The sequence below is a fragment of the Budorcas taxicolor genome, chromosome 1 (assembly GCF_023091745.1).
Source record: "Budorcas taxicolor isolate Tak-1 chromosome 1, Takin1.1, whole genome shotgun sequence".
In the NCBI taxonomy this organism is placed as follows: domain Eukaryota; kingdom Metazoa; phylum Chordata; class Mammalia; order Artiodactyla; family Bovidae; genus Budorcas; species Budorcas taxicolor.
In genome coordinates this window covers 150,730,441-150,874,619 of record NC_068910.1, presented here as the reverse complement: position 1 = coordinate 150,874,619, position 144,179 = coordinate 150,730,441, and the positions used below count along the sequence as shown (strand labels likewise).

Sequence of the window (144,179 nt, the reverse complement as noted above, 5' to 3'; positions counted from 1 at the left end):
ATTGGAAGAAATGAAAGTCACTAAGTCATTTCCGACTCTTTGCAATCCCATGGACTATACAGTCCATGAATTCTCCAGGCCAGAACACTGGAGTAGGTAGCCTTTCCCTTCTCCAGGGGATCTTCCCTTCTCCTGGGATCCAACCCAGGAATTGAACTCAGGTCTCCCGATTGTAGGTAGATTCTTTACCAGCTGAGCCATAAGGAAAGCCCAATGAAATATTATTCAGCCTTAAAAAGAAAAGAAATTCTGGCACATGCCACAACATAGATGAATCTTCAAGATATTATACCAAGCAAAATAAGCAATTCACTAAAGGACAAATATTGTATGATTCCACTTATATGTGGTACCTAGAGTAGTCAAATTCATAGAGAAAGAAAGTAGAATGGTGGTTGCCAAGAGGTAGGGGGAGCACAAATGGGGTGTTAGTATTATTATTAATGGATACACAGTTTTGGTTGGGAAGCATGAAAAAGTTTCCAATATGGAAGGTGATGGTAACTGCACAACAGTGTGAATGTACCTAATGCCACAGAACTGTACACTTAAAAACGGTTAAAATGGTAAATTTTATATTATGCATATTTTGTGCTTGTGCTTAATCTCTGTTGTATCTGGCCCTTTGCGACCCCATGGACTGTAGCCCACCAGGCTCCTCTATCCATGGGGATTCTCCAGGCAGGAATACTGGAGTGGGTTGCCTGCCCTCCTCCAGGTGATCTTCCCAGCGCAAGTCTCCTGCATTGCAGGAGGATTGTTTGCCATCTGAGCCATCAGGGAAGCCTCTATTTCTCTCTTCCTTGAAAGTAACAAAACAATGAAAGAAACTAAAAATGGGATTCTGCCCATTTCTTCACTGGATTAACCCCAGTCTAGTGGTTTCAATAATGAGTTATACAAATAAGACTAACCTGACTGTTCTCTTTTAAAGATGTTTAAAAAAAAAAAAAAGATATCTAGGGGAAATACATATTTTTAAACCATTTAAAAACTTTTCTTTAAATCACTTATCTTTCACATACCAGGTAGATTTTATTTATTCTGCCCCTAGACATTTCCCATACCTGAAATTCAATGTATAGGGACATAAAAATTGCATTCTACAATAGAAAATAGGAATTAATATGCACAGGTAACTTAGGAAAGGGGACACATTTTCTTAAATTAATTAAGCCAGTATTGCTGACAGTATGATCTTACAGCTCCTTGCATTACAATTAGAGAACCTATTAAAATTCTTATTCTAGACGTACTGAATCAGCATCTTTGGGACTGGTGACTTCTAACCTGCATTTTCAATTAGCTCCTCTAAGTTAAATTAATGTACACTGAAGTCTGAGAACCAGTAAACTAAAACAAAAGTAAATAATACCAATATCAGGAGTGTATCTCCTTAGACAAGCAGGTGTGAATCTGATCAGAGGGTAGAAATATGGGACTCTGTATACTGAAATCAAAATTACAATATCTTTATCTGTACTCACTGATTCTTCAACTATAATAGACATTAGAGTGATGTCACAGATTTAAATAACAAAACAACAAAGAAGCAAAGACTTTCATAGGGAGTTACAAGGAAAGGAACAGTTTGTTTTTGTGAAGTGTTTTATAGAACTTAAAAGAAAAGCCTAGTATGTCATGTGTGTAAAAATAAATAAAACAGAAACTGCAACTAAGAGTCAGGAAGCCAGAAGGGGGAGCTCTCACAATCTATGACAACAGAGCCCAAGAGAAAGATGACTCTCATCTTGCCTGACAAGAGTTCAGCAAATGAGTTACTGCCACAGCTCAATTAAAAGCCACTATACTTTGAACTTTCAATTCCTCTGATGGACTCACTTTACTATAGCCCTCCCAACTTCAATTATCCTCTCTTTGAGAGGGTTATCTCTTTGTTGTGCAGAGATTTGCACTGTGGTTCCCCATGGATGTAGATCCAAAATTGCAGTTCTTTGTTGATCCCAAATAAACCCATTTTGCTGAAAAAATATCTGGCAGTCTATTTGGGCACAGTCCCTTGGCATTTCCATCTTTGATCAGTCAGCCTGAACTCAGATATAACTTTGCATTATTATACAGTGCTTATATTTAATTTGAATTTCTAAGTAACTTCTAACCAGGGCCACCCAAGATATATATGCTTTTCTTCCCTGAAGATGTTTGTCTTATGTCTTTGAGAATGTAGAGTGTCTTCCTATGGACAAAAAAAATACTATATATGTAGAAAGTGTCAAAAGAATTAAAAGAATGCATGAAATGATTTTTGTCTCTCTAGGAACTATACTTCTGTCAAAAAATAAAAAGGAGAGGAAGAAAGAAGGCTTAAAATTGAAAGCAACAAAATATTAAATAGTTTAAAATATTGTTAGTAATGCAAAAGGCTTGGTATTTACAGTCTTTTCCACAGTCCCAATATATATCCTATAAAAAGTACTTAATAACACTATGATTCTGATATGTTTCATAGTCAATGTGGCTTGAGTGATAAGGGTCATCTCTCTCCTCTTCCACTTCTCTAATGTCTATACTGTGCTTTCATCCTGTCTTTTCTGCCTGTATGTCTACATTTAACTCTTTACATCCAAATAAAGAACGCTGATTCTGATTGGAACTAATAAGAACAGTTCCTTTTTCAAAAACATTCTAGTTTCATAGATAAACTATATAATGATATCTGTTAGCACTTTTTTAAGTACTGTGAATAAATCTCTTTGGAACAATTATCTAGGAAATGGTCATTATCACTCCCCACCCCAGCCCTGGGTGTTTCATATCCATGCCATATTCCCAGGTGCTCTGGGTTCAGAAAGAAGCAGCTGCCTGAGAAGTATGGGAGTACATTCATCTGTAGCACCAGATGGAAAGAATGGATACAAGAAAATCCATGAGGGTAAAAGAGCTTTCTGGTCTTCCTGGATGAATGGATAGGAGAGGCTAGGGAGAGGTGGAAGAGTACAACTTGAATCAGAGGTTTCAAGCTGGATGATAAAGAAAATCATGACACCACCAGCAGAAATAGAAAAAATAAGAATTTTGGTTTTGAGAGAAAAATATTGCATTTCACTTGAGACAGAATCTTAAAACTGATGACTGGATATTCATATAGAAATGTCTAGCAGAAAACTGCTGATACAATAGCACAGTTAAACAGAGGGCAGACCCAGAGAGGGTGATTTATCACTTTCATTTATGCAGTGGTTATGACATTTAAATGGATGAAACATCTCAAGAGAAGGAATAAAGAAACAAAGCAAAGCACATGGATGGAACTTTATGAAGAAGAAGAGAAGTCAGTGAAAGGGACAAAAGAATAGTAAACAAGGAAACTGGATAAGAATTTTAGTGACTCAGAGTTATAGAGGTCAAGGAAGGAAGAAAAGCAAGAAAGTGGGGATCTCAGTTTTGTGATACACAAGAAAAAGGACCAATGACCATAGAAAGATAATATGCGCATATGTAATTTAAAATTTTCTAGTAGCCACATTTTTAAAAAGTAAAAAGAAATAAATGAAATTAATTTTAAGAATATATTGTTTATCCTAATTTCAAAAGTAAATTTTAAAATGTCAATACATGATATAAAAATTAGTGAGAATTTAACACTCTTCTTATCTTTTGCCATCTTTTAAATTTATTGTGTATTTTACACTTACAACACATCTCAATCTGGTTGCTATATTTCAAGTGCTTAATAGCCATACATGAATACTGGCTTCCTTACTGGAAAACTCAGGGTCAGATAATGTAAATATGCCCTAGGAAACACAGTGAAGACAGGAATGGGTTATGGAAGCCAGTAACCAAAAGTGCAAGTGGAGATAAGATAACCAGATGGATTATCTGAACCTCAGATAAAAAGTGGGATGAGAGTGGCAGTTAAAGGTCCTAGAAATGACACTGGGGAGTAAGGAGCACATCTCTGTCATGTCTAATACACTAGGAGGAAAATGAAAAATGAGGATGAGGTCACTATGAGACGGTCAAGGGGAAGGTAGTCCTATTGGGAGAGTTATATTTGAGTCATGTTGAAGGAAACATTTGATTATGAGGAACAGTGCTGCTGCTGCTGCTGCTGCTGCTGCTAAGTCACTTCAGTCGTGTCCAACTCTGTGCGACCCCACAAACAGCAGCCTACCAGGCTCCCCTGTCCCTGGGATTCTCCAGGCAAGAACACTGGAGTGGGTTGCCATTTCCTTCTCCAATGCATGAAAGTGAAAAGTGAAAGTGAAGTCACTCAGTCGTGTCTGACTCTTCACAAGCCCATGGGCTGCAGCCCACCAGGCTCCTCCATCCATGGGATTCTCCAGGCAAGAATACTGGAGTGGGGTTCCATTGCTGGCTGCTGCTAAGTCACTTCAGTCATGTCCGACTCTGTGCGACCCCATAGATGGCAGCCCAGCAGGATTCTCCAGGCAAGAATACTGGAGTGGGTTCCCATTTCCTTCTCCAATGAGGAAGGAGTAGTGTGGAAATAAAGATCAACCAAATTAAAACAAGCAAAGCCTATTTATGCAGAACTTGCTATAAAAGAGTTAGCCACTATCACTTGCATTTTGGCAGAAACTCAAAGCAGGCAAAGGAATGGGGAAAGCTTTGCAGTGGAAAAAAGAAAAGGTTTCAGGTATTCCTTGAATGGAGGCTGTTAGTGTGGAGAAATTCCAGACTGGCTAACTAGAAGTGGGACATCCTATGCAATTAGTTAGAGGTACATATTTGGCTTTTTCTGATTGGTCCTAAATAGGAATCTGGGACAAAAATTACGGAAGCTGTTAATTATTAATTAAATCCTAATTTGGAGCAAATTGTAATAGGGTTATTATTTGGTTGAGTTTTTTTTTTTTTTTTAAATTGTTACGCGAGGTAGACCCCTGACTTCCTCCCAGTCAGATTTATAGCAAGCTGGATTCCTCAGCTGCTTACTATAGGCATTGAGTCAGTTTCCTGGGCAAGTTGCTACAAATTGTGGGCCAGAGTTCTATTCATATATATGGTCTGGCCATTATCCATTTGTATATTTTGTCTCTCACTAGCCTTGCTTCTGTTATTCATTGTAAAACTGTACTTTTGAATTTAGTGTAGCTCAGGAATGTCACATGTTAGATGTCAAAAGACCTGAGTCATTATCTCCATTCTTTCACAATTAGTAGTAGAGAAGACAATGGCACCCCCACTCCAGTACTCTTGCTTGGAAAATCCCATGGACTGAGGAGCCTGGTAGGCTACAGTCCATGGGGTTGCTAGGAGTTGGACATGACTGAGCGACTTCACTTTCATTTTCATGCATTGGAGAAGGAAATGGCAACCCACTCCAGTACTCTTGCCTGGAGAATCCCAGGAACAGCAGAGCCTGGTGGGCTGCTGTCTATGGGGTTGCACAGAGTTGGACAAGACTGAAGTGACTTAGCAGCAGCAGTGTGACCCTAAACTTATCATTAAACTTTTCTGTACCTCAAATTTTCTCGTCCACAATTGAAGAGAAATCAAAAGTTTTAAGCTGCAAAAAATACAAAGAGAAGACAGAAAGGAAAATATGAAGGAAGATGGCAACCGCAGAACAGAGAAAATTAACAATGCTTCCATATAAATAAAATGTAATTAGACAATAAATTATAAATATAAAAATATTAAAACTCAATCTAGAAGTGAACAAGGAACAGAGAAATGAGAAGTCATAGTTAGCCAAACAATGGGAGAAATTAGAAAAAAATGTATGTCAACAATTAAGACTAAATTACAAAATGTCTATGTACCAACACAGGTAATAGGTGAGAATCAAACAATGTCATCTGAAAGTCATAAACTAAACAAAGGCCTAAGTAAGAAAAAGTGGTACTGAAGGGTATATATAAAGAAAATTATTAGAATTAGTATAAAATAAAATACACTGGAATAAAAATACAAACCTTTCTAAATCAATATAAAAAAGAACAAAGGAAACATAATAAATGTGAATGACAAACACCAAAACATCAATAATATTAACTAGTTCAAACTCATATATTATAAGCACAACCCCCCTCTATACCATATATAAGAGAAATCCCTAAAACAAATTTATTCAGAAAATTTAAATATAAAGAGATGGACAAAGGTATACCAAAATAAAAGCAAACAAAAAAGAAGGAAGGAATAGTGATCTTAATACCTGACAAACTAGAGTTCAGTACCTTAAGCAATAAAAAAATGACAATAAATGACATGCCATTAGCAAAAGAATATATAATAGTTTTGAATACTTATGTGCTATCACCTCATAAAGCAAAAACTATAAGAAATATAGGGGCTTCCCTGGTGGCTCAGACAGTAAAGAATCTGCCTGCAATGCAGGAGACCAGGGTTCAATCCCTGGATCTGGAAGATCCCCTGAAGAAGGGAATGGCTACCCACTCCCTTGCCTGGAGAAGTATTCTTGCCTGGAGAAGTCCATGGACAGAGGAGCCTGGCAGGCTACAGTCCATGCGGTCGCAAAGAGTCAGACACAACTGAGCAACACAAAAAATGTAAGGAAAAATAGCCAGAAACACACAGTAATGCACAATTTTAATATTCTACTCTCAGTCCAAGACACTTGACAAAAAATAAAGATATAGAAATCCTAAACAACATAAGCAATAAAGTAAATTATATGAATATATATCAAACTTTGCATGCCAAATATATCTTCAAGATCCCATAAACATTCATGAAGACAGTCAATATATTATGGTTCAAAGAAAATCTCAATGAGCATAATAACAAAGCAGAAGTGATACAAAAATAATTCTCTCATATTAAAAACACAGAAATCAATAACAAAATTAAAACATAAATAGACCTTTCCATACAAAGTTAAGTAATGATTAAACAACTCAAGGCAAAGGGGAACTGAAATTTCAGAATTATTTATAAATAAAAATAATGGAAATGAACTATTATTTATCAGTATCAATGAGATACAATCAAAGTGAAGATCAGAGAAAAAAATCATAGCCTTAAATGGTTATACAGAAAAAAATGAAAGGACAGCAATAAATAAATATCCACTTGAATTGACAGACATTTCTTGTTCTTAAATAAGACTTATTTAATACAGAGATGTCAATTCTTCACCAGTATATAAAATTTCACTTGGGAGTAATTAAAAATAAACAGAAAATGAAAAAAGGCAATATTAAAAATAATGGCAAAATAATGAGTTATAAATATAAAAAAGAATAAGTTAAAATGTTCAGTGTTGGAAAATATTAGCAAAATAAGAATCAGCTAGCTAATTAATCAAGCAAAAAAGGAACACAAATATATAAAAGTAACCATTAAACAGGAACTTTTTTTAAAAAATCATAAGACATTGCATGGTACAACTTTGCTAATAAATTGTAAAACCTAGATGAAATATATACATTCAGATATTGACCCTAGTGTATATAAAATGTCCAACAAACTAATTTTCATAAAAGAAATAAATAGTAGCCCACAGAAGGCACAAGGCCAAAATGGTTTCATGAGGGAATTCTAGCAAACGTCCAAAAATCTGTCTATCCTCCTCCTAAATATCTCTTTAATTATGATCCATACCCAGAACCATTCATTGCCTGAGCTCAGAGCTTCATAATCTTTTGCCTGGATGGTCCATTCTTTTTCCTCTATTTTTTTCCTATAATCTGATGCTGGAGTGCTATTTTGAAAATGAAAATATGATCACAATTTTATTTACTTTTTCAACTTTAATGTACTGGTAATTGAAGTCATAGGAGTGAAAATTACAATGGGGCAAATTCTGCCATCATCTTAAACACACTCTAGGAAAAGAAAGGAAAGTGAAGTCGCTCAGTCGTGTCCAACTTTTTGGGACCCCATGGACTGTAGCCTACCAACCTCCTCTGTCCAGGGGACTGGAGTGGATTGCCATTTCCTTCTCCAGGGGATCTTCCCGACCCAGGGATCGAACCCAGGTCTCCCCGCGTTGTAGACAGACACTTTATCTTCTGAGCCTCCGGGGAAGTCCTTAAACACACTGTAATAAATCTTATTATCAATATACTTTCTGAGTATGCGGACTTAAGGTACCTTTGGTACATTCAGACTGTTTCTTTGGAAGACATTAATAGTAAAGAATCCACCTGCAATGCAGAAGATGCAGGAGATGTGGGTTCAACCCCTGGCCTGAGAAGATCCCCTGGAGGAAAAAAAGGCAACCCACTCCAGTATTCTCGCCTGGAGAATCCCATGGACAGAGGAGCCTGGCGGCTACAGTCCACGGGGTCGCAAAGAGTCGTAAACAACTGAGTGACCGAGCACACTCACAGAATTGAAATCACAGGTAAAGATGGAGTTCTAGATAATATATCAAAGGAAACTAAAGGGGAAAAAAAAAAGAGGATTTAGTAGGGAAAAGATGAGGGCATAAGACACATCTTTCCAGTGATTTTATGGCATAGTCAGGTAAGTAACCATTTCAATCTTAAGAACCTTGTCTCAGGATAGTCAGGGTCATATAACTAGCATGTGCTATAGCCAGGACTAAAGCCCAGATTGCAGCCATAGCCAGCATTCTGTAAATAACTGTCTTTCTTCATCTAATAGTCCTCCACATATCTATTCTTTGAAATGTCAAGACTTTTTATACTTTTGATAACTCACTTCTCTTAAATTTTATTCTCCTTAAAAGCAAGAAACATATTATGGTACCCTTTAATCAACAAGGGTGCCTAGCATAGTGATGCACTAATTCATGCTGCTTAACTCTTGTATATTATTAACTATGATTCTAAAACATATTTTCTTAAATCTATTAGATTTCTGTGAAGACTGGTACATATTTTTAATACAGTTTTGAAAATGTCAAACAGTAATCAGTATTGATGCTGCAAAAAACAAAGAGCTTTATTTGGGGGTCTTAGGAATTGCAATTTGGGGACTTCCCTTGTTGTGCAGTGGGAAAGAATTCTGCCAGTGCAGAGGACATGGCTCAATCCCTAGTCTGGGAAGATTCCACATGCTATGGAGCAACTAAAGCCCACGCGCTATAACTACTGAGTCTGAACTCTAGAGCCCATGAGGTGCAACTACTGAACCTGTGTGACACAACTACTAAAGCCCAAACACCATAGAGCCTGAGCTTTGCAATGAGAAGCCATCACAACAAACCTGTGCACCGCTATGAAAAACAGCCTCTGCTTGTCACAAGTAGAGAAAGCCCATGCAATACAACAGCAACAAAGACTCAGCACAGCCAAAAATAGATTAATTTAAAAAAAAAATTTAAAGAATTGTAATTTGGGACACACAGATTCAGGTGAAACCAAAAGACTGTTCTGAAGAAGAGAAAGAGGAGTTTAAAAAGACAAAAACCACAAGGATATTAAATTGTGAGAGAATTGTGATAGATTCTGATGCAAATAGATGGGGAAACAATGAAAACAGTGAGAGACTTTATCTTCTTGGGCTCCAAAATCACTGCAGATGGTGACTGCAGCCATGAAATTAAAAGACACTTACTCCATGAAAGAAAAGCTATGACCAAACTAGATAGCATATTAAAAAGCAGAGACATTACTTTGCCAACAAAGGTCCATCTAGTCAAAACTTTGGTTTTTCCAGTAGTCATGTATGGATGTGAGAGTTGGACTGTGAAGAAAGCTGGGTGCCAAAGAATTGATGCTTTTGAACTGTGGTATTGGAGAAGATGTCTTCTGCAAGGAGATCCAACTGCAAGGAGATCCAACCAGTCTATCCTAAAGGAAATCAGTCCTGATTATTCATTGGAAGGACTGATGCTGAAGCTGAAACTCCAATACACCTGATGTGAAGAACTGACTCATTGAAAAAGACCTTGATGCTGGGAAAGATTGAAGGCGGGAGAAAAAGGGGATAACAGAGGATGAGATGGTTGGATGGCATCACCGACTTCTTGCACATGAGTTTGAGTAAGCTCTGGGAGTTGGTGATGGACAGGGAAGCCTGGTGTGCTGCAGTCCATGGGGGTCGCAAAGAGTGGACACGACTAAATGACTGAACTGAACTGAACTGATGCAAGTCAGGGGATATTTGTCCTTAAGGAATCACGAGTTGTTTTAGGGTAAGGATTCAGTAAGTAGATAGGCTGTCACAAATTTATATTAGGGTACATGATGGATAAGTATCTTGAGTAGGATGATAAGTGTTCAAAAGGTCAGATTCCATCTGGACTGAGAGGTACATAAGTCACATTTCCTCAGTAGCTTCTCAGTCTCCATTTTAGAAAGCTCTTTTGATTTTCACAAAAGAGATTAAGAGGAAATGTGTCATGCATAAAACCTGTACACATAGCAATCTTATGGCTTAGATATTTTTTCCTTAAACCAGAGACAATTTCAAATATTTTGGTCCATTATCACAATAAAAGGTTCCAAAAATTATAGCAGCCATATATTTATTATTAGTTTGAACTGCTGTTGCATGTAAAAATTGTGCTGTAAATGAAGTCAGGAAAATCTAATGACATGGAAAAATATCTTGACTGATTTAATAAAGTATTCTCAACCTAACATGTAAATAATATTCTGCTTAATCTTGACTACTGGATATACTTCACACCCTCAGGCTAATACTGAATATCTGAAAGAAGTATGAAAGTATTAGTCACTCAGTCATGTCCAACCCTTTGCAATCCCACAGACTATAGCCCACAAGGTTCCTCTCTGCATGAGATTTTCCAGGCAAGAATACTGGAGGGGGTTGCCATTTCCTTTTCCAGGGGATCTTCCCGATCAAGGGATTGAATTTAAGTCTCCCACATTGCAGGCTGAGCCACTAGCTGTTAATCCATTATATACATTCAAAGGTTAATTTTTTAATATTATATCAGGAAAAATGCTCATCAGTGCTCATCATTCAGACTAACTGAAGTAAAGGCTAATGTGGTAAACAGTTTGAAAGATGTATTAAAGTAAACTTACTACTTAAAATATACACAATAAATACATGATACCTAGTTAACTGCTTCAGTGAATAATTGGAAATTAGCATTTTACAACTATGTCTTTCTGAAGTATATAAAGACCCATGGAAAGTTTGCTCTCTTAAGTAGTTTTTAACATAAACATGCAAATTTTATTAACATTGTTAATTTTCTTAGGAAACCCTTTTTACATAGATGGACAAAAAAATTTTAAGCAAATTATCAGAGTATAAATTCAGCAACTGAACTGAACTGAACTGAAATTCACTAGATGTAAATGAATATTTATGTGCATATAGATTGCTGCCATTTAATTTGGTGTGCATTTCTAGATTATTTATTCATTTTTATTCAAAGAAATTCAAGTCGCCTTCTTTTTACAACCTAAAGAAGTGAAAATGTAAGTTTGTAAGAGCATTGTGACTCTTACTTAGAGCTACTATGGATAACAAAGAAGATTCCCATCATGGCGGCACTAAAAGGTAGTTTCTAGAAGTGACAGACTAGAAGAGAATCCAAAAAATCTTAAATAAGCCCCAGCTCATATAGATGCCAACAGGCCTCAGTTCCCCTCACCAAAGACTTCCTAAAATTCTATGCATTGCAAAAAGTCTGAAGCCTTGTCTTGATACTCAATTGAGCATTCAATACCAAGCAATAAATTATTCAAATGGAAAGACTGATTGTCTTTAAACTACCACATATTTATGTGGTTTATGTTTTTTTTTTTTCCTTTATATTGAAAGTAAAAGTGTTACTCAGTAGTGTCTGACTCTTTGTGATCCTCTGTCCATGGAATTCTCCAGGCAAGAATATTGGAGTGGGTTGCAATTTCCTTCTCCAGGGGACCTTCCTGACCCCAGGAAGCCAAGTCGAAGCCAGGTCTCCCACATTGCAGGTGGATTCATTACCATCCGAGCCACCTGGGAAGCCCAAATAAACAGAGTAGGAACCACTCAGGTCCTGACACAAAGAGATAACTCTGGATTAGCCTGAAATTGGATGACTGAGGATAATTTAATAGACTATAAAAGCATGGGAAGGGTTACAGGAAATCAATTAAGCACAATGCTTTAATCCAGGGCTAGCAGTTGTAGGGTGGTACTATTCCCCTACATCTGAGGGTATGAAGGGAGAAAATGGCTATTCAAACCTGGAGAGAGAAGGACATGACAGGATCTACATCCGCTGCAAGAAAGAGTAAGAACCCCTAAGAATAATAGGGAGTAACTGCCCTGACTTAAGCTTCCAGAGAGATTTCCATTGGCTGAACATAACAGAAGCCAGAGAGTAATAGAACTCTCTGATGAAGTCCAGATAGGTTAGCCCTCTGGGGCATAGACAGAACGGAGAAGAGTAGGGAGTAAAGTTGGAGGGCAAATGGAACATATCTACTATAGTACTCTTTTGCAGATAACATAAAATCTAACTCAAGCTTATCTAAGTAAACAAGGGTATATATTCACCTACGTATCTGAAAACTATAAAGGTAGCTCTATCTTCAGGCCCTTCTGCACTCAGCATTTCAAAGGATATCATGGGATTCAGTATCTTTCCATCTCTTAGCTGTGCTCCCTTCTGTGTAGATTTTATTCAAAGCTGCAAGATATTTGAGAGCAGTTTCAGGTTGAAATTTTGAATTTCAAAAATTCTTTTTGAAAAAAGTAAAAGAATAATAAAATAAAAATAATAAAGTAAAAAAAAAAAAAGAAAAAACACAAGATCCTTTCAACAAGTTTAAAGAGAGTTCCTGGGCTTAACTCTCAGCGGCCTAAGTCAAGTCACCTGCTCATTCCTAAACCAATCAGTTTAAACAGGAATGAAACATGATGGCCTATAATGAATCACATGCCTATTCTTAGACTCAATAGCGTAAGCCACACAAAGCCCAAGTACAGAGGGTGGGGAAAAGGTGGGCAGTGTTACCAAAACTAGAAAAAGATAGGCATCCGAAAGACAGCGAATGACCACAGAAGCCTATTTGGTAATCTAGTTCACATCTCAGCTCTAATTATCATGACCTTCAGGAATATATGAATCCACCACTTTAGGCTGACCATGGAGCATTAGAAAAATATGGTAAAAACTTTCACTTTTCTTTTATTTCTACATATGATGCCAATAAACCCATGGCACACTTATCAATATGTATATATTTATATGTACATATATGTAGATATCGCTATATATAAATATGTATATAAAACTTTTCATCTTGGCAATAATTTGATTTGATGTTGTATTAAACATTTATATTAGCTTTCTAGATCTAAAAGCAGTGTGCACATATAAGCATTCTCTTTAGGACACCAATTCTTGAAAAAAAAAGGAGGCATTTCTTTTTTAGTTAGTGTCACTTCTTTCCAAACTATTGGCATAGAAAGATGAATTAGTGAGTCAATTTGGGGCTAATAATAATAAAATTACACTTTGGGATATTTTTCTCTGAAAAGGAAACATCTTTACTTTCAAACATAAAGCACACTGTCACAGAAATTTAAAGCCGGAAAGGCCTGGATTATTTCTCAGCTTCTAGCTGAGAATCAAACAAGTTCAAGTGACCTAAAAACTAGGTAACATTTTAAAATCAAATCCTGAAGAAAGGAAAGTCTGTGTCCCATATAAATTAGCCAGGGACACTATATGAACTTGCAGTCCACAGTAAATTAAACCATGTGAGTGGCAAGTGACTATAAAGGCTGAGCCTGGATGTGTACTCCCCTTAAATCAACCTGTTAAAGAAAGAAAAGCTCAAAACAGGTAGACACAGAATTTAGTTCTCTCAGATCACATTTACAGAGTAAATGGAGTTTTTTTTAACTGCAGCTGTGTATTTGCTGATAAGACAAAGTAAAGAATGCAAGTACTTAATCATCACATCTCAAAAATGATACAGAAATTCATCTATTTTTAGCTGTATACTGTGCTTTTTTTACCCTTTCCTCTTAATAACGTACCTACATATTGTTTTGAAATTGCTTACCTACACAAAGCACATAGCTTCTCATAGGTTTATAGGCTGGCTTCATGTTTATTCCTCTACAGAAAGATCACATCTCTAAAATTATCCAGTAACAAATATAAAGCTAGATGATTAGAAAAGCAATTGGAGAGCAGGAAATCATTTTCTTTTAGACTGTTTAACAATAAACAAACTAAGATGTATCAAAATGAAGACTCATTCCTATTTAAGATTGCTTTCCCTTTCTCCTCTTCCTCCTCCCTGTTGAGCTGGGGGACTTAAATATGCCACGATGATATCTGGATACAAGAGCTATCCATTTTGCATTTTAATCAGTCTCATTTTTGGAAAATGGTATCCTTGGAGATCATGTTTCACCATTGTGTTGTTGATAATCCATTGAGATGTGGCAGCATCCTCTTACCTTCTCCCATCTCCCTAGGGTTCTTCTTACCCAGGCTGAGAGACTGGTAAACCTCCTGCCAAGTCTGCTGAGTCTTTCTTTCTCACTTATATTCTGGGCCCTTTCTTGTGAACACAGAGAAATGTTCACTGTTTGTTCATACATCTCTTGGACCACAAAGGTTCCATGGTTGCAGCAGGCACTTGCTGTGACATACCATCTCTAGAGAACACTCTGTTCCGTAATGTTCTCTTGTTGTCATAGTGTGGTAAACCTCAGCAAGTCTACCAAAGTCCCAGACAGAAACAGTGATACATAGAGAGCAAACCCATCAGAGCAAGAGGGGAAGGATTCACGACCATTCTCTCCTCTACCTATATGTGCTCCAGAATTTATTCCAAGGATATTAGTTTCATTTACATAGAAAATAACAAAGTTATCTTTTCTCTATCTCCATTACCATTCTAAATCTTTATATATATTTATAATAACTGCTTTAAAAGTCCTTGTCTATTAATTCCATCATCTCTTCATTTCTTGGTCTATTTCTATTGATGGATTTTTTTTTCACCTGGCTATGGGTCACAGTTTCATGATTCTCCATATGTCTAGCAATTTTTTAATGAATGTTTAATATGAAGAATTTTATTGTTGAATGACTTTTGTGTTTCATTAAAGGGAGCTGAGTTTTGTTCTGGTAAGTAATTAATTTACAGGCATACCTTGTTTTACAGCATCTCACTTTATAGTGCTTCATAGATACTGTAGTTTGTTACCATTTGCATTGTCAGATGATGGTAAACATTTTTTCAGGAATATTTTTAATTAAGGTATGTAATTTTTAAGGGTTTTTTAGATTGCATTCTTTATAACAGACTTCAGTATAGTATAAACATAACTTTCACATGCACTGGAAAACCCCAAAATGCATGTGACTCAATTTATTATGATATTCACTTTAGTGCTGGGGTCTAGAATGGAACCCACAATATCTCTGAGGTATGCCTACACCTGAAGTATAACATGATCATTTTGAAGCTTCTATTTTAACTTTATTAAGGTTAGTCTAGAACAGATTTTACTCGAGAGATAGTTTTAGCCCTTTTTCTTAGAAGTAAAATGAATGGCATATCCATTTGGTATCTCTATTGAATTCCCTGAGCATGAACAAGCCTTTCCATCCAATTGGTCAGAACTCAAACATCTACCAACCCTGTGAAACTCTGATGGTTTTTCAGTTTATAGCTTTCTTATAGTTGCTCCTTTGCTGGTAGTCATTTGTCTTGTGGAGTCTCACCTCATATATATACAACTTGCGGAGTTCTTGTGGAGTCTCACCTCATATATGTACAGCGTAGTATTCAGTCAAAATGCTCAAAGGGACATCCATACAAATTTCTGGAGATCTTTCCCTACCTCACTCCCTTGTTTTTGGCCCTCTGCCCCATAAATTACAGTTTCCTAAGCCTCTCTGTATGCAGGTCAGGAAGCAACAGTTAGAACTGGACATGGAACAACAGACTGGTTCCAAATAGGAAAAGGAGTACGTCAAGGCTGTATATTGTCACCTTGCTTATTTAACTTAGATGCAGAGTACATCATGAGAAATGATGGACTGGAAGAAACACAAGCTGGAATCAAGATTGCCAGGAGAAATATCAATAACCTCAGATATGCAGATGACACTACTCTTATGGCAGAAAGTGAAGAGGAACTAAAAAGCCTCTTAATGAAAGTGAAAGCGGAGAGTGAAAAAATTGGCTTAAAGCTCAACATTCAGAAAACTAAGATCATGGCATCCAGTTCCATCATTTCATGGGAAATAGATGGGGAAACAGTGGAAACAGTGTCAGACTTCATTTTTGGGGGGCTCCAAAATCACTGCAGATGGTGACTGCAGCCATGAAATTAAAACACGCTTACTCCTTGGAAGAAAAGTTATGGCCAACCTAGATAGTATATTAAAAAGCAGAGACATTACTTTGCCGACTAAGGTCCATCTAGTCAGGGCTATGGTTTTTCCTGTGGTCATGTATGGATGTGAGAGTTGGATTGTGAAGAAGGCTGAGCACTGAAGAATTGATGCTTTTGAACTGTGGTGTTGAAGAAGACTGTTGAGAGTCCCTTAGACTGCAAGGAGATCCAACCAGTCCATTCTGAAGGAGATCAGCCCTGGGTGTTCTTTGGAGGGACTGATGCTGAAGCTGAAATGCCAGTACTTTGGCCACCTCATGTGAAGAGTTGACTCATTGGAAAAGACTCTGATGCTGGGAGGGATTGGGGGCAGGAGGAGAATAGGACGACAGAGGATGAGATGGCTGGATGGCATCACTGACTCGATGAATGTGAGTCTGAGTGAACTCTGGGAGTTGGTGATGGACAGGGAGGCCTGGCGTGCTGCAATTCATGGGGTCGCAAAGAGTCGGACATGACTGAGCAACTGAACTGAACTGAACTGAAGCCTCTCTGACTCTGTTATTTGTCTCCTCAGTTTAGAAAGCCTGCCATGTTTTGTCTGGGTCCCACATCTCTTCACAACTGTCTATCTGTGAAGTGCCTCCAGCCGGAAAACTGGGAATCGTAGGACTAATCTAGCTTGATTCCCTTCTTTCAGACACTGTAGTTTTGCACTGCCCGTTGTACGGTCTCTGAAAACAGCTGTTTCATATACGTTGCCCAGTTTTATTTATTTATTTATTGTGGAAGGGTGAGTCAAGGCTTTTGATCGTCTCATTTATACAAATATTATTGACAACCCCCAAAATAATGGATATCCTTTTATGTAGGTGCCAACTGAGAAGAGGATCACCATTTAATCATTTATGCTAGGAAAAAAATCAATTAATAATTCATAAATCACACTATCAAAACCCACCCTAAATTTCAATAGGTATATAAAATAGATTGTATAGTTAAATTTTATTACAACTGCAATAACTATAATTCAGATACACCATGTAGAGATATCAGCTAGTAGATTTATTCATAAAACAGAACAAAAGAGAAGTTATTGGAAGAGAAGAATATGGGAATTAAAACGACTTCCTGGAGAACAAAGGAAAAGCAATTTCCTAGAGAACAAAGAAGGGATTAAGTTCTCCTCTTTTCTAATAAAATTGAAAAGTTTCAGAATTTAATAATATGAGTTTGCAGTAAATGACAGGATAGGGAACGGGTGTTTGTTCACTGCAAGGCCTTAGGATAATAAACCCATTAGAAGAGGGCAAATAGGGATTTAAGTAAGGAATATCTAAGAGGATTTTCATGGTTCCCTCAAAAACTGAAAATGTGATAAGTTCAGACTATCCTTAGAGAAGACATTTTTAGAAAACTGGGAGAGTGTATGACCTAAATAGGACAAGCATGCCAAAAAGACGTGTATCCCAATGTTCATCTCAGCACTGTTTATAATAGCCAGGACATGGAAACAACCTAGATGTCCATCAGCAAATGAATGGATAAGAAAGCTGTGGTACATATACACAACAGAATATTACTTGGCCATTAAAAAGGATACATTTAAATCAGTTCTAATGAGGTGGATGAAACTGGAGCCGATTATACAGAGTGAAATAAGCCAGAAAGAAAAACACCAATAGAGTATACTAACACATATATATGGATTTTAGAAAGATGGTAACAATAACCCTGTATGCGAGAGAGCAAAAGAGACACAGATGTATTGAACAGTCTTTTGGACTCTGTGGGAGAGGGCAAGAGCGGGATGATATGGGAGAATGGCATTGAAACATGTAAAATATCATATGTGAAACGAATCGCCAGTCCAGGTTTGATGCATGATACAGGGTGCTCAGGGCTGGTGCACTGGAATGACCCAGAGGGATGGGATGGGGAGAAAGGTGGGAGGGGGGTTCAGGATAGGGAACACATGTACACTCATGGCAGATTCAAGTCAATGTATGGCAAAACCAATACAACATTGTAAAGTTAAATTAATTAATTAATTAAAAAAATAAAAATAAAAAAAGAAGAGCTAAGGCATCAATGTTTGGAAAAAAAGTTGGCTTGTAAATAATGAGATTGCCCAGAAAATTTCAGCATTTATATGCTGTTAATTCACTTTGTATTTCTTATACAAAATGCATTTGCATTTAATCATTTTAAATAGAATCTGTCATAAGAATACTTGCTCACAATTCAACATTCTCTGTCTCCATGAATGCTGGGAAAGGGGATTATGTTAATTCAGAATATTCCATAAAACAAATTTCCTAGTAAATGGTATAAAAAATTCAATTCCAATAATTCAGTTCTTATCCACTAATTCCAAGGATCCTACAGATACTCTTTTGCTATATAGTACAGGAAATGAATTATCCTTAATTTAATAAGAGCCAATGACAAAGACTTGGAAATATTTTAATTATACAGAAATAGTCAATGTAATGACATGTTACTTTGAAATGATACTATACTATTGTGAGGTTTATTCATCTCTAAATCTTTAAATTTTAACAAGAGTGCTAGTCCTTTTATTCTGTATAATTGATAAAACCTATGGAAATAATTCACTTTTGTATCCAGATCCATAGGTTTAGAATTAAGGAAGATTCATCAGGATGAAAGCAAAATACTAGCAATAACCATTCATGCTATCTTTTTCAAATGTGATGTTTCTATGACTTGTTCATCATTGAATTCCCAGCACCTCAAGATGCTTGGCACAAGTGGATATTCAGTAAACACTAGGTGAATGAATGAATAAGTTACAACTCTTACACCCATACTACTCACGATGATGCCAATACTGAATATGACAAATTCATTCAATACAAAAAATGAATACAATAAATTCTGGACCAACAGCTAATGAAAGGTCTAACTGTCACAGAAAAACAACAAAAAAAACTCAAATCAAAGACTTTTCCTAACATGATGGTTCTTGGTTTTGTTTGTTATTTCTGGGGATGGGGTTGAAATGTGCCCTCAGAAATGAGCATGAGACAGTTTACAGTTAAGGCTATTACCATAAGAAGAGATGTTTTATTCCTGCAAAGGGAATCACCTGGGGTCAACGATTCCCAGGCAGGGAATCAAAAGGCAGAAACATGTTTAAGCAAAAGGCAGAAAATGTATTACTCAAGGCTCAACATGAAAGTTATTTTGCAGAAATCAGAAGACTGAATAAGAAATCTTCTTAAGTTCTAGATCTTGGAAATAGCAAAATAAAAAACTGCAAGCGTAGAAATTTTGTTGATAAAGGCACTTAACTGAAATCAAAGTAATTTCAAGCCAAAGAACAGTGAAATGTCTACAGCTCATACTATAACTCTGACATAAGATGTGATGATTCAACTCAGAAAGATACTGGGTATAATCAAGTGTGGAACCCAGTAGGCCAAACAATGCAGAATTTCTAAACAACCCTGTCCGTTCAGTTGTTCTTCACATGACATTGTCTCTAGCTGCTTTGCCATCATGGGGTTGCACAGCTCCAAATAAGCATCATTGTCTTAAAATGTGGCATTGAAGTACAACACAAATGTGATAGTTAACTTTATGTCACTTTGGCTGGGACACAGTGCCTGGATATGTAGCCAAACATTCTGGGTATTTCTGTGAGGGTGCTTTGAGATAAAATTAATATTTAAGTTGGTGGATTCTAAATAAAGCAAAATGCACTCCATTATGTGGGTAGGTCTCATCCAATCAGTTGAAAGGCAGAATAGCACAATCGACTGACTTCCCTCAAGCAAGAGAAAATTCTGCATTTATACTTGAACTGCAACATCAGCACTTCCTGGATCTCCAGCCTGATGGCCTTCAGACTTGAACCGTAGCATCAGCTCTTTCTGCCTGCCCACCCTGCAGATCTTAGACTTTTCAGACTCTATAATCACATGAAGCAATTGCTTAAAATAAATCTCTTTATAAATATTTATTTATTTATTTATAAATTTATATATATATATGTTACACACAGAATACTGCAAAGAGATTATTCCTAGTCACACCTCAGAGAGGACAACCCTTAATCACAGATAAAATGAAATCAACAAAGATTAATGCAAGATAAAGAACAACAACCAAATGTAAACCAGGAGGAAGAGAAAAAATTACATTTGCTTTTTCAGTTATCAAACCATTTAACTCATAATTGAGCTAAAGGGGAAAAAAAACCTCCTTTTAAGTGTTTTTAAAATAAGTCAATCCATCTGCTTCTGGAGTATCCAGTTACCATGCTCCTCTTACCTGTCCAGAAAGCACTTTTATTCCACATTGAATAAATAATGTGAATCACTTTTTTGAAATACCACCTTTTCTTTGTTGCTATAACTCTCAGATGACATGTTTTGTTTGCCATGACTACCTTGCAAGGCAAGAGGTGGTATCACAGCCCAGAATGTGAAATTATTTCCAGGTCCTCTACATGGTTAATTAAGCCTCAGTTCAGTTCAGTTCGGTCACTCAGTCGTGTCCAACTCTTTGCGCCTCCATGAATCACAGCACGCCAGGCCTCCCTGTCCATCACCAGCTCCCGGAGTTCATTCAGACTCACATCCATCGAGTCTGTGATGCCATCCAGCCATCTCATCCTCAGTCGTCCCCTTCTCCTCCTGCCACCAATCCCTCCCAGCATCAGTCTTTTCCAATGAGTCAACTCTTCGCATGAGGTGACCAAAGTACTGGAGTTTCAGTTTTAGCATCATTTCTTCCAAAGAAATCCCAGGTCTGATCTCCTTCAGAATGGACTGGTTGGATCTCCCTGCAGTCCAAGGGACTCTCAAGAGTCTTCTCCAACACCACAGTTCAAAAGCATCAATTCTTTGGCGCTCAGCCTTCTTCACAGTCCAACTCTCACATCCATACATGACCACAGGAAAAACCATAGCCTTGACTAGACGGACCTTAGTTGGCAAAGTAATGTCTCTGCTTTTGAATATGCTATCTAGGTTGGTCATAACTTTTCTTCCAAGGAGTAAGCATCTTTTAATTAAGCCTAGCTCAACCATGTATATGACTTGCTACATATATATGACATGCTACATCCTATCCCTTACTCTGAGTGGGTGTGATATCTACATGTAAATATTTCTTCATTGTTATTCATTCACTCTTGAGAAATCTGTATGCAGGTCCGGAAGCAACAGTTAGAACTGGACATGGAACAACAGACTGCTTCTAAATAGGAAAAGGAGTACGTCAAGGCTGTATATTGTCACCCTGCTTATTTAACTTATATAAAGAGCACATCATAAGAAATGCTGGGCTGGAAGAAGCACAAGCTGGAATCAAGATTTCCAGGAGAAATATCAATGATCTCAGATATGCAGATGACACCAACTTTATGGCAGAAAATGAAGAACTAAAGAGCCTCTAAATGAAAATGAAAGAAGAGAGTGAAAAAGTTGGCTTAAAGCTCAACATTCAGAAAACTAAGATCATGGCATCCAGTCTCATCACTTCATGGCAAACAGATGGGGATGCACCTGATGCAAAGAGCTGACTCATTTGAAAAGACCCTGATGTTGGGAAAGATTGAAGGCAGGAGAAGAAGGGTACAACAGAGGATGAGATCGTTAGATGGCATCACTGACTCAACGGACATGAGTGGGTAAACTACAGGAGTTGGTGATGGATAGGAGGACTGGCATGGTGCAGTTCATGGAGTCGCAAAGAGTCGGACACAACTGAGCAACTGAACTGAACTGAAGTGAACTACCACCTTCTATCGTCTTACATTATTTACTTATTATGTTTATTGTTCTGTCTCCCTTCATCAGAATGTGAGCTCCATGAAAGCAGAAATCTTGGTGTATCTTTCCACTATTCTATCCCTAATATCTGAAACACTGCCTAATTCTCAACAAATATCTGATGGATGAATTAAATCATTCATTCAATTAACTGTATTTGGAAAATTGACCACTTGATGTCTACCAATAATCAAATGTCACATTTAAAGTGAATAGGATCAAAGTTGAGTCTTTACCAAGATATGCTGGCTCTTCCAACAGATTCCATTAAGGGAATATCCTAAAGCAATAATACATTTCTAGTCTCTGAAATTATTCTGTAGTGTTGCCATTAATAAAATAAAAAAGGGTTACTATTTAAAAATTAAAAGATGATCATCACAAGGATTTACTGTATAGCACAAGGAACTATATTCAATATTTTGTAAAACTCTATTCAATATAATAGAAAAGAATATGGCACTATACACCTGAAACTAACACAATATTGTAAATGACATACAGTTAATAATGTTTTTTAGAAAGATGATCAATTACTTTTTTTCAAAGAGATGTCAAAATTGCATTAAAAATGAGTATCGAACCAACCCAAAATGTATTGACAAGAAATACTATTTCTTTAGCTTCAATTAAACTGTCAATTTTTCTTGGTTATAACCATGTTCTCTTGCATAATATTCTGAGAAACTGCCACAAAATGAGATTCCGAGAAGTGTATGTGTGTGTGTGTTGGTATCTTTATAAACAGTCATGACAAATTATACAAAGCTAAGCATACTGATATGTCCATTGCATGTAAGTATTGCACACATCTTTCAACTGGTTTCTCAACATTCATAATAGATTTGTTCTTAAATATCCTCATTCTATTTCCAAGTATTTTTTGTAAACAAACACGGATAAATGGCTAACTGAGAACAGCCCTGCAGGTGGCCACTGTGTGTGGTCAAGCATTACACATCTCTGGGAGTGCCATGTGTATCATACATGGACTATGATCCTAATGCGTTACCACCACCCTTCTGGAGTCACACAGTATTTACCCATGGGTCTGTTCAGTCTAACCAGCCCAGAGTGGATCTAAACTCAATGACCTTTTCTCTCATTGCTGTTCAGTCACTCAGTCATGTCCAACTCTTTGCCACCCCATGGACAGCAGCACACCAGGCTTCCCTGTCCTTCACCATCTCCCAGAGCTTGCTCAAACTCATGTCAGAAAAAGTAATTCAAAATTACTGAGTTAATCAGTCCTAGACAATGAGATATGAACTGATTTACATTAAAATAATATCCTCAAAACATTTACCAGTAAGTAAAAAAGAGAAGGTGTTAGAGACACAACTATCTTAAAATGACTTTATGTGACAGGTCAGTTTCCCATTCCTGAATTTTCACTTAATGGCAGTTGGTTTTCTGGTAAAGGATGGAGAATTTGATACTCATGATGATCTTATAGCACCCTCAAGTGGCAATGTTTTTCTTAGATGTTTTAGCTTTGATAGAAAATAAAATGAAAAAAGAAAGTGGTAGAAACAAATAATCCTGAATGAATGAAGATGTATGAACCCTTATCACAAGGGCTTGTAGCCACCAGCAACTTATGCAGCTCAATACCAGAAAAACAAACAAATCAAAAAGTGGCCATAAGACTGAAATAGGCACTTCTCCAAAGAAGACATACAGATGGCTAATAAATACATGAAAAGATGCTCAACATCACCAGTCCATCCTAAAGGAGATTAGTCCTGGGTGTTCATTGGAGGGACTGATGTTGAAGCTGAAACTCCAATACTTTGGCCACCTGATGTGGAGAGCTGACTCATGTGAAAAGACCCTGATGCTGGGAAAGACTGAGGGCAGGAGGAGAAGGGGACAACAGAGGATGAGGTGGTTGGATAGCATCACCGACACAATGGACATGGGTTTGGGTGGACTCTGGGAGTTGGTAATGGACAGGGAGGCCTGGCGTGCTGTGGTGGACAGGGGTCACAGAGTCGGACATGACTGAGCGACTGAACTGAACTGATCACTCATTATTAGAGAAATGCAAATCAAAATATGATGACGTATTACCTCACGCTGGTTAGAATGGCGATCATCAAAAAATCCACAAAAAACAAATACTGGAGAGGGTGTGGAGAAAAGGGAGCCCTCCTGCACCATTGGTAGCATCAGGGAAGTTTGCAATTTCCTCGGTTCTGTCTCGTCACAACAAAAATTTTAAGCAATGGACAGACCAGTGTTACAGCCCTCAGACAGACCGGTGTTACAACCCTCAAATGGACCAGTGTTACAGCTCCATGTTATAGCTCAGTTTGGGTTTTTTTTTAAAATTAATTAATTTATTTCAATTGGAGGCTAATTACTTTATAATACTGTAGTGGTTTTTGCCATACATTGACATGAATCAGCCATGGGTGTACATGTGTCCCCCATCCTGAACACTCCTCCCACCTCCCCTGCCATCCCATCCCTTGGGGTCATCCCAGTGCACCAGCCCTGAGCACCCTGTCTCATGCATTGAACCTGGACTGGAGATCTGTTTCACATATGGTAATATACATGTTTCAGTGCTATTCTCTCAAATCATTCCACCCTCAACTTCTCCCACAGAGTCCAAAAGACTGTTCTATACATCTGTGTCTCTTTTGCTGTCTCTCATATAGGGTCATTGTTACCACGTATATGCGCTAATATACTGTATTGGTGTTTTTCTTTCTGACTTACTTCACTCTGTATAATAGGCACCAGTTTCATCCACCTCATTAGAACTGATTCAAATCCATTCTTTTTAATAGCTGAGTAATATTCCATTATGTATATGTACCATAGCCTTCTTAGTTTTATTTAGAAAGTAAAGGAAAATACATCCTCGAGGCATGAGGGCATGCCAACTCAAAAGACGTCAAGAGAAGAGAGGCACCCCACCCCCGGCCCAATTTTGGCTCCTCTTTTTATATGTTTTTTCTCCTCCCCCTGGACCTACCCTATGTAAACTGGGCTAGCCAGGAGTGCTGTTTGTTTTACCTGAGGTCCTCACTCCAGTCCTCAGACCTTCCTTTGTTCTATTTTCATGGGCTTTTCCCTTCCTTGTCTTTTAGCCACTGCCATTCTAGACTCCTTTTTCCTATTCTAACTGCCTAACAGTAGGAATCTAAACTGATACAGCCACTATGTAAGACAGTATGGAGATTCCTTTAAAAACTAGGAATAAAACTACCAAACGACCCAGGAATCCTACTACTAGGTATATACCCTGAGCAAACCAAAATGGAAAAGACACATGTACCCCAACGTTCACTGTAGGACAATTTACAGTAGCTAGGACATGGAATCAACCTACATATCCATCGACAGATGAATGCATAAAGAAGTTATGGTACATATATACAATGGAATATTACTCAGCCATAAAAAGGAATGAATTTGAGTCAGTTCTATGAGGTGGATGAACCTAGAGCCAATTATTATACAGGGTGAAGTAAGTCAAAATAACAGATATTGTATATTAATGTATATATATATGAAATCTAGAAAGATGATACTGATGAACCAATAGCTAGGGCAGTCAGACACAACTACAGTGACTTAGCATGCAATGGAGATGCAGACATAGAGAAAAGACTTATGGACATGGGAGTGGGGAGGAAGGAGAGGGTGGCACAAATGAAGAGAGTAGCATGGAAATATATATACTACCATATGTAAAATAGATAGCCAATGGGAATTTGCTGTATAATTCAGGGAACTCAAACCAGGCTCTGTGACAACCTAGAAGGGGAGTTGGGGTGGAAGGTGGGAGGGTGGTTCAAGAGGGAATGGACATATGTATATCTATGGCTTATTTATGTTGATATATGGCAGAAACCAACACAATATTGTGAAGCAATTATCCTCCAACTAAAAATAATAAATAAACAGCTTGTAGTTTGAATTATTTCTTTAATAATGAGGATGGATTTTGGCTGGTGTAAGCATACTTTCCATTTAATATTCTTCACTTTTTCTTGAGTCAATTTAGGAGGACTTTGAATAGAACTCTGAATAGACCAAAGCTACCCTACATGCAGAGTACATCATGAGAAACGCTGGACTGGAAGAAATACAAGCTGGAATCAAGACTGCTGGGAGAAATATCAATAACCTCAGATATGCAGATGACACCACCCTTATGGCAGAAAGTGAAGAGGAGCTAAAAAGCCTCTTGATGAAAGTGAAAGAGGAGAGCGAAAAAGTTGGCTTAAAGCTCAACATTCAGAAAACGAAGATCATGGCATCCGGTCCCATCACTTCATGGGAAATAGATGGGGAAACAGTGTCAGACTTTATTTTGGGGGGCTCCAAAATCACTGGAGATGGTGACTGCAGCCATGAAATTAAAACACGCTTACTTCTTGGAAGAAAAGTTATGAGCAACCTAGAAAGCATATTCAAAAGCAGAGACATTATTTTGCCGACTAAGGTCTGTCTAGTCAAGGCTATGGTTTTTCCTGTGGTCATGTATGGATGTGAGAGTTGGACTGTGAAAAAGGCTGAGCACTGAAGAATTGATGCTTTTGAACTGTGGTGTTAGAGAAGACTCTTGAGAGTCCCTTGGACTGCAAGGAGATCCAACCAGTCCATTCTGAAGGAGATCAATCCTGGGATTTGTTTGGAAGGAATGATGCTGAAGCTGAAGCTCCAGTATTTTGTCCACCTCATGTGAAGAGTTGACTCATTGGAAAAGACTTTGATGCTGGGAGGGACTGGGGGCAGGAGGAGAAGGGGACGACAGAGGATGAGATGGCTGAATGGCATCACTGACTTAATGGATGTGAATCTGAGTGAACTCCAGAAGTTGGTGATGGACAGGGAGGCCGGGTGTGCTGTGATTCATGGGGTCGCAAAGAGTCGGACACGACTGAGCGACTGAATTGAACTGAACCCTATATGGTAAAGCGTTAGTCACTCAGTCATGTCTGACTCTTTGTGACCCCATGTACTGTAGCCCACCAGGCTCCTCTGTCCACGGAATCTTCCAGGCAAAAATACTGGAGTGGGTTGCCATTCCCTTCTCCCGGGGATCTCCCTGACCCAGGGATCGAATCCAGGTCTCCTGCATTGCAGGCAGATTCTTTACCGTCTGAGCCACCAGGGAAGCCCATATGGTAGCAAGTCATAATCTAAACCTCTTGTACCACATGCTTTTGAATGAAACCAAGTGTCCTCGTTACAGGAAAAAATGTTCAAGATTATCTTTAGATGTTAAGATACTAGACCTGCTTTAAATAAAATAAGTTTGATACATATATACTTATAAATTACATCCTTAAGGAGCATAATTTCAGTCGACCTTATAAATGATACAGCATGGTAGAAAGAGTACCAGATATACAGTAAAATAATGTGTATTCTAAAATTATTTTTGAACAAATTATTAACCTCTCTGTATCTGTTTCTTCACACACACACACACACACAATTAGAGTAGAAACCAGAGCAGAGAGTAGTTGGTGGCTTCTTCGTGTATTAGTCAAAGTTCTTCTGGTTCCAAACCCTAAATTTACTCAAGCTGGCTTAGGCAATAAAAAAGAACTTTTTTAACAAAAAAAAAAAAAAAGAGAGAGAGAGAGAGAAATGCTGAAAAATTAAAGGGAGGAGTAGTAACACATCACTAGGATGTTTTCAGTTCTACTCACTCTTTTCTGATATACACATCCCAACCTTGACCCTAGATGAGGAACGGGCTTTGCTGAAATAGTTTATATCAGTTCAAGAACCAGCAAGAACCTGTCTACAAGTATTTCTTATAAAGGTCATAGATTAATCTGTGTAAATCTTTTCCAAATGGTAATATACAACTTTCTGAGATCCAGACAGACCTTATCTGTGGCATACAGTGTTACCAGTAACCACACATGTTATTTTGGGAAAATTGGGGGATCTAAGAAAAGCTACTTTGTAATATGCTGTTTCTTCCCCTACTTCATGTGGATACCTTTTTTCAGCTAAGTTTTTGTGTTCTTTGCTAAATAAATCAGGAACTTAATCTGTGAGTTGGTGTGTGTGTGTGCATTCACACAGAGACAGAGGATCTCTTACCACCAATCTATAATTTGCCTGAAAACACTTAAATAATCAAAATGTCCATTCTTAAAATAAAAAGAAAATATCCCTAATTCAATTTCAATCTTGCAATCGCCAGAAAGTATTTTGCTTTCATACATCTCTACTCCTTTAATTACGTTGTTCCTCATCCTAAAATACACATACTTGTCCCCTCCTCTCCTCTCTTACCTTCATCAATTCCCACTACCTCATCCCCGAGAAACAAAAGGGGAAAGCAGATGCATAGCCGGTGTTCACAACAATAGTACTTACCATTGTGCCATATTAGTTTCTTTTTGTGTTTATTCTTTTGTTGAATGGTGTGCCAGAAAAGAGCCAGGTGTGTTTTTTTCATATTTAAATATCCAGAGCCTAGAGAGCATTTATTAAAAGCTGTAAATATGTATTTATTTAGAAATGGAATTTGACATAAAAATATGCCCAGGATTAAGACACCAAAGATCTAGTTGTCTTTAATGCTCTGCCCTCTCTTACCTCCCATATATTCATGTAATCACTCATATTGCTTAGTGTGGAAAAATTACTTTGAAAATATTTTTAATGGTCAAGCAAACAACCAAACAAATTAAATCAAGAAATGAAAAAAAGGGTCAGCTTTCTATGCCCAACTCGAAAAGCCCCATGATGTAGGACTAGTTTCTCCTAGAAGCAAAACTAGTTTCCCCATTTTCTCTCAGTTCCTCCAGTCCTACTTCAAAGATCCAGTACTTGGTCCCCTTCAAAGCCAAAAGCAGCCATCCCAGCAGAAAATGACTAGTTTCTCCTAGAAGCAAAACTAGTTTCCCCATTTTCTTTCCTCACTTCCTCCAGTCCTGCTTCAAAGATCCAGTACTTGGTCCCCTTCAAAGCCAAAAGCATCCATCCCAGCAGAAAATGAATTGAAATACACTTGGAACTATAAAAGGCTCAAACCCCTGCTGTAGGAGTGTTATTTGGAAAGTGAAGAACAATGTTGCCTCTACACTTAACTATCACTACTCCATTCAAGGCACTAACCAAAGATGGAAAACCCCAGCCTGAGCTTTGATTACCCCTGCTTGAAATTTAATAGCATTTGATAAATGTCACTTGACAACAATGTTTATCCTCTAAAAGCAGCTACTTTTTCCTATTTTCATGGCCATATCACAGCAGTTTTAGATGTTCAAAATATGGGGTAGTAACTCTGATGTTGGAACTAGGAAAAGGAGTGTTGCTGTTTAGTTGCTAAGTCGTATCCAACTCTTCTGCAAACCCATGGACTGTAGCACCCCTGGCTCCTCTGTCCATGGAATTTCCCAGGCAACAATACTGGAGTGGGTTGTTTCATCCTTCTCCAGATCTTCCCCAACCAGGGATCCAACCCACGTGTCCTGCACTGGCAGGCAGATTATTTTACCACTGAGCCACCAGGGAAGCCCAAGAAGAGTAGCCAGATCCAATAGCAATGTTACTCAAGAATGGCTTTATAAGGGAACATTCTCAGAGTAGGTGCCACATCTGCTTCTCAGCCACTAGCTTCTCAGTCTCTCCAGAGATAATTAGATCCTTAATAACAGATCAACTCTAACTAAAATCACATACCTTATTTATCAGAAGGTCCATATAGTTTCTTTTTAGAAGTCAGTTTTCCTTTTCAGTGACAGCACCCTCTTTCCTAAAAATAGCTACTGTCTGAAGCTATAGCTTAACACAAGTCACTCTGTACCACTGATTAAACTTTCCTGATGTGCTCCTCGTGACTTGAAAGTTATTATCTTTTAAAGTTACACTCATTGTTTCATTTTCTGGAGTCTCAATAAACTGTTTATCTATTTGCCTGGGTTTTTCCCAAAATAGTGTGGAGGCATTCACTATATTCTGACTGCATCTTCTATCCAGGTGGTGAGAGGGCAAACTAAATTCCCCAATATACATAACTGAAGATGTGACAGAATAACCAATGCTATTTATTTTTGTTCAAGAGGACGATACTAAACTACACGATTTAAGCAGTACAGACGTTTGATATATTTTAATAAAACAAAGTCACCTTATTTTAATATTAAAGACAGGCCCTCTAAATGATAAAAAATACTTTCTCCAGCAACTCTGCCGGTGAAGATCTATTCAGCGGTAGGTTGAAATTCTAACTCTAGCATTTTGCCAGCTGGTGATATTGAGCAATATACTGAGAGTCTCTGGGCTTGTTTCCTCAGTAGAGCGGTTAGGATCCAAAGTCAGTAAGTGTGGGGGAGGAGGTGAGAGCCTGTCATAATTATCTTCGAAAAATCACTTGAATTACACAGTAAACCTTATGGGCACTAAATTTTGAGAAAACACTTAAACTAAAACAAATAAAAAGGAATGTATATATACATTTGGGGCTTCCTAGCTAGCTAGTGGGTAGAAAATCCGCCTGCCAACACAGGAGAGGGGGTTCGATCCCTGTGTGGGGAAGATCCCTGAAGAAGGAAATCGCAACCCACTCCAATATCCTTGCCTGGAAAAATCCATGTCCAGAGAAGCCCGGAGGGCTACAGTCCCTTGGGTCGCAAAAAAAGTCCGACACGACTTAGCGACTAAAGAACAAAACAAAATATGCATATGTCTAGGCATTAAAGCCATTCTGGTTTTAACTCTAAAATCACTAACAGTGGACAGGGTACGGCTAGAAAACACAGCTCCAGTGTTTAATAAATGTTAATGTTCTTCCTTTCTTCTGCCCTACAGCCTAACAGGAAGTCTCTCAGAGCAGTCGTTTTAATGCGGTTATGCCTGAGGCATAGATACTTATCCAGCGATAACTCCAAGGTAAGAAACTTTGTAACAGTTCAGGGTTCTTTTCCCGACACTGGCACTTAGAAGCGCCTCGCTAAACACAAGGATGAATTATTATTTACCACAGATTAGAACTTGGGCCATTTCAATGTAATAACACCTCAGAAATTTTAAAACGAAAACTTGTTACACACTTCACTACCTCAGAGCCACAACCGGCCCTAAACTCCTGAAAATCTTGCCCCAATCCTCCCGGCTTCCGTAATCTCGCTCAATTTCGCGATACCAAAACTGCGCTCCGCAGCACCGCCGCTGGGGGCGGTTCCAGAACACTTCCGGGAGGCCACTCTGGAGGTGTCTGCGATGTGTGCTTCCGGCGGCTTCCAGGCCGCTTCCTCAGCCTCCACGACCACGGCCTGAAGTAGTGGGCACCGAACCGGGGGCTAGCAGCCCACTGGCCTTTGGTCACGACAGTCTCTAGCCATGGACCGAGACCTCTTGCGGCAGTCACTAAATTTCCACGGCCCGTCTTTGCTCTCCCTGCTCCGGAGCGAACAGCAGGACAACCCGCACTTCCGGAGCCTCCTGGGGTCGGTGGCCGACCCTGCCCGGGGCCCGCCGGGCCAGCAGCAGTTCCCGGGCAGGTAATGGGACGGCGGCGCCGCTGCGAGACGGGAGAGGGGACGCAGCTCCGGGCTTCATTACCGCAGTCCGGCTGCTGAGCCGAGGCTGTGAGCACGTGAGGACTGCGGCGCAGGTTTCGAGGGCAGGGTGCAGGAGGGTACCTTCTCCCTAATGTGGGCAATGCGGGATGTGGGTTGAACTTTTAAATCTAGTACTGCCACCAGAGGCGCGGATTCTTTAGCTAAAATCTTTGGGGCTTGTGTATATCTGGAACAGCGCGGCTGTGTTTTTTGTTTCCGCGCCCTCCATCTACAGACTGGCGTATGAGGGGATGCCTGGTTAAAACTTTTTCGGAGGATGTGTGGCCAGCAGCTTAGGATGGTCACGATTGAGCGTGAAAGCAGAGAGCAGAAGCTTGTACGTACTAAAAAGTTATGCAGAAAAACCAGTTTTCATAAATTTTGTTTTCTTTTTAAGAAAAGAGAGGAGAGTTGGCAACATTGAAATACAAAAATTCATTTCCAAAAAAGCGGATCTGCTTTTTGCACTTGCCTGGAAATCAGATGCACCTACAACTGCTGAAGTTAGTGAAGACAATGATGGTGTGTTTAGTCTTAAAATCGTTGCGTTTTGGTTTAACAGCACTTTGATGAAGCAGAACACAGAGCTGTTGTTAGTAATTTTGTTACTTATTTTTTCAGATTATTATGCAGTCATGCCACCGTTAGAGCAATTCATGGAGATACCTACTATGGACCGGAGAGAGCTGTTTTTTCGAGATATTGAACGTGGTGACATAGTGATTGGAAGAATTAGTTCCATTCGGGAATTCGGGTTTTTCATGGTGTTAATTTGTTTAGGCAGTGGCATTATGAGAGATATATCCCACTTAGAAATCACAGTAAGTTACTCACCTTTTAGTTATTTGATTGTTTTTGTTTTTGATAAAAATGTCATCTCAGTGCAAAAATTATATCTTTTCATCCAGCTGTAATTAAGTGTACTCTGCAGACCTAGTTTTGAGAATTAAATAAGTATTAATAGGAAAATTAAGTACTTTTTTACTTTTAAAAAAATTATTAGCCGTAATAGAATTTCAGTTTCTGCCACTGTTTCTAGTTTGGGGGATTTGGTCCTTTGGCTGGCAGAAGTGGGGTCCTGTTTTAAGTGCTCAGATATTAGTGGACCTGGTGAGATTCATTAGTAGCCTGGGTTATCTCTTCTAGCTGAAAAGTCTTTAATTATTTAGTACTCAGCATTAGATACTTGCATGTGGATAATTTAGAAATAAATTCCTTTCTGTATATTTCCAATAATTAAGTGATTTGTACATCATGATACTTGCCAAGGTGAATAGATCTAAATTTGAAATACACTATGTCGCTTTAATTTGAAAGGTTTGTTATTGTCTATTAAGACAGATAGGGAAGAAAACCAGAAGATACCGCAAACTCATTAACACACCGAAACCTAGAAGAATTCACGTTTCATTTTCTTGGAAGTCTCCTACTTTCTGGACACATTTTAATTTTATATTTAAGAAGCACAAAATATCTTTTTGTTTCATCATACATACTTATATTCCATTTCTAAAACTAATTGCAAGTTTCATGAGAGTTTAGCTTTGATCTGAACCAGAAAACTTTTTTTACTTATGTTTGGGCACAGAAATTTAAATTTAGACTCTAGGGTGCTAGTTGTTTTCTTAATGTTCCTTTCAAGTCTTAGCTGTTTATACTGAACTGCTAGAATAAAAGAAGACACTTCTCTCTGAAGAATAGAATGTCTAGTGTTTTACAGTGCTTCTTGTTGCAGGCTCTATGTCCACTAAGAGACGTGCCTTCAATCAGTAACCATGGGGATCCTTTATCATATTACCAAACTGGTGACATCATTCGAGGTGATCAGTTTCCTCATATTAGTAAAAAAAAGTAACTGTGGTTATGTTTATGTTAGTTTGCATTGCTTTGCTAATCAACTTAATTTTCTTATTTTTTAAGCTGGAATCAAGGATATTGACAGATACCATGAAAAGCTTGCAGTGTCTCTTTATAGCTCATCTCTTCCACCACACCTGTCTGGTATTAAGTTAGGTGTAATTAGTTCTGAAGAACTTCCTTTGTACTACAGGTAATTTTATCCACATTGTCTCAACAAGTTAATTGCAAAACAGTTTCTATGCTAAAAAATTGCAAATTTTGCCCAACTTCTAACAAGAAGGTAAAATTCTAATTTCTCTTATTTCAAAATATGCTAATTTTATTTTTATAACCCATAAATCGGTTCAAACTTGGCAAAAGGAACCAAATCACAGTTGCCACACTTTCATGTACAAAAATAGACTGAGTATTTAAATCCCATATAATAATGTTATTTCCATAATTAAAATGGGACATGCTATTTAATTGTCTTAATCATCTTAATCATCTTTATATTTTGTGATTTTTTTTTTTTTTTTTTAAGGAAAAGCGTTGAACTAAATAGCAATTCTTTGGAATCCTATGAGAATATCATGCAGAGTTCTTTGGGATTTGTTAATCCAGGAGTAGTTGAATTCCTTTTAGGAAAACTAGGAATAGATGAATCTAATCCACCATCTTTAATGAGAGGCCTTCAAAGGTATAGTAAATCAGTATTTGTTCTGTTAAGTGGTGAGGTCTGTGGTGCTGATGTGAGAAGCTGCATAACTGAAGAACATAATTGATTATCCTAAGCCTGGTGGCAGCAGTATGCCAAAGTTTGAATGAACTAGGTTATCCTTTCTCCTTCTGGAGTGGAGTCTTATCGGTGATTGATATGTGCCGTGTGACCAGGTAGATGCAGAAAAAATTTATAAGATGCAGAAAATTTACAAGAATTTCATGTATATGCTAACGGAAAATACTTCTTAATAATAATAGTCATTCCTGAGAGTTCAAAAATTTCGCATTATAAATGGGAATACAGATTTCTTGCTTGAGATTCAGTTTTTATCTGTCAGGTAAAGTGAGATGTAGTTACCCAAAAAAGTATTTACATTTTGACTTTTATTTTCTTTAATAGCAAAAATTTCTCTGAGGATGATTTTGCTTCTGCGTTAAGAAAGAAGCAGTCTGCATCATGGGCTTTAAAATGGTATGAAGATTTTGTCATTCAACAATTGCATTATTTAACCTAACAGGTTAAGTTAAGGCAAGCATGCTTATGTCATCTTTAAGACAAAATTTGTTTATAAATGAATTTAAATGATACCTTTTTGAGATTAGCTTTTTTATAGATATAAATGCTAGTGTGTTGTAAACTTCAAAGATTTACACTTTAGCCAATATTTTTTTAATTTTGTTAAAAAGGAATTAGTATATTGATATCTGGATTTCATAAATATTTGTTACAAAATTATCTAAAGACTGTTTCTTAGTTATACTGAGAATATTGAAGACTAATAACTAATAAATTTGGTTTGCTTTAAAATTTTATTTATGCTAACATTTTGTTTGGATATTCTGTGAAATACTTGTTATATATGCTTTAAAATATATTTTTAGTGTGAAGATTGGAGTGGATTATTTTAAGGTTGGACGCCATGTGGATGCTATGAATGAATACAATAAGGCTCTGGAAATAGACAAACAAAATGTGGAAGCTTTGGTAGCTCGTGGTGCATTGTAAGTGGATCATGGGTTTTGAGGAATATTTATAAGATAAATGTATATAAGATTTATGAATAGCTCACAAGATAAATTCCTCTAATTTTGTCTCATATCTATAGATATGCAACAAAAGGAAGTCTAAACAAAGCAATAGAAGATTTTGAACTTGCACTGGAAAACTGTCCAACTCACAGAAATGCAAGAAAATACCTCTGCCAGACACTTGTAGAAAGAGGAGGGCAGTAAGTGTCAGATGTGCTTAATAGTAGAGATCTAATATTTAATGGCCAACTACTATAAAATCTTGAACTTAAAGAAATAACATCTTTGACTTACTTCAGATACTCTTAGTTTCAGTTTTGATTGAAAATGTTTTTTAAATATAGTTCTTTTTACATTCTCTGGTCCTTTTATCCTTCCTTATTAGTTACTTTCTTCATGATTGGAGATATTTTAGTGTCTTGAGTTCACTGTTCTGAGTATGTATTATAATACATAGAAAGTTAATAGGTAAATCTTATCCTGGACACACACCAAAAGCTTTTGTTTAATAGAAATTTCTAACTCATTTCATCATTCTAGTAATTATAATGCCAAAAATATAAATTGAGAACTCTGTAGTTCATTGTACATAAGATTTCACTGTTGTAGTCAACTTATTGCTCTACTTTGTCTAAGAAAATCCATGAACTTAGATTAAATAAAGAGGAAAACATTAAGAACAAACCCTGTAACGTAACCTGTATTATACTGTCCTGAGATACTGGCATAGTACTTGGCATAATGACTAACAGACTAGTCTAACTTATAAAATATTTTGAAGAAATATAGTACTTTTAACATAAATAACTTGGTAACGTCCTGCTTTAATAATTAAGGGCCAGCATCTTCTTTGCTATCATTTTTTCTTAAATAGAATCATCCCCTTTCTGCCTCATGAATTTGCCAGATCATTACAGTTTGTATGATCATTTCAGAACTTCATATAAATGAAATTTTGCAATGTTTGTTTTTAACTGATAAGAACTTCTACTTGGACCCAAGTGATTGGAGCAGCTTTTTTCTTTCTTACATAGCTTACATAACTGTGCTTAGTCGTTCAGTTGTGTCTAACTCTTTGCGACCCAATGGATCGTAGCCTCCTAGGCTCCTCTGTCCATGGGGATTCTCCAGGCAAGAATACTGGTGTGGGTTGCCATGCCCTGCTCCAGGAGATCTTCCCAACCCAGGGATCAGACCCAGGTCTCCTGCATTGCTGGCAGATTCTTTACCGTCTGAGCCACCAGGGAAGCCCCTAGGTACATAGGTAGTGCCTCGTTAGATGTGGTTGTCTTACTATACACATACTTGTGATTTTTAGCTCTGTGAATGGCAATACCATCTATTGGGTCATCCAGTCGAGAAATCTTGATCATCTTTGGCTTATTCCTTCCTCCCCTCATCCTATCTGACACAGAAGTGATTGCATTGAAACTACTGGGTTTATTCATTTGTTTTACAGTGAATACCTTTTCTTGCTTTCTAAAAACTGAAAATATTGTGCAAAATCCTTTCACTGATCTGTGTCTAAACTTTCTAATTCTGATATTTCACAACATAGACTTGTGAGCATAAACTCTTCATAAACTACTAGGAGAAGCCAGCCTACATAATTCTGTGCTAAAGTTCAAGATCATAACTAAATTTCAGAGGTTGATAGTGTGTTTTCACAAATTATACTAAAATGCCACTGCTTGACCTACAGTATGGCTTTAGTTATCAGTAATGAATTCCTGTTTGTTTTTTATTTGTTTAATTGAGATTTAGTTGACACATAACTTTATGTTAGTTTCAGGTTATGTTCAACACAGGATTCAGTTTATGTATATATTGTGAAGAGTTAACCATTGTGTCTGGTTAACATTCATCATCACACAGTTATGTTTTTTTTTCTTGTGATGAGAACTTTTAAGATGTACTCTTTTTGCAACTTTCAAATATACAGTATGGTACTAACTCCAATCACCATGCTGTATATTACATCCTCAGGACTTTATTTTATACCTGGAAGTTTATAAAATGAATCATTTTCACCCATTTTACCTGCCCCCAACCCCATCTCCAGCAACCACCAGTCTCTGTATCTTTGAGTTCAGTTTCTCTGATTGGTTTTATGTAGTTTTATATTGTCTTTTACAACAACACTAACAGAAAAATAGCAGAAGCACAGTATTTAAGTATTGTTCAATTTAGAAAATAATTTGCTAAACATAGTTTTCCCTCATGAACTCACATAAGCTTCTGCCCTATATGCATATTTGAGAACTTCTAATTTTTACCAAAAAAGCTAAATTTTTCTTTCGAATTTAGGTTAGAAGAAGAAGAAAAGTTTTTAAATGCTGAAAGTTATTATAAGAAAGCTTTGGCTTTGGATGAAACTTTCAAAGATGCAGAGGATGCTTTGCAGAAGCTTCATGTATATATGCAGGTGATTCTTTATTTCCTCTTAGAAATGTAGTCATTTTTAAGATTAATGCCAAAACTTCTAGGGAAACTATTCTAGATCACTTAATTATGGCATTATGAAAAGTTTTTTAGATACAGCTTTTCTTAATTGGGTTTGACATTACTTCATAGCTTTGTTGAGAAAATTTCCTTTGCCTGTTTGGTATGAAGTTGTCCTTGTAGAATTGTCCTTGTAGTGAGCTTTCCTGATGGTTACAAAATTCCGTATTATTACTGTAATTGAGCTAATTATAAAAACCATTCTGAAAAATATTTTAAACTGTCTTTTCCTGTAATACTGATGATGATGTTTTCTCATGCATTTTCTTCTGAATTGGACCATTGCTGCTGTGTCTGACATCTGGTGCTGCTCATCCCCATCCTCAAACTGGAAAATGATTTCTTATGTAACCATGCATCCAACTGGGCTGTGCTATTTTTTAAATGGTTTGTATTTGAACATGGTGATTCCCCTCTCAACTCACCATATCGGGATTGCTTCCTTTGAATTTTATTTATAAAATTTGTGTCCTGTTTCAATTTTTAATGGTTTTTTAAATATATATATTTTTTCATGTATTTTATTTTTTCTTTTTCTTGCACTCTGGGTCATGGGTATCAATGCAATGGCTTCCCTTTTTTTCCCATGGAATACCAACTGCAATATGGTCCTCAATACTGTTCTGGCTGTTTAATGATTAATGCCAAACACCTGTGATTAATTTTTATATGTTAAAAATACTTTTTTAATGCTGGATATATGGTGATTTGGGTATACCACATTTGGTTTCTGGTTGGGGGGTGGGTTGGTCTTTTGAAAACTGGATTTTATATATTCTGCTATTTTTAACGTGTGGTTTTTTCCGATATCTGGGTTCTAAAAGAAATCTTTGGAATTAAGAGAAAAACAAGCTGAAAAGGAAGAAAAGCAGAAAACAAAGAAAATAGAAACAAGTGCAGAAAAGTTGCGTAAGCTCTTAAAAGAGGAGAAAAGGTAAACTATAATATTCAGTATTTTTAAACTTAAAGCAAGTACACAGTTCAACCAAAGTGCCATTTGGGAGGTAAAGTAAGTAAAAAATTTAAGTATTTCAAGTCATAATCAATGATTCTTAGCAAGTATGTGTACCATAAATTTTTCTGTAAAAGAGATAGAGCAAAGTAGAATGGATGGCTAGAGTTCTGCCAAAAAAAAAACAATTAAAATGTTATTTTAATTATCTGTGTTTTAGGGAGAAATGTTTCAAAATTAGAGCAGTTGTTCTCAACTGGGTGTGGTTTCCCATGGGACATTTTTGGTTTTCATAACTGGTAGGTGCTACTGGTATATAGTGGATAGAGATCAGAGATGCTGCTAAACTTAAACAATGATATAGAATTTCCCCACTGCCACCCTACCCTCCAAGCAAAGTTATTTGGCCAAAAATGCTTATAGTCCTGAGGTGGTAAAACCATGAACTAGACATAGCCAAATGTAAAACTTCAGTTCTCCTTTATGTATTCAGATGCTCTTAAATTTTTAAGGTAATTTTAGAAATGTCACCGTGTATTAGAAAAATGATGGATTTGCTTACAGTGACAATTGTGACACAAGTATTTTTTCCCAAAAGTCATGACTAATGGTAAAATTGGATATTGTAGTAAAAACTAAACTTATACTATAATTCTTATATAAGCTGCAAACTTTTATGAAATCTTTAAATAGAGAATAAAATAGAACTAAAATCTTTATGGGTAATTAAACATTTTTATACTCAGCATATCTGATGAGTTAACTACATTTTTTTAGGCTAAAGAAAAAAAGAAGAAAATCAACTTCTTCTTCTTCGAGTGTTTCTTCTGCTGATGAATCAGTTTCTTCTTCATCCTCCTCTTCATCTTCTGGTCACAGAAGGCATAAGAAACATAAGAGGAACCGCTCAGAGTCTTCTCGAAGTTCTAAAAGGCATTCAGCTAAGGCATCCTCAAATCAGATAGATCAGAATAAGAAAGATGAGTGCTTCCCAGTTCCAGCTAATACGTCAGCATCTTTTCTTAACCAAAAACAAGAAGTGGAAAAACTATTGGAAAAGCAGGATAGGTTACCATATCAAAAGAAACAGGTAAAAGAAAAAGATAAATGTTCTTTCTCATCATCTTCTGTTGAAATTCCGGATGATTTTGGAGGTAGGTCTGAAGATCCAAGAGATTTTTATGATAGCTATAAAACTCAGGCAGGTAGTAGCAGAACAGAAAAGCCATATAAATCAGAAAGACATTTTTCCAGTAGAAGAGATTCCTCAGATTCTTTTTATAGGAATTCAGAGGATAAGGTAAAAATGTATGGTTATAGAAGATTTGAAAAAGATACAGAAGGAAGAAAAGAGCACTATAGAAAGTGGGAACCAGGTTCCACGAGACATGCTACTTCACCAGCAAGCTCAGACTACTCTTGGAAGTCAGGAGAAAAATATAAGAAATCCACTTACTCTGGATCACATGATCTAAGTAGACATGAGCAAAGATATCAATTAAATAAAAATCAAGGAGAATATGAAAGAGAGGGTAATTACGAGGAGGATATTAAAACAGAGATTCAGGGAGAGGGACTCAATAGCAAAGACCATTCAGAAGGTGGAGTTAAAAAAAATTTACCTCAAAATTTACTCAATATATTTAATCAGATAGCTGCCTTTGAGAAAGAAAAAGGAAATAAGCCAAAAAACTAATATGCCAAGGGTATCCTCAACATTACACTAAAGACTTTTAATAAAATATTTGGATCTTTTAGTAATACAGTCCAGTGCAGAAATCTCTGCTCCCGTGGTTATTTTATTTGTAGACATTATGGAAATCAATTGCTTTTTATAGCGGTTCTCAAAGTATATTTGTTTCAGTTATAGGTCCTCTTTTCATAGCTGATTTTTTTACTGTGTGTATGTTATGTACAGTTATTTCTTATTCTGATGATTTAAACTTCTTCACCTAAAGATAACTCTCAAAGTATTGTTTCTTCATTGTACTATGGTATGTTAGAATTCCTCAGGTTCACCTTATCCTGCTGTTTGACAAAATATTAAATTTGTGCATTGAACACTTGGATCATTTTTATGAAAAATTATTTCATTCTGTTAAAAGTTCTTGACTTTCTAAAGATTATTTGAATGTTAAATACCATTTTATAATCATTATTTGTTTAAAGGTGAATTTTCTTGCATAACATTTTTAAATGGTAGACAGATACGTGTCTTGTCTAATTGACCTCTAAAGCCTGATTTAATTAAAATGATTTATGTTCCAGATGTTTAAAAGTACTCTAGGAATAAAGCCATGAAAGTTGAATAGGGGCCCATTTTGCTCATCTCTCTTTTTTTCTTCCTTGCTAGCAGTGTAGCCATAAGAAATTTCTTTAAATACTGACAAGACCATACATTCCAGGCAAGAATAGATCAGAGTAGGAAAGAGTCCTGGCAAAAGCAGCAGTGGCAAGTGAAGCACACTATAAATCTGGTCTGCCACTAAGGGAAGGGAAGTTAGGAAACTGTCCTAGTATTGCAAATGTCCAGTTGAGTGTGTTTTCTGATAGCCTCGAGCTGGCTTCCATTTCTGCTTTTCTTCCTAGAGTCTGAATAAATGATTCAGCTGACAGAAGCTAGACTTACTCAGAATTAATTTCAGCAACTAGAGCTGAAGAAGGAAGGAACTTGGATCATAATGATTCTTCCCAAATTATTAAAAACAATATAGATGAGAATAGAGATAGTATACATAGGAGTCATAGGTGTTTAGAATCTCATAGGCTTTAGAATCTTTCCAATTCATGATGACACTGGATGGGTGGGTTGAAGGGTAGCGAGTATCCCCATCTACAAATATCTAAGTGACAAGAGAATGCTGGGGAAGAAGACACTTAGTCCTTGTTCTGTCTCAGTTCTTGCCAGCAATAAAATACCAAAACTTAATATAACTTAGTTCAGTTCAGTTGCTCAGTCATGTCCGACTCTTTGTGACCCCATGAATCACAGCACGCCAGGCCTCCCTGTCCATCACCAACTCCTGGAGTTCGCTCAAACTCATGTCTGTCGAGTCGGTGATGCCATCCAGCCATCTCATCCTCTGTCGTCCCCTTCTGCCCCCAATCCCTCCCAGCATCAGAGTCTTCTCCTGTGAGTCAACTCTTGGCATCAGGTGGCCAAAGTATTGGAGTTTCAGCTTTAGCGTCAGTCCTTCCAATGAACACCCAGGACTGGTCTCCTTTAGGATGGACTGGTTGGATCTCCTTGCAGTCCAAGGAACTCTCAAGAGTCTTCTCCAACACCACACTTCAAAAGCATCAATTCTTGGGCGCTCAGCTTTCTTCACAGTCCAACTCTCACATCCATACATGACCACTGGAAAAACCAACCATAGCCTTGACTAGATGGACCTTTGTTGGCAAAGTAACGTCTCTGCTTTTTAATATGCTATCTAGATTGGTCATAACTTTACTTCCAAGGAGTAAGCGTCTTTTAATTTCATGGCTGCAGTCACCATCTGCAGTGATTTTGGAGCCCAAAAAAACAAAGTCTGACACTGTTTCCCCATCTATTTCCCATGAAGTGGTGATGGACCAGATGCCATGATCTTCGTTTTCTGAATGTTGAGCTTTAAGCCAACTTTTTCACTCTCCTTTCACTTTCATCAAGAGGCTTTTTAGTTCCTCTTCACTTTCTGCCATAAGGGTGGTGTCATCTGCATATCTGAGGTTATTGATATTTCTCCCGGCAATCTTGATTCCAGCTTGTGCTTCTTCCAGTCCAGCGTTTCTCATGATGTACTCTAACTTAACCATTCCACAAATACTGTGCTAGGCTTTGGTTGGTGGCTCAATGATAGGTAGAAGCTACTGTGCAATTCCAGGGCTTCCCTGATAGCTCAGTTAGTGAAGAATCCACCTGCAATGCAGGAGACTCCAGTTCAATTCCTGGGTAGGAAAGATCCGCTGGAAAAGGGATAGGCTACCCACTATGCTGCTATTGGCCTGGAGAATTCCATGGACTATATAGTCCATGGGGTCACAAAGAGTCAGACATCACTGAGCGACTTTACAGTTTTACTATGCAATTCCAGTGTGTTGGGCCCTGTGCCTTTATATAAATTATCTGATTTCAATAAACAACATAGATAACTTTTACTGTCTCCATATTATAAATGAGAAAAAAAGCATAGAGAAGTAACTTTCCCAAGGTCACAGTACTAGTCCCTGCCTGCTTGGAATATACTTCAACTTCCAGGTAATTTGCAAAGTAAAATAGGGCAAAGAATGAGAATTTTGGTGAACATTCAAAGTGATGGTAAGATTAATCAGTTTTTATATTTCACAAATCTCACTGGAATAATGTTTTACAAAAACAAAAAAAAAAATCAGCTTTTTAGCCATCTTATTCATTGGACTTGGTTGTGCCTTTTGCTGCCTATTACAAGAAATGACAATACACCAGTGATCCAGAGAAACAGGTTTACTACCATTACTGCCTTTCAGAAGGAATTGCAAGTGACAGTTGTAAACAATGACAGTTTTTGTAAGAAATACTTTTTCCCAAGATTTGAAGGAGACAGTACTCATTTAAGTATATATATTCTGATACATTTACTTGAAAACCAGTTTTATAACATAGTTATACTTCACCCTCTATTCCCAAGTTCAGAGTGTTGGGCACATGTAATGATAAAGGACTGACAGAAATAACTAATTCTTAATCTGGTAGTCTATCTTTACTGGAAATTTACAGAATTCCTATTGCTAATCTAATTATGCCTGGCTTTCTTTAAACTGTTCATTAAATCAAGGAAATACTGAAAACATTCTTGGTTGTATCTTGAGAGCAGAATCTTCACTATGTTTGACTTCTTTCAAGATCAGAGTGGCCTCCTAGAAATTTAAGTTCCACTGTTGATACATAGTGGTTCTCTTTCCTTTCAGCTGTTTTCTGGTGGAGGGAGGGGGGAGGTAATGCTAAAAGAAGAAACTAACAGATTTCTTCTCCTAAAGTCTGAGAAATATGTTTCTTGTTAATAAAACCTACTTTCAGGATCATCTAGGCTAAAAGAAAATTTTAATAGTGTTATAAACTATATAGTACAATAAATCTTTAGAGACTTCTTCCGAAAAGATTCTGTTACATTAGAAGTGAGAAGTTTCATGGCTAGCATGAAGTGTTTACATTTTTCACTGGATAAAACTTTTCTCTGGTCATTTTGTATTTCTAACACTTATCTCATTAGGGCTCTATATCAGTATAAGGCACCCAGAAATATAGGGTGTGATATACTATTTTAAAATTAGGAGACTTTTGGTTTTGTGTTTACAACTTGTTAAGAGAGATTTAAAATTTTATTTGTTGGTCTTTCTGCTTTTACCGGTACTGGAGGCACTGCTAGCACTAGTTGGTCTGGAAGTGCTGCCAGTTAGCGGAGAGGCTGGGAAGTTCAGCTCTAATACTTTGATCGAAGTCTGAGAAGCAGAAGTGCTTGTACTCTTAGATGACCTAGAATAAAACCAGAATTACTGTAATTCAGAATTTTTTATTTTAGTAGAGACCCCCTCATTAATCGCAAAGATGCCATAATCTCACAAGTACTTAAAGAGATCAAAAAGGATAATCCTGTTAAGAGTGCTAATAATGAATTTTAAAAGATGACCATTAATAGTATCAGGAAATTAAGAAAAAATGATAAAGTTTCAAATCAGTAGAAAAATAGTTCTGCAAATATATTTCTATTTAAAAAATGTTTCAACTATAACTAATTTAGAATCATTAGGTATTAAGTTTGCCAAAATCATTCAACAAAAGGTAGGAAAAGAGGCAAGAAAATTTGAGTGCTGGCAAGAGTGATTAAAATGATAGATTATACAATTTGAGCCAAAAAGAAAAAAATGAGGGATCTATTGACAGGATAAAGTGGTGGGGTCATTTGAAAAGCATAACTATCCATACAATTCTGAATGCTAAGTTTTTAAAGTATGCTTTTATGAAAATACTAGGGTGGAATGGGTGAATTTAACTCAGATGACCATTATATCTATTACTGTGGGCAGGAATCCCTTAGAGGAAATGGAGTAGCCATCATAGGCAACGTGAGTCTGAAATGCAGTACATGGATGCAGTCTCAAAAATGACAGAATGATCTCTGTTCATTTCCAAGGCAAACCATTCAATATCACAGTAACCCAAATCTATGCCCTAACCAGTAATGCTAAAGAAGCTGTAGTTGAGTTCTATGAAGACCTACAAGACCTTTTAGAACTAACAGCCAAAAAAGATGTCCTTTTCATTATAGGGGACTGGAATGCAAAAGTAGGAAGTCAAGAAACACCTGGAGTAACAGGCAAATTTGGCCTTGGAGTACAGAATGAAGCAGGGCAAAGGCTAATAGAGTTCTGCCAAGAAAATGCATTGGTCGTAGCAAACACCCTTTTCCAACAACACAAGAGAAGACTACACATGGACATCACCAGATGTCAACACCGAAATCAGATTCATTATATTCTTTGCAGCCAAAGATGGAGAAGCTCTTATACAGTCAGCAAAAACAAGACCAGGAGCAGCTCAGATCATGAACTTAAAGCCAAATTCAGATTGAAATTGAAGAAAATAGGGGAAATCACTAAACCATTCAGGTCTGACCTATATCAAATCCCATATGATTATACAGTGGAAGTGAGAAATAGATTTAAGGGACTAGATCTGATAGAGTGCCAGATGAACTATGGATGGAGGTTCATGACATTGTACAGAAGACAGGAATCAAGACCATCCCTAAGAAAAAGAAATGCAAAAAAGCAAAATGGCTGGCTGAGTAGGCCTTACAAATAGCTGTGAAAAGAAGAGAAGCGAAAAGCAAAGGAGAAAAGTAAAGATATAAGCATCTGCATGCAGAGTTCCAAAGAATAGCAAGGAGAGATAAGAAAGCCTTCCTCAGCAATCAATGCAAAGAAATAGAAGAAAATAATAGAATGGGAAAGTCGAGATTGCTTCAAGAAAATTAGAGATACCCATGCAAAGATGGGCTCAATAAAGGACAGAAATGATACGGACCTGACAGAATCAGAAGATATTAAGAGGTGGCAAGAATACACAGAAGAACAAAAAGAGATCTTCATGACCCAGATAATCACGATGGTGTGACCACTCACCTAGAACCAGACATCTTAATGTGAAGTCAAGTGGGCTTTAGGAAGCATCACTATAAACAAAGATAGTGGAGGTGATGGAATTCCGGTTGAGCTATTTCAAATCCTAAAAGATGCTGCAAAAGTGCTGCACTCAATATGTCAACAAATTTGGAAAACTCAGCAGTGGCCATAGGACTGGAAAAGGTCAGGTTTCATTCCAATCCCAAAGAAAGGCAATGCCAAAGAATGCTCAAACTACTGCTCTATTGCACTCATCTCACACACTAGTAAAATAATGCTCAAAATTCTCCAAACCAGGCTTCAGCAACACATGAACCATGAACTTCCAGATGTTCAAGCTGGTTTTAGAAAAGGCAGAGGAACAAGAGATCAAATTGCCAACATCTGCTAGAAAACAAAAAAAGCAAGAAAGTTCCAGAGAAAATATCTATTTCTGCTTTCTTGACTATGCCAAAGCCTTTGACTGTGTGGATCACAATAAACTGTGGAAAATTCTGAAAGAGATGGGAATACCAGACCACCTGACCTGCCTCTTGAGAAACCTATATGCAGGTCAGGAAGCAACAGTTAGAACTGGACATGGAACACCAGACTGGTTCCAAATAGGAAAAGGAGTGCATCAAGGCTGTATATTATCACCCTACTCATTTAACTTCTATGCAGATTACATCATGAGAAACACTGAGCTGGAAGAAGCACAAGCTGGAGTCAAGATTACTGGGAGAAATATTAACCTCAGATATGCAGATGACACCACCCTTTTGGCAGAAAGTGAAGAACTGAAGAGCCTCTTGAAAAAGAGTGAAAAAGTTGGCTTAAAGCTAGACATTCAGAAAACTAAGATCATGGCATCCGGTCCCATCACTTCATTGGGAATGGATGGGAAACAGTGGCTAACTTTATTTTGCAATCACTACAGATGGTGATTGCAGCCGTGAAATTAAAAGATGCTGCTTGGAAGGAAAGTTATGACCAACCTAGATAGCATATTAAAAAGCAGAGACATTACTTGGTCAACAAAGGTCTGTCTAGTCAAGGCTATGGGTTTTCCAGTAGTCATGTATGGATGTGAGAGTAGGACTGTGAAGAAGGCTGAGCGCCGAAGAATTGATGATTTTGAACTGTGGTGTTGGAGAAGACTCTTGAGAATCCCTTGGACTGCAAGGAGATCCAACCAGTCCATCCTAAGGGAGATCAGTCCTGGGTGTTCTTTGGAAGGACTGATGCTAAAGCTGAAACTCCAATACTTTGGCCAGCTGATGCAAAGAGCTGACTGATTTGAAAAGACCCCGATGCTGGGAAAGATTGAGGGCAGGAGGAGAAGGGGATGACAGAGGATGAGATGGTTGGATGGCATCATTGACTCGATGGACATGAGTTTGGGTAAACTCCAGGAGTTGGTGATGGACAGGGAGGCCTGTTGTGCTGTGGTTCATGCGGTCGCAAAGAGTCAGGCACTACTGAGTGACTGAACTGAACTTAGGGTGTTCAAGTGGGTGCTCACCATGTTTACATAGAAAGTGTTTTTGTTTTACTTAAAAAATATCTTCTAGGAAATCCTTTCATGACATCTTGCTGTGGAGTAATGAAAAGTAATATGGTGCTGAATGTGGCAGATTGGGAATTTTAAGATGAGGATCATCTTTAATATTAATAATTATTATTTTGTCAGCAAGGCACAGGAATGTTGACTAAATGTCCACCTGATAGAATTCTGGATAAAACTAAACTTCAGAAGAAAGAATAATTTCCTTTTTAGCAAAACAAAGCAGCATAAATAAAATTCTGACTCCTTAGATTTTACAGTGGATTTTAATCTTATAAATCTTACTCAATATCTGTGTACAGCTAAGTGGTCCTTTTATGGTTTAATCAATTCACCCCACACTCGGGATGACCATGCTATGTGTATCATCCAAAATTTCACCCTGCTTTATCCTACTGAAATATCTGATAGTCACAAAGCTCTACATGTCAAACTGGAAATGATAACTCCAGACAGAAGCCAGAAGGGAAGAGTCTTGTGCTGCTGGCTGGTTTCTGCCTCTGACACAAACATCAGAAGGTAGGGAAAGCTGGGGAGAGTACTAGCAGTGCACTGGCAGGTCCAACAGCTATGGCATATGAAGTGGCCGAATTTGCTTGGGATGGAAGCTGTAACTGAGTGAATCAGGAGATGGTGGTTTCTCCTTCCACTTACCTTGCTGATAACAGTGAAGTCTGGGAAGGAGATCTAGAACTGTGACGACTACCTTTAGTACTAGCTGTAGGTAGTTCTAAACCACTCTGGAAAAATATTCAAGAGCAATCATTAGTACCATGCCATTTCAGAATATTTTTCAGTAAATTTAATTTTATGTTGAATACCCTAAATTTTTCTTCATGAAATGTTAAAGAAATATTTGACTAGAAGATAAGTCTTATTACCTGTTGAAAGTATGTTTGAAGGATAACACCGATCTCAGCATTTTCTTGTGTGATATCAACTAACATTTCATCAATGATCTTGTGAAGCTGTTTCACTTCACGAAGTTTAATATCTTGTTCTTCTAATGTTTCATCTTTTGTATCTTTCAAAAGACGGACTTCCTTGGTGAGTTTTGCACACTGTTGGTCAACAGCAGTCAGTTATTTAAACCTGTTTTCTAGAACTAAGTATTTGTTAATGGATGAAGGAAGATGTGAGGTTACCATTTGGAACTCCAAAATATAAATATGACAGGTCAGTTTTTTAAAGTTTCCAATACCTGTTTAGTTACTCTCTCCAATTTTGGCTTCTGTTCCTCAGTTTCTCTTTTTAATTGAAGTACGTAAGCTTGCTTCTCTGTTACTTTTTCTTTGACATTATTTGTTAAGTGTTCTATAACTGTTAAAGTATTTTCCATGCTCTGCAGAAAATAAATATTAACAAATTTATTGGTTAGGTTCAGAAATAACTTTTACCGTTGCCACTTGTCAAGTATTTAATTCTGATTCCTTTGTTTTTGTATATATGTGCTCAGTTGCTCAGTCGTGGCCAACTCTTTGCATATATAATGTACATTCTATTGGTAGATAATAAGTATAATGGTTTTATGGATTAAGTTTTATATATAATTCCACTGGAAGGTTATTTTTATGGTATTTGGGAGAAAAACAATTCAAACAATGACTATTGAAAGCACACAGTTTTCAAAGATTCCCAACTCATATAATCTATTTCTATTTCTTTAATCAAAAAAAAAAAAAAAATCTCTAAGTGCACTCAGTAATGTCCAGGTCTGTGACCCTTTCAACTGTAGCCTGCCAGGGCTCTTCTGTTCATTGTAATTTTCAGGGAAGAATACTGGAGTGGGTTGCCATTTCCTTCTCTAGTGGATCTTCCCAACCCACGGATTGCACCCCTGTCTATTGTGTCTGCTGCATTGGCAGGTGGATTCTTTACCATCAGGGAAGCCCTTAAATGCTTATATAGAGCCGGCTTACTACCAAACACATTGTTTTCTCATCTTTCAAATTTTTGTTTTAAGGAACAGTCTTTTAAGGTGATTTTAAAGGATTTAACTGAAATAAAGATTAGGGGATATCATAGTTAGCTAGCTATAATTTATCCACTGATTACCAAGTAATTGTCAGGGCTTAGCACTGGGATTTTAACTAGTTAATACTTTGATCACTTTTTTCTCATTTAAGTAACTGCTTCTCTAAAAAATTATATATTAACAAGAGTATAGTAATTATAATAGTGATAGTTAACTTTTACTAAGGGTTTATTATTAAAGCCTATAGAATTTACCTGGATATCTTCCTGTAGTTCTCTGATTTGTCTTTGTTTGTGTCTGTATTTTTCATCAACAGCTCTTTTTTGTTCTTCTAGTTGAATTTTTACCTCATACTCAGCACCTAGAATTTATAAGAATTTTTGCTTTAAATTTTTAACATGCTGTGTAGAAAGCAAATTTAAAATATTACATAATTTAAACTTCTAACATTTTTCATTATGAAAGGTCAACTTCCGCATGTCTAATTTTTGAAAAATAGTATGTGAAATAACAATTCTTATTTTGTCAACATACAGCACCCAGTATACTGCTGTTTTTTTCAGATTTGAAATGAACTCCGTAGAGGAGTACTATGCCACATCACTACAACTAGTAACAGGTGGAATTAACACCTTAGCACTTATTTTAAGTGGGGGAGGGAAGGGGGGTTGTGGTGATTAGGTTTTCCAGCTGAATCAAATATGATGCATTTGTTTTCCTTATCGCATAGTGATCCTCTTTTTAAAATAACTATGCAGCTTTCATTGCATGTACATTAATTTAAAAGTTTCAGTAATTTCTACATACTAGATGGAGTCACTTTCTGAAAAGATTGTTTGTAATTGTTGTTGCAGCTGTTCAGCACTTGCAGGGTGTTTCCTAGAGCATAGATTTCTTTTTCAGCTTTGTTGATCTTAGCATCCAAACTGTCACCTTCCCTTTGAAGTTCTTCTTTTTCTTGAGCAGCCTATTTAAAACAGAATAGAATAGATTGGTTAAAAATATTTATCATGATGTGGGGAGGGGGCAGAAGAATGTCTGTGATCAGGGCAGGAAGTACTTCACTCACAACAATACCAATTTGCCTTGGGACGTACATGCAGCACCAAGCATTTATTTCTTGCACTTGATTTACCAAATCCTGAAGGCCTTCCAAATATAGCACTTAGGATACAAAACCATGATGGGAGTTAACTAAAACTTATCATGAAAACTCAAACAAAAATGACCAAAAAATATAAACTTTACTGAGAAAAGAAAAGGTTGAGTAGAAGAGGTTTCAAACTAGATATTAAATAAAAGGAATGTATGTTTCTTGCCTGGAAGAGGCTTGGCACACTTTGTCATTTTATCTTAGGAATAAAAGAGGTTAGCAAGCTAAACCCATGAAAGTAAAAGTGTTAGTTGCTCAGTTGTGTCCAACTCAGCAACCCCATGGAATGTAACCCACCAGGCTCCTCTGTCCATGGAATTCTCCTGGAAGAATATTGGAGTGGCTTCCCATTTTACTCTCTAGGGGATCTTCCCACCCCAGAGATTTAATATTTTTAATAGGAAAAAATACTGCATGATTCTACTTACATGAGGCACCTAGAGTAGTCAGATTCACAAAAGCGAAGTAGATTGGTGGTTGCCAGGGATTTCAGGGAGGGAGAAATGGGGAGTTACTGTTTAACAGGTACAGTTTCAGTTCTGAAAGATAAAGTTCTGGAGACGGCTGTTGTGTTGACTGCATAACAGTATGAATATACTTAATACTACTGAACTGTACACTTAAAAACTATTAAAACAGCAAATTTTGAGCCCAATTTCATGTATATATTCCTGGAGAAGGAAATGTTAACCCACTCCAGTATCCTTGCCTGGAAAATCCCATGGACAAAGCCTGGTTGGCTACAGTCCGGGGGGTTGCAGAGTCATACAGAAGTGAGCAACTAACACTTCACTTCATGTATTTATTATCATATTTTAAAACAGCTTTAAAGATAATTATGATAAATGTGGCCAGGAACAAGTGAAGTCTAAACTGCTAAAAACCAAAAATTCCTCAGTGAGCAGTCAGTGGACTTCTGGATTAGGCCTTCTAGAGTTGTACCAAAACAGTTCCAAAACACTTCTTCAATTAAAGACTGAGAGAGATAATATGCATATATATTTAAAAATGCCCCCATGAAAAGATGCTCATCACTATTCATTCAGTTCAGTTCAGTCGCTCAGTTGTGTCCGACTCTTTGCAACCCCATGAATCGCAGCACGCCAGGCCTCCCTGTCCATCACCAACTCCTGGAGTTCACTCAGATTCACGTCCATCGAGTCAGTGATGCCATCCAGCCATCTCATCCTCAGTCGTCCCCTTCTACTCCTGCCCCCAGTCCCTCCCAGCATCAAAGTCTTTTCCAGTGAGTTAACTCTTCGCATGAGGTGGCCCAAGTACTGGAGTTTCAGCTTCAGCATCATTCCTTCCAAACAAATCCCAGGGTTGACCTCCTTCAGAATGGACTGGTTGGATCTCCTTGCAGTCCAAGGGACTCTCAAGAGTCTTCTCTAACACCACAGTTCAAAAGCATCAATTCTTTGGCGCTCAGCCTTCTTCACCGTCCAACTCTCACATCCATACATAACTACTGGAAAAACCATAGGCTTGACTAGATGGACCTTAGTCAGCAAACTAATGTCTCTGCTTTTGAATATGCTATCTAGGTTGCTCATAACTTTTCTTCCAAGGAGTAAGCGTCTTTTAATTTCATGGCTGCAGTCACCATCTGCAGTGATTTTGGAGCCCAAAAATATAAAGTCAGCCACTGTTTCCACTGATTCCCCATCTATTTCCCATGAAGTGATGGGACCAGATGCCATGATCTTCGTTTTCTGAATGTTGAGCTTTAAGCCAACTTTTTCACTCTCGTCTTTCACTTTCATCAAGAGGCTTTTTAGTTCCTCTTCACTTTCTGCCATAAGGGTGGTGTCATCTGCATATCTGAGGTTATTGATATTTCTCCCAGCAATCTTGATTCCAGCTTGTGTTTCTTCCAGTCCAGCATTTCTCACTGATCATTACAGAAATTCAAATCAAAACTAACCCTAACCCTAACCTTACACCAGTCAGAACAGCCATCATCATAAAATCTAAAAATAACACATGCTAGAGAAGATGTGAAGAAAAGGGAATCTTTCTACACTGTTAGTGGGAATGTAAATTGGTGCTGCCACTGTGGAAGACCTGTATGAAGGTTCCTGAAAAAACCAGTTGCCATATGATCCAACAATCCTACTCCTGGGCATATACCCATATAAAATGATAATTCAGAGAAGATACATGGACCCCTCTGTTCACAATATTATTCACAAGACATGGAAACAACTTATATGTCCATAGACAGATGAATGGATAGATGTGGTACATATATACAATGGAATATTAACTCAGCTATAGAAAAGAATGAAATAATGCAATATGCAGCAACATGGTGGACCTAGAGGTTATACTAAGTGAAGTAAGAGAGAAAGACAAATATCATAATATCACTTACATGCAGACTCTAAAACAAGCCTATCTATGAAACAAACAGTCCCACAGACATATTAAACAGACTTGAAGTTGCAAAGGGTGGGGTAGAGGAGGGAAAGAGTGGGAGTTTGGGATTAGCAGATGCAAATTTAGCCACTGGTCCACCAGGGAGGTCCAGAAGACTATTGGTTTTTAATGACCAACAAATTTGGAAAACTCAGCAGTGGCCATAGGACTGGAAAAGGTCAGTTTTCATTCCAATCTCAAAGAAAGGCAATGCCAAAGAATGCTCAAACTACCACACAATTGCACTCATCTCACACGCTAGTAAAGTAATGCTCAAAATTCTCCAAGCCAGGCTTCAGCAATACGTGAACCATGAACTTCCGGATGTTCAAGCTGGTTTTAGAAAAGGCAGAGGAACAAGAGATCAAATTGCCAACATCCGCTGGATCATGAAAAAAAGCAAGAAATTTCCAGAAAAAACATCTATTTCTGCTTTATTGACTATGCCAAAGCCTCTGACTGTGTGGATCACAAGAAACTGTGGAAAATTCTGGAACAGATGGGAATACCAGACCACCTGACCTGCCTCTTGAGAAATCTGTATACAGGCCAGGAAGCCACAGTTAGAACTGGACATGGAACAACAGACTGGTTCCAAATAGGAAAAGGAGTACGTCAAGGATGTATATTGTCACCCTGCTTATTTAACTTATATGCAGAGTACATCATGAGAAACGCTGGACTGTAAGAAACACAAGCTGGAATCAAGATTTCCAGGAGAAATATCAATAACCTCAGATATGCAGATGACACCACCCTTATGGCAGAAAGTGAAGAGGAACTAAAAAGCCTCTTGATGAAAGTAAAAGAGGAGAGTGAAAAAGTTGGCTTAAATCTGAACACTGAGAAAACAAAGATCATAACATCTGGTCCCATCACTTCATGGGAAATAGATGGGGAAACAGTGGAAACAGTGTCAGACTTTATATTTTTGGGCTCCCAAATCACTGCAGATGGTGACTGCAGCCATGAAATTAAAAGACGCTTACTCCTTGGAAGAAAAGTTATGACCAACCTAGATAGCATATTGAAAAGCAGAGACATTAGTTTGCTGACTAAGGTCCATCTAGTCAAGGCTATGGTTTTTTCAGTAGTCATGTATGGATGTGAGAGTTGGACGGTGAAGAAGGCTGAGCGCCAAAGAATTGATGCTTTTGAACTGTGGTGTTGGAGAAGACTCTTGAGAGTCCCTTGGACTGCAAGGAGATCCAACCAGTCCATTCTGAAGGAGGTCAACACTGGGATTTGTTTGGAAGGAATGATGCTGAAGCTGAAACTCCAGTATTTTGGCCACCTCATGCGAAGAGTTAACTCATTGGAAAAGACTTTGATGCTGGGAGGGATTGGGGACAGGAGAAGAAGGGGACGACAGAGGATGAGATGGCTGGATGGCATCACTGACTCGATGGACGCAAGTCTGAGTGAACTCCAGGAGTTGGTGATGGACAGGGAGGCCTGGCGTGCTGCGATTCATGGGGTTGCAAAGAGTCGGACACGACTGAGCAACTGAACTGAACTGATGGTAAAAGCAGGGTTCAGGAATCAAACCTCTAGTTCTCATTTATTCTAAGCAAGCAAAAAGTTCTCACAGTCAACATTACTGCCTCCTTCAAACCTGATCAAATTTTACATAACTTAAGATCTCCAGTTTTTCTTTTTAAAGTCCTTCTCAGGTTCACTATTGTGAAATTAACTATATTTTAGTTCTTTCCTAAAGTGTTAGATATTACAATTGGCTCAGTTACACGCAAATTTTGATAAAATGTATTTCTAAAAATAAACTGATTGACATAGAGAACAGACGTGTGGTCACCAAGGGAGAGGAGGTGGGGAAGGGATGGGAGTTTGATATTAGCAGATGCAAACTAATATATACGGGCTGGATAAACAACAAGATCCTACTGAATAAACCATAATGGGAAAGAATATTGGAAAAAGAATATATGAATGTATAACTGAATCACCTTGCTGTACAGCAGAAATTTAACACGAAACAAATAAACTATACTTTAATAAGGTTTAAAAAAAAAGTTCCAAGACCTATTTTAAGGCAAAATCAACCAATAGTTTCTTTGGTAAAGTTATTCAATCCAAAGTATCTATCTTTAAATCAAAATGTGGTCTCTGGAAGAGTTTTGGTAACATTTCAATTCTTAACATTTTCACTGTTTATTGTTTTATTATGCCTCAAGATATACATGTTATATCAAATAGTATGCAATAAAAAGCTTAGCAAAAAAAAAATTCTGAGATAAATTACATCTAATTCTTTCAAGCTGAGTTTAGAATTAGCAAACATTTCATTTAAAATATAGTGTAGTCGGGAAAAGAGCTAGAATGAGTCAAAACAGATTTCCCACTAGTAAGCTGAATAGCATTAAATAATTTACTTCACTACTCCAAGTTCAGTTTGTCAAATAAAGGCATTGGATTTGTTCATTTATACAAATTCCTGATCTCGTTCCATATATACCTTAAACTTCTAAACCTTTATGGTCCCATTTGCCTGTAAATCACCAATTATATAATGTTTACCTTTTATCCTGGATTAGAAGAGCAGTTATTTGGAAAAAATGTTTATACCTTTCTGTCAATATTTTTAAGTAATTTTATTGGGCTGTTTCATTAAATTCTGATCAGAATTGAACTGTTTCCTTATAAAGATAAAAGGGAACTTGGAAATGTGATTTGAAAGATGCTAGATAGCATATTGAAAAGCAGAGATATTACTTTGCCAACAAAGGTCTGTCGAGTCAAGGCTATGGTTTTTCCAGTGGTCATGTATGGATGTGAGAGTTGGACTGTGAAGAAAGCTGAGCATTGAAGATTTGATGCTTTTGAACTGTGGTGTTGGAGAAGACTCTTAAGAGTCCCTTGGACTGCAAGGAGATCCAACCAGTCCATTCTGAAGGAGATTAGCCCTGGGATTTCTTTGGAAGGAATGATGCTAAAGCTGAAACTCCAGTACTTTGACCACCTCATGTGAAGAGTTGACTCACTGGAAAAGACTCTGATGCTGGGAGCGATTGGGGGCAGGAGGAGAAGGGGATGACAGAGGATGAGATGGCTGGATGGCATCACTGACTCAATGCACGTAAGTCTGAGTGAACTCCAGGAGTTGGTGATGGACAGGGAAGGAGGCCTGGCGTGCTGCGATTCATGGGGTCACAAAGAGTCAGACACGACTGAGCAACTGAACTGAACTAGACCTTCACTGATTGCTGATTCTATTTTTTTCTGACTCTTTTAAGAGTCAGATATAGAAGCTGCTAAGGTGGGAAAGATTGAAAGCAGGAGGAGAAGGGGACAGCGGGACAAGATGGTTGGATATCATCACCAACTCAAGGGACATGAGTTTAAGCAAGCTCCAGGAGATGGTGAAGGACAGGGAAGTCTCATGTGCTGTAGTCCATGGGGTCACAAAGAGTCAGACATGACTGACTGACTGAATACAAGGTGGGTAAAAGGGAACATGACCATGTGTGTAACAGACAAGAGGATACTTGCAGGACCAAAAATGAGGACTGTGGGTTGAACTGTTAACCTAAAAAAAATTACAAGAAGTCCCAACCCTCAGTACCTCAGAATGTGACCATATATGGAAATAGGGTCTTCGCAGATGTAGTCAAGTTATGATGAACTCATTAGGGTAGGCCCTAGTCCACTATCCCTAGTGTCCTTACAAAAATGGGAAATTTGAACACAAACACAGACAAAGAAGAAAGGCTGAAGAAACACAAGAAGAATGCCATGTGAAGATGAAGGCAGAGCTAATGATGATGCTTCCATAAGCTAAGGAATTCCAAAAACTGCCAGCAAACCACCAAAAACTAAGAGAGAGGCATATAACATATTGTCCCTCCCAACCCTTAGAAAGAACCAATCCTGCTGACACCTTCATCTTGGACTTCCAGCCACTACAACTGTGAGATGTCTATAGTATAAGCTACCTAATTGTGATACTTTCTTATAGCAGCTCTAACAAATTAATACAAGGGGTCACCAAACAGTATGGGAAAGAGTAAATATTTTAGGCTTTATGGGCCAGTCAGTCTCTAAACCACTAGTACTTAATACCACTGCTACTGTAGCATGAAAGCAGCCAGAGACAATAAATAAATGAATGAGTTTATGTATTGTGCGGTTCAGCGCTTATTTATAAAATGGTAGTGGGCAGCATTTAGCCCAGAGTCCTTGGTTTGCTTACCCCTGAAATAGAGTATGCAGAAAATAAGAGTGGTTTGCTCTATAACCAAACTCCTCTCCCCCTGTGCTATAAACATACATATATGTGCCTATCAGGAAAGATCACCTCCAGGAGGAATGTAAAGGATATAAGGAAAGGAAAGGAGCCTGAATTGAGTGAATTTACATCCTAAGTCTACGACATTCAAAACTAGAAATGATGTTTAGCTTCTAAGTTTTTTCCAGCAGTGAAACTGCTGAAATCATATTTTCAAAAAGTTAAATATTATGCTCATATGAACATAAACATGTCAAAGAGTTTATACAATTCATTAGTGAAGGAACCAGTAAGACATTCAGACAAGTTCAAAAAGAGAATTAGAACAGATTTTACACACATAGAGAGTCAGAAATGCTGAAATTAATTTTCTTTCTTATAGATATAAAACGGGCTAATATCTTTTCAATTCAGTTCAGTTCACTCTGTCATGTCTGACTCTGTGACCCCATGAATCGCAGCACGCCAGGCCACCCTGTCCATCACCAACTCCCGGAGTTTACCCAAACTCTTGTCCATCGATTGGTGATGCCACCCAGCCATCTCATCCTGTGTCGTTCCCTTCTCCTCCTGCCCCCAATCCCTCCCAGCATCAGGGTCTTTTCCAATGAGTAAACTCTTCACATGAGGTGGCCAAAGTATTGGAGTTTCAGCTTCAGCATCAGTCCTTCCAATGAACACCCAGGACTGATCTCCTTTAAGATGGACTAGTTGGATCTCCTTGCAGTCCAAGGGACTCTCAAGAGTCTTCTCCAACACCACAGTTCAAAAGCATCAATTCTTCGGTGCTCAGCTTTCTTCACAGTCCAACTCTCACATCCATACATGACCACATGACCACAAAACATAGTCTTGACTAGACGGACCTTTGTTGACAAAGTAATGTCTCTGCTTATATGCTATCTAGGTTGGACATAACTTTCCTTCCCAGAAGTAAGCGTCTTTTAATTTCATGGCTGCAATCACCATCTGCAGTGATTTTGGAGCCCAAAAATATAAAGTCTGACACTGTTTCCACTGTTTCCCCATCTATTTCCCATGAAGTGATGGGACCAGATGCCATGATCTTCGTTTTCTGAATGTTGAGCTTTAAACCAGCTTTTTCATTCTCCTCTTTCACTTTCATCAAGAGGCTCTTTAGTTCCTCTTCACTTTCTGCCATAAGGGTGGTGTCATCTGCATATCTGAGGTTATTGATATTTCTCCCGGGAATCTTGATTCCAGCTTGTGCTTCTTCCAGCCCAGCGTTTCTCATGATGTACTCTGCATATAAGTTAAATGAGCAGGGTGACAATATACAGCCTTGATGTACTTACTCCTTTGCCTATTTGGAACCAGTCTGTTGTTCCATGTCCAGTTCTAACTGTGGCTTCCTGGCCTGCATACAGGTTTCTCAAGAGGCAGGTCAGGTGGTCTGGTATTCCCATCTCTTTCAGAATTTTCCACAGTTTATTGTGATCCACACTGTCAAAGGCTTTGGTAATAAAATATAATGCTTAGGTTATCTTTCCTACAAGCATAAGTGAGTTGTATTACACTGGGCAAAATTCATTTGCATTGTTATGAGTGAGAATCATATGCATTACCATCATTTTTCCATAAGATAAAGTCTATCCCTCTAGAGAATGGTAAAATAGATTAGTCAACAGAAAATCAGTCAGAGGTGTGCATTCCTGTAGAATCAGATAATCCCTGGAGGGCCTGATAGAAAATGGCAAACCTTCTTTGTCACCATGAAGTGGCATCATTGTACACCCACTGATTGCTTTTCCCCATTTTCAGACCATGGATGGTTTTTCTCAACATAAGCCAGACTGACTTTAGTTATTAAAGAAAGTTTCAGTTTTATACAACTGGCACACATGAGGTATAGTGAGTAAAACATTTACTAACACATATATATGGAATTTAGAAAGATGGTAATGATGACCCTGTATGAGAGACAGCAAAAGAGACACAGATGTGTAGCATGGACTTTTGGACTCTGAGAGAGAGGGAGAGGGAGAGGGTGGGATGATTTGGGAGAATGGCATTGAAACATGTATACTATCATATAAGAAACGAATCGCTAGTCTATGTTTGATGCAGGATACAGGATGCTTGGGGCTGGTGCACGGGGATGATCCAGAGAGATGATATGAGGTGGGAGCTGGGAGGGGGGTTCATGTTTGGGAACTCATGTACACCCGTGGTGGATTCATGTCAATGTATGGCAAAACCAATACAGTATTGTAAAATAAAAATTAAAATTAAAAAAAAATGATTTTCAAACTAAAAAAAAAACATTTAAATGTGCTATAAACATAACATGTAAATAACTGTGTGGCAAGCTATGAACCCTGGAGAAGATGGAAAGTGGAATGTGGCATCAGGAAATTGAGAACAACTGACAGCCTTGATTAATGTCACATATTAGTTACATTGGTGCAAAGGAATACTCCTCCTCATATGACCTGCCTGTTTTTTCCTAAAAGGTGGATACTTCCCATCAACATCATCATAACAGCAATAACAATAATTTCAGCTAGCATTCATTGAGAGCTCATTCTGTTCCAGGCACTGCTTTAAGGGCTTTACATATATTTTCTCATTTACTTCTTACAACAAATGTAACAGTATCCTAATTTTGCAAGTGAGGACACTGAGGCCCCAAATGGTTTAGTAACTTATTCAAGGTAACCTACCTAATCAGTGATAGAATTAAGACTCGGACAAAAGCACTGTAACACCAGTGCTTTTTATGTCACTCTCATCAGACCCCTTGTTGGGAGAGAAACTTCACTGCAATTGCAGCATCTATCTACTTCCCAAAGAATTAACAGAATAGAGCCTCCAATTCACCCCTTGGGAACCTTCAAAACCTGAGAGGAGGAAAATACTGTTAATAGTGGACAGAAGCCTGAGGTACTAAAGACTGATGAGGTAAGAAGCATTTGAGAGCTGGGACTCATTTCTCATATAGGTTGGATGGAATTTCCTGAGGCAAAGTAGCAGACATATAGTATGTGTTCAGGGCAGCCTAAAAGAAGGGCTACAGAAGGAAACTGAAGAATAAGCTAGAAGTCAACCACAAGATGGCAATCAACTCTCAAAACATCAGGAAAAAAACAGTAAATTTATCTGATCTGTTTGTCTCCTAATATGAAGGCAAAGGAACAGCCCCCTTCCTCTCTGGATATCTGCCATACCAGGACAGCAATGGTAAACTGGAGTGTAAGATTCAGAGGTGGTGGAGCTCCAAGAGACAAAATCTAGGTTGTGGTCATATGAGTGGATACAGTGAAGTAAAGCTTTGAGCCTAAAGTGAATGGGTTGTCACAAGCATGTGATACTGAGAGTGATAGTAGGTTTTAGAGTAAAAGAGTTTATGAACTTTGAATAAATGGGGGAACATAACATGACACAGATGTGAAGAACTGACTCACTAGAAAAGACCCTGATGCTGAGAAAGATTGAAGGTAACAGAAGAGGACAACAGAGGATGAGATGGTTGGATGGATCACCGACTCAATGGACATGAGTTTGAGTAAATTCCGGGAGTTGATGGGCAGGGAAGCCTGGGAGGCTGCATGCAGTCCATGGGGTTGCAAAGAGACAGACACAACTGAGCGACTGAAGTGAACTGAACTGAACGTGACACAAATGATAGCCAAAAAAAAAAAAAAAAAACAACAACCTGTGTCAGAATGGTCTAGGCTTTTCTTTGACCTCATGTGTATAAAACTACTATTCCTTCAGTACCTCCATCTAGCAACTCATGTTCTATGACCCTAATTATGTGCAATAACTACTGGAGTGCTATGAAATTTGAAATTCCATAGCAAAAAAAAAAGGCATTTTCATTGATAACAAAGAGCTTGGGATTCATTCCAATCCCAAAGAAAGGCAATGCCAAAGAATGCTCAAACTATCGCACAATTGCACTCATCTCACATGCTAGTAAAGTAATGCTCAAAATTCTCCAAGCCAGGCTTTAGCAATACGTGAACTGTGATCTTCCAGATGTTCAAGCTAATTTAGAAAAGGCAGAGGAACCAGAGATCAAATTGCCAACATCTGCTGGATCATAGAAAAACCAAGAGAGTTCCAGAAAAACATCTATTTCTGCTTTATTGACTACGCCAAAGCCTTTGACTGTATGGGTCACAATAAACTGAGGAAAATTCTGGAACAAATGGGAATACCAGACCACCTGACCTGCCTCTTGAGAAATGTATATGCAGGTCAGGAAGCAACAGTTAGAATTGGACATGGAACAACAGACTGGTTCCAACTAGGAAAGGGAGTACATCAAGGCTGTATATTGTCACCCTGCTCATTTAACTTATATGCAGAGTACATCATGAGAAATGCTGGGCTGGAAGAAGCACAAGCTGGAGTCAAGATTGCTGGGAGAAATATCAATAACCTCAGATATGTAGATGACACCGCCCTTATGGCAGAAAGTGAAGAGGAACTAAAGAGCTTCTTGATGAAAGTGAAAGAGGAGAGTGAAAAAGCTGGTTTAAAGTTCAACATTCAGAAAATGAAGATCATGGCATCTGGTCCCATCACTTCATGGGAAATAGATGGGGAAACAGTGGAAACAGTGGCTGACTTCATTTTTCTGGGCTCCAAAATCACTGCAGATGGTGATTGCAGCCATGAAATTCAAAGACACTTACTCCTTGGAAGGAAAGTTATGGCCAACATAGACACTATATTAAAAAGCAGAGACATTACTTTGTCAACTAGGTCCATCTAGTCAAGGCTATAGTTTTCCCAGTGGTCATGTATGGATGTGAGAGTTGGACTGTGCAGAAAGCTGAGCACCGAAGATTTGATGTTTTTGAACTGTGGTGTTGGAGAAGACTCTTGAGAGTCTCTTGGACTGCAAGGAGATCCAACTAGTCCATCTTAAAGGACATCAGTCCTGGATGTTCATTGGAAGAACTGATGTTGATGCTGAAACTCCAATACTTTGGCTACCTGATGCAAAGAGCTGACTCATTTGAAAAGACCCTGATGCTGGGAAAGATTGAAGGCGGGAGGAGAAGGGGACAACAGAGGATGAGATGGTCGGATGGCATCACTGATTCAATGGACATGAGTCTGGGTGAACTCCAGGAGTTAGTGATGGACAGGGAGGCCTGGCGTGCTGCGGTTCATGGGGTCGCAATGTCTGACACGACTGAGTGATTGAACTGAACTGAACTGAATGGATACTTCATTTTACCACAACTGTACATCCATTAGAAGTGTAAGTGTAAGTCACTCAGTCCTATCCACCTCTTTGAGACCCCACGGACTATAGCCCACCAGGCTCCTCTGTCTGTGGAATTCTCCAGACAAGAATACTGGAGTGGATAGCCATTCCCTTCTCCAGAGGATCTTCCAAACCCAGGGATCAAAGCCTGGTCTCCTGCATTGCAGATGGATAATTTACCATCAGAGCCACCAGGGAAGCCCATAAATCCATTAAGCTTACCTTTATTACATAGTAGGCCTGTGTTTTCTCCTCTTCTCCTTCAGGAGGCAGCATAACAACAGTAAGAATTTCATATCTATTCTTCAGCTTATCAATTTTACTTAGCCGCTCATGAAACTCAGCACTAACATGAAAAGAAAAGTTAAACACTGAAAAACAAACAATATACTTTTTTAAAAGACTATACTGTTCTTAGAGAAGACATCTGTATTTGTGTAACTACTGAAACAGTTTAAATAGGTCCTCGCTTTGCAGTTTTGCATTTCAGTTTGAAAATAGGAAATCAGTCCTGAATATTCTTTGGAAGGACTGATGCTAAAGCTGAAACTCCAATACTTTGGGCACCTGACGTGAAGAACCAACTCATTGGAGAAGACCCTGATGCTGGGGAAGATTGAAGGTGAGAAGAGAAGGGGACGACAGAGGATGAGATGGCTGGGTGGCATCACTGATTCCTTGTATATGAGTTTGAGTAGGTTCCGGGAGTTGGTGATGGACAGGGAAGCCTGTCGTGCTGCAGTCCATGGGGTCGCAAAGAATCGGACACGACTGAGCAACTGAACTGAACTGAACTAAACTGTGAAAGGTCTCAGATTTCACCCTATTTAAAAGCTAGCAAGTTAGTCTGCCACTTTCATGGATGCTGGCAGAAAACACAATATATCTGGGTAACAGAAAAAGGACTTTACCACTCATTGGCATACCAAGTAGCATGAGCTGCCTATTTGCATTGGTTCCCCTTGCTCTTAAAGTCACATGCAAGTAAGGAGGGGCTCAAATGGATGCTGCACATACAGTAGGTTTATGTCACAACTGAAGAACTCAAGCTTAGCTAATTCAAATATTTCATAATGGGAAATAAGCAAACATACCTAACCTTTGCTCCGGAGGGAGATACTATCTCTAGTTCCCAAGGCTACTCACTATCCAAATATCCTTTAAAAGGATATGCAAATCAAAACCACTATAAGATATCACCTCACACCTGCAAGAATGGCTACTATCAAAAAGAAAAAAAAATAAATATTGGTGTGTAGAGAAACTGAACCTTTAAGAACTGTTGGTGGGACAGTAAAATGGTACAACCACTATGAAAAATATGGCAGTTCCTCAAAAAGTTAAAAATAAAATAGCCGTATGATCCAGTCATCCTACTCCTGGGTATATATCCTAAAGAACTGAAAATGGTTTTCAAAGACATGTCTGCACATAGATGTTCATATATTATTCACAATAGTTCACAATAGCCAAGAAGTAGAAGCAAACCAAATGTCCATAGGCAGATGAATGGATAAAATGTGATACATACATACAATGAAGTATTATTCAGCCTTAGAGAGAAAATCTATCACATGCTACATGGGTGAGTCTTGCGGACATTATGCTAAATACAATAAGCCAGTCAAAAAAGACAAATATCAATACTACATGATCCACTTATGTGAGGCATGTAGTGTAGTCAAATTCATACAGGCAGAAAAAATAGTGGCTATCAAGGGCTAGGGGAAGGGGAAAATGCAAAGCTAATATTTAATGGGTATAGAGTTTCAGTTTTACAAGATGAAAAAGTTCTAGAGATTTGTTGCTCAAAAATGTGAACATACTAATACTACTAACTGTACATTTTTAAATGGTTAAGATAAATTTTGGGTGTTTTTTACCAAAAATTTTTAAAAATATGATCCAGAACAGGATAGCTATTGCCTCTCCTCGCAAGCTATGCAGAAATATGAGAAACCGTTGGAGAATTATCTCTTGAGATTTACAGCCTTAAAATTGCTGGTTACTTTCTTCCTTTTATTCCAGTAAATTTATATTTTTAAATCATTTTAACTTATTTTGTAATAATACTAATAATGCTAATATATGTACAGCAACACGGAGACTCATTTGCCTGCTACAGCTTGATGAAAATAAGCCTTCTAACCATAGTGAAAAGAAATCTTCAACATACTAGGTTCTTACTCCTAAAGAAAGTTGATGGCAAAATATAGTAAGTATCAGAAGTTATAGCTTTGCTTATTTTTAAGTATTAATATTGTTTCATCAGAAAATATTTACTCATCCTTTATGTGATTGTAAAAGACAAGCCTTGTTGGCCTTTCAGCTTAAGATGGTGGACCAAGCACAAACATGTCTCCTCCTTCCTAAAACAGAAAGTATTAAAAGGAAAAAAAAACCTACCACAGCTCTGGAAACAAGAAAGATAATTTTCTTTATGAATGAAAAAATGGAAAACAAATGTGATATGATTGAGAGGAGGAAAAAAAGGAGATACAGAAGATTATGCAGAAATTAGAGCCACTTTTCATGAAAGAAGTCTGTAGAAAATTTTTTCTAGAGAAAAATAAGAAATTTACTAAAACAGATGCAAGAAAAAATACAAGATCCACACTGTCCCATAACCAATAAACAAACTGAACCAACAGTTCAACTGAACTAAATCTTCCTCAAAAAACTCCAGATGTCCAAAGGTTTTACCGGTGAGGTATTTGAAAATTCAAGGTGTAATTCTGCTCTTTCACAAACTTACCTAGAGTATAGGAAAAAAAAAGAAACACAAAAATCATTTTATAAAAGTAGATGTAACCTTAATAACCTGATAATTTGACAAGGACAGGAAAGAAAGGAACTATAAGCATAGAATGTAAAAATTATATAAAAATATTAGCAAACAAAATCTAGATACATACAAAATATAATATGTGACAGTTACATTTACTACAAGAAGGTAAGTTAGTTTAACTTTGAAAAAGCGATCCATATACAGTTTTCAATTATACTAACAGATTGAAGAAGCTATATCATATCAATAACTGAAAAAAAAATCACATAATAAAAGTCAACATTCATTTCTGATTAAACAAATTAAAACAACCTCTTAGCAAAGAATGAAAATGAATGGGATCTCTCTTAATATTGTAAAAAAAAATATCAAAAAACACTATAGTAAACTTGATACTTAATGATAAAACAATGAACACTTTCTCTTTGAGATCAAGCACCTGCAAGACAAGGGTACCTGCAATCACCATTACTATTTGGCATTGAACTGGAGGTTAAATAGCAAGGGCAATAAAGCAAGAACAAGAAAAGTTATAGAGGTTGAAAAGGAAGACAGAAAACTGTTGTTTGCATATGATGTCAATTAAACACCTGGAAGGTAGAATCTATAGATCAACTGTTAGGATTAATAAAAGTTTAAGCAAGGTTGCTGAATACTTAATGAAACCAACTGCATGCATTTCTACACACCAGCAACAAATCAAATATGAAATGCTTTAAAAAGAGATAACATTGGCAGTAACACTTAAAAAGTAGCATGTAATCCAGGAAGGTGAAGTCGCTCAGTCGTGTCCAACTTTTGCGACCCCGTGGACTATAGCCTACCAGGCTTCTCCATCCATGGGATTCTCCAAGCAAGAATACTGGAGTGGGTTACCATTTCCTTCTCCAGGGGATCTTCCTGACCCAGGGATCAAACCCGGGTCTCCCACATTGGAGGCAGATGCTTTAACCTCTGAGCCACCAAAATAAATCTTATACAAGATTGGTGAAATCTCTAGGGGAAAATTGCTTCAATAAACGCAGCTATTGGGTATCCATAAGGGAAAACACGTTATTGGACCCTTGGGCATGCGTGCATACTCAGTTGCTTCAGTCATGATCGACTGTGCGACCCCACAGCCATAGCCCAATAGGCTTCTCTGTCCATGGGATATTCCTGGAAAGAATACTGGAGTGGGTTGCCATGCTCTTTTCCAGGGGATCCTCCCAACCCAGGGGGGATCTTGGGTCCCCTTGCAGGATCCTGAACCCGCATCTCCTGCATCTCCTGCATTGCAGGCAGATCCATTAAGGAAAAGCATGTTATTGAACCCTTATCACGAACTATATATAAAAATCAATTCCAAGGGAACTGGTGATCTTAACGTAAAATGATAAATCTTCAGAACAAGGAGTTAGCCTAAGGAAAGAGAGAGAGAGAAGCATAGATTTGCTACTAAAATATGGCCTATGTATTATATTAATCTTCCCTGGTGGTTCAAACAGTAAAGATTCTGCCTGCAATGCTGGAAACCCAGGTTCAATCCCTTGGTCGAGAAGATCCCTTGGAGAAGGAAATGGCTACCCACTCCAGTATTCTTGCCTGGAGAATTCCATGGACAGAGGAGCATGGCAGGCTACAGTTTATGGGGTCACAAAGAGTTGGACACGACTGAGCAGACACACACACATTATATTAATAGCCTTCTCAAACAAATAAGAAAAAGATGGAAATCCAAGGTGGTGGAAGGAACAGTCAGTTCTTCTAACATTACTCATGTTTTCAAAATTCATTAGCAATATTTAAAAATTCTAATTATTACCTTATATTTTGCCGTTCTTGATCAACGTTTCTTATTTGGGATGCAAGCATTGTTTTATGAACCTTAATTTCTTCGGTCCGTTCTTCCATAACTGTGTGTAACTGTTGTTTTCTTTTTTCCAGAGAAAGAACTTCTTCTGCCTTACTGTGAAGTAGTTCTCGAGTACGTTTAACCTCAAGTTTTAAAAGATTGTCTTCTATCATCAAATCCTATCAACATAACAAAATCATCAAATATTGAAACAATTATTTGCATAACCAATCCAAAATATGTTTTTTTTATTGCTACAAAAGTCAAACTTAAAAATACAATTTTTTCTAATTTGACTATTTTCCATGATATTAATTAGCATTAAGTTTAGATTGCTCTGAGTCATATCTCTGCTTTTTCCTTTTAAGAGAAGGGTTTATGACTATTCCAACTTTTATTATAATGCAATTGTAAATTCAAGTTTTACTATTAATAAAAAAAAATAAAATTGAAAGTTATAATATCTGGAAAATATATGATGCCCTATGGATAAGCATTTTTATATTTTAAACTAATTCTTACAAGATAATGTATAAATATACTTTTATTTTAAAATAGTTCAATCATAAGTAGAATCCTGAAGGAAAATCATGAGTAGAACAGAGTACAGAAGCAGAAGAGATTAAGAACAGGTGGCAGGAATACAAAGAACTGTACAAAAAAAGATCTTAATGACCTGAATCATCACAAGGTTGTGGTCACTCACCTAGACTTGGACATCCTGAAATATGAAGTGGGCCTTAGGAAGCATTACTACAAACAAAGCTAGTGAAGGTGATTGAATTCCAGCTGAGCTATTTCAAATCCTAAAAGATTAAGACTTTTAAAGTACTGCACTCAATACGCCAGCAAATTTGGAAAACTTAGAAGTGACCACAGGACTGGAAAAGTCAGTTTTCATTGGAATCCCAAGGAAGGGCAATGCCAAAGAATGTTTAAACTACCATACAGTTGTAATCATTTCACATGCTATCAAAGTTATGCTCAAAATCCCTCAAGCTAGGCATTAATGGTATGTGAACCAAGAACGTCTAGATGTGCAAGCTGGGTTTCAAAGAGGCAGAGGAACCAGAGATCAAATTGCCAATATGTCTTGAATCATGGAGAAAGCAAAGGAGTTCCAAAAAAAAAAAAATAAATCTGCTACATTAACTATGCTAAAGTTTACTGCATGGTTCAAAACAAACTGTGGAAAATTCATAAAGAGATGGGAATACCAGACCACCTTACACGCCTCTGAGAAACCTGGTATATAGGTTAAGAAGCAACAGTTAGAACCAGACATGGAACTGACTGGTTCAAAATTGGAAAAGGAGTATGACAAGGCTGTATATTGTCACCCTACTTATTTAACTTATATGCAGAGTACATCATGTGAAATGCTGGGCTGGATGAATCACAAGCTGGAATCAAGACTCCTAGGAGAAATATCAACAACCTGAGATATACAGTTGATACCACTCTAACGGCAGAAAGTGAAGAGGAACTGAAGAGCCTCTTGATGATGTGAAAGAGCAGAGTGAAAAAGCTAGTTTGAAACTCCTTGTTCAAAAAAGTAAGATCATGGCATTCAGTCCCATCACTTCATGCCAAATAGAGGTGGAAAAAATGGAAGCAGTGACGGATCAGATTTTCTTAGGCTCCAAAATCACTGAAGACAGTGACTGCAGCCATGAAATTAAAAGGGAAACTATGACAAACCTTGCCTGGTGACTCAGTGGTAAAGAATCCGCCTGCCAATACAAAAGATGTAAATTCAATCTCTGGGTTGAGAAGATGCCCTGGAGAAGAAAATGGCAGTCTGCTCCAGTTCATGCCTGGGAAATCCCATGGACAGAGGAGCCTAGTGGGCTATAGTCCATGGAGTCACAAAGAGTCAGACATAACTTAGTAACTAAACAACAACAATGACAAACCTAGACAGTGTATGATAAAAGCAGAAACACCACTTTGCCAACAAAGGTCCTTATAGTTACAACTGCGGTTTTCCCAGTAGTCATTATGGATATGAGAGTTGGACCATTAAAGAAGGTTGAGAGACGAAGAATTGATGCTTTTGAACTGTGGTATTGGAGAAGACTTTTGAGAGTCCCTTGGACTGCAAGGAGATCAAACCAGTCAATTCTAAAGGAAATCAACCCTGAATATTCATTGGTAGGACTCAGGCTGAAGCTGAAGCTCTAACACTTTTGCCACCTGATGCAAAGAGCCAACTTATTGGAAAAGACTTTGATGCTGGGAAAGATTGAAGGCGGGAGAAGAAGAGGATGACAGAGGATGAGACAGTCAGATAGCATCACCAACCAATGGACATGCATTTGAGCAAGCTCCAGAAGTTGGTGACATACGAGGAAGCCTGGCTTGCCATAGTCCATGGGACTGCAAAGAGTCAGACATGGCTTAGTGACTGAACAATAACAGAGTACTGACATAAGATCACACTTAATAGATCAATTTTCAGAAGTCAAAGCCCAGAAAAAAAAAATCCAGAATATAAGATTTTACTATTTCAAGACAAAGCTTGTTATTTAGAGCAAAGATTAAACCCCCATATCTCATATGTACCAGAAATAAATTCCAGTTGAATGAAAGAACTTAATGTAAGAGATGAAACCAAATGCAGCCACTAAAAATAGTAAATATTTTTAGTGTGACTAAAAAGTTTCTGAACATAAAAATTACACAACGAAAAGCACTTAAACATATGATGTTTAAAAAAGTTTTATGGAAAAAACTGAATAGAAGTTTAAAGACAATGAGACAAATACTTATGAGTTAATACATGAAGATCTTTTGCCAAGTATTTTAAAAATATAAACCACCTAATGGAAATATATGCAAGAAAATGAACTAGAAATCCAAAAGAAAAATTATAGAAAATAACATAGCATAAAAAATGCTTAAACATTTTCAATGAAACATAAATATTTTAAATTTCATGCTTAAAATGTTTTAAAATGTCACTAACTTTAAAATGCAGGCTTCCCTGGTGGCTCAGATGGTAAAGCGTCTACCTGCAATGTGGAAGACCTGGGTACGATCCCTGGGTCGGGAAGATCCCCTGGAGAAGGAAATGGCAACCCACTCCAGTACTGTTGCCTGGAAAATTTCATGGATGGAGGACCCTGATAGGCTACAGTCCGTGGGGTTGCAGAGAGCCAGACACGACTGAGCAACTTCACTTCACTCACAACTTTAAAATGCAAACTAAAAACAATGAAATACCATGTTTGCCCATCAAACTAACAGTAATTTTATACATTATATTATCCAGGCTTGGTGGTGGTAAATAAAATAGAATGCTTATACATTGCTGGTGGGAGTATTAATTGAACCTTCTAGAAGGCAAATGGTTTGAAAATAGTTTCAAGATACTAGAAATCTACATTCTAATTATACAGCTAGAAATTTCTCCTAAGAAACTATATGAACAACTGTACAATGAAATATGTGCACAGTACATGAGAGTACTATCTATAATAGCCAAACACTGGGAAAAAATACATATCCAAAAATAGATGGTCAAATAAATTATAGTAACTTCATGCAATGGGGTGTAGGAAGTCTTTAAAGATACTTAATGTTTAGAAAACATGTATCATATATTTTTAAATTTTTGAATACAATATATAAATCCATTTTCTTTAAAAAACTGAAAGACAATAATATACTATAACACTGCTTATTATCTGTACAGTGATTATAGTGACTTTTCTCCTTTATAATTTGGTATATTAAAATTTTTTTCTACAATTAGCATGAAAATATGTGGATTTTAATATTATATATAAACATGACTTTATTGCACCTGTTTTAAAGCTTTGGCTTTAGTAAGTTCTTTCTCTGATCTGTCATTGAAAAGGGTTAGTTCGTTTATTTTGGTCATGAGGGACTGTTTTTCATCACGATATTTACTATTTGACTTCTTGGTAAAGTAAAGATCATTCTGTAAAGAGGAAAAAAGGTACATAAACACATATTTTAAATAACATTATATGCATGACACATTGAATCATATGCTCCATTAAATATTTATAATAATCAGATTTTTAAATCTCACCCCTTCATACTCTGACATCTCTAATAAGATATACATGAATATTCTCATAGAAACATTTTCATTTTTATTATATGTTGATGTTTGGGTTCAGTTTGATTTTAGTAATTCTAGGAAATATCATGTATGATTACCATTCAAACTGAATTATTAAGTGATTGCCCTTTATGGGAAGACATGGGAGGGCAGAGTTAAAGTTTTGTTTAAATACAGGGTTCACCTTCTGGATTTCATCATTTGATTCAACCCAAGCCCCAGAAGGTAAAAATGTTAACAGTGTGAGAAAGCAAAGGGTTTTGGTTAACTACAAGCTCTGGAATTAGACGGTCTTAATTACTTATCCGGAGAAGGCAATGGCAACCCACTCCAGTACTCTTGCCTGGAAAATCCCATGAACAGAGGAGTCTGGTAGGCTGCAGTCCATGGGGTCGCTAAGAGTCGGACACGACTGAGCCACTTCACTTTCACTTTTCACTTTCATGCATTGGAGAAGGAAATGGCAACCCACTCCAGTGTTCTTGCCTGAAGAATCCTAGGGATGGGGGAGCCTGGTGGGCTGCCGTCTATGGGGTCCCACAGAGTCGGACACGACTGAAGCGACTTAGCAGCAGCAGCAATTACTTATCAGCCATCCAATGCCAGTGGGCAACCTATTCTTCCTTAATTTCCTCATCTCTAAAATGGAGATGATAACAACACCTACCTACCTGGGCTGCTGTAGAGGGTTAAAGAAGTTACTGTAATATGTGCAATAATGTTTGACACAGGAAAATGTTGTTATGATTATTATTATGTATATAATCACATATTCTGAAGAGAAAAATGCTAGATAAGATCTAATTCCATCGACTGAATGAATGGGTCCTACATACTCATCAGTCTTCCAGCTTTATACAAGTTTGCATCCTCCCTCCCACCCAGAACTAGAATGAGGTTTGCTCTCTTTGTCCTTATTAGTCCCTCTTAGGGGACCTAAAGCAAAAAGTTTCTAGTGCCAAGATCTCTCTCCCTTTCTCCTCGCTTCCTCTCTCCCTTGCTTCCTCCCTCCCCTACCTTTCTCACTGCCTGTATTTCTCTGAACAATCAGAACCTAGGACTGAAACAAGACAGTAAGAATTTTTTCTTTCACATAAAGATATGACTTCAAAAAATTAACTTTTAGAATTAAAATATTAATTTAAGGTAAGTTTCAACTATAGGAAATTTGTTTGTTATTCAAAATAAGAGATGGAGTGGCATGGGAAAGAGAATGTAGAATGACTACAGTCTAACGCTACTATCAAGAAGATAAAACCTTCATTAGAAAGTTAACTAGCTTTAATATCTTTAAAAATTCACTTGTATGACTATTAATTTATTTACCTCTGTCAAAACCAGAGTTGGGATAGGCATAAGTACTAGCCTACTGCATCATGGACAGAGTCCCACGGTAGTTAAAATGGGGAACACTAGAACCACTCTCACACAGCAAAACAGACACAATTGAGTTAGCATCAAAAAACATCCAGATATGAATGTCATCCTCCTATCATTCTATAGCACTAATATTCTCATATTCTATATAATTAAAACAATACCATTTATTGAGAACATACTAAAGGCACTGTGTTAAGATACACATTGCTTCTAATTCTCCCAAATGTCCTAAAATAATATCAAATATTGTTTTCCATTTAAAAATGAGTAAACTAAGACTCAGAAAAGTTAAAAAAGCAGTACTGTGCTGTGCAAAGTCACTTCAGTTGTGTCCAACTCTGTGTGACCCTAAGGACTGCAGCCTTCCAGGCTCCTCTGTCCGTGGGATTCTCCAGGCAAGAATACTGTAGTGGGTTGCCATGCCTTCCTCCAGGGGATCTTCCCAACCCAGGTAGTTAGGTATAACCTTGACATTCAAAACCAGTTCTGATTCCAAAACATGTGCTCCTATTACTAATCCAAGGAAATAGTCTTTTAAAAATTTAATCAGGCTATAAACCACTCAAAACCAATATTTTGTCATATTGAATTTTTCTTCTTTCCTAATTTAAAAAAGTAATAGCTCCCTTTCACCTTTGTAGCCCTTAAGGAATTCAGGGCAATTTTTCATTTAACCACTAGAGGACATTCATCACTAGCCTTTCCAGCTGTTCAACATTTAAAATTGGAGTTCTCCTCCCATTCAGATCCATGCTTTTAACTGGCCTTCACTCTTGCCAGTTAAACATTAGCATAGGTTCTATATTACATAGGTTCCCCTAACACAGGTTTTATATTACCATAAACATATTAAAGTACCTAAGGATGAAGAACATTTTTAACCTTATTAACAAAATAGTCATATGAAATATGTAACTAAGTAAATATTTATAAAATATTTTTGTAATAACAAAAGAAGACCCATAAAAAAGCAGCTTCTTTTAGATGGCACTTCAGTGATAAAAAGCAATCAAGTTATTATGGGAGACACATAATAGAAACTAGAACTTATCAATTTTTAAAATCATGTACCATTTAAGACTACTTTTAAGTCACATGGACCAAGGATCAAATCCTCTCTGTGAAATCATGAACAAGTTACTTATCTGTAAAACAGGTAATAATATCTTCCTCACAAGACATTTATAAGGATTAAATGAAATAAAACACTAAAGACATAAACATAGCATACAGCAAATGCATAATCAATGGTAACGTTATTTTCACATTTCCATATGAGAATGTAAGCACAGAAATATGGGCATTAGTTCATACATTTATTACATATGTGGGTAGCTTGGCGATCATCCTATCCAAAGTCAGTCTTAGGAACATGTTAACGTAAAATGACTAATAATTAGGATATTTGAAGCATAAAAAGTATTTTAGCTAAGTTACATGAAGCTTCTTGATCTGTGTTTCCAAAAGGCAAAGTGCAGACTTTTTCTCTTCCAATGTCTTCTGAAGTTCAACTGTTTTTGCTTCAAGGGCTTGTTTTTCTTCTGAATTAATTTCTCCCTTTAAGCGCGACATTCGGCGTTCTACTTGTTGAATGTAAAAATCCTGTTACAGGTTTTAAAGAAAGTCAGTAGCGAGAAACAGTTAAAACCATTTTTGTAGATGCAAACACACTGTAAATATTTTCATGAGTTTGGTCTGATGTCATCATTTACTAAAGTCATTTTAATTTTCTAGTGATGAAATCCTTCTTACTCCAAGGGGAGAAACAGTAAACTATTCTTCAACAACCAGAGTATATGATAAAAACACACAACTAATCTGAAAATATAATAGGGCAGTTAGGTGGGTATTTATCATACTATCATCATAGAACATCAGTAAATCTACTAGGTTTACATGGACATGGATTTGGAGGGTATTTTTCTACAGAGTACAAAAAAGAGTCACAGATTGTTAGCCATGAAAGGCTCAAATATGACGAACTTTTAAACAATATTTTGAAAATTATACTTCAGCATCTGTACTTCTGAGAAATTAATATATAAGATGCAGAAATTAAGATGTAGAGAGGGAGGACATTAAACAATTAACATGGACAGAATATGTAAAGAGAACCAAAAAGGAAAACTTTAAAAATACTTTTAACCTATTGGTCCAGGGACAGGGGTGGAGAGGCTGATGTATGCATAACATACAGTTTTGCAGGGGTTTTAGGAGTTCTTTTTGTTGTTGTTTTTTGGCTGCACCATGCAGCATGTAGTATCTTAGTTCCCTGGCCAGGGATGGAACCCACATCCCCTGCAGTCTGTAGCATCTGTCTATGCCCCCCCCCTCCCCCCCGCCAACCTCAAGAGTTCATAGAAATCTTTTTCTTAGGACACTGCGGTATCTTGACCATCACAATTATGACAAATCAATATGAAGACATTTATAAGAGTAACATCTACCTGAGTGTACATAATTTCTTGCTGCTGCAAGGTTTCAAAGTCCAGTTTATGTAACTGATGGTTGAGGTGCTTTAGAGAAGAACGGGTTCCTTCAATTTCAGATACGAGAGCTTTTTCTTTCATTGTTTCAGTCTGTAATTCCTGAACTTTCTTAAATAACACATCTTTCACTATGTTCAACTGAACTTCTACTTCCTGATAATAAGAATAACAATGATTAATGTAATATAATACCTTTAAACGTTTTACTGAATGAATATTATAATTTAGGGGTTCATCAATGAACCTTCATTTTAGCCCTAGAGAGTATAAAGCCCTTCTTACAATTTCAACACATTCCCAACATTGCTTGTAGTCTACTCTCATCCACTATTCCTGTATCATATACCTTGATACGTCATCTACCCTGTGTCACCTTAGCCTTAGAACTTGACGATTTTCACTGGTTTCTTTGGAACATAAAATACACTGAAAACACACAGCTTATAAGTTCCCAAAGTTTACTAAAGTCTTGAAAATGTTAAGGGAAGAACTCTTCCACCTTCTTTTCAGCACTATTCAGTGGTGAGCAGATAAATGCTTAACCACCAGGTTTCTAGTAGATGGGAGGTTAGGAATAAGAGGCTGATTTCCATAATTATTTATATTCCCACTAAGGCCAATTTCAAGCTACTCACGTGATTCCTCTATATTCAAAGCTGGGAAGAGATATGCAGTTGCAGATCATTATGCAGTACATCTACTATACAGATATAATAGTCGGACACAACTTGGTGATTGAACAACACCACTACAGATATGATAGATGTTAGTAATTTTAAGTAACCTTAAAAGCATAGACAACAGTAAAGTGTAGAAAACTAATTAGAAGTGATATGTGCTGAGTACTTTTTACTTTGTTTTTAATATAATTTATTTAATTGTGAGTCTATATACTTTGATTTTTAATAGTAGCTACATTTAGCGGCTGACTTATAAAATTCCAGAAAATTTAACTATCAGCTTTTGTGAGCTGGTTCAAGCACTGGCACTAACACACTACTGGCACTATTCCTTACTCACATTTTGCCTGCTGCTGACTTCCCTACCCATGCAGCCCACTAGGAAACAGAAACCGGTACCCCATTTTCACTTCTCCCGTCTCAGGAGGCAGGTCTGTCTTGACCTCAAAGTGTCACATTAATGTATTCTAGACTTCAAATAGATCTCACATCCCAAGATCTATTGAAAGCTCTCATTTTAGAATGTTGAAATAATTTCCTTCTGTGCTGTTATACACAGGTAAGCATATTTCTCTTTGGCCTCCAATGAACCTCAATATGTAACAGAAGAAGTCTGTGATTGGTACATCTGAATTTTCACAAATGAAGAAACCTAATCTGATATACAAGCTTATAAAATATATTGCTTTTCATATAATAGAAAATTTCCACTGGGTTCAGGACCTTCTCAATGACTGCCTGGCTGAGTTTTTAAGTCAGGGCTTGGTGGCAAATAAGTCAGCAAAACATATAGGGCTGAGATTTTTCCCAAACAAACAAACAAAACCCCAAGAACACAGCCCTGCTCACACATGTGGCCAACCTTACTGTTTATTAATTCAGCTAATTTCTTTTTAAATATCACTAGTTTTTAATCCTTTATTCAGAAGGTTTATTTCATATAAATTTCACAGTCTTTAAGATTTCTAATAAGCTCCAATACTGTCCCATTTCATGTGCTAACAGAAAATCATGCTTTCTGAGGGGAAAAAGTCATAACATTTTTTAAAATAATGTTGTATGATTTGGACTCAAATAACACTCAAATCAAGACTGTTGCATGATGTTGTTACTCAGGATTTTAAACATACAACAGCACACTAAGGAAGTTGGATTCTATCCAGATATAAATGAAACCATACTTGAAACAAGCCTCTGCAAATGGGAGATTCTACAAGCACCTTGAGCTGCTCTTCCTCTTCCCCCATTAGATGAAAAAAGAGTAAAAGCAAGAAGTAGTGCCTACACAGTGCCTATGTGACAGGTCACACAAATCATTTGGAGTTTTCAAAGAGGAAATGGCCAACTAGCCTATTCCAGTTCCTCAAAAATTGGCTTTAATGCTACCAGAATGCCGAATGGATTACGGTAGAAAAGGGGTGCCAGGGAAGTTAGTAAGGTGTTAGCATTTATAAGCCCATTTACCAATAATGGTGCCAAGCTGGAAGAGGTTAAAGAGACAGCAGACGCTGAAGAAATATATGTAATGAATGCAGACTGCTGGGAGGGAATTGGATCACAAGCAAAAAATGATAGGCAGGTAGAAATCAGCTGTAAAACAAGGGCATTTTTCAAGATACTTTTGCAATTTAAGAAAATACATATGGATTGCAAACAGGGACAAGGACACAGTAGGCATTGGGAGGACATGGAATCTCAGAGGATCTACCTTTCAGAGATGACATCAAAGTTAAATGCTGAAAGTGAAGCAAATGGAGAATTAAGAGCTTAAAATAAAAAGAGGTTCAACAACTCAACAATCTAATTACAAATGTGATGACCTCAGAAATCACAGCTTTATTAAAAGACCTCCTGCTCATCTGATCTCAAGAGTCTAGTTTATTCACTATTACTAAATTTGCTGTAATTTCTTAAAAACTGAAACTAAACTTTACCTTCACACCTCTTTCTTCCTCCCTTAGCATGTCTTCCAAGTTGGTAGCTTTCTCCTCTACAGACATAGTTTTCTCAGTTATCTCCTTTAATTTTTTTCTTACAATCTGATTATGATTTTTAATTTTGCGTAACCTATAGAGAATTTGAGGAAGAAGCAGAAAACATGTTTAAAAGATATTTAATGCAAACAAAGAAAGAACAGTTTATCCTAAGATTTCTTCATATAACATGAAGCTTCTTTTGCCATAAACCTTTTAATACCAGCATATATTTAGTAGGTCATAAAAATATTGCTCCTAAGGCTTTGTATTGAAAAACTCAGTAAAAATTGTTTAGGTTTAATAAATTAGTAGCTATAATTTTATAGTTATTGAACCAAAAAACCAATATTCAATAATTTTTCTAGAAATATTAAAAAACTACAAACATTCTTAAATATCTTTTTTCTTACCTTGCTGTTTCTTCATTAATGTCCATCTTTATTTTGGAAATATTTTTCCTCAGAGCTTCTAAATCACTGGAACTTCTACTCACAGTGGCTTTTAAAGAATCCAGCTATTTATTAGTTAACAGACAGAAATGGTATATTTACTCTATATCTTATAATTTCATTTCTGAGAATTTTTATTCTGAACACATTCATTTCTAACCTACATAACAGTGACAAACATAATAACCATGTTTCTGTAACATATTTAACAATTTTTCTTTTTGATCTGATAATAAATTTCAAATGACTTGTAAGATACTGACAAATTATAGAGATCTATATATGAGTTAAAAGCACATAGAACAAAAGCTTCACAATATTGCATTCGGCAGTGATTTCTTGGATATGACACCAAAGGCACAGACAATCAAAGAAAAATAGACAAGTTTGACTCCATTAAACTAAAAATTTTTGTACAGCAAAAGTAATATCAACAGAGCAAAAAAGAAACACAAAGAATGAGGGGGAAATAACTACAAATTATATATCTGATAAGGGACTAATATCCAGGATATATAGGGAACGTCTAAAACTCAACAACAACAATAAACAAGCCTGATTCAAAAATGGTCAGAGATCTTGAATAGATATTTCTCCAGAGAAGAGATACAAAAGGTAAATAAGCACATGAAAAACTGCTCAACATCATTAATCATTAGGTAAACAAAAATCAAAACTACATTGAAATACCATTTCACAACCATTAATATAGCTACCATCAAAAAATCTCAACAAGTGTGGATGAGGATGTGGAGAAATTGGAACCCTTGTGCATTGTTAGTGCAAATATCAAATAGTACTACCAGTGTGTGGTAATTCTTCCAAAAATTAAAAATGTAATTATTGTTTGATAAGGCAATTCTGAGATAATTCTACACCCATGCTCATAGCAGCATTATTCATTATAGCCAAAACAGGAATGCAGTCCAAGGTCATTGACAGGGGAATTGATAAGCAAAATATAGTATATACACACAATGGAATACTATTCAGCCTTAAAAAGGAACAAAATTTTGACATATGCTGTAACATGGATGACCCTTGAGGACATTATGCTAAGAAAAATAAGTGAAATAGGCCAGCCAGAAAAAGATAAGTATTTTATGACTCCATTTATATGAGGTACTTAGAGTAGCTAAAATTATAGAGACAGAATGTAGAATGGTGGTTTCCAGGGGCTGGGAGGACAGGGAAATGGGAAATTATTGTTCGATGGGTACAGAGTTTCTGCTTTACAAGGGAAGAGTTATGAAGATGGTTGATAGTGGTGGTTGTACAACATTAGCGAGGTATTTAACACTAAACTGTCCATCTGAAGACAGTTAAGATGGTAAATTGTGTATGTATTTCACCACAATAAAAAAATTTTGAGAAAAAATGAAGTACTTTTACATGTTACATCTTATAAGAACCTTGAAAACATTATGTAAGTAAAAAAAAAACCTGACACAAAATGCATCATGTTGTATGATGACCAAAATAGGCAAATCCACCAAGACAAAGTAGATCAGGAGTTGCCAGGGCCTGGGTTGGAGGAGGAGAGGGACAGAAGGAAAGCCATTGCTAATGGGTATGCGGTTTCTTTTTGAAAGACCAAAATACTCTAAAATTAGGTAGTGATAATGGTTTCACAATTCTGTAAAATACTGAAAAGTATTGAATTGTATGCTTTAAGAGAGTGTATTTGATATGTGAATTCTATCTCAATAAATAAATTATAAATAAATGAATACCTACATTTTTTTCTACAACTGGTTTAAGCTTTAAAATTTTGGAGAATGAGCTATTAGCTGTGACATTTAATTTATGTAAGAAATTCACTTTTTTGCTTTTGCAAGATCTTACTTATTCTCTCCAGATAGAAAAAACTTTCCTTCTTTATCAGAAATATAAAGTATAACAACTTATAAAATGAAATGCTCTGCAATGTTTCAATTTCCCATCCAAATATCAGTAACTTCAGATAATTTGCTAACTATGGGAATTGCTAATTCTGCCCATGGAATAATCTAGTTGACATGTATGCTCAAAAGAAGAACAGACCAAAGCAGAAGATTTTATTCTCTCTGTTTAAAGACATTATACCACTACATTGTCCCATTACTACACTGAAATGTTTTCCCTTAACAAGGTAAAACACTGAACTTCAACAGTAGTTTCTGCTAGAATTTGAGTGGTAAAACCACCATATGCATGTATCTCTGGAAAGACACTTCAAAATATCACCAATGTCAATAATTCATCTTCACATATATCTATTTTCCTTTATCTTATGATTTCCAGCCTAGACTTTTCGGAAGTCTTTTGCCTTGAGTTAATAACAAAACACCACATGTGATAGGAAAGTTGGGCACTGCACAACACCAGGGGAACCCTTTATACCACCTGAATGACAGCCCCCTGTTGCCTTTATCCAATCAAGGTTTCAACAGAAAGTGAAAGTGAAGTCACTTAGTTGTGTCCGACTCTTTGCGACCCCATGGACTGTAGCCAGGCTCCTCCGTCCATGGGATTTTCCAGGCAAGAATACTGGAGTGGGTTGTTGCCATTTCCTTCTCCAGGGGATCTTTCCGACCCAGAGATCGAACCCGGGTCTCCCGCATTGTAGGCAGACGCTTTACCGTCTGAGCTACCAGGAAAGCCCTAGTGTATCCTAAAAATTCAAGTTTCACAATACGAAGGAATGTAACAAAAAGAACTAAAAGCAGGTCCTTAACAAAGGAAAGCCTTTATGCTTATCTGTATAGTTATTTGTTATAAACACAAACCAGTCCTTTTAACTGACATACCTCATCCTTCAGCTGAATTCTATTAGCTTCATGACGTTGATATTCTGTTCTACATTTTAAAACTTTACGATCAGCAACAGAAATTTTTTTTTCATACTCTGTGTTATTCCCAATTTCACTTTCCAAAAACTTGATTTTTTCCTTAACCAGATTTTCTTTTTCTCTTATTTCTTGCTTTATCCTTGCTAATGCCTAGAATTTGAAATACACATTAAATACATGTGTAACATGACAAATAAAACTAAAACTAAAAGGAATTCAGTTTTTATAGCACTTATTTTACCAAAATTTAAGGAGAGACTAATTTAAATGAATAAAATAAAATATTAGTATGCCACTATTATCTATAAGCTCATGTTTTTAAAGAACCCTATATTTTATTTCATCCATCTGGTACTTTGCTAAAGGAATAAGAAAATGTCAGTCTTTTATCAAGAAAAGGTGACATCTAAAAAATAAAACAGTATTGAATAGCTTTCACATTTCAATGCAGTTTTCCAAGACCAGTTTAACAAGACCAGTTTTTTTCATTTTTTGAGAATATTATTTTTGTTATTCATTTCAATAGGAATATCTTCATCACTCAGACTTCCTGCTGGTCGTGGAGATACAAAATAACTGAATATGCAAAGTAGTAACTGTGGTGTGGACAAAGTACCATGGGAGCAAGGAGATGATGAAATCTACCCAAGAGAAATCATTAAAAGCATTACCTAAGAGGCTTCATTTGAGTCGGGCCTAAAAAGGTAAGTGGGGATGCATAAATACTCTAACATGGTTAAAGTGTAGGGTGGGAGGGCAAAGATGGAATGGGGGGATGTTAAGAAAGAGTGGATACAGATGACAGAGATGAAGGGTGGAAGGCAGAGGTTAGGGCCAAATGGTGAAGAATTCAACTTTTCAATTGTCATGTTAAGGAGAGTCAAGTTTTAAGCAATATGGAATAAAGATCTTAGAGTTGGGGAATAAAAAGATCATATGTGGTTTTTCAGGTGATTCTGATGACAGTATGTTAGATGAGTTGGAGAGAGAAGGAAAATTTACCCTAAGATATATTTCTTTCAAGTTTTCTGAAATAGAGTCTCACCAAACAACTAATCTCAAGAGACTGGGTCAAGGGAGGCTATGTTTCTGAAGTTGGTAAATTTTAGAAATGCTACATGTAATATTGTACATATTAGCATATTAAATCAATATACATCTGAAATTCACTGCATTTTAAAACACATTATAGATTTGTTTACTCAAGTATTCCCATATATATAACAATTAACATTTTATAATTGTAACATTCTATATCTCTACTGTGTCCATTCAACCAAAGGATAGGTTAAAACTTCCTAAATTTGTATGTGTCGAATAATCATTCTAGAATTCCCTGCTTTATATTAATTTTCTACCACTTACTCAGAAGCTTTAATTCCTACATTACAGGCATTAACAGGGCAATCTATTCACAGTTAAGTTTTCATGTAGGTGATGCCACAGATCAAAAATACCACAAATCAAGAGCTAGTTGTTAAACACTTAGAGGAATCCCACTACCTATGGAACCACTTCTGAGCACCCTTCCTAGTCTTTTTTAATACATATAGCCAGGAGATGTCACCCTGTGAATAAGGAATCACTGAGGATGTAACCAGAGAGCTGTAGGCTGTGGATTCCACCAAATCAGCAGGCTGAGTAACTTCAGCTACAGGACTGTATGAGCATTCAGATTATGGATCTGCAGTCTTAGATCTTAGTCTTAGATGTGATCTACACAGAGGAAGCAGTCAGGACGTGATGTTTGAAACCAGTATAAAGCAAGAAAGAGAAACCAACATTAGTAGCAAGAAGAGGAACTCATAGTTAAGACTGATTCTTCCAACTCCCCTCTAAGGAGACATAAGCCATTTTGTTGATAAAATGATTAATCACAGAAATTTAAAATACAGAAATAACATTTTCATATAAGTTACACATAACAAGTAAACCACATCCAGATATCAGAATTCCAAACTTCCAGTGACCTGAATTGCTTGCCAAATGCCTTTCCATGGAGTATATTCAGAATGGAAGTTCGCACGTTTCCTATGTGCCTTCTTTCGTCCTCAATTCCTTCTCCCTCCCCAACTTCCCTAATCTTCCCATTTTCACTCACCACTATTTCACTCTTTAATGACTTCCCCAAAAAGTTTTCCTAAATTACCTCTGAAAGGAGCAGAAGATAACACTAGACCCATGTTTAATCAGCATGGTGTTCCTCCCCTTCAGAACTTTTACCCCATTCGGAATGGTAACTCAGTTTCCAAAGGGACAATTTATTGCAGTCAAGGTTTCTTTCCTGCCTCTCCATCCTTCTTTCTTGGCTACCCATGAGGCTCATTTCCCTACACCTTTTGACTCACACAGAAACAGCACACATGTTAAATCCAAGGCATCGTGGACAACCATGTATATATGAGTCAAGGCATTGGCTTTGCTGCAATAAAGTTGTCTGTTGCTTTTCTCTTGTTTCACATTTCAGAGATATTAGAACTCAGTCTTTGGCATTATATACCATAAGTAAATAACCTTCATAAAATCACATTTCCAAATAGATATAGAACCAGCTTTAGAAAACATTTACCCAAACTATTGGATCATGCTACAAAAGTGACTTTCAAATAATAGTGTGATTTAATTTGAAATGAATGAGTTAAATACAAAAAGAGATAAATACAGCTGAACATTGAAAGAACCAAACAACCACTTTACCACAGCACAGTTATCAATGTCTTTATCTCTCTTCTGCATCTGTTCTATTGTGCTCTCCCACTGTAGAATGAGTTTTTGCCTTTCATTATGAATCTTTCGAAAATCTTGGGCAGCTTTATCCAATTCTAACTGTAAAATGAAGACCAAATAATATTTCTGTGAATTTCAGTGCTTTTGTGAACATCATTTTGACAATTAAGAAATAAAAATCTTTACTAAACCAACCTGTACACTTAAAGTCTCTGCAAATTCATTGTCAAGTACCTTTCTTCTCTGATTACATTCCACAGTCAGTCTTTCTAATTGCAGGGTCAGGGCCTAGAATGTAGTTACATACAAAAATATTCATAATTATCATTTTACTAATATAAAAGCTGTTAGACAGCATATCCCACATTAATATTATATTATACATATGCAAAGAGTTGGACACAACTGAGCGACTGAACTGAACTGATACATATACATATTATACATATTATAAGACATATATTCATTTGACATCTAAAATAACTTCAAATAATATATATATTCTTTATCTTCTAACTTCAGTGGAAACCCAATTGTTTCTAAAAAGACTTTTAATACTTTTTTTAATGAGTTAGAAAAAAAGATTAAACAATAAATTTTCATTTAAGGTTACTGTAACTAATGCATGTAGTTTTAACTTGTTAGAAAACAGAATGTTTCATGATACTAATATATCACCAGATTTAGTCACAAGTAGATTTTTAAGTAGTGGTTATAATAATTATTATTTTATTTAGTATATTATAATATATTAAATAATCAATAGCACTATAGTCTCAAATCAGCAAAAATTATCTGTAATATTCAAACTATTATGCAAAATAAGTTAAAATATTAATACATAGTTCTAGTACAAAACTTTATTTTCTGAAATGCTTTTGAGAAACCTTCTCAATCAGGATTCTTAACCTGGAGTCCAAAGATCCTTAAATGGTCAAAGGGCTTTAGAGGAGCTATAAAAATTGCATCAAGATTGTGTGAGTATTAGAGCACATTCATTTCTCTAGAGAGAGGATAATTGGCTTTATTAGACCCAAAATGTTTAAGCACTACTTTAAAATTATAAGTCCAATTTAAATTACAGGTTGCTTTACTATAGATTCAGAGAAAATCTAACACTACAATGTATAACATCTCACCCTAATCTTATTATCATCTTGCTGAGCATACTTCTGAAGAGTGAGAGCATCACTATCTTTATGAGCTGATTCTTCCAGCCAGGCCTCCAATGCTTGCTGGTCCCAGTTCATTTGACATTTCAAACCATCCAATTTTTGAGTAGTTTTAAATATGGAATTCTAATTTCCAAAGAGAGGGAACAGGGAGAAATAACAAAACATTATTTACTATACAAACTAAAATAAAACATAACATTACATATTTAAAAGGAGGAAAGAAATCTTGTCTCTGTCCCCAGTCTCCAGATGTATACAACATATCATATTTAATTATATAACTATCATACTGTATTTCAATTCTTTAGTTCTGAAATAGAGGGAAGTGATTATCAAATTGAGAACAATAGTTGAGTCAAAGTTTACTTTAAAAGACATTAGGATATCTCCCCTAGAGCAATCTCATTAGTCACTCTACCAAAACTACCTAAGCAGATATGAAATTATAATAAAAATAATGTGCCTCATATGCTAACTCAAGCCCAAGACAAGTTCTCTTCAGCCCCATTTCCAATCAGATTGCTGTCTCTAAAAGGTCTATTATATAGAAATTTTGGAAGCACATTTAATTAAAACGAATATAGTAATTAAGGAGATAAAATATTTTTCAATGTATTTAACAAATTTAGATTCATAAAAGAAAACAGATCAATACACAAACAAATACAAATTAACATGATAAAATAGGTATGTATGGGTATATATAGGATTCCCTGGTGGCTCAGATGGTAAAGAATATGCCTGCAATGCACGAGACCCAGATGTATATATACAAATATATATGGATATATCCATATATATTTATATATATGTATATATACTTATTTTATGTATATATGTTTATGTTTAATATTATATTTATTACATATGTATAAGAATATATATATATTTCCATATATACAAATACATTTCCATAAGTATATACATATGTAAAGAGAAGAATTGAATTTGGAAAGCACTCCCAACCAAGTAACTAAAAGCTAAGGAAAAGAGAAAAACAGGTTATAGTACTTTAATATTAGAGTCACAGGTTGATAATATGAAAGGTAAAAATTCTGACTGAAAAATGAAATTCAAAATTATAAGTGACTTTTTAAATGTAGCACTTATAAATAAATTATGCCTAGTATGGTGTAATAGGCAGACAGCAGGGTACCTCACATATTGTAAGGCTCAATGACTATTTGGTAAGTGAACACTGAGAAAATAAATGTAATATTCTATCATTGTTGATTTAAATCACAGCTCCATGTGACTTTCATTGTCCAAAAAACAACATAAGTAAATGTCAGGAAACTAAATGTCTTTCCCATAGAGAAAAAAAAAAAAAAAAATCAACGTTTATTTGGTGAAGGAAGAAGGAGCAATTGCCAAAATTTTAGGTAACAGTTCAACACATACTTCCTTATCATTTTTTTTTTCCCGTATTGAAGATATCTCATTTTCCAGTCGTTGAATTTCATCCTTCACTCGTCCCAGTTCTCTTTCAGCAATCATCTTAAAATGTTCTTCACTTTCAATCTCATGATCCCTGGCTTTGCAAAGAGACTACAGAATAACATACAAAAGAGAAAGACTTTTTACATTTTAAAATTATAAAATAACACTAAAACTAGAAAAAAAATAACAAAGTTCCCACAAAATGCTTAGATGACCTATTATTAATTCCACTTCTCTGAAACTTGCACATTAGATTTTGTGATTCAGTGTAGGCAGTGCTGCTTACTAGTTGTGAGAAAGAAAGACAGCTCATTGAATGTGCAAGGAAAAAAATGTTTTCAGCAGATTTCAGTTTTGGTCTAGGGAAGCTGTTGGAAACCAAGTTTACTGAGACTTTAAAAGAGACATTCCATGTTCCTGGGTAGGAATAATCGATATTGTGAAAATGACGATACTACCAAATGCAATTTACAGATTCAATGCAATCCCTATCAAACTACCAATGGCATTTTTCACAATTCATATGGAAACACAAAAGACCCCAAACAGCCAAAGCAGTCTTGAGAAAGAAGAATGGAGCTGGAGGAATCAACCTTCCTGACTTCAGACTATATATGTTAGAAAGCTACAGTCATCAAAACAGTATGGTACTGGCACAAAAACAGAAATATAGACCAATGAAACAAGACAGAGAACCCAGAAATAAACCCAAGTACCTATGGATACCTTATTTTTGACAAAGGAGGCAAAAATATACAATGGAGCAAAGATAGCCTTTTCAATAAGTGGTGCTGGGAAAATTGGACAGTTACATGTAAAGGAATGAAATGAGAGCACTTCCTAATGCCATACAAAGATAAACTCAAAACGGATTAAAGACCTAAATGTAACATCAGAAACTATAAAACTCTTAGAGGAAAGCATAGGTAGAACACTCAATGATATAAATCAAAGCAAGATCTTCTATGACCCACCTCCTGGAGTAATGAAATAAAAACAACAACAAAAAAAAACAAGTGGGACCTAATTAAACTTAAAAGCTTTCGCACAGCAAAGGAAACTACGAACAAGGTAAAAAGACAACCCTCAGAATGGGAGAAAATAATAGCAAATTAAACAACTGATGAATAATTAATTCCCAAAATATACAAGCAGCTCATACAACTCAACACCAGAAAAACAAACAGCCCAATTGAAAAGTAGGGAAAATATCTAAAAAAGACATTTCTCTAAAGAAGACATATAGATGGCTAATAAACACAATAAAAGATATGCTCAACATCATTCATTATTAGAGAAATGCAAATCAAAACTATAGTGAGATACTACCTCACACCAGTCAGAATGGCCATCATCAAAAAGTCTACAAACAATAAATGCTGGAGAGGGTGTGGAGAAAGGAAGCCCACTTGCATTGCTGGTGGGATACAGCCACTATGGAAGATAGTATGGAGATTCCTTAAAAAGCTAGGAATAAAACCACCATATGACCCAGCAATCCCACTCTTAGGCATATACCCTGAGGAAACCAAAATTGAAAAAGACACATGTACCCTAATGTTCATTTAAGTACTATTTACAACAGCCTGAACATGGAAGCAACCTAGATGTCCATCAACAGATGAATGGATAGGAAGTTGTAGTACATATATACAATGGAATACTGCTCAGCCATAAAAAGGAATGCATTTGATTCAGTTATAATTAAGTGGATGAACCTAGAGCCTATTAAACAGAGTGAAGTAGGTCAGAAAGAGAAATACAAATATCATACACTGATGTATATATATGGAATCTAAAAAGATGGTACTGATGAATTTATATTCAGGGCAGTGATTGAGAAACAGAGAGAGAACAGACCTATGGACACAGGAGGAGGGGAGGAGGGAAAAAAAAAAAAACTAGACAGAAAATAACAAAGTTCCCACAAAATGTTTAGATGACCTACTATTAATTCTACTTCCCTGAAACTTGCACATTAGATTTTGTGACTCAGTGTAGGCAGTGCTGCTTACTAGTTGTGAGAAAGACAGTTCATGGAATGTGCTAGGAAAAAATGTTGTCAGCAGTTTTCAGTTTTGGTCTAGGGAAACTGTTGAAAACCAAAGTTTATCTACTGAGACTTTAAAAGAGAATATTCATTTATTTAAAACTAAGAAATTAAATTAATAGTAAAATACTTAGGTAATGGTATGCTTATAAGAATTGACCACATATCCAATAAAGAGAAATAATTTTAAAATAATACGTAAACAGTGATGGTTGTAAATATGCCTTAGAGTATGTTAACATACAATGATGCCTTTGTGTTAAGTTTTACTTAATAAAATTGTATTTGTTGCCTACTGATCCTGTAGGACTTCAAAGTTATCACCACTGGTATTGTTTTTATATTATTAAGGCTGTTAGTGTTGAAGGAAGTTTATTGTCTTTCATCTCTATTAGCCTACTTGAAGTTTGACTATAATGAAATACACCTAAAGAAGATCTCTCCTTCTCAAATCCCCAACTCAGTGGTATAATAACTTGAGGAAAAGATGTTATCCTAAACTGTTTATTAACTACTAAATCACATTAGGATTCCAAAATCTTGGGATTGTTTTTAAAAGTTCATTAAATTTATAGCTTTCTAATGAGACTTGTAAAAACCCATGAAATAGTTACTTATCTATATTAATTATAAACTGGTATTAGAAACATGACTTGTTCAGTTTTAAGAATTACATATTTGTACTTTTTTTTTTTTTTACATATTTGTACTTAAAAAAAAAAAGTTCGAGAGAGAAGCTAGTAAAGTCTCCAATGCTGATTTACAGTGCTTTTGGATTTTCTGGGCATCATCAGGGAAAGAGATTCTTCACATGAACAGACTGTCCATAAAACAGATGCTTACTTAATTAATTACTCTAAGTTTTAATTTTTATTGTTTGTACTAATATTTCTAAAATGCATTGTACTGTCCCTAGTCACCTTAACTTCCTGAGCATAAATTAACTTTTCTATTATCTCAGGATTGTTATTATAAAATTCAGTCCTTAAACTATGCTAAAATATTCTGGTGTCCTTAGGGCTATTGAAGTGTGTTGACAGTTTGCCTCCTCTCAAAATCACTCCAGGAAGTTGTGCTGAAAATTTTTAAAGTAGACAGAAACTCTATTAGAATGTTTTATTAGATCTATTTCCACTTAGGCCATCATTTCTCTGCACTGCCGTCACTGCACCTTTCTCATATAATCAGCTGCCTAATATTATATCAGACTGTCTGAATGATGATATCTCCTGATGAATTAATTGTTCCTTGAATTTGGTAGCAGTAGAGTTCCTAAAAATCTTTTTTTCTACCTACTTTCAGGTTTAATTATTACGTTCATAATCATTTAGTTATGTGAAACTTTATTATTATATCTCTAAAATCAAATCACAGATGTAAATGCAATGTGAAATGTTCCATGACTACACATGATACAATCAATGTAAATTTCAAACAGTATTTTACCTGGGTAAACAAGAACTCTTGCTTAACATTTTTGAAGTGAGAAGTCATAGCATTAATTCGATCTTCATAGTCACGTAGCTGATCTTGCATGGTTGACTTTTCATCTTGCAGCTTTGATAACTGTAAATAATAAATGCTATGGTCAACCAAAGTCCTACTAAGTTTTTACCATATTAAACAATATAAAATCAAAAGAAAATTAAATTTTCATTTACTTTGCTTCTTTCAATATCCATTTGAATTTCTAAAATCTACTGATCTTTTAAATGCTATAAAATAGTGTTGTGATTTAGAGATAACTGTGGGAAAATTAGCACCATAATATCTGAACCATGAACTTCCAGATGTTCAAGCTGGTTTAGAAAAGGCAGAGGAACCGAAGATCAAATTGCCAACATCCGCTGGATCATCAAAAAAGCAAGAGAGTTCCAGAAAAACATCTATTTCTGCTTTATTGACTATGCCAAAGCCTTTGACTGTGTAGATCACAATAAACTGTGGAAATTCTGAAAGAGATGGGAATACCAGACCACCTGACCTGCCTCTTGAGAAATCTGTATGCAGGTCAGGAAGCAACAGTTGGAACTGGACATGGAACAACAGACTGGTTCCAAATAGGAAAAGGAGTATTTCAAGGCTGTATATTGTCACCCTGCTTATTTAACTTCTATGCAGAGTACATCATGAGAAACACTGGGCTGGAAGAAGCACAAGCTGGAATCAAGATTGCCGGGAGAAATATCAATCACCTCAGATATGCAGATGACAGCACCCTTATGGCAGAAAGTGAAGAGGAATTAAAGAGCCTCTTGACACAAGTGAAAGAGGAGAATGAAAATGTTGGCTTAAAACTAAACATTCAGAAAACTAAGATCATGGCATCCGGCCCCATCACGTCATGAGAAATAGATGGGGAAACAGTGGAGACAGTGGCTGACTTTATTTTTGGGGGGCTCCAAAATCACTGCAGATGGTGACTGCAGCCATGAAATTAAAAGATGCTTACTCCTTGGAAGGAAAGTTATGACCAACCTAGATAGTATCTTAAAAAGCAGAGACATTACTTTGCCAACAAAGGTCTGTCTAGTCAAGGCTATGGTTTTTCCATTGGTCATGTATGGATGTGAGTTGGACTCTGAAGAAAGCTGAGCGCCAAAGAATTGATGCTTCTGAACTGTGGTGTTGGAGAAGACTCTTGAGAGTCCCTTGGACTGCAAGGAGATCCAACCAGTCCATTCTAAAGGAGATCAGTCCTGGGTATTCATTGGAAGGACTGATGTTAAAGCTGAAACTCCAGTACTTTGGCCACCTCATGCGAAGAGTTGACTCATTGGAAAAGACTCTGATGCTGGGAAGGATTGGGGGCAGGAGGAAAAGGGACGACAGAGGATGAGATGGCTGGATGGCATCACTGACTTGATGGACATGAGTTTGAGTGAACTCCGGGAGTTGGTGATGGACAGGGAGGCCTAGTGTGCTGTGATTCATGGGGTCGCAAAGAGTCAGACACGACTGAGTGACAGAACTGAACTGAAGAAGAGTAAGAGAGTCCAGAGCTCACTCAGTCTTAACCATGTGAGAACAGAGCCAGAAGGCAGCCATCTACAGGGCAGGAAAAGGGCTCTCACCCAATATATTCACCCAATATGGCACCCTGATCTTGACTTCTAGCCTTCAAAATTTTGAGAAATAAATGTCTGTTTTTTATTGAGTCGATGTTATTTCAGTAAAGCAACCCAAGCTAAGACACTGATTTAAATATAAATGAATTTAAAGCTACAAGTTTTCTGTAAGATTTTTGCTGTTTTTCATTCCATGGACAGAGGAGCCTGGTGGGCTACAGTCTATGAAGTCCAAAGAGCTGGACATGAATGAGACCACATGGGTGTGGGTACGAAGTAGTCTCCTTTTACTGTTTTCTAAAAGGTGATTTTTTTTCCCCTTTCAATGTCTCTTTAATATAAAGCTATCCAGATGCTGAGGGGCAGGGAAGCTTGGTGTGCTACACTCCAAGGGGGGACAAAAAGTTGGACATGACTGGGTGACTGAACAACAACAACAATTCAGAATATATTTCTGAGAAACTTGCCTAAGCATTTAAGATGTCTATCTTAGCTCAGACTGCCATAACAAAAAATCATAGACTGGGTGGCTAAAACAATGGAAGTTTATTTCTCACAATTATGGAGGCTAGGAGGTCCAAGATCAAAGCGCCAGTCAATTTGGTTTCAGTGAAATTTTTCTTCCTGACTTGCAAATGACTGCCTTCTCACTGTGCCCTCACACGACAGAAAGAGCCCTGGTCTCTCTTCCTCTTCTTACAAGAGCACTAATCCCAGTGCAACCCCCTCTCCCCTATATCTTGTTGTCCTTGTTCAGTGGCTCAGTTATGACCAACTCTTTGCAACCCCATGGACTGCAGCATGTCAGGCTTCCCTGTCCTTCACTATCTCCCAGAGCTTGCTCAAACTCAAGTCCATTGAGTTGATGATGCCATCCAACCATCTCATCCTCTGTCGTCCCCTTCTCCTCCTGCCCTCAATCTTTCCCAGCATCAGGGCATCAGGGTCTTTTCCAATGAACTGGCTCTTTGCATCAGGTGACCAAAGTATTGGAGCCCCCCAGTCTAGAACTCCCAAAGGCCCTACCTCTAAAGACCACAGTCTCTTTTACTCTTCCGGTTGTTCAGTCATCCAGTCGTGTCCAACTGTTTGCAACTCCATGAACTGCAGCACACCAGGCTTCCCTGTCCCTCTTCATCTCCTGGAGTTTGCCCAAACTCATATTCATTGCATCGGTGATGCCATCCTGTCATTTCACGCTCTGACACCCTCTTCTCCTTCTGCCCTCAATCTTTCCCAGCAACAGGGACTTTTCCTATGAGTTGTCCGTTCACATGAGATGACCAAAATACTGGAGCTTCAGCTTCAGCAACAGTCCTTCCAGTGAATATTCAAGGCTGATCTCCCTTAAGATTGACTGGTTTAATCTCCTTCAGTCTAAGGGACATATAAGAGTTTTCTCCAGTACCACAGTTTGAAAGTATCAATTCTTTGGCATTCTGCCTTCTTTTTTTTTTTTTTTTTTTTTTTTTGAGTTGTTTTTTTTTAATTTTATTTTTACTTTACTTTACAATACTGTATTGGTTTTGCCATACATTGACATGAATCCACCATGGGTGTATACGAGCTCCCAATCCTGAATCCCCCTCCCACCTCCCCACCCCATATCATCCCTCTGGATCATCCCCATGCACCAGCCCCAAGCATCCTGTATCCTGTATCGAACATAGACTGGCACTTTGTTTCTCACATGATAGTATACATGTTTCAATGCCATTCTCCTAAATCATCCCACCCTCTCCCTCTCCCTCTCCCTCAGAGTCCAAAAGTCCGTTCTATACATCTGTGTCTCTTTTGCTGTCTCGCATACAGGGTCATCATTACCATCCTTCTAAATTCCATATATATGTGTCAGTATACTGTATTGGTGTTTTTCTTTCTGGCTTACTTCACTCTGTATAATCGGTTCTAGTTTCATCCATCTCATTAGAACTGATTCAAATTTATTGTTTTTAATGGCTGAGTAATACTCCATTGTGTATATGTACCACAGTTTTCTTATCCATTCATCTGCTGATGGACATCTAGGTTGTTTCCATGTCCCCACTTGTAAAAGAATGAAACTAGATCACTTTCTAACACCACACACAAAAATAAACTCAAAATGGATTAAAGATCTAAATGTAAGACCAGAAACTATAAAACTCCTAGAGGAGAACATAGGCAAAACACTCTCCGACTTAAATCACAGCAGGATCCTCTATGATCCATTCTGCCTTCTTTATGGTCCAGCTCTCACAACCATATGTGACAACTGGAAAGACCATAGCCTTGACTATACAGACCTTTGTTGGCAGAGTAATGTCTGTTTTTCAACACACTGTCTAGGTTTGTCATTGCTTTTCTGCCAAAAAGCAAACGTCTTCTGATTTCATGGCTGCAGTCACCATCTGCAGTGATTTTGGAGCCCAGCAAGAGGAAATCTGTCACTACTTCCACATTTCCCCCCCTCTATTTGCCAGGCAGTAATGGGGCCAGATGCCATGATCTTAGTTTTTTTAATATTTAGTCTTAAGCCAGCTTATCACTCTCCTCCTTCACCCTCATCAAGAGGCTCTTTAGTTCCTCTTTGCTTTCTGTCATTAGCACATATCTGAGGTTGTTGAGGTCCTGCTTATCTTGATTTCAGTTTGTAATTCACCCAGCCCAGCATTTCTCATGATATGCTCAGCGTATAGGTTAAACAAACAGGTGACAGCAGACAGCCCTGTTGTACTCCTTTCTCAATCTTGAACCAATCAGTTGTTCCATACAGGGTTCTAACTGTTGCTTCTTGACCCACATACAGATTCCTCAAGAAGTAGGTAAGATGGTCTGGTATTCCCATCTCTCTAAGAGCTTTCCACAGTTTGTCATGATCCAAACAGTCAAAGGCTTTAGCACGGTCAATGAAATAGAGATAGATGTTTTTCTGAAATTCCCTTGCTTTCTCTATAATCCAGCAAATGTTGGCAATTTGATTTCTAGTTCCTCTTCCTTTTCTAAACCCAACTTGGAAATCTGAAAGTTCTTGGTTTGCATAATGCTGAAGCCCAACATGTAAGATTCTAAGCATGACCTTATTAGCATGAGAGATGAGTGCAATTGTCCAATGGTTAGCAGATTCTTTGATACTACCCTTTGGTGGCTGGCATGAGGATCAACCTTTTCCAGGTTTCCTTCCTCTTTTTATAAGAACACTAATCCCAGTCCCCACCCCATCTAGACCACATCTAAACCTAATTGCCTCCCAAAGACCCCACCTCTAAAGACTATCACATTGGGAGTTAGGGCTTCAGCATATGAATTACTGGGAGAGGAACACAAACATTCAGTCCATAATAATGGAGAGTAATCTTTTAAACTGTTTATTATTAATTCTGTTGGCTTATGATCAGAAAATGTGACCTATAAAATTATCATTCATTTTTAATTGTTGTAAATACATATAGCATAAAATTTACCATTTTAAACATTTTTCAGTGCATATTAAATACAATGGCATTATGTATATCCACACATTGTACAACCATCACTAGCATCCATTTCCAAAAATGTTTCATCCTTCCAAACTGAAATTCTGAATCCATTAAATACTAATCCCACATCCTCCTTATCTCCAGCCCCTGGAAATCACCATTCTACTTTATGTCTATGAATTTGATTACTCTAGGTTACCTCATATAGGTGGAATCATACCTTTGGTAATCATACCTTACCAAATCATATCAAGTATTTGACCTTATGTGTCCAGCTTATTTCACTTAGCATACTGTATTTAAGGTTAATCATTCATTTTTAGGTTTTTGCTCTGGTCTAGTACACAATCTACCTTTGTAAGTGCTTTATGAACATATACTTAAAGGATGTATGTTCTCTTTGTTTTTACTTTTGTTGTATTATTCATATATTGCATATCTTTATTTTTGCCTAGTGTATGTGTGTGTGTGTATGTGTGTGTGTGTGTGTGTGTGTGTGTGTGTGTGTGTGCGTGCACTCAGTCACTCAGTCATGTCTCACTCTTTGTGACCACATGGACTGTAGCACACCAGTCTCCACTGTCCACGGAATTTTTCCGGCAAGAATACTAGAACATGTTTTTATTTTCTACTCCAGGGATCTTCCTAACCCAGGGATCAAATCTGGGTTTCTTGTGTCTCCTGCACTGGCAGGCAGATTCTTTACCTCTGCGCCACCTGGGAAGTCCAGATATTGAAGTACCTCACTGCATATTTTTGTCAAGGTCTACTAGCATTTATAATAGCTTTTACTTTTATGTATTTGGCTGTTGTGTTGTTTGGTACTTTATCACTTTTATTTTCTTTGTCAGTTATGACTTTTATCACTGCATAATTAACCCAAAGCAAAAGAATCTGCTTTTTAAATTAAAGCATAATGATTAATTCTCCACAACTTGATAATTCCTTCCCCATAGAGCTCCCAAACAACATTTGACTGCCTCTTTCTTAAATAAAAAAGGATATGCAAGAATCACCAGCTACTTATTGAAAACTTACATAATGTATGGGACATCAAGATAAAAAGATTCCAAAGAAAACAGATAATTCAGGACAAAAAAGACAAGAACTAAAGACACACACATACATACACACTCAGATTGTAATTGATAATATACTCCTAAAACAAGACCATGTGACACAAAAAAGCAACAGCACATAACCTGGAAATTTAAAATATGATTGATATAGTTGCCAAAATTAAAGCTGCTATATAAAGATGAAACAAAACTCTAAAAGCTTCCAGAGAATGAAAAAGTAACCTACAAAGAAATGGAAATCAATTTAAAAAAATAAGAACTGGAAATCATTTTAATGTAAGATCATTCACCATCAACACTGCTTGAAAGACAATAGGGCAAAATTCTTGATAAATTCTGTGGAAATTGTATTTTTAATCTAGGATTTTTTTATCCAGCCAAATTATCATCAAATGTGAAGATTAAAATATTTTCAGATTCAGAGTGTTTACCTCACATAGACACTTCTTAGGGAGACACAAGAAAGTAGTTCATCAAAATAAGGGAATGACTCAAGAAAAAAAGAAGATATATATGTAGGAAATAGACCATCAACCAAGTAAAAGAATAAAGTGAATTCACAGGTTAACAGCTGAGAAATAGGCTTTCAGAAAAACAGTCCACTTTGGGAAACACAGGATTCCAGGAGGAAGTAGTAAGGCAGAGAGAAAGTATCTTGATGATCCGATCCTATGATTTAAGGAATATAAAGTTAAAGCAGGCAGTGCAAGGAACCAGACTGGCAAAGCACAGTACTGTGGGCCCTTCTTGAAACAACCACACATGAAAAGTATCCAACCAGTCAAAAGATGAATCAAAAGTGAAAATTTCAAAATAAGATAAACTTAGTAAAGTAGCTGTATAAAAGACCATTAAATCATATTAAATATAAAATTAAGACTAAACACTTATAGTAAATTAAGAGCATTGAATAGAATGCATATAAAATAAACCTTGATAATATAAAAATAATAAAACCACTATTTTTAATGGTGAAAAGAAGGTAGCAGAAAAGGTAGGAGGGCTAATCTCTTCATTTCAAAGACGCAAAATGAAAGATCAGGGAGTCAACTCATACTGTCTACAAATGAAGCAAAGAATTTTTTTAGAAACAATTTAACCATTTCATTTTTCCTATTTAGTTTTTCTTAAGGTTACTGAAATTTTTTCACAACCACTATCTCTTATAACCAAGTAACATTCACTGATAGTCAATAATTTCTTTCATCTTCTCCTCTTAAACACAAGTAAAATTAAATTTCTATGCTAAAAATAGCACATGTAATAGGATCTCATTTTTATAATATTCCTGTCTTTTTTGTCTATATAAAGATCATGATGTCTAGGACATTTGTTTAAAGTCATGATAGTCATATCTATGGTTAACAGTGAGTATTCTGGGGAGAGAATATCTTGTATTTTTTATTTTATACCCTTCTCTTCTGTTTGAATATTTTAAACTTTCAAGAGTTGCTTTTTTAATATCAGAGTTTATTAGGTGATGTGATTATGGTCCTCATTATTCTTTAATTGTTCTTCAATATTTTTTAAAATAGCTAATTCAAGGAATAAGTATATAAAATCCTGTAAGACATATTATGGCAATAATACCCAAAATGAACATTTTAATGGAACTTAACCTATATTAATGTCCTTAGAGCAGTATAATAACCTTGTGAAATGATTGTTTTACTTATCTCCAGTTTACATAAGAAGAAGAAACTGACTCAACGCTGATATACAGGATCTGAACCCAGGACTGGATACTTATTAACATTTTTATTCCTCAGTATTCAGTGCCAGATCTCTTATATTTCCCAATGTAGTTCTTCACTTAAAAAGCAAAATCTAAAACCATCTAATTAGATATAAGTAAATAAGAAAGAATATTTTTAAAAATATATTTTCAAGAAGCAGAGCGGAGGATTTTCGTTTTCATTTCTCAGAGGAGAGAAGACCTTGTCTTCCATTCTCTAAAGCAATGTAAACATCACAGGTTCTTCTTGGACTCTTCCACACAACACATTGTCATGTGATGGAACATTAGACTCAAGGTCTTTAAAAGTTTCCTGGGCTGGTTACAGTTTTTAACAACTGCCATGCTTTGGTTGCAAGCTGGTTAAAATACTCCTTTGTTGTTGTTTAGTCACAGTCCTGTCGGACTCTTTGCGACCCGCAAGAACTACACCCACCAGGCTTCTCTGTCCACGGAAGGATTTCTCAGACAAGAATACTGGAGTGGGTTGCTATTATTGCTTCTCCAGGGGATCTTCTGGACCCAGGGATGGAACCGCCTCTCCTCCATTGGCAGGCGAATTCTTTACCGCTGAGCCACCAGGGAATCCCCCAAATACTCCTTGCAACGTAAAATATTTTTATACTGTTCTATGACAACTTAATCTCACTTTGAAAAGCTGTAAACTGCACACTGAACATACTTACTAGAACATCACTCTTGAAAACATTTCCTCGAGTCATTTCAAATATCATAGGAAGAAACTCAAAAAGAAAAGTCAACCATACGTGTTTCGTTTACAAACATCCGCAAATAACTGTTGCTATGCAAATCTCAGAAGTCACTTTGCAAACCGCGCTTAATTCTGAGGCAGGAAAAAGCTGGCGCTTTTTTCCTCTACTACTCAGGAGGTTGCAAATGAGTGCAAGAAGTGGAAGAGGAGGGAGTAAAGATTCAGACTTTATACTCTTGTATACCAATTATCGTTTCAATTGGATTGACTGATATCAACGCTTAGCAAGTACCGAAAAGGGAGCAAAGAGATGGTACCGAAGAGGTAAACCAAGAAAAGACGGCATTAGGGAAGGAACGAGAGAAATAAAAGTTTGGGTATTTCTGCCAACCAAAAAAGTCCCCCCAGAGGCCCCCTCTCCCCTCGCCCACCCCACCTTGCCTTCTTCACCTGATCCTTACCTGCTCTTCCAGTGTCTTGTTCTCCTCGTTCGCCACCGGGATAGCGAACCCATCCTCCCAGCGCAGCTCCGCCAGGAATTCACTACTCATGATGACAAATAGATAGGGGACCTCAGAAAAAGTGCAGAAGAACGAGCCACCGTCTCATTTCACCCGTGAGCGGCACCTGAGGCAACCCCAGGAACTCGCAAAGCTCCGGAGTAGTTGCTACGCGAGCTCTAGCAACCGTTTCGCGCCCTTAGTTACCAAACCGGAAGCGCTCAGGTCCTGAGGCAAAACTTCCGGTCGAGAACACTGTCCCTGAATCCAGGGAAAGTTTTTCTTCTTGAGCACCCAGGGAAGAGAATCAATTTACTTTTCCAGAGGTTCCTTCGGAGAAGTCAATGGCACCCCACTCTAGCACCCTTGCCTGGAAAATCCCATGGCCGGAGGAGTCTGGTGGGCCGCAGTCCATGGGGTCGATAAGAGTCGGACACGACTGAGCTACTTCACTTTCACTTTTCACTTTCATGCATTGTAGAAGGAAATGGCAACCCACTCCAGTGTTCTCGCCTGGAGAATCCCAGGGACGGGGGAACCTGGTGGGCTGCCGTCTATGGGGTCGCAGAGTCGGACACGACTGAAGCGACTTAGCAGCAGCAGTAGCAACAGAGGTTCCTTGGGGTTGCCAGGTGCCGGCATAACAGTCCTTCAACGTGCAGCTCGGGATAACCCCCATCTGCGGTCCCGGGGGCTGTAAAATCCGGCGCCTGCGGTCTCCCGGAGGCCGCAAGGCACAGATCCGCACTGCGCCAGGCGGCAGATAAAAGCTGACGAAAAGAATGTTCAAGTGGCGTTTGAGTTTCATTAGTAGGTGAAATCTCGGTAGACTGAAGTAGACAGGGATTTTGAAGCAGAATTAACTCCCTGGAAACATTGCTGGATGTTTTGATCCTCGTCTGATTTAACTTCTGGTCTTCCAGCTTACAGTCTTAGCTAACCGCAGACGTGAACTGCGCAGGGGTGGCTGACCTGCAGCGCAGAGTTCCTACACCTTTATTTTCTTTACATTTTCATTTGTTAACATGTGTAAAATCTTTAACTCAGCACAAAAACTTGTATTGCTTCCTAATCTCTAAAAAGGAAATCTAGAATGGCAAACACGTCAACTAACTCATTTGGATTACCTACTTGGCACCGGTAGGTGTCTGAATTTATGCCCTGTGTTGTAGAGCTTCTCAGAACTGGAAAGGACAAAACAGTGAACTAATTTAATCCCTTCAGTTCCTAGATAATAAACTGAAGCTCCCTGAAGAGGGTAAGTGGACAGAACCAGACAGAACCTAAACTAAGATACAGGTCTCAAACTATGCTTTCTGCAATGAGGGGTGTTCTTGGCTGGAATACTCTCTACCACTGCATGTGAAAGTGGAAGTTGCTCAGTTGCGTCCAACTCTTTGCAACCCAATGGACTATAGCCTGTCAGGCTCCCCTGTCCATGGCATTCTCTAAGCCAGAATACTGGAATGGGTAGCCGGTCCCTTCTCCAGGGGATCTTCCCAACCCAGAGATCAAACCCAGATCTCCCGAATTGCAGGCAGATTCTTTACGGAGAGCCACCAGGGAAACCCCTACCATGGCATCCTGAGGATCAAATAATTTTGCTTATCCAATAGTTCACTTATCTGTTGCTTTTTCCCCCTTTTCTGAGTTTTATTTTAGCTGTTGGTAGTTAAACGTTTATAAAGTTTAAATATATATCCTCATATACTCAGGAACCAGAGATCAAATTGCCAAAATCCTCTGGATCCTCGAAAAAGCAAGAGAGTTCCAGAAAAACAACTATTTCTGCTTTATTGGCTATGCCAAAACCTTTGACTGTGTGGATCACAATAAACTGGAAAATTCTGAAAGAGATGGAAATACCAGACCACCTGACCTGCCTCTTGAGAAACCTGTATTGCAGGTCAGGAAGCAACAGTTTAGAACTGGACATGGAACAACAGACTGGTTCCAAATAGGAATAGGAGTACGTCAAGGCTGTATATTGTCACCCTGCTCATTTAACGTCTATGCAGAGTACATCATGAGAAACTCTGAGCTGGAAGAAACACAAGCTGGAGTCAAGATTGCTGGAAGAAATACCAATAACCTCAGATATGCAGATGACACTACCCTTATGACAGAAAGTGAAGAACTAAAGAGCCTCTTGATGAAAGTGAAAGAGGAGAATGAAAAAGTTGGCTTAAAGCTCAACATTCAGAAAACGAAGATCATGGATGGCATCTGGTCCCATCACTTCATGGCAAATAGATGGGGAAACAGTGGAGACAGTGGCTGACTTTATTTTTCTGGGCTCCAAAATCACTGCAGATGGTGACTGCAGTGAAATGAAATTAAAAGACACTTACTCCTTGGAAGGAAAGTTATGACCAACCTAGACAGCATATTAAAGAGCAGAGACATTACTTTGTCAACAAAGGTCCATCTAGTCAAGGCTATGGTTTTTCCATTGGTCATGTATGGATGTGAGAGTTAGACTATAAAGAAAGCTGAGAGCCAAAGAATTGATGCTTTTGAACTGTGGTGTTGGAGAAGACTCTTGAGAGTCCCTTGGACTGCAAGGAGATCCAACCAGTCCATCCTAAAGGAGATCAGTCCTGGGTGTTCATTGGTAGGTCTGATGCTGAAGCTGAAACTCCAATACTTTGGCCACCTGATGCGAAGAGCTGACTCATCTGAAAAGACCCTGATGGTGGGAAAGATTGATGGCAAGAGGAGAAGGGGACAACAGAGGATGAGATGGTTGGATGGCATCACCAACTCAATGGACATGGGTTTGGGTGGACTCCGGGAGTTGGTGATGGACAGAGAGGCCTGGCATGCTGCGGTTCATGGAGTCACAAAGAGTTGGACGCAACTGAGCGACTGAACTGAACTGAACTGACTTATCACCTTAACACTTTTTTTTTCCTTGCCATATTAACTTCATCTGTATCTTTTGTTTAAGCATTTTAAAGTAAGACACAAATCTAACAGTTCACTCATAACTGCTTGAGTATACATTACCAACATTTAGCTTATTAATGTTTTATAACATAAACACAGTATCATTATCGCATCTAACAAAATTAACAGTATCAAAATATCTTAGTGATCAATATCTTTTCACATTTATATTTCCTCAAATGTCTTGAAAATGTTTTTTCCCTTGGTTTGTCACTATACTTTTGAAATCCTCTTTTCTAGCTTTGGCTCTTTGTGCTCACATGGTTTTCCATGTATTTAGTCATTCAGACTTAGAAGTAGTGACTTCAAAGACTAGAGTTAGTAAGGTATTTTAATCTCTATTTCTACAATGCCTAAGTTTCCAAAGTGGTTGCAAGAAAACAACTTGTAGAGGGAATATTGACCTATATGAAATAATGGACTTTTACAGCTTAAATAACTTATAGCTTATAGAGATTATATTCCATTTCACAGTAGCTTGATCATCCGTGCTAACGAAAATGTTAGTATCTAGCATATATTAAGATGGCATAGTTATTTATACTTGAAAATTGTTATAGCAGTGTCTTTTTTAAACAATTATTTTAAAATGTGAATACTGAGGCAGCTGCCTTGGCCTGTGCTGATCTGTTGATCCACCCCTCTCAGTGTCAGCTGTAGCTGCCAACTGCATGACTGCAGCTGTCTTTGCTGGGTACTCCTCTAGGCCCATGGACATAAGAAATTTGACAGCCAAATCCCTGCAAATAGTCCCATTTCCCATAACTCAAGGCTTCTGTTTCCTGAATTTCAGGATGATGATTGTACCCATGTTGAATTTTGGACAAAATATCCATGCATCCTCCAAATTCTACCTTTCCACCTTTAAATAATATCCCTCCTTCTCCCCTTCATCGCCACAGTATTTCTATCATCCAATTCCCACTTTTATAAATTCTACAGTTTCCAGATTATAACTGTATTCATTTGGATCTAGATTTAGAAACAAAACCGAAAGTTTTACAAGCCTTGTCACTGACCATGAAATAATCAATTTAATTCCCAAATGCTAAGGTAGATGTTACCCTTTTAATATTTCATTCCCAAGTAGATAACTTCATTCAAATTAGGTTGTTCTGGCTAAAATATTAAGAGATATTTGGTTTTGCAAAAAAATAACGTGATCTTTGTTTTAAAAAGAAAAATACATATAAGTATGAAGTATGCCAATCTCACTCTCAAAAGTTTGCCACATTTTGGCATTTATCCTACTGGCATTTTTTTAAATGAAGCTCTCTCTCTCTCTCTCTCTCTCTCTCTCTCTCTATATATATATATATATATATATATGTATATATATATATATATGAAGCTATATATTTTTTTTTCTTATAGAAATAAAACAAAACATTCTTTGCAAATTCATTTTTTCATTTAACAACAGTGGCCATGCTTCCACATCAGTACACTACATCTTTGGTCTTTTAATGGCAGCTTAAAATTCAGTATTATCAATCAATTTTAACTTTATAAACAATGCTATAATGAATGTCTTTAAAATTCTCTAGGTCATCAATTATAGAGTGTAATTATTTTCATATTTTAATATCTCCAAAATTGGAATCCAATTTCAATTAGTGTTTTATTTGGTGAATAAGATATATCCTTACACACTTATGTGTGTCTGCATAACATTTTCTTACAAGTAAAATTAATGGAAAACAGGTATAAGTGATTTTATTTTTATAGATAACACTAGATTTCTTTCAAAATGTCTTGGATACCCATAAAGTATGACAGTATTCTTGCATATTCTGGATGTTATGAAGTATCAAATATTTTACAATCTAAGGAGAAAAATATATTATCTCATTGTTTATTGACAATTCAATAATTATGAGTGTAACTGAACATCACATTTCTTCTGCAAAGAATTTCTATAGCATATTTTTTGCCCATTTTTTCCCATTAGGCTGTCTTCTCTTGTTGAATTATGGCAGTGTTTTTCATGATATAGGTAGTTTCTTTGTGCATTTTTGTGTCTGTGTCTGCTGCTACTGCTGCTAAGTCACTTCAGTCGTGTCTGACTCTGTGCAACCCCATAGATGGCAGCCCACCAGGTTCCTCCATCCCTGGGATTCTCCAGGCAAGAACACTGGAGTGGGTTGCCATTTCCTTCTCCAATGCATGAAAGTGAAAAGTGAAAGTGAAGTTGCTCAGTCATGTCCAACTCGTAGCAACCCCGTGGACTGCACCCTACCAGGCTCCTCTGCCCATTTTCCAGGTGAGAGTACTAGAGTGGGTTGCCATTGCCTTCTCCATCTGTGTCTAAGAAGAATATTTTTCCACATAATCTTTTTCGTTTTTTAAAAATTTGTTTTTAGTGTATTTTGCTGTACATACCTCAGACACTGCTCATGTTGCCATCAATATCCTTCATATTCCAATGGCTATATTCATCATTAACTTCTTTTGCTCTCTGGGCTGCATTCAGCTCAGCTATTCCTTCCCTATTAAAACATCTTCTTCTTTTGGCTTTTATGACTTCTCCCCCATCTCCACTGCCACCATTCCAATTTAGACTATCATCATCTCTTATTGCACCACTGTAATTGCATCCTCAACAATCTGCCCACTTCTACTCTTATTCCCCTGAAATCCATTCTCCCTCAACAGCTAAGGTAATCTTTTACTTCCAGCATATAATTCTGAAGTACTTCCCATACAGAAAATCTGAAATAATATTACACTGAGCACCATTATCCCCCAGATCTAGATGTTTCCTAGGTCCTACCATGAATGGTTGACTATTCTTGTTATCACATATCTATCTATCCATTTATCAATCCATGTTATTTATTGGTGCATTTCAAAGTAATTTTAAAATTAAAAAAAATAAAATAAAATAAAATTAAAAAAAAAGTAAATTGCAATAATCAATACACTTCTCTACTAAATACTTCACTATGCATATGTCGACTTTTGTTGACATTCTTCCCTCTATAGGTAAATTTATATACAAATACACAAATCTTGAGTTTTGACAGATGCATATACCAGGTTAACCTAGACTATGCTCAAGAAGTGGAACATCACCACTACTCCAAAAAGTTTCTTCTTGCTTTTCCACTCAGTCCCTGTTCTTACCCTCCTCTAACCTCCCAGAGGTAACTTACTGTTCTAGTATTTTCTCCAGCATAAATTAGATTCCTCTCTTTTAAAACTTCAAATAAATAGAACAACATTGAGACTATATCATGGCATATTTACTATATTTACAATTTATTGCCTCTCAGCTTCAAATTCACCCATTTTGCCGCTCTGTGAAAACAGATAATGGCCCTTAAAATTTTCTCTTTCAACAGCTGGCACACCATCAAGCTTTATCAATTAAGGGCACAGGAGAGACACTGCAGGAGGAGAAAAGCCTTTTCTTTCTCCCTGGTTTCAGTGTGCTCACCTGGAAGGTTCCTGCAAGCATTCACAGTTTCTTCAGCATCCAGCTCCTGCATCTCAAGCAGTTTTTCCAGCATCAGGTTCCAGCAATGCTTATGGCTTCTCCAAGTCCCAGCTCCTGCTGTGCACAGTAGCAGCTTTCCTAGGCATCCACCCCCACCCCCAACTTGAGAAACTGGCAACAGAGTGCCCCCAGTAGGCATCACCCCTTTAATAGATTTCCCTGGCCCCAAAGAGAACAGATTTCCAGCAAGTTCAACCAGCACAATGACTTTGCCATTCATTTAGCTGGGAGGGCTGAGTGAGGAGGTTCCTCCTGGGGCTCACTATCTCGGGTTTAAGGATAGTAACTGCTCTTATATCTGCTGTTTCTACATTCTTCACAGTTTTTCTTACTTCTTAACAGCTAGCCTCTTGTTACTCCATCCTCTGTTATAGTTGATAATTCTCTATATTGTGCCTTCTCTATAAAATCACTGTGTGATTTTTCACTCTCTTGATTGCACCCAGATGGATAAAAATATGTACTTTTGATGTTAGCCTTTTTTTCACTCAGATTCATGTTTTTTATATTCATCCATATTGCAGTATCAATGGTTCATTTCTTTTTATGGCTGAATAATATTCCCTTATAATAAATATAGCACATTCTGTTTATCTGTTCTCTTAATGATGAACACCTGGACTGTTTTCAGTTTGGGGAAACTATGAATAGCTCTATTATAAATATTCTTCTTTTTTAATACAATTTTTATTTTATTTTTAATTTTTAAACTTATTTTATATTGGAGTAGAGTTGATTAGAGAGAAAATTAGAGATACCGAGGGAACATTTAATGCAAAGATGGGCACAATAAAAGACAGAAATGGTAGGGACCTAACCAAAGCAGAAGATATTAAGAAGAGGTGGCAAGAATACAGAGAAGAACTGTACAAAAAAGATCTTCATGACCCCGATAATCACGATGGTGTGAGCACTCACCTACAGCCAGACATCCTGGAATGTGAAGTCAAGTGGGCCTTAGAAAGCATCACTACGAACAAAGCTAGTGGAGGTGATGGAATTCCAGTTGAGCTATTTCAAATCCTAAAAGATGATGCTGTGAAAGTGCTGCACTCAATATGCCAGCAAATTTGGAAAACTCAGCAGTGGCCACAGGACCAGAAAAGGTCAGTTTTCATTCCAATTCCAAAGAAAGGCACTGCCAAAGAAGGCTCAAACTACTGCACAATTGCACTCGTCTCACATGCTAGTAAAGTAATGCTCAAAATTCTCCAAACCAGGCTCCAGCAATATGTGAACCGTGAACTTCCTGATGTTCAAGCTGGTTTTAGAAAAGGCAGAGGAACCAGAGATCAAATTGCCAACATCTGCTGGATCATGGAAAAACCAAGAGAGTTCCAGAAAAACATCTATTTCTGCTTTATTGACTATACCAAAGCCTTTGACTGTGTGGATCACAATAAACTGTGGAAAATTCTGAAAGAGATGGGAATACCAGACCACCTGATCTGCCTCTTGAGAAACCTATATGCAAGTCAGGAAGCAACAGTTAGAACTGGACATGGAACAACAGACTGGTTCCAAATAGGAAAAGGAGTATGTCAAGGCTGTATATTGTCACCCTGCTCATTTAATTATGTGCAGAGTACAACATGAGAAACACTGGGCTGGAAGCACAAGCTAGAATCAAGATTGCTGGGAGAAATATCAATAACCTCAGATATGCAGATGACACCACCCTTATGGCAGAAGATGAACTAAAGAGCCTCCTGATGCAAGTGAAAGAGGAGAGTGAAAAAGTTGGCTTAAAGCTCAACATTCAGAAAACTAAGATCATGGCATCTGGTCCCATCACTTCGTGGAAAATAGATGGGGAAACAGTGGAAACAGTGGCTGACTTTATTTTTTGGGCTCCAAATCACTGCAGATGGTGATTCCAGCCATGAAATTAAAAGACACTTACTCCTTGGAAGGAAAGTTATGACCAACCTAGACAGCATATTCAAAAGCAGAGACATTACTTTGCCAACAAAGGTCCGTCTAGTCGAGGCTATGGTTTTTCCAGTGGTCATGTATGGATGTGAGAGTTGGACTGTGAAGAAAGCTGAGTGCCGAAGAATTGATGCTTTTGAACTGTGGTGTTGGAGAAGACTCTTGAGAGTCCCTTGGACTGCAAGGAGATCCAACCAGTCCATCCTAAAGGAGATCAGTCCTGGGTGTTCATTGGAAGGACTGATGCTGAAGCTGAAACTCCAATACTTTGGCCACTTGATGAGAAGAGTTGACTCATTGGAAAAGACTCTGATGCTGGGAGGGATTGACAGCAGGAGAAGAAGGGGATGACAGAGGATGAAATAGCTGGATGGCATCACGGACTCGATGGACGTGAGTCTGAGTGAACTCTGGGAGTTGGTGATGGACAGGGAGGCCTGGAGTGCTGCGATTCATGGGGTCGCAAAAAGTCCGACACGACTGAGTGATTAACAATGTTGTGATGGTTTCAAGTGTACAAAGTGATACAGTTATGCATATACATATATCTATTATTTTTCAACTTCTTTTCCCATTTAGGTTTTTGTATAATATTGAGCAGAGCCTCCTGTGTTATACAGTAGTCCTTGTTGATTATCCATTTAATATGCTTTTTACTTCACAGTAACTTTGATTAACAGAAAACTTGCAAATATAATATACCCATATATTCCTCATACAGTTTCAGTTTCCTCTAACATTATCATCACACATTACCATGGTATGTATGACAAAAGTAAGAAGTCAGAAAGAAGTGAGAAGTCTATTACTATAAAATAAACTCCAGATTTTCTAGTCTTTCCATTAATGTTCTTTTTCTGATTCAAGGATATAATCTAGCATGCCACACTGAATTTTATTGTTATATCTCCTTAGTGTCCCCTGGTCTGTAACAAGTTTTTAGTTTTGTCTGTTTTTTGTAAGCTAGACAGTATTGAGAAGTCCTGGTCACATAATTATAGAATGTCTCGGAATATCTCCTAATGGTTTAAATCTCTTGGCTTTTTCCTGAATAGCCTGGAGTTATGAACTTGGGGCAGAAAACCACAGAGATGAAATACACTTCTCATTACATCGTCTCAGAGGGCTCATGATGTTAAATTTCATTGCATTACTGATTATTTTAACTGTCATCCTTTTGTTTAAATAGCATTTTCCAGGTTTCTTCACTCTAAAGCTACTATTTCCCTCCCATACTCTGAATAATTCACTGAGCTCAGTCTGCCTTCAAGAAGAGAGATTACACTCTATCTCCCAAAAAGAGAGTATCTACATATATTATTTGAAATCCTTCTGTAAGTGAGATCATTTCTTCATTTACTTATTCAATTATTTATTTATATTACCATGGACTCATTTAACACTTTGGATTATAATTCAAACTATGCTATGTTGTTACTCAATTTGCTCCAGGTGCCGTTGGCCCCTATTTCTTTGATATGCTTTCGTCTTTTTGTTTTTTGAGTATCTCCTTTCTGGCCTGCAAAATGCTCTAGGTTTATCTTGTATTTTCCCTTCCACAACCCAAGAACTAGCATTTCTCCAAGGAGCTCTGATTCTTTTTATTGGAGAATGGTATGTAGAAATCAAGATCTAGGCTCTGGGCCTGTTTGCTGTTGCTGGATTGTCATTGCTTCTGGGCCCTCTCAGCAGACCAAATTAGATATTATATTGATGTTTACTAACCCAGGAATTCATACATATCTGTAATTGTCTTGTGTCTATGTATCTGTATAAGCTAAACACTGGTACATACTGACGTCTCTGACTCCAATCCAGTACCACAAGTCCATTCTTGCCTTCCCTTCTTATTTATTTGAAACTTCCCTTCTAATAGCGAGAAATCTTGCTCCCACTATGCATCATACATTTACTTATTTGATCAACTCCAAAGTATTTAATTTTTTTTTCAGAATTGTTAATGTGTTCCCTGGTGGCTCTTGATGAAAGTGAAAGTGGAGAGTGAAAAAGTTGGCTTTTCATTCAGAAAACGAAGATCATGGCATCTGGTCCCATCACTTCATGGCAAACAGATGGGGAAACAGTGGAAACAGTGACAGACTTTATTTTTTAGGGGGCTCCAAAATCACTGCAGATGGTGACTGCAGCCATGAAATTAAAAGACGCTTACTCCTTGGAAGAAAAGTTATGAGCAACCTAGATAGCATATTCAAAAGCAGAGACATTACTTTGCCGACTAAGATTCGCCTAGTCAAGGCTATGGTTTTTCCAGTGGTCATGTATGGATGTGAGAGTTGGACTGTGAAGAAGGCTGAGTGCTGAAGAATTGATGCTTTTGAACTGTGGTGTTGGAGAAGACTCTTGAGAGTCCCTTGGACTGCAAGGAGATCCAACCAGTCCATTCTGAAGGAGATCAGCCCTGGGATTTCTTTGGAAGGAATGATGCTAAAGCTGAAACTCCAGTACTTTGGCCACCTCATGCGAAAAGTTGACTCACTGGAAAAGACTCTGATGCTGGGAGGGATTGGGGGCAGGAGGAGAAGGGGACGACAGAGGATGAGATGGCTGGATGGCATCACGGACTCGATGGACGTGAGTCTGAGTGAACTCCAGGAGTTGGTGATGGACAGGGTGGCCTGGCGTGCTGCGATTCATGGGGTCGCAAAGAGTCAGACACGTCTCAGCGATGGAACTGAACTGAACTGAACTGGTGGCTCAGAGCCTGCAATGCAGGAGATCCAGGTTTGATTCCTGGGTTGGAAAGATAGCCTGGAGAAGGGAATGGCAACCTACTCCAGTATTCTTGCCTGGAGAATTCCATGGACAAAAGAGCCCGTCAAGCTACAGTCCATGAGATTGCAGAGTCAGACATGACTGAGCAACTAACACTTTGAACTTATCTTAGTACAAGCCTTTTCAAGGGCATATGTTTTTATTTCCTTTGGATAAAAACCAAGGAGTACAATTGCTGAACTTAGGATAGGTGCATTTTTAGTTTTATAAAACATGCCATACCTTTTCCAAAATAGTTGTACCATTTTAAGGACATTTTAAAAAATTAAATCAGATTTCTCCCAAGTTAAAACTCTTCGGTGGGTTGCTGGTTTAGTTTCAATTAAACCCAAACTTCTTAACCTGGTCTACAAAATCCTATGTGATCTTATCTCTGCTGATTTTTGTTTTTCCAACTTCATCTCTTGGCCTCTTTCCCCTTATTCACCATGTTTTAGCCACCTTGAATTTTTTAAAAGGTATTTCCTCAGAGCTTCAGAAACACCAAGGAGTCTCATAGCCTTTGAGTCTTCATATATGCTGATCCTCCAACCTTGAATATTTTCCTTCCATAATGTCTAGTTTTAGAGTATTCTTCAGGGCTCTACAGTCTTTAGTTTATATATAACCTTCTTAGGTCCTCTTTGTCCATTCAACTGAATATAGCTCTTACCAGTTACTCTCTCTTATAGTAGAATCTTCACATTTGGTAATTAAAATCTGACATTCACCACAATGAGTACTTATGTTTTTATTTCCTTGTTAACTTATTTTTTTTCTATCATTGCCACTAGACTGTAATATATAAGACAGTAGGAACCATATGCATTTTGTTAACCCTATATTCAGAGACTAGAACAATACCTGCATATGCTCAATAAAAATCTGCTGAGAGAAAAAATATATAAATGAAAAGAGGAGTTTTAAGTTTTTACATAGTTAAATCTGTCAGTCCTTTGCCTGATAACATTTATTTTACATCTCACTATGGAAATAATTTCCCAGAGGACTACAGAGATAATCTATTTTAGAATATTATTTATACACAAATATTATACATAATATGTAATTTTAGTTATTAAATGTTTTAGTCAGTTCAGTTCAGTCATTCATTCGTGTCCAACTCTTTGCGATCCCATGGACTGCAGCACACCAGGCCTCCTTGTCCATCACCAACTCCCGGAGTTTATTCAAACTCATGTCCATTGAGCCAGTGATGCCATCCAACCATCTTATCCTCTGTCATCCCCTTCTCCTACTGCTTTCAATATTTCCCAGCATCAGAGTCTTTTCCAAGGAGTCAGTTCTTCCCATCAGGTGGCCAAAGTATTGGAGTTTCAAGTTCAGCATCAGTCCTTCCAATGAATATTCAGGACTGATTTTCATTAGGATTGACTGGTTGGATCTCCTTGCTGTCCAAGGGACTCTCAAGAGTCTTCTCCAACACCACAGTTCAAAAGCATCAATTCTTCAGCACTAGCTATCTTTATAGTCCAACTCATGTTAAAATTATTATATTTAATATTAAATTTATATTAATATTAAAATTTAGTATTTAGTCATTAAAATGTATCATTGATTGTACATTAAAGTATTTATATATAAATTATTTATATATTTTTCTAGTACTTTTTTTCAGTACTTTTTTCAGTACTTCCTGAGAACTTTTTTTAATTGAAATATAGTTAATTTACAATGTTGTGTTAATTTCTGTTGTACAGCAAAGTGATTCTGTTACACATACATATACATTCTTTTTTTATATATATCCTTTTCCATTATGGTTTACCATATAATATTGAATATAGTTCCATGTGCTATACAATGAGACCTTGTTCTTTATCCATTCTATATAAAATAGTTTGTATCTGCTAACACCAAGTTCCCAAGTAGTTTTATAATTATGTAATTACTTTTAAAATCATATATTTGACATTAAAATTTTAATGCACATAAAATTTGTTTGTGTATGAGACAAAGTAGATTCATAGTTCTTTTCCAAAACAAATAGGAATTTTCCCAACACTGTTTTTTAAATAGCCTATGTTCTGTGGTTTGAAATGTGTCCTTTTTGTATACTAAATTCTCATATACACAATTTACATATTTCTGGATGTCTGGTATTTTATTGATTTATTTATCTATATGTAAAAAAGTACTAAACTGTTTTGAGTAGCATAACTTCTTATTATGGTAGGGCCAAACACATCATCTATCACCACCATCACAACTACTCTTATTTTCAAACACTTCCTTGCAATCGAGTTATCAAGGTCATAAAAAGTTGAAGAACCCTAGGAATTTTCATTGAAATTCCTTGAATATACATGACAATTTAAGAAGAAATTAAACTTTTATTGTCTTCATATCCAGAAACGTGGTAAACATCTCCATTTTCTCAGATTTCCATTTTTACAATTTGTTCTTAATATAGCTGCATATGACTAGATTCAGAACATTTATATAACCTCAGGATTAGAAGAAAATTCTAAGATTGCCTCCAGCTACAACATGCACCTCAGCAACATGCACCTCAGCAACATGCACCTCAGCAACATGCACCTCAGCAACATGCACCTCAGCAACATGCACCTCAGCAACATGCACCTCAGCAACATGCAATGCTTTTACTTTGCTACTGTACTGTTTAGGTACTCACTCCCTCCTGAGGAAATGCATTTTTTTAAGAAATAGAAAATGACTTGAATTATGAGATAACAATCTCATTGGAAGAAGGTCAGAGGGGTCTTTTACTTGTCCTGTTCCACAATTTCCCTCCCTATATGATATGTGTTTCTAGTACTGAATATCTTAACCAGTATCTATAACATTTTGTAAATCGGCACATTTTACAAGGCTCTATTGGATGACTGGCTGCTCACTTAGTGAAACAAATGGATGTAAGTTTTTACAAAGGAACACTTACTTCAGCCAAATATTATACAATATTACTAAAATTATTGTTCCATTTTTTCAATGTTTTTATCATTGTTACTGAATATAGTAATCCCTTGATTAATACTTGCTGAATTCACAAATGGATCATTTTTAAGGATTTATTTCTCCTCATAACAGAGCCATAGCTATTTAAAAAAATTTTTTTTTCTACTGCAGAGAAACAGTAGAGGAAAGACCTCCCTGATTATAGACTTTCTAATACCCTTTTCTATGAAATTACATTTACAAATTTAGCTTGCCAATGGCAACCACTGCTTTGTAAAAAAAATTACGCAATTTCATTTTTTGATGTGCCTCTGTGTGCGTGTGTGTGTACATAAAAAATCAATTGCTGTAGATGGGTAACCTAAAATAATACCTATCAATTTTTTGGTGACTATTTCCTAAATGCAAGGACAAAGGGGAAAAGAAGGCCCTTTATAGCAAAGTAGGCTCATCTAATAGTAAAAACAATCCTCAAAATCAAAAGAACTGGCTAAACCAATACTATAGGAAGCTTTAATATTCATACTTTCATACTTTTGCTAGTGGAAACACTTGTTTTACAGATTTTATTCATTTATTCTAATCCAGTAGATGGTGCTACATGTCTGTCTATGTAAAGTACCACAAACGTCTCTTTTTTTCAATCTTTTCTTTTAGCTAGAACTCTCATCAAGGTCTACTATTATAATGAAGCTCATTATTCCTGACATCTGAGCCAAGTCTCTGGGTGCAGCGTTAAGGATGTACTTAAGGAGAAAACCCCCAGAAATAATTTTGGCCCTAATACCAACCTAACAATCTCTTAACAATTTTTCCCCTCATCTCATTCTCACTCTAACGACAAAATCTTTGGTGTCACGCAGAACTCTGTGTCATTCCATTTAAAAACATCCAGATGCAAAATCATAGTCCATCTTATTCTTCTAAACACTGTTAGTTGCTATTATTGTGAAGCAACCATAACAATGATAATAATTAACAGTGAAAGTTTAAATGTAAGATCATCATGGATAAATGGACACATAAATTAATCACTTGGAAGATAATGTATACTAAAAAATTTAGATATGTGAAATTTTATAAACAAAGTTTGTTGTTGAATCTGATTACATGAACCATGAAAATTAATGTTTCATTGTGAATCATGAAAGGCTGAAAGCTGTAGAAAAGTAGGGATTCTAGTTAGGAATTAGCAAAAGTAATCCATGTCACCCAGCAACCTACAAATAGTTAATTTATGTTACTCATTTACTGGAAACACAATAATGAAACACTATATGATCTGAATCAGAAATCATCAAGTTTTTTGTCTTTTTTATCTTTGTAGATTTGAAATGTGTTATTAGTTCACAGCTTTATGATGATTTGAAAGTATCATTGTATCATAAAATAGGGAGAAAAAGATGTAACTACTAACATAAAAATTGGAACAGTTTTATTATTGCATTAGTTTATTATATAGAATTTTGATTGAGTTAACTGTGATGTGATTTCACAAAGTCTTTTCACATACTTCAAAAATTCTTTTTCACTTTTTCATTGTATTGAAAGAAAAATGAGAGCTGTAATCACTAATTTTAGATGAGTTCTATACATAATATAGGTATTAATAATCTGCTGACCAAAGGCTTAATAAAATGATTTTATTCAGTAAATTATATCACTATAATGACTAGATTCTAATACAAATACAGGGAAGTCAGTAGAAACCTTTCAGATGTCTATTTCATCATTTATACTTTCCTTCATTTGTATCTTCATTAACTCACTAGTCTTTGAATAAACACAAAGAGGCAGAATTGCATAGATTATTCTTGGGTAGGTTGTGCAACATGGAAAAGCCATGATATTAATCCAGCAATGACATCTTGATGAAAAAGCAAAAAAAAAAAAAAAATACAATTTAACTGGTCAGCTGTAATACAGGCAAGGTAACATGAGATAAATCAACTTAGGGATATAAGAGGAGCCACCAGATCAGGGCAGAGTTGCCACTAAATCTTCTTTGTGTAACTAGATTACCTGGAGGGAGTTCAGTTCAGTTCAGTTCAATTCAGTTCAGTCGCTTAGTCGTGTCCAACTCTTTGCAACCCCATGGATGCAACACGCCAGGCCTCCTTGTCTATCACCAATTCCCGGAGTTTACTCAAACTCATGTCCACTAGGTTGGATATATCATCCAACCATCTCATCCTCTGCTGTCCCCTTCTCCTCTTGCCTTCAATCTTTCCCAGCATCAGGGTCTTTTCCAAGGAGTCAGTTCTTCCCGTCAGGTGGCCAAAGTATTGGAGTTTCAGCTGCAACATCAGTACTTTCAATGAATATTCAAGACTGATTTTCACTAGGATTGACTGGTTGGATCTCCTTGCTCTCCAAGGGACTCTCAAGAGTCTTCTCCAACACCACAGTTCAAAAGCATCAATTTTCGGCTCTCAGCTTTCTTCATAGTCCAACTCTCACATCCATACATGACTACTGGAAAAACCATAGCCTTGACTAGATGGACCTTAGTTGGGAAAGTAATGTCTCTGCTTTTGAATATGTTGTCTAGGTTGCTCATAACTTTTCTTCTAAGGAGTAAGCGTCTTTTAATTTCATGGCTGCAGTCACCATCTGCAGTGATTTTGGAGCCCAAAAATATAAAGTCTGTCACTGTTTCCACCATTTCCCCATCTATTCCCCACTAAATCTCCTTTGTGTAACTAGATTACCTGGAGGGAGTTACATTCATCCAAAGACCAGATGAGCCACAAGGAAAATGGCTTTTTTTCTTTTTAATTTTTTGGCCATATCATGTTGCACGTGTAATCTTAGTTCCCTGACTAGGGATTGAATCTATGGCCCTAGCAGTGCAAGCATGGAATCCTAACCACTGGACCACCAGGGAAGTCCCCAGAAGTGGACATTTATTCATTCATTCATTGTATAGTCACTGAGCACCTATTATGTGACATGCTCTCTGTAGTAAGTGATAGGGACATGTATCATTGAGCAAAACTAGAGTAGAATGCTGCCTTCCAGAACTTTTATTAACTAAGCTAAAGCATACCAAATGCACACATTTTGGCAAAAGTCTCAGAACTCATCAGGGAAGCATGTCTGTCTCTAGGTGGGAGAGGATCAGGGGCACCGTTGTCACACTATTAAAATAAGGTCTTAAAAGAGAGGGTGAGATGATTCATGTTGATATATGACAGAAACCAATGTAATATTGTAAAGCAATTATCCTTCAATTAAAAATAAATAATTTTTTAAATGAGGTCTTACCTTCTAAATTTAAGGCCAGATACTATAAAACTCTTAGAGGAAAACATAGGCAGAACACTTTTTGACATAAATTGCAACGAAAATCTTTTTCAATCTGTCTCCCAGAGTAATGAAAATAAAAACAAAAACAAACAAATGGGACTAATTAAACTCAAAAGCTTTTGCACAGAAAAGGAAATCATAAACAAAATGAAAAAACAACCCACAGAATGGGAGAAAATATTTGCAAACAATGCAACAAGGGATTAATCTCCAAAATTTACCAATAGCTAATGTGGCTCAATATCAGAAAAACAAACAACCAAATCAGAAAATGTGGGAAGATCTAAATAGACATTTCTCCAAAGAAGACAGAGAGATGGACCAAAGGAACATGAAAAGATGCTCAACACCACTAATTATTAGAGAAATGCAGATCAAAACTACAATGAGGTGTCACTTCACACTAGTCACAATGACCATCATCAAAAAGTCTATAAAGCAATAAGAGCTGGAGAGTGTGTGGAAAAAAGGGAACCCTCCTTTACCATTGGTGGGACTGTAGATTGGTATAGTCACAATGGAGTACATTACAGAGGTTCCTTAAAAAATGAACACTAGAGCTACCATATAACCCAACAAGCCCACTCCTGGGTATATATCCAGAGAAAACTATGGTTCAAAAAGATGCATGCAGCCCAATGTTCATTGCTATACTGTTTACAATAGCCAAGATATGGAAGCAATCTAATGAATGAATAAGGAAGATGTGGTATACATATATACAATGGATTACTTAGCCTTTAAAAAGAACAAAATAAGTCCACTTGCAGCAACATGATTGGACCTGATGATTATCATACTAAATGAACTAAGTCAGACAGAGAAAGACAAATATCATATCATTTTGCTTATATGATAAATCTAAAAAAAATGATGCAAATGAATTTATTTGCAAAACAGAAATGTTCACAGACTTAGACCATGAATTTATGGTTACTGGGGGAAGTGAGGGAGGAGGAATAGTGTGGGAGTTTGGGATTGGCATGTACATACTATCATACTTAAAGCAGAAAAGCAACAAGGACCTACTATATAGTACAGGGAACTTGGCTCAATATTCTGGATTAAACGAAATAGGAAAAGAGTTTGAAGAAGAAAAGAAACTTGTATGGGTATAACTGAATCGCTTTGCTACAACACCTGTAACTAATAAATCATTACCAATCAACTATACTCCAATATAATATAAAAATTAAAATAAATAATGTGGCCAATGAGAAAACAATAAAATATATACACTCTATAGAAAATAATAAGGTCTTATTTGAAACCTAAAAGATGGGGATACAAAGGTTCCTGGTGAAAAGCTGAGATGAAAGTGTATACCAGGTAGAGAGAATAATAATAATGCAATAATGTGGAAATTTTTGAGCCTAGGAGGTGGAGAGCAGCAAGAAATTACAAGCAGTTCAGTACTGCTGAACAGGGAAGGGAGTGATTTTTGAGGGTAGCATTTGCCTAGGAGAGTAATATGAGATAAGTTATAGAGTTAGTCGTTAAGTCGTCTCCAAATCTTTGCGACCCCATGGACTGTAGCCCACTAGGCTCCTCTGTCCGTGGAATTCTCCAGACAAGAATACTGGAGTGGGTTGCCATTTCCTTCTCCAAATATGAGATGAGGCAAGGAGAACTGAAAGGTCACAAAAATTTTTTCATATAGACAATAAGGATACACTGAGTAATTTTAAATGGGGGAGATGAATGGAAAAGAGATCAGTAATGAGGATGCAAAATAGGGAAAGAGAAAAAGGCAGAAGATAAGACTTTGTGACTGTTTAAAAGTGGGACCAACCAAGAGGATGGTCCTCTCATTCCATGGGAAATATTGGGGCTGAGTGGGCTTGGGATAAGAAAAGCTAGTTCCAAAATTTGTCAACAATATTGTGCCACAAATAGAAGTGTTTTCAAAATATCCTTAAGACTGCAAGGAGATCCAACCAGTCCATTCTGAAGGAGATCAGCTCTGGGATTTCTTTGGAAGGAATGATGCTGAAGCTGAAACTCCAGTACTTTGGCCACCTCATGCGAAAAGTTGACTCATTGGAAAAGACTCTGATGCTGGGAGGGATTGGGGGCAGGAGAACGGGACGACAGAGGATGAGATGGCTGGATGACATCACTGACTCGATGGACATGAGTCTGAGTGAACTCCGGGAGTTGCTGATGGACAGAGAGGCCTGGCGTGCCACGATTCATGGGGTCGCAAAGAGTCGGACACGACTGAGCAACTGAACTGAACTGAACTGAATGTGGTTTTGCTTAGCCTTTCAAACCCTCTATATTCTCCCACTTGCTTGACAATGCCACTCTACATTATCAGAATATATAGCATCACCTACTCGTACCTGTATGTTTGTGTATATCATTGGAGTGTTATTCTCTTGGTCCATGATAGACACAGAAAAATAGAGAAAGAAAACAAGCAGGAAACAATGTCCTGCATTTTATGCTATCCTAGCAGTTAATAAAAAATATATATATTAGTATCAGCTTTCTTTGCTTCCAGTACTATTCTTCAAAACATAGAGATTGTTTTATATCCTTCTTCGTGCCTTTGTGATCTCTTTCATATTCTATACAAGCCTGAATTATTTTTATGACCAAAAGAAAAATACGTTTAACAACAATACCACCCCAAAAAAGTCCTTGAGAGGTCACAGGGAGTGGTGAAACTGCAAACAAAAATGCACACCCACCATACAACTACTGTATAGAAAAAGGTAGGGTAAATATACAAGGAAATGTGTGTTATGATATGTACACACCATCCATGTGAACAAAATATAAAAACAAGTCTAGTGGAACAGGGCTGTGGCTTCCACGCTGCTACATGGACAAAGCACCATTCCGCTAGGCTAAGAAACATGGCTTTTTTATAGTTGTGGCTTTAAGAAATACGACAGAGTGGTGGCCTGCATTAATTCAGTGAGCTCTAGCTCTCCACATAATATACGGGTAAGTTTACTCAAAGCACTTTTTATGAGCTATCAATCTGTTTTCCAGCCTGCATTTGGCTATAGTTCAGGTAGCAAAGGAGAAAGGAGGAATTGTTCTATGGTTTTTGCGCTAGGGGAAATAACTGTTACCCATTACTTTAGTGAATTGTATGTGAAGTAATTGCTGTTCTCCTGCTGTTTTGTAGTTTTATTCATGTAAACCTATGTAAAGCTAGGTCTCTATGCCATCTACTTAGTTTAGTCAAAAGTGGATGTCTGTATACATGTGCCTGGATAGTTGGAAGTACTAGTTTCGTCATCTCATGTTGAGACATCTGTGAAGGTATATTGAGTCCTTCTTCTTGAAATCTGTTCAGTGTGTCTACCGACACTATAAGAAATTTGTGCCATCATTGTTCTTCTTCTCTACACATTGAATGATGATTTCATGTTAATCCTCTAGCATTACCTTACTCCAAAATCTTTTGTGAATGAGTTTCTTAAGTTTCAATGAGGATGCTGAAAATACAAACTATCCTACCCTCTTTTCTCATCTTCTTTTAACTCTCTCACTGAGGTTCATGTAAGTGTGGCTAGTAATGTGAGGAGAGAGAGAATGAAAGAGAGACAGGTGGGGGAGAGAGGGAAAAAGATGCACACATTAACCAACAGTTTTCTTTTATGAACAAGAAAATTGGCCGTTTTCCTATTAGCATATGAGGAACCTAAGAATGTCCCTTGTTGTCAAGGCAACAGCTGTTCCTTGGGTAGCTGCAATAGAAAAGAAGCCATAGCAATCTTTATAGGATCAAGTCTTTTTTATCATCAAATCATAGAAAGGAACCTTGAGAGTGTACCCAGTCTATTCTCCTGCCTTTAGTTAAGGCCTACTTAAATAATTTGAAGCTAATACAAAAAAAGTCTAAATTTAAATAATTCTACAAATGTTGCATAGTATTAATTAGTAATCATTTGCAATATTTTACAGTTCACATTACTTAGAAGTTTTTTTTTTTTCAATCATCCTAACTTAAATCTTCCGTCCTGCAGTTTGAAAGCCACTTCCTATTATTCTAATATCAGTGGAAATAAACAACTGTAGACTTTCCTCTCTAAGAGAATCTTGCCTGTACTGGAAAAAAAAAAAAAAAAAAAAAGTCTGACATATTCCTTAAAGTGAATAACGCTAAGTTCTTTCATCTTTTCAGCCATTTGTATTATAGGTCTCTGATGACATCATATACTCTGTAAGACCATACCTATTCAGGAAACCCATTCCTATCTTGTTACTTATCTGAAAGCCTGATCAATGGTGCCCAAAAGTGGAGGACACCACCCAGTTCTCAGTCTATCTATTCAAGTCTTTTAGGGTACAGTAATCTTTAGATTTACATTCATGATACACTGTTTTGCACAGACTGGTTGATAGAGCTTTTGCTTCTTGGTTTGATCATAATCATTCATTCCTCACCAGATACTTGGGCAACTGATTTTCCTTCTCCAAATAGACTACTATCACTTTTCCAGGTAAAAGCATATTTTCTTGCTTCTTTCTTTCAAGAAGAAGCTCATGCTCTCCCTGCCTCACACTGGCAGGCTTAATAAGCATACTTTCTGTGCCACTGTCCAGGTTACTAATTTATATATGCTGAGCACTAGCCACAGGAAAGCATCATGGAAGTATATTCTAAAAGATACCCACATTGTTCAGTCACACAAAAAAATTTATCACCTAGAACCATAAGTATCCTCCTCACTGTATTTCCTGTATTATTTTTGCTTATGGGAGGTTAGTTCTTCAGCCATAGATGACATACTTTCTGGCCTTAATTTTTCTTATCTTTAAAATGGAGGGATTGCAAATACAGACTAATAGTTAGTATTTATTGATCCCTTCCTCTATGAGAGGCTCTATTGTGAATCATCTCATTTCAATTTCACAGCAATTCTAAAATGTAGATATTTTTATTGTCATTCCTATTTTATATAAAACCAAAGTGAAGCTTGGCATGGTCAAGTCATTTTTCCAAAGTAACATGGCTATCAGACGATGGAGCCAGAATTTGGCCTGACCTCTCATAGCTCAGCTGGTAAAGAATCCGCCTGCAATGCAGAAGACCCCAATTTGATTCCTGGGTCAGGAAGATCCCCTGGAGAAGGGAAAGGCTGCCAACTCCAGCATTCTGGCCTGGAGAATTCCATGGACTTTATAGTACATGGACTCACAAAGAGTTGGACACAACTAAGTGACTTTCACTTCACTTCATGTCCTATACTTTTAACTAGTCTGCCACGGGAGCAGGAAAATGGGTACTCCACTCACATGCTGCTTTAATTGGTAGGATCTTTCTGAAAGGTAACTTGGTAATATCAGAATCCTTTAAAAGATGTGCATCCTTTTCTCTGGGATTTATTTTTTATTTAACAAAAATCTATATAATACTTACTATTTGCCATTAACTGCCCTAAGCACTTTTTCATATATTAAAAATAAACTTTCATGCCAACTTTATAATATCTCTATTTTACAAAAAAGCAAATTGAGGCACTTGGAAACTAAACAATTTTCCTAAAGTTTCACAGTTTATAAGATGTGAAGTTGGGTTGTGGCTAGCTCCTGAATCATATATTGATAAGAGACAGTAAGTGAAACACTATTATGGTATATCTAATTTTTATTTAGAAAATAGACATTTATATTCATATATGGACACAAAAAAACTAGAATACAAGAACAACAAAATTAAACTGTGATTAGGCTATATATGGGTGATTTTTTCTTGAATATATCTATGTTTTTCTTCTTTATACATCTATATTTCATATAGATATATGAAAGTGAAATTGTTAGTCACTTAGTCATATCTGATTCTTTTCAATTCCATGCACTGTAGTCCGTCAGGCTCCTCTGTCCATGAAATTCTCCAGGCAAGAATATTGGAGTGGGTTTCCATTCCCTTCTCCAGGGTATCTTCCCAACCCAGGGACTGAACCTGGCTCTCTTGCATTGCAGGCAGATTCTTTACTGTCTGAGCCATCAGGGAAGCCCATATACATAGCAATTCTTAGTTTAAAAGTAAGCTAAAGAGATGTAATAAGGTTTCTCTGGAGTCTTTTTGGCAGTGTATGATGCTTATATTGCACAAATATATGTGAACAGCCATGCTTGGAACAAACTTTGACTGGAAATCTATCTCAGTTGTCCATCCTTTATTAATATCAGCCTTGCAAGCAAGGAGGATTATTTTATTTGCTTTAATTAAGTTATGTGATCTAGTGAACAACCCTAATTTATGAATTTGGAAAACCTCATCCTAGATCCATCAATACGACAAACCATTTAACTCCTCTTGCTACATCTCTGGGTCATGTTGAAGTTATTTGTGGTTCTGGGATAGAGTGATGGTTAAGAGCCAGTTTGGAGGGCTGTAGTTCCATTCCTGATTCCACCACATATTTTAGCTGTGTGAACTTGAACTCTATAGGATTCATTTCCCTTATCAATAAAATGAGGATACTAATAGCATTGAGCATTAAACCCTAAAGCTTTTGAAAGTATCAGTTGAGATAATCTGTGTAAAATACCACTATGTCAGGTACAGAGTAGTAACTCAGTATAGGATAGCTGTTTTATTATAACTACTTATTATTGCTTAATGTTCATTTTTAAAGCACTTTTGAGATTCTCTAGTAAAAGTTACCATGCACTTTCTTCAGGTATATTCATCTGAGGGATTTAAATTTTTCTTTAGTAAGGAGATGAGAAAAACCAAGGCATCATCTATGATCTGATATACTTAAACACTTGTTAAACTTCAATATTTTAAATGATCCCTATGGTTTTCTAAGATCAGTTTTTATAATGAATTTGATTACTACATCTATAATGATTAGTAATTATTTTATGAACTAGTCAGGATAGAGAACAGAATGGCAACCCACTCCAGTATGCTTGCCTGGAGAATCTCCTGGACTGAGGAGTCTGGCGGGCTGCAGTCCATGGGGGCACAAAGAGCTGGACACGACTGACCGACTGACACTTCCACACTTTCAGAATCTATAGTCAATTTGTACTTGTTTGGGCTATGCCACAAACTATTTGCTTTTGCGTATAGTCTCAGATAAAGCTGTGGACCCTCATGCATGCTAATCTTAATCAAACACCCGTGCTATATTGTTTGACTATTGCCAGTTTCTATGGGAAAGGAACATCAGATTAAATTCTGTGTGCTATAGAAAATAGCAATGAAATAGCTTCATCCTGTAGCACTCTATGGCCTTGTCCAAGAGAGACTTCTTCCATGTTTCTATGCCAGTGCAGGGAAGAATGAATGAGTGCACACATGTACACACGTACAAACACACACACACCCCTAAACCTCTTTCAATAAAACAAATTAAGAGAGTAGTATTTGCATCCTTCTAGCACTGTTTCTTCTGAATTCTGAAGAAACAGCTTGAGGAAAACCCTTGCTGTCTTTTGCAAATAGAGTCATTACACCAAAATCTGAATTGTCTTTTCAACTGGATTCGGTCTGTGAGTCAAAGCAGAGCTTGTGTTGTTACATGTCTCCCTACCCCTCTCCACTCCCCACATTAGTTGAGCCTCACTGCTCTTCCCTGTAATCCTCCTCGCCCCACTCTCCAGGTTGGTTGAGGCTCACTGCTCCAACAAGTAATGCACTCCTGACACAAAGGGGGACAGGAGGGGCAGTGTGGGGGAAATCAGATAATGCACACACCAGCTTGACAGACTTGCTTCCCTTCAAGTGTCACATTATAAACTGGCCAAGTGAAACAGAAAGGTATTATTGTCTTATCTTGCAGTTGAAAGGGGTTACAGCCTCCTTATTGGTAAGGTTTTGGTCTTGTTGCCAGAGGATTCTCCCTTTCAACTGCTTCCCGTGTTCACCCAGAGCACTGTCTCCTCCTCTCTGTGAGCTGTTTTGACTTGAACTTGCTCCAGGATGAGAGATCATGACCTGTCAGGACCAGCTGATGTCACTGCTACACAGGTGTTATGAAGAATAGGTCAATTCTGAAGTCAAATTAGAAATGTCTACAACTGGAGGGAGAGTTTAGGGACTCCAGGATACCTCAGAGATAACCTAGATATCTTACAGTTTCTCACTCCCTCCCCTGGACCGGCTTTAGTTTTCTCCCAGGGAAACCTTTGCTCTGGGATCACTGTCTTCCTATCTCAGAGAAGAGCGTGTAAACATATACACGCATAGACACACACTTCAGAGTCAGAATCTGCTTCTAGTGGCTCCAGAGTTGTGTTTTTTAAGCTTCACAAGTGAATCTGATGCCTAATCTGAACTTTGAGTGAGAATGACTGCCCATAGCATTCCTATAGTCCCAACTAGAGTCAAATTCAAGGACTAACTTTTAAAATTTATGAGCCATTCTAATAGAGCAAAATGCCCTGCAGCTCAAAGTTCCTCTTATTGCTGATAATCAATAATAAAATGTACAGCACTACTTTTGAAAAAATATCCAAACACTTACCTAGTTTTTACTTGGTGTTATGAGTAAATGGCTTAGTATGCCAGAACCAAAAACATAGACTTTTTGCAGCATAATTAATTCTATAGAGATCAGCACAAGACCGTCATCCAATTGTTGTTTGGTGACCTTGAAGAAAATTATCTGAGGTATCTGAAGTTTGGTCTCATTATGGGTAAAATGTATTCTCTATTTCATACAATTTTCTAAAGATTAAAGGTAAGTAAATACCCTTGCTCAACATGTGGTTGGTAGATAGGACCATCCAGTTCCAAAGGGAAAGTTGGGTTCCTTCCCTTTTATATTTCTATATCTCCCTTACAAACAGCTAGACTTTGTTTTCCACTGAACCAAAGGCCTTAATTTACCCATTTGTCTGTGATGCTAAATAGCTACTCTATGCAAGGACTTAGGAAAGTAATGCACACTATCCTAGGAATTCAAAGGCATATATAGGTAATATTTCACTAAATCATATAGAAGTCTGATGTTGAAGGAAGCAAAGATTCTCATTTTCATTTTACAGGCACTTGAATTTTTTGAGGTTGTATGCTTCCAAGAAAACAACCAATCTGTGACCAAGATGTAATTAAGACCCACGATTTCTAATTCTCAGGCTTTGACTCCAACCTCTGAAAATGCTTCAATTCAATGAAACTAATGGCACTTCGGTCTCTGGAATTAGATCCTGTTATCAATGACTTCCACATGGAAAGATCATTCCAAAATGTGTAATTAACCAAGAAAATGCAAATAAACCAATTTGTACCTGCTATTTAGAGGTAAGACACAGAAGTGGCTTGAGTTCATTATTTGAAAACTACCCTTTTTCTACTTTGAATGTAGCTTATGTTCTTCACTTGTTCACATATTTTTCAAAAATTACATTTTCAGTGAAATATTGTAGATCATTAGTGATTCTATTACCAGCACAGGGCTTGGAACAGAGAGAGAAATACATGTCATCAGGCACAATCAAAGAAAACCCTTCTTTGAACAACCTTAACAATTCAATGTAATAAATGTTTTTTTTAAATTCTATTGTGTACTAGGCTCTGTGCTGAGTGGGGTATGAGTCAAGCTTCCAGTCTAGTCCAGTGGGAAACATGGTAACACTTGGCAAATATTACTAAATGATTGAACCTAATGGAATAGGAAAATAATTAGCTATACCTTCAGAAAAAGCAGCTGGCAATTGCATAATAAAGCAGATCTATAAGGTTACAGTCTAGAAAGGCGTCATAGAGAAAGAAATATTTAATGTGGATGGACCTGGAGGACTATTTATTTTAAGTTACAGATTCAAATCTAAAAAAAGAAGAAGAAAAAGAAGAAGATTATGATTTGGCACTGTTAGATCAAGGTCTGGAACACCCTGACTCTCTCAGTCTCCCCAACTCTCTTATCTTATTCTCTTTGCATGTTGGCCTCAGAACATCCTACTACACGTGAGCTTTCACCTTGTCTTAGGAAACATGGTCACCAGCAGCTTTGGGTTAAACGTCACTCCAAAGTAATGATTCAGAAGACAAGGGTACCTCTCAAGTACCAGCAATCTTGGAAGGACTCCAACTGGCCCAGTTTGGATTACTTGCTCACACTTCGGTCAGTTATTGTGACCACAAGCATGATGATGTATATGGCCTCAGTTGGTGGGCAAGGCTTTCGGAAACACATCATTGCAAAGTGAGAGAAGCAAGTTTTCCCAGAAATAGGAGTTCTGGGTGGGTCAAAAGAAACCCACTGCAGTCCAGAAAAATAAATTGGCTACTCCCGTGCTAAGATGGAAAGAAGAGTCATTCTGAGCAGATAGTTTGAGCAAAGGCTAGAAGATGGATAACACTGGATGGGTATTGGTGGTAGTAAGGTAAGGTTAGACTGAAGTAAGGTAAGGCTAAAGAGCCTCTTGATGAAAGTGAAAGAGGAGAGTGAAAAAGTTGGCTTAAATCTCAACAGTCAGAAACTAAGATCATGGCATCTGGTCCCATCAATTCATGGCAAATAGATGGGGAAACAGTGGAAGCAGTGACAGACTTTATTTTGGGGGCTCCAAAATCACTGCAGATGGTGACTGCAGCCATGAAATTAAAAGATGCTTACTCCTTGGAAGAAAAGTTATGAACAACCTGCTGCTGCTGCTGCTAAGTCGCTTCAGTCTTGTCTGACTCTGTGTGACCCCACAGATGGCAGCCCACCAGGCTTCCCCATCCCTGGGATTCTCCAGGCAAGAACACTGGAGTGGGAAACCTAGACAGCATATTAAAAAGCAGAGACATTACTTTGCCAACTAAGGTCCATCTAGTCAAGGCTGTGGTTTTTCCAGTAGTCATGTATGAATGTGAGAGTCAAACTATAAAGAAAGCTGAGTGCCGAAGAATTGATGCTTTTGAACTGCGGTGTTGGAGAAGACTCTTGACAACCCCTTGGACTGCAAGGAGATCCAACCAGTCAATCCTAAAGGAAATCAGTCCTGAATATTCATTGGAAGGATTGATGTTGAAGCTGAAACTCCAATACTTTGGCCACCTGCTGTGAAGAACTGACTCATTTGAAAAGACCCTGATGCTGGGAAAGATTGAAGGCGGGAGGAGAAGGGAACGACAGAGGATGAGATGGTTGGATGGCATCACTGACTCAACGGACATGAGTTTGAGTAAACTCTGGGAGTTGGTGATGGACAGGGAGGCCTGGAGTGCTGCAGTCCACTGGGTAGCAAAGAGTCGGACACGACTGAGCAACTGAACTGACTGAAGGTAAGTTTACTTACCTTACCTTAATGGGAAAGAATGGAAGGTTGGTTGAGGTCAATAGCGTGCATATTTGAAGCCCTATAAAGAAGTTGGTGTTCCTAAGCAGGGTACAGGTTTTTACAGTTTTGAGAATTACATAATACAGTCTGTATTTCAGAAAAATACTTTTCTTATATCATGGAGGATATGCTAGACAGAAATACTAGAGACGAAATTGGGTAGAAAGGTATGGTGGGCATGCTGTTTTGTCTGAAAGCCTTCATTTCCTAGTGAGAACTTCCTTCCCACTCTGTACGGTCTTAGTGAGACTGTCTGTCAATCAGTGTCTCACAGAACTAAAAGGTTGGGTCAATTTTAATGCTGTATTTCCTGGAACACACAATCGGTTCATGGACAAACATGTGACTCAAGCAAAGCCAGAGTTCTTTCCTAAAGTTAACTCATAGTTCCTTTCAGAAAAATAGTCTAAAGGTATAGGCTAAGAGCTCCCATCCCATGGACAGAGGAGCCTGGTGGGCTTATAGTCCATGGGGTCACAGAGTCTGACACAGCTGAGTGACTAAGCACACACATGCATATCCTGTCATTACACAGGGTCTGTGTAAAATAGAATCTAACATGAAAGAAAAAAATATGTGAAAGGAGAAAAAAGGCTCTACAGACATTGTGTCAACCCTGGGTGAGGGTGAAATTCCTAGTTGCTTGTGTCAGTATCATTTATCTTTCATTCGTCTCTTAATTGCATTTACCTCAAAAAGTACCTGTCATTTATTGAACACCTATTAGGTACTAGGCATGGTACTGGACACTTTACGTACATTAAAATATTAAGTCTTTACAATAACCTCAAAAATAAATATTATGATTCCCTATTTCATAGGAGGGAAAACCATAGGTTTGAGACTAATACATCTATACTAGTGTTTGCCTCTAGAGTGGATGAGACTGTTCACAGACTGTGCAAGTGAGCTCAGTCACTTTAGTCATGTCCAACTCTTTGCAACCCTATGGACTATAGCTCGCCAGGCTCCTGTGTCATGGGATTCTCCAGACAAGAATACTGGAGTGGATTGCCATGCCCTCCTCCAGAGGGTCTTCCTGACCCCAGGATCGAAACTGAGTTTCCTGCGTCTGTTGCATTGCAAGCGGATTATTTACCACTGAACCACCAAGGAAGCCCCATAGACAGCCCACAAAATGAGAAAGAAAAGATGGCAGAAAATGACTCTTCTAGATTTGAAAACATCAGCATTTAAAGAGTAAGCCTTTGTTCCTGCCCCTCTAAAGTGCTCTTCTCCTTGTCTACCTTGTGTATGGATAGACATTTGTAATGACATTACACAAGCATGATACCTCTTCCATTCTTCATCTTCCAATGGAACTGAATGCTTCAACCTTTGTGCTAGGCCCCTGGAACTTTGCACAGTAATATTCTTATCACAGTTCTTATAATACTTTTATTCTATAGCATCAAGAACAAGAGCACAGAGATCAGATTTAGACAAACCTGCATTGAATTTCCACTCTATGATTCACAAGTTATGTGGCCTTTAGCAAATTATCTATCTTTTTTTGAGTCATGATTTTCTCCTACATGAAAAGAGGATGGAAATATCTCTTTTTGAGAACAAAGGAGATAGCTGTAAAACTCAGGTACAGAAGCTAGCACACAGAAAACGCAGGACTAGGAGTAGACATGCTTTGTGTATGAATCTATTTCTACTTTTCATATCTCTCCCATGTCTTATGCATCTTTATTTCTCTATTCTCTGACAAAGCATGTGGTACCTGACAACCATTCAGGAAATATGTGCTTAATTCACACAGGAGTAGATACGAGTCAGAGAAACAAGAGGACAATCAGGAGAGAGCAGTCACATGGAAAGAAGTAGGAAGAGCATTTCAAGAAATAGGAGCAATGAACAGTACCAAACGCTCTAGAGGGATCTGAGAGAACAAGGTCTGCAAATATGGCATGAGATTCCGCAGACAGGAATTCGATCATTTAGTGATTCTAGTGAAATCTTGAGTCTCAAAGGAGATTACACTGCGTGAGGCATGAATGGAATGAGGAGATCAGAAGACAGAAAGTCTAGATAACTTTTGCCATAAGTTGACTAATAAAGGGAAAGAAAGAAACTTGGAGGTAGTTTGAAAGTGAAACAAGAAGGACAATTCTTGCACAGTAGGAAAAAAATGTTAAATGTATTTAACCCAAAGGGAGGACATGATTGGGTCAGAAAAAGTATCTGATACGTGTGTGTGTGTTCTTAGTAGCTCAGTCATGTCTGACTCTTTGCGACCACATGGACTGTAGCCTACCAGGCTCCTCTGTCCATGGGGATTCTCCAGGAAAATATACAGGAGTGAGTTGCCATGCCCTCCTCCAGGGGATCTCCCCAACCCAGGGACTGAACCCAGGTCTCCCGCATTGCAGGCAGATTCTTCACCGTCTGAGCCACCAGAGAAGCCCCATCTGATACTTCAGTTTAGTTCAGTTCAGTTCAGTCACTCAGTCGTGTCTGACTCTTTGCGATCCCATGAATTGCAGCACGCCAGGCCTCTCTATCCGTCACCAACTCCCAGAGTTCACTCAAACTCATGTCCATCGAGTCAGTGATGCCATCCAGCCATCTCATCCTCTGTTGTCCCCTTCTCCTCCTGCCCCCAATCCCTCCCAGCATCAGAGTCTTTTACAATGAGTCAACTCTTTGCATGAGGTGGCCAAAGTACTGGAGTTTCAGCTTTAGCATCAGTCCTTCCAAACACTCAGGACTGATCTCCTTTAAGGATGGACAGGTTGGATCTTCTTGCAGTCCAAGGGACTCTCAAGAGTCTTCTCCAACACCACAGTTCAAAAGCATCAATTCTTCAGTGCTCAGCTTTCTTCACAGTCCAATTCTCACATCCATATATGACTATTGGAAAAAACATGGCCTTGACTAGACGGACCTTTGTTAACAAAGTAAAGTCTCTGCTTTTTAAGATATTATCCAGGTTGGTCATAACTTTCCTTCCAAGGAGTAAGCGTCTTTTAATTTCATGGCTGCAGTCACCATCTGCAGTGATTTTGGAGCCCAAAAAAATAAAGTCTAACACTCTTTCCACTGTTTCCCCATCTATTTCCCATGAAGTGATGGGACCAGATGCCATGATCTTCGTTTTCTGAATGTTGAGCTTTAAGCCAACTTTTTCACTCTCTGCTTTCACTTTCATCAAGAGGCTTTTCAGTTCCTCTTCACTTTCTGCCATAAGGGTGGTGTCATCTGCATATCTGAGGTTATTGATATTTCTCCCGGCAATCTTGATTCCAGCTTGTGCTTCTTCCAGCCCAGCGTTTCTCATGATGTACTCTGCATATAAGTTAAATAAGCAGGGTGACAATATACAGCCTTGACGTACTCCTTTTCCTATTTGGAACCAGTCTGTTGTTCCATGTCCAGTTCTAACTGTTGCTTCCTGACCTGCATATAGGTTTCTCAAGAGGCAAGTCTGGTATTTCCATCTCTTTCAGAATTTTCCACAGTTTATTGTGATCCACACAGTCAAAGGCTTTGGCATAGTCAATAAAGCAGAAATAGATGTTTTTCTGGAACTCTCTTGCTTTTTCCATGATCCAGCGGATGTTGGCAATTTGATCTCTGGTTCCTCTGCCTTTTCTATAGCCAGCTTAAACATCTGGAAGTTCAGGGTTCACATATTGCTGAAGCCTGGCTTGGAGAATTTTGAGCATTACTTTACTACCTAGAAATGGGCAAAAACAATTATTGAATGTCCTACTGGGCCCCCCTAAGTGTTTTCCAACTATGTGGAGGTGGAAGTTAAGTTGTTAAAAAAAAAAAAAAAGAAGAAACCTGGGTAGTATTGCAAATTATTCTTGGCAATAGCTGCAAATGGATTTTGTCCAAAAGAGATAAAATTGATTTTTTCCCTATAGAAAAGATAAACCCAAACATACCATTTGGATAATATCCTAAAAGATATAACCAGTTTTCTATCTATTAGTAAGTTTATTTCAGCATTCCCAACTACTCTGTGTTTCAAATTCTCCTTCTCCAGGCGTAATTATTTCAATAACATTCTTTCATTCATTAATGACCTGAATAAACTTTTTGCCAAATGTTTGTTTTATATTGTATTAGAGTCATTTGTATGAGTGGATGAAATTTATATATTAACACTGAAAATTATGATTTAGCGGTGGAAGGCACTGTTGAAGGACAGAGAGTAGAGAGTTGACTGCACAAGATCCTGGAAAACAAATTCAGTTGAAGACTGGTTTTGGGTGAAGCATCTCCTCTTTAGGAAGAAGGGAAAAGACAAAGAACTTTCTTTTTCTCCTTTTTGTATGTTTAAGAAGTATTTTATTTTTAATTAATTTTTTAATTTAAAAATGTCTGTACAGTTTTTAAAGGTTACTTTCCATTTACAGTTTTTACAAAATATTGTTATATTCCCCATGTTGTATCTTTGAGCCTCTCTTACACCCAGTGGTTTATACCTCCAGCTCCACTAGCACTATATTCTCCCTTCTCCCCTCTCCCCACTGGTAACCACTAGTTCATTCTCTATATCTGTGAGTCTGCTTGTTTTTTGTTATATTCATGACTTAGTTTTATTTTTTAGGTTCCACATATAAGTGTTATCATGCAGTATTTGTCTTTCTCTGTCTGACATATCTTGATGGAAGTATAAGTCAAAATCTTGATCATGTATTGTCTAATTTACTCTCCACTGACTGTATAACAAAATGATGAGCTCACTTCATACTAGATCGCTTTCATTGTCCCCTGTTTTGTGAGGCCATGGTAAATGCAGTGCATTCAGTTGGTATGAAGAGACACTGAGTACTTTTTTTTTTTTTTTAATGGCAGGTATCTGTACTGCTGCTTTTCAAGAAAATAACAAAACACATTTTCCCACAACTCAAATATCTGTTATGTTCTCCTGATTTAAAGACATTACCTGAAATGTTGCTGCTTTCTGGGAACACTCAAACACAGTGTTCCAGGAACACAGGGAACACTCAAAACATTGTTATCAAGTATAAGGTCAATTTGGCATTATCTATTAAGAGACTTCAAGATGTAAATTCTGATTTAGCAATACCACTTCAAGGAATGTATCCTAAATAAACAATCAAAGGCTAATATTGCATTTAAAAATGTTCATTGTCACAGGGTTTATTATGGAGAAAAAAACAAATTACTGTTTTTCAGTAGGGAAATAGATCAAAAAATTTTAGTACAGTAGATTACTGTCCTATCAGTACAATTACATTTTTAAAAATTATATGATGACACAGGATAAATGTAAGCAACAAAATGCTAAATTAAAAAATTGAGACAATTACACATGCATTTGAAGCCAATTCTGTGGAATGCACACATAAAAATAGTGAAAAGAAATGCAAATATCAAAATTTATTTCCTGAAATTAGATAATAAGCTTTCAGACAGAAATTTTGTATGTTAAAGTAGTAACCATCTCTGAGTTAGAAATAACATTATTTTCTTCACCTACTTTTGCAGATTATGCACATTAGCTAAATTAAAATACTTCCTTTTTAGTTAAAAAGTTGTTAAGATACAAATATTTCTATTTTTACAATAAGAAGAGATTAAAAGCATTTTTCTTTTAACCTCAGCTTTTAGGAGGTCACTGCAACTCTGAAATTCTATATCATTTCAAATCGAAGTTAAGGTACTTTCTTTTTCTTTGCTGTCAAGTGTTTAAAATGTATATACACTGCTATATTTAAAATAGATAACCAGGAAGAACCTACTGTATAGCACAAGGAACTCTGTCCAGTATTCTATAATAACCTAAATTGGAAAAAAACTTGAAAAAGAAGGTACATGTATATGTATAACTGAATCATGTTGCTGTGCACCTGAACTATCACTATATTGTTAACTATATTTCAATATAAAATGAAAATTTAAAAAAAATCAAAATCAGATATAACTAATTAAAGCAACCTATCAATGCCCCAAACTCGTGAATCACCTAGAGTTATCTCTCTTTCCAGTCTACACACATCATCTAGCCTCAAGAATGGTATATGTTTCCCCCTTAACAGTCTTCAGTCTACTTCTTTTTATCACCACCACTATTGTGTTCAGTACAGCACCATCTTTTTTCCTAGATTTTTTTCACAGCTTTTTAAATTGTCTGTGTACTTTCAGCCTTGCCCCCTCCCCTTCAGCCCAGCTAGTAAGCATAGTGATTATCCTGAATTTCAAATCTGACAAAGTATCAATAAAATCCTTCAGAGGCTTCCCATACCCAGTATTCAGGAGACAAAGTCTCAACTCTTTAACACAGTTCATGATAGCCTCATCTTTTGGAGTCTACTTAATTCTCCAGCCTTATGTCTTCTAGCCTCCTTGTCACACTCTATGCCCCAGCACTTGCAAACACTAGCACCAGAACCCTTAGAATATGCCATGTCCTTAGTCATGTCCTCTTGATCTTGGAACAGTCTGGTCTCTATGCCTTGAATGTTTTCTTCTTTCTCCCCTTCTCATTGTGCCTGGTTATCTCCAGGTCTTAGTTGAGACACCTTTTTCTGCAGGAGGCTTTCCTTGACCTCTTTGTTTATGTGATATGCCTTTCCACTTGCATCCATGTCATCTTGTTCAGAAAACTAAGATCATGGCATCTGGTCCCATCAGTTCAGGTCAGCTCAGTTCAGTCACTCAGTTGTGTCCGACTCTTTGTGACCCCATGAATAGCAGCACGCCAGGCCTCCCTGTCCATCACCAACTCCCAGAGTTCACTCAGACTCACATCCATCGAGTCAGTGATGCCATTCAGACATCTCATCCTCTGTCGTCCCCTTCTTCTCCTGCCCCCAATCCCTCCCAGCATCAGAGTCTTTTCCAATGAGTCAACTCTTCACATGAGGTGGCCAAAGTACTGGAGTTTCAGCTTCAGCATCATTCCTTCCAAAGAAATCCCAAGGCTGATCTCCTTCAGAATGAACTGGTTGGATCTCCTTGCAGAGTCCAAGGGACTCTCAAGAGTCTTCTCCAACACCACAGTTCAAAAGCATCAATTCTTCGGCACTCAGCTTTCTTCACAGTCCAACTCTCACATCCATACATGACTACTGGAAAAACCATAGCCTTGACTACACAGACCTTTGTTGGCAAAGTAACATCTCTGCTTTTGAATATGCTGTCTAGGTTGGTCATAACTTTTCTTCCAAGGAGTAAGCGTCTTTTAATTTCATGGCTGCAGTCACCATCTGCAGTGATTTTGGAGCCCCACAAAATAAAGTCTGACACTATTTCCACTATTTCCCCATCTATATCCCATGAAGTGATGGGACCAGATGCCGTGATCTTCGTTTTCTGAATGTTGAGCTTTAAGCCAACTTTTTCACTCTCTACTTTCACTGTCATCAAGAGGCTTTTTAGTTCCTCTTCACTTTCTGCCATAAGGGTGGTGTCATCTGCATATCTGAGGTTATTGATATTTCTCCCGGCAATCTTGATTCCAGCTTGTGCTTCATCCAGCCCAGCGTTTCTCATGATGTACTCTGCATATCAGTTAAATAAGCACGGTGACAATATACAGCCTTGATCTACTCCTTTTCCCATTTGGAACCAGTCTGTTGTTCCATGTCCAGTTCTAACTGTTGCTTCCTGACCTGCACACAGGTTTCTCAAGAGGCAGGTCAGGTGGTCTGGTATTCCCATCTCTTTCAGAATTTTCCACAGTTTATTGTGATCCACACAGTCAAAGGCTTTGGCATAGTCAATAAAGCAGAAATAGATGTTTTTCTGGAACGCTCTTGCTTCTTCACTTCATGGCAAATAGATGGGAAGACAGTGGCTGACTTTATTTTTCTGGGCTCCAAAATCACTACAGATGGTGATTGCAGCCACGAAATTAAAAGACGCTTACTCCTTGGAAGAAAGGTTATGACCAACCTAGATAGCATATTAAAAATCAGAGACATTACTTTGTCTACAAAGGTCCGTCTAAAGGCTATGGTTTTTCCAGTGGTCATGGATAGATGTGAGAGTTGGACTATAAACAAAGCTGAGCACTGGAGAATTGATACTTTTGAACTGTGGTGTTGGAGAAGACTCTTGAGAGTCCCTTGGACTGCAAGGAGATCCAATCAGTCCATCCTAAAGGAGATCAATCCTGGGTGTTCATTGAAAGGACTGATGTTGAAGCTGAAACCGCAATACTTTGGCCACCTGATGCGAAGAGCTGACTCATTTGAAAAGACCCTGATGCTGGAAAGGATTGAGTGCAGGAGGAGAAGGGGATAACAAAGGATGAGATGGCTGGATGACATCACCAACTCGACGGACATGGGTTTGGTTAGACTCCGGGAGTTGGTGATGGACAGGGAGGCCTGGCATGCTGTGGTTCATGGGGTCGCAAAGAGTCGGACACTACTGAACGACTGATCTGAACTGAACTGAACTGTATTGAACATCCTGTTATAAGCACTTTTGTATATTATAGTATCAGAAAGTATAAGATGTGGTATGGAATATAGTGTAACATGTTTTATTGTAATTGGTTTTTCTTTGTATGTTTGTTCACTTGATTACATATATTTATTTGTTTGTTATTTGGAGGAGAAGTGCTCTACTTATTCACTTCTGTACTCTCAATGTCTAGCACAGTTCCTAATAGGAGCACTGATAGGAGTAGGAGCTCAATTATATCATTCCGTGATTAAATGGACAAATGAATGAGAGAATCTCAAAGCCAGATAAAAATGTCTCTTGGGCTACCCACTAGATCCTGCATTAATGTAGACAGAAAGCAGCCACTATTCCACTATCAGCATGGACAGACACTTTTTAAATATAAGACATAGAGAATAACATGGAAAGCAGAGGCTTGCTTAAGAAATGAAATAAATAAATGTTAACTGATCAAAAATGTCTAGCTATATTTAAATATATCACTCATTGTTTTTAATTGAACCGAATACCTTTATTTTATCTTTATCAGAATTTTGATGTCATTCATGATTTTTTCCCTTGTGATTTCTTTAAATTTGCTCTATGTCTTTTCACTCTAAAAAAGGAAAAAGGAGATGTAATACTCCATTGCTGCAATTCCCAAAAGAACATTGTATACAAGTGACCTTTTGTATGTATTGTGGAAAATGGGAGTCTGGGCCAGGAAACTTTGGGAAATGCTGCTTATTATTTCCTGCTCTTAGAAGGATACAGCACAGATAGCATACTAAAGGCTGAGAAAAATTTGTTAGCTTCACTTTTTTAATGCTTGAATTATCAAACCTGTCTAAGTTTGTAGCCCAGCAAAAACATTTTAGAAATTGGTGAAATGTGGATAGATGATTGGATTCAAGGTCAGGAGACCAGGCTTCGGTTCTGTCTGCACCAGTTCCTACAACTCACTTCAGTTCCAACTCACTTTAATCACTAAGTTGCCTGATTTATGAAATAAGGAAATCAGTCTAGACAATATCAAAGATCATTTTCAGATATAAAATTCCATTTCAGTCATGCCAAATAATTTGTTGATTCCCTTCGCATGGAAGATACTTAAGAAAAAAATATATGTCACAGATTATTTAATGTAATCATAGAGAATTGAATTTTACTACCCTTATATTCTGCTTTCTAATTTTGCATCATCGTCTAGACCTCTAGATGGACATTCACATAACTGAAACCTATTTGATCCTCACTCATGAAAATAAAAAATAGTTAATTTGGCCCTCTCAGCAATGGTCCTCTTAAATATATAGTACCATTTTCTTCTTTTCCCTCCTGATAAATAACTGAAATAAAACTAATGGATATACAAGTACAAAGATATCATAAGGTTGGGACCTCAAAGTCTGACAAACAAAAAGCCGATTCCATGTCTGCAGCATGCTGTAGACACATCTGGCTTACTTTAGCTCACAATGGAGTAATATGAATTGTGCTAAAAACCACTATTTGTGCAAATGCAAATAATATTCCATCTGCTCAGGATTTTTTTTTTCTTATATAGCTTTTGTTCCAGTGTGGTAAAAGGCTGTTTCTTTACCCTGAAGTGCTCCTGCTGATGAAGAGTGAAGTACATGACAATGAACGAAAATCCATTATCAAACAAATACAGTGAGCTTTTCAGCAAGTCATCACAGGAAATGTTGCCTTTTTCTCTGGCATTAAGTTGAAAGCGATTTGTGCTCATGCAAATAAGACAAAGTGGTGGGGTTTAAAATATATATATATATACATATATATGTATATATATATATTCCATACACTGTAGTTTGCTTTGTAACTCATCCATTTTTATATCTCTCTTGGTGAGGGAGGGCAACAGAGAAGTGTTTTGGCAGCCTTCTTTAAATTTCCTTTGGTTTGAGTACAGTGATAAGTTCTCCACAGAAGAATTTGAGCTCTGCTTTATGCTGTCTTGAAACTTCCTTGGGAACTGGGAGAACTGCCTTCCCAGCTCCTGAGAAAACCTAGGGCAAATTGGAAGAAAATTTAACCCCTGAACTGCTGAAATCATAGTAAGTTTCAAGAGCTCCAACTTCAGGACTTCCTGATGATGACAGTCAAAGGTAATGGCTGAAGTTCAATCTTAAACATTTCTGAGTGTTCAGACATTCTTTTCAATGCCCTGAGCCTTAATCTGAGGACTTTGAAAGTTAGACTCTTCCTGAAATTAATAGACTATTTCTCTGTTTTCAGGAAGCGTATCTATATGAGTGACAATTACGCCACTTCTGCTATTATTACTGCTACTACACAAGACATTGATAAGCCAACTCCAGAGAACAGTCAGATTCGGGTAAATGTATGCAGCCTTCTTTTCAGTCCACTTCTCCCTTAGCTTTGCCCTTTGTTTCGCTTTCTTGTCCCCTTCTCCTAAGATCTGTGATTTCTATTTGGACAAAACAGAGAAAAAAAGCAAAAGAACTTGATCCTTTCTTCCTGAGATCAGAGAAGTGGGGCAGAAGAAGATTATAAGCTTGTATAAGCATGAAAACACACTTTCATTTTTACACAAAAACTGAAGGCTTATTTTATAGCATTTCTGGCTGTTTTATTTATGCCTGATGATTTTATTCAATATTAGTTGGATTTTAAATAATCCAAGTAATATTTTTATCTTTGTGAAATTTGAAAGATTTTTTTTTTAAATAGCGCATTTTTGGAGGCTTTTCCTCTTTTATAATTTTTAGAGTTCATAGATATCAGACTATGCATTTTTCTTTTAAGTTTAAATTTTATAATGCTATTTTCAATTAACATTGATTTGTGAGTTTGAAATATAATAAAACACATATAGTGATGTTAACATACAATGAAATAATAAATGTAAAAACACTTGAATTTTTAGAGAAAAGGTTGCTTTGAACATATAAGATGGTAATGCTGTAATGCACATAATTTATAATTCTGGGGGAAAATAATTGCCAAAAAAAATAGTATTTCCTTTCTAGAGCATATTGTAAATATCAGCAGATGATTATTTTCTTATAGCTTATTTTCTAGGACATACATTAAACTATCTTTTACAGCCAAGTAAAAACTGAAATTAAGCACTTTGAATACAGAATTAAGTTATATCAACAATTTTGCAATAAACTACCTGAAAATATTAACATTATTCCGCAAAGAGTTCAATTTCAGAACTAAAAACATGATCTAAATGAATAAGCAATTTAGAATTCAAACTTATTAAACTAAGCAGTTATGTTGGTATAGCATCTATAATTATATTTACAATTTTGTGGTATGTTTTAGAGCTACTGAGAATTGTAAAGAGATAAAATAATATTTGCCCTATTAAGGCCACTTCTATCAAAGGTGATTTTCTTTTATGTTAAGGCTAGATAACTTTTCACTCCTCCTGACTTCAAAGGAAAACACATTATCCAAATATGTTTTAAACTTTTAACATAAAATCCTTACACATTAAACCATTAATATACGGTTGGTCAGTAAAATGTCTCATTCCACTCACAATAATGTCTCAGTTTAATTAGACCCTGAGAAGTAATGGATTTAAATTCAAATCCTGGCCAACATTAATTATAGAATTCTTAATATTGTAGCATGCCCTTTACTAAGTTCTTAGGATATGTCCTATGCTAAATAAAAAAGGAAATGAGCTTCTGGGGACAAAGGACTGATTATTGTAAAATAATGTATGTATTGATATGTCGTTCAGTTCAGTTCAGTCGCTCAGTCGTGTCCAACTCTTTGAGACCCCATGAATCGCAGCACGCCAGGCCTCCCTGTCCATCTTCAATTCCTGGAGTTCACTCAGACTCACGTCCATCAAGTCAGTGATGCCATTCAGACATCTCATCCTCTGTTGTCCCCTTCTCCTCCTGCCCCCAATCCCTCCCAGCATCAGAGTCTTTTCCAATGAGTTAACTCTTCGCATGAGGTGGCCAAAGTACGGCAGTTTCAGCTTTAGCATCATTCCTTCCACAGAAATCCCAGAGCTGATCTCCTTCAGAATGGACTGGTTGGATCACCTTGCAGTCCAAGGGAATCTCAAGAATCTTCTCCAACACCACAGTAAAAACGCATCAATTCTTCAGCACTCAGCCTTCTTCACAGTCCAACTCTCACATCCATACATGACCACAGGAAAAACCACAGCCTTGACTAGACAGACCTTTGTTGACAAAGTAATGTCTCTGCTTTTTAGTATGCTGTCCAGGTTGGTCATAACTTTCCTTCCAAGGAGTAAGCATCTTCTAATTTCATGGCTGCAGTCACCATCTGCAGTGATTTTGGAGCCCCACAAAATAAAGTCTGACACTCTTTCCACTGTTTCCCCATCTATTTGCCATGAAGTGATGGGACCAGATGCCATGATCTTCGTTTTCTGAATGTTGAGCTCTAAGCCAACTTTTTCACTCTCCGCTTTCACTTTCATCAAGAGGCTTTTCAGTTCCTCTTCACTTTCTGCCATAAGGGTGGTGTCATCTGCATATCTGAGGTTATTGATATTTCTCCCGGCAATCTTGATTCCAGCTTGTGTTTCTTCCACATCATTCTAAAGTCTTCTCTTAAGACTTAAAAAAAAAAAAACCAGAACTTTGAAGTCCTAGAACTTTGAATTTTGAAGTACTGGAACTTTGTTCCAGTGATCTTTTTCTATATGCATGGGAAACCAAAGACCAGCTGTTTCTAACAGCTGACTCTTCAACATTTTCTTAACCTATTTAATGGGGAGATCATTCTTCCATGTCCGTGTGCACATGTTCAGTTAGTCATGTCCGACTCTTTGCAACCCCATGGGCTGTAGCTAACCAGGCTCCTCTGTCCATGAGATTTTTCCAGGTGATAATACTGGAATGGGTTTGCCATTTTTTTCTGTGGGATCTTCCTAATCCAGGGATCAAACCCTCATCCCCTGCATCTCCTGCATTGGCAGGCAGATTCTTTACCACTGAACCACCTGGAAAGCCAGAGTCAGACACAACAGAGTGACTGTAGCACACACACACCTGGGAAGCCATGGTCCTTCCTTAATCCTAGTTCCATGGAGAGTTGGTCCACATACAGCAGCTATGGACACTGCCAGGGAAGAAGTACTCTTGGGCCATTTCATGGACAGTAGGAATAGGACATAGCAATGGCCAAGAATAAAATGCACATCTCAGATTCTCTCCAGATTTATTCTGAGATCCTTGCCAGCCTCCTTTCACTTCAATTAGACATGACTTGCTTCCATGCCAATCAATCAATCAATAGGTTCTTATTAAGCATTCATTTTCATATCAGGACTTCTATGAACCACTCCTCAGGCAGCACTGACTAGATTCACATTCACATTCACACCTAAATTCTACCAGTTACAAGCTGGGTATGTGACCTCCTTGGTCTGTCTGTCCATTAATTGCAGTCTTAACGTGGCTCAGTTTTCCCATCTGTAAAATAGTGATAATACCTGCCCCGTGTACCTCTTGACATCGTTCTGAGATCCAAAAAGTTACATTATGGAGAGAATGCTTTGGAAGTTGTAAAATGCAAAGCATACAGAAACTAATACTATTAGAATTCATTCTATGTGATTTACAAATTTCTGTAACTTCTTGGGAAAATGGGCCTTAAATAATTTTAAAATTGCAAAAAACAAAAATCTCTATAATAAGAGGCACTTCAAACATCACTGTCAACTCTAATTTCAGTAAATAGTCCAATAAATTAAAAGTTATTGAAGGACAAACAATAAAAAACATTTGATTTTCCATTTATTTATTTTTTACTTTATTTCAGCCAAAAATTTAGACAATGACTCTGAATTTCCAGGAGTCAAAAAGAAACAATCCCAAGTCAATAAATACATTGTAATTTGGTTTTAGATTAAAAGAATTTTTAAAAATTCAGTAGAGTGTCACTAGTGTTCTGTGCAGGATTCCTTTCTGGTGTTTCTTAGTATGTTTATATGTTTTGTCATAGCCTATATTCAGAGAAAAGCTCATTTAAGAAGTTGGGATAAGAGGAAATGCATTATAATCATCCTTTGTGAGTGAAGGCTTAACAATCAACACAGAGACACAACTAGTTTCAAGGAATCCACTGCCATCAAGTCAAGAGCAGAAAACACTGAGTATCAGAGTAACCATTTACCCACCCTGAAGCATGGATCTGTGGCCTCCTCACCAATCTCAAAGCCAAAAAAAAATATTAAGCTATTAAACGATATATTACAACAAATAGGCAGTAAAATTGACACAGTCTGCTCAGAGGAGAGACCTTATGTCAATAATCCAAACCAATCTAGTTTAAGAACATTTATAACCTGTTTCTAGATAAAAACTGATCTGAAGCAGCAAACTAGGAAGGGAGAAAAAGACTGTAGAAGGGTATTTCATACAAGCAGAGCTTAGTATATTAACAAGACATGACAATAAAGAAGAAAAAGAAAAGGTAGAAACACCATAAAATGCAAAGCAAGGATTCAAAAAGGGAAGCTGTACAAAGTTCTTTACGGATGGAGCAGTCTCACAAACATCACAGGAGCAGTCTATGGGAATCTACCAAAGCCTCTTGGAAGCGTTTCCTTGGTACATAAGTGATTGAAACTTATACCGGAAAAAGTAAAATATGATAAAAAGAGTTGATTATTGAGGGTTTAATCCTTAAGAGGATGAGATGGTTAGATAGCATCACCAGCTCAATGGACATGAATTTGAGCAAACTCCGGGAGAAGTGAGGGACAGGAAGCCTGATGTGCTGCAGTCCATGGGGTCGTAAAGAATCAGACACGACTGAGTGACTGAACAACATAACAAATCCTTAAGAAGAGTGCTATATAGTACAATTCACTTGCCAAGAGTTCAGAATACCCAGATGTAACTACACTTAACTTTTTAAAAATCGTCTGAATTTTTCTACAAATATATATTACTTGATTTTCTATTATAGTATTATATATTATACATATGATATATATTATAATATTAGTGGCTTTTTGTTGATGTGGAAATCATTTAAGAAAATACTTCATGTGATAATTTCCTAGTTCTACCTGCCTTATCAGGCAGAAGTAATCTCATCGATTTAACATGGCTATTTCTTAATTTCCACATTAGCACCAACTACTCTAGTTTTGTACTTCTGATTGTGATTATAATTTGTGGCCAGAATAAAAACAAAAGCCCCTACATTCATAACAGTTTATTAACTATTCTATTGCCTAGGACTGATTTTCAATTGTTTTGCTCATGATGATTCTTTCCGGAAAAAAAAAGTTAGATTTTTAAAAATCAGTTCATAATTGATATTTAACCAGTGGATTCCTTTGCAGGGAACTGATATGCCAGGAGGACAAAGAAAATCTATTGACATATGGGAGAAATAATGAGGTTATCTTTATCTTTAAAAAAGAATAAAAGAAACCCTATAGTGTTTAATATACAGTTGATACTGACACTCTAAATTGGCCAGCCTATCATAAAAGGTTTGTCAGTCTGGCTAAGGGAAGTATGTGGTTTTAGCAATGCCAAGGATAAACAGGAAAGCCTTAATTCATTTACAAATTTATTATGGCCTATTGAAATTTATGCATGAGGCCAAATATCCATACAGATATTGCTTTAAAGAATGGAGTCTTTACAATATACCTGACATTAGATTGGGAAGAAAGCCTAATATATTACAGATTTTGTTGGTAACTTCTTCAAAAAGTACTTAAAAGTATTTGAAGTACTTAAAAGAATTTGGAGTTGTGACTTTTTTTAAAGACAACTGTTCATGATTTATTGACCCTTTCTGAGACAATAAGGATTAGATAATGGTGTGTGATCCAATAGATAACTTTATAAAATAAATAAACAAATTTAATAATGATGCTATTAGTGGGAAAGAGTTTCCTGTAACATTATTAAGTGAACAAAATAAAATTATTTTTAAATTAGTCACTTCATCTTTATCTCTTCCCAGTTCCTTCCTATTTTGTGAATTTTTATAATGAATATAATATGTAATGTTAATTTATTATATCTAATATACATTTTTATATATCACATAGATATTTACAATAATGACAGTAATGCATTTACTAAGTAAATATATTGAAGCTGCACTCTCAAAATATTTTGTTAAAAGAGATGTGTGATCAACTAACTCATGCCTAATGACAACGTTTCATATCTAATGACGTCTTAATGATGACAATCACGTTTTGGTGCATCCTGGTGATCTTCTAAAGCACTATGGAATCATGCTTTTATCTGCTTATCACGCTAAACCAGGAAGAGATAATATATATCAATCAGAATGGTTTCAGTTGCAAGTAACAGCAACCTGCCAGAAG

General features: G+C 37.2%; 2 protein-coding genes across 2 annotated transcripts; one reads left to right on the top strand and one right to left on the bottom strand.

Annotated features, from left to right (window-relative positions):
* Positions 1 to 31,252: 31,252 nt before the first annotated feature.
* Positions 31,253 to 40,464, top strand: TTC14 (tetratricopeptide repeat domain 14). Its single transcript, XM_052645987.1, has 12 exons — positions 31,253 to 31,495; positions 31,953 to 32,077; positions 32,177 to 32,376; positions 33,291 to 33,375; positions 33,476 to 33,605; positions 33,939 to 34,094; positions 34,518 to 34,589; positions 35,000 to 35,119; positions 35,224 to 35,346; positions 37,454 to 37,571; positions 38,473 to 38,582; positions 39,378 to 40,464. The coding sequence occupies exons 1-12, from the start codon at positions 31,335 to 31,337 to the stop codon at positions 40,294 to 40,296; spliced, it is 2,319 nt and encodes a 772-aa protein (XP_052501947.1). The 5' UTR covers positions 31,253 to 31,334; the 3' UTR covers positions 40,297 to 40,464.
* Positions 40,465 to 43,940: 3,476 nt separating this feature from the next.
* Positions 43,941 to 98,841, bottom strand: CCDC39 (coiled-coil domain containing 39). The gene is made up of 20 exons (XM_052647016.1): positions 98,752 to 98,841; positions 89,685 to 89,804; positions 86,150 to 86,296; positions 84,713 to 84,871; positions 83,769 to 83,861; positions 83,544 to 83,672; positions 80,805 to 80,996; positions 77,977 to 78,080; positions 77,525 to 77,657; positions 74,869 to 75,063; positions 73,859 to 74,023; positions 70,757 to 70,894; positions 66,919 to 67,127; positions 62,549 to 62,672; positions 50,072 to 50,231; positions 49,519 to 49,625; positions 48,491 to 48,631; positions 48,171 to 48,350; positions 47,944 to 48,029; positions 43,941 to 44,094 (listed from the first exon to the last, which is right to left on the bottom strand). Exons 1-20 carry the CDS (start codon positions 98,839 to 98,841, stop codon positions 43,941 to 43,943), a joined length of 2,826 nt encoding a protein of 941 aa, XP_052502976.1.
* Positions 98,842 to 144,179: the final 45,338 nt, after the last annotated feature.

Bases quoted from the DNA above. Each gene is read 5' to 3' on its own strand.
- TTC14 (XM_052645987.1), top strand. From the start codon at position 31,335: ATGGACCGAGACCTCTTGCGGCAGTCACTAAATTTCCACGGCCCGTCT. The intron at 32,377-33,290 runs GTAAGTTACTCA...TTCTTGTTGCAG, and splicing joins TATCCCACTTAGAAATCACA to GCTCTATGTCCACTAAGAGA. The intron at 34,590-34,999 runs GTATGAAGATTT...ATATATTTTTAG, and splicing joins GCATCATGGGCTTTAAAATG to TGTGAAGATTGGAGTGGATT.
- CCDC39 (XM_052647016.1), bottom strand. From the start codon at position 98,841: ATGAGTAGTGAATTCCTGGCGGAGCTGCGCTGGGAGGATGGGTTCGCT. The intron at 83,673-83,768 runs GTTGGTTTAGTA...TTCATTTTACAG, and splicing joins CAGAGACTTTAAGTGTACAG to TTAGAATTGGATAAAGCTGC. The intron at 78,081-80,804 runs GTATGTCAGTTA...ACTAATAAATAG, and splicing joins GAATTCAGCTGAAGGATGAG to CTGGATTCTTTAAAAGCCAC.